General features: G+C 45.9%; 1 pseudogene; it reads left to right on the forward strand.

Moving 5' to 3' along the window:
- Nucleotides 1–36,385: 36,385 nt before the first annotated feature.
- LOC115323977 lies at nucleotides 36,386–37,284 on the forward strand (annotated as a pseudogene).
- The last annotated feature ends 106,895 nt before the right edge of the window (nucleotides 37,285–144,179 follow it).

Raw genomic sequence — 144,179 nt, forward strand, 5'->3', positions numbered from 1 at the left:
TCATATCATGCCTCACCTTTAACTAAATAGCACCGCAGATTTTTCTTCTACCATTGTTCTGGCGCACTATGGCCTTAGCAGCCGCTGCACCATTAAAACCCAAAATCAATCAATCAGCTTATGAAAACAATTCAGTGCAAGCCTATATTCATGGTTCACATATATGTAATTGCTCTTCATAATAAAGTGAAGACTGCTTAAGGTTATGCCCCACTACAGGCATTATATTAGTAATAGTGTTTTAAACAGCTCGCATCAAATATTTTCAAGAAATACGTAGGTTCATGGAAATTCTTATGTGGATGTTCGCAGACAGTCATGGTGAGACCAATCTTTAATGTTAAGTCTTCCGCTTGTTCAGAGTTGGTTGAGCCTGTAAATATTGTAGGTGTCAAATTAAATTTTTATGCTATGCAAAGGGCACAATCATCCGTAATGACTAGTTCTACCTAAGTGAACTTTATACGTTTACTACGGAAAGATGGTTTCGCAAAACTATTTAGTTCATCCAACTCCTGCACTAACCTTATCTCTAGAAACTTTTTATATTCTTTACGATGCTGAGATAAGATTCTGGAAGTGGTTTTTCTTGAACTACGCTAGACATTTCCAGTTGATCAATTTTCTCGCAAAGCATTCGAGAGAGCCAAACCCTGTAATGTATGGAGGGAACTCTCAGAATGATGCGACTGGCAGTTTGAAACATTCGGCACTGTAACAGTAATATTGACATGTGACTTGCTTATGTAATGCTCATTGTCGCAGATCAAACTTCTTTTTCCGTCTACACTCACTTTCAGTAGACTCATTCAGCGAACTCTCACCTGAGACTGCAGCGCTGGGTTCTGCGAAGTATTTTGCATGAGTATAGATGCAAAAGGTTTCTTTGAGTGTGCGTCTAACACGTATTCTTCATATTGAATCTGCTAACTGTATTCATGACTATATCCATAATCGTATCCACATTCCACCTTATTTTTATTTTGACATTTGAGTTTTCTTCAGTACTTTTCTCAACATCTGTGCTTGTTAAGCCGTACTCAAGCCCTTACATCTTGTCTTTCGCTATTTCATCAATATATAAAAGTGTTGATGCCGACAGAGAATTCAAGGTACCGAATCTGTCGTGAGAGTTAAATAATTACCAATAAAAAGCTCTACAAAGAAAAGTTTGTTAAAGGGGGCTGTGTGGGCATTAGAATAGCACATGCCATGCTAAAGAAAAATACTAATTCTTGTTAGCTGTGCAAGGATGAAAGTGCTGTGCCGTTTCTGATGTGCCACACACGAAAAAAAAATCAGTGCCATACAGTGTTCCTTATGGAAGTTCAAACTGTCGAATTCGAAGCCTAGAAGTTTTATTCAAGAATGTTCCTCACTACAAATGTATTTAGAGATCTGAGCCACTGACTCATACATGACTATGTGGCAAACATTCATTTTCCTGTGCATTATAGTTTACAAGGTCTAGTCTGCATTGATTTCTTGCATTCATGCTGAAACTGGGAGGGGTTCTCTGCGTATGAATAAAAAGATAAACATTTTTTGAAATCAAAACATTTGAGAACGGACAAAAGGAAGTGTCTGAGAACGGTATCTTAGATTCTCTTTTCTTTTTCTTATCTCTAATTTTCACTTTATTTCACCTGGTGCATTTAGTTTTTTTAGCACAACTCTTAGCACCCGTTTCCGCGTTTCGCGGCGTCGCAGTCGGCGTAACCACCCAACTAAACTTGGCAGGAAATTGATTTAATGTTGCGGTCATGTGACGTTCATATTTCCGCTAAGTCTACCTGAGAAACTGAATTTTTTATGTATGACGTGACACGGTCATGCGACGTAATTTTCCCTGCTACTTTTAGCGGGAAAACTGCATTTGTGTTCAGGTCACATGGCATCAATTTCCGCGCTAAATTTAGTGGGAAACTTAACCCGCTAAATTTAGTGGGGAAATTTCCCCGCTAAATTCAGGGAAATTTCCCGCTAAATGGGAGGGAGCAGAAGAGGAGGAGGGAAGGGGGGGCCATACCCTCCCATCCTCCTCTTCAAGATCTGGGCTCTAATTTCACATTACAGAGAATTGTAAACGTCTCATTTTTCATCTCATGTTTATTCAACTTTTATATTGCAGGTGCCCTCGCAGCACAAATCTGGGTTGTGCTGATCCTCTGCGCACAAGTTAGGAATTCCTGAGTGGCAAGAGTGGGAGTTTGGTCTGACAGCTCAAGGGACACCATTGTTCAGTATTGAAATTATAATTATCTTCTTTTGAGCAAAGTTAAGCTTTGCTGCGTGCAATTCTTCTAAAAATAAATACCTGCAACCTAGTTTACCAGGTCACTACATTTCGCCTCTGCTCTTAGTGCTCCAGGAGGGCCTCGGATAAGAACTTACTGGTGTGCAAGCATCATGCTTGTTTTAAACCACTCACTGATGTAGAGACTCGCTGACATCCAGCATTCCAATGAAACGCTGGATGTCCACAAGTCTTTCTTGAACGATGCAGGCGGTGAAGGAACCATACAATCATATCGTATTAGGGGATATTTTACAGGGTGTTTTTTTGTATGTTTTACAGATTTAAAAAAAAACCGTAAAAGCTACATTTACGCGGTCTGTGCACATGAGTTATATGGCCGGGGGGGGGGGGGGGGCATAGTATAAAAGGCTAATTCGTAATGATCAGTTTGCTTATTACAGAGAAGTGCCAGACTTCTTTCAGAAAACTAGATGGAGTTTGATTCTAGCGTAGTTTTCTCCCACGAATCTGAATATTCTGTTAGTTTTCCACAAAGATAACTAAACGTGAGAAAACACACACAAAAAAACATCAGGCCACTAGTGACATCGTAAGAAGACCTTTCGGTCGCCAGGCGTGTGTCGCTTAAGGGCCGTGCGTCCAATCGCAAGTTTTCTAGGTATATTCTCCCGCATTGGCACCGGTCGTGGCATATTTTTCTGCCCTTTTAAAAAATAGCATGCGCATGCATAGCTTTGATAGGCGCTGAAGACGCGTGAGCAAAGCGAAAAGCGGGAAACACGGAGTCCGCACTGTTCTAAGCTACCCCTGTCTTTTACCTGCTTTGGAGCAGTTTCGACCGGCTAGTAGATATGCCTACTGAAACTGAAACAGGGCGGTGCCAGAGAGAAAAGAGACGAAGTTGGAAAAGCTTGCTCGCTCTCTCTAATTTGTCAACTCTCAAGTGATTGTACCATAACAAATGCACCGACGCCTTTTCTCAAAATAAAAAAGAAAAACTCGTCCTCAATGTAAAAAAATTGTCTCAGTTGATGCATCTGTGGGCCGGTAGAAAATCTTGCCCCAATTTATTCATACCGCATGATGAGCGCAACAAACTCGCACGCGATTTACAGGAAATATCGGTGGTGACTTAAGTTTCCCTGAACTTTTCTATAACCGGTCGTTTGCAGAGCCGAATCATCTACTCGAGCAGTGTGCGTTGCTCTGCAAACACGTCGCTGTGCAAACGCAGTCCAACACGAAGCATAAAAACGGCAGATTTATGAGAACGATCCGGAGTTCATTGTTCAATTAAAACGACGTAATTTCGTTGAAAACGCCCGCAGCTTTTTACTAGCGGTACACGTCGGGATACTTCCACGTTTTGAAATGGAACGAAGGAAGATTTACTTTAAAAACGCTCGCTGCTATCTCCCGGACGAGCTGGACCGGATCAGCTGACGCCGACGGGACTGAACCCGTTAAACGTCAGCCCCACAACAACCAATTTGCGCTCCCTGTTAGTGTGGGTTTCTACGTCCAAGCACAATACCAGAAACCACGAACGTTTCAGCTCTTTTTCGCATGGCCATGTTGCACCAAACAGAACGCGATCGCCGAAGTTAACGCAGCGCTGTCGTGAACCTTGGCTTGTGGTTGCGCACCTCGTGGACCCTGTCACTCCCTTCGATATGAAAGCACACACGGCGATTACAATTGATACTTTCCGTCTTCCGGGAACATCGCAGGGGCACTTGTCCGGTCACGTCTTCGCAACATGAGCTTGCAAACCGACGAGCTTCTCGCGTTTCGACAAACCAAAACAATACCGGCGCCATGTTAAACGTGCGTTGTTGCCAGAGTTTTCCGACTAAACAAAAACAACGAAAGCAAACCGGCTCTAGCTTACAGCGTATCGGCGTTGCGCCGTGGCCAGCTTTTCTTTGTCAGCTCTAACTTAAAGATGACCTACAGCTGGAGCAACACTGGTATACAGTTTTAATATGGCGGCCACCGCGAAGCGCCGTAAGTTCTAAGGAGGGTGCATAGGAAGCGGCGGCACCTTCGCTTGCAGTTGAAGGGTTGAAGCCAAAACGAAACCAACTGCAATGTCGCGTGTTCAGATCGAGGGCACACTTTTTATAACGATTGTAACTGCTGAGAACGAGTAATTAGACCCATAACTTTATTTGTGGTATGTGAGAAACTATTGTCAATATCCCTAAAATAAATACAAACATAAGCGACAATAGGAAAACCGCATTTCCATCGACCAGAATCAATGGCAGGAATGGCAGCGAGCGCGGTAAGCGGTGGGTTCGCCCCGTCCCGCGACATGGCGTAATTGCTCTTGGTGTATATCTGTCTCCGAGACTTGTTTCTTTCCGCGGCATTTGTCTCGACGGTTCATTCTATGTGTGACTCCAAGCATTCCGGTGCTTCGACAGCCGGCAGTGCTGCGGTCGTCGCCGGGGGTGATGCGTGTTTTCGAGGTGGGCCACACCGCTATGCGTGTATGACCGAACCAAAACACGTTTCTTACAACCTCACATTATTTTTGAACGAATTATCTATTACTCAACGTGTAAATATATGGTAATTTGTGCAAATGGCGTGTTTTGTACCCCAAATATTCACCAAATACACGGGACTTGCTAACAGTGTAGGGTCACTGAATGTCCCCAAAGTACTGAATTACATTCAGTCCGCTTACCGGAACTCAATCCCGCAAAATCCAGTTTTGATTAGATGATTTATCCCGTGACGCAAGTTATCAATCCGCCATTCTGAGAATCGCCCCCCCCCCCCCCCCCCCCCCGAAAAAAAATATATATGTATTATAAAATGTTTTTGCGTTATTACGGGTACGGCGGGTACGCACGGGGCTCTGGACATCGATGAGTTAGGAGCGAACGGAGGGTGCGTTTTCTTTATAAACCTGTTTCATACTTACTACAACGCTGCCGAAGCTACTGTCGTGAGCGCGTGGCTTCATCTATGGCATAGCCTCCTCTATATTCACAAAGCCTGGTAGTTCGATGACGGAGCCATAGAGTGCCCGGACACAGATTTGGATTGCGAGGATCTGGTAGCACAAAGCATCAAAGAGCCATTTCTCGGGGAACCTGGACGTCAGTGCACAGCTTTTGCAGTGGCGAGAACGCGAAATACACTGGTTCGCTTGGGAGAAGGGTGTTTCGGCGTCTCGCCGCAGCGGGGCGCCGGTCACGTGGCTCTCGGCTCATCCGTAAAGGCCTTTCATGTTTCAAAAGTAACAGAAGGTGCATAGATGCGAGAGGCACCTGTAACGTGCAGCCTTTGTGAAGATCATGGCAGCATAGCTCAGCACTGGGCTAGATTTCAAAACCAAAGTTCTTCCCGGAAGTGGCGCGCGGCACGCGTCACGATCATTTTCTTAACAATGAACGGCGCCACGTTGCACAGAAAAGAGGCTTTACTCATCCGTTGCGTGCATCTCCACCTTCTCCGTTTGGCGGCCGCCTCTCGTGGCGATCTGCCGCGCTTTGTGGGTAGATAGGAGGCTATGTCTATAGGTTTCGTTTGCGCGAGAACGTGGGCAAATTATCAACGAAATCAAGCCCTATGATCGCACCAGCAGCTTTGACAGCGTTGTATACATGTTTCCATAAAAGCGCATGAGGGCACCTTCATTGATATGCTTGTGCGTGATGCGCGCCCACCTCTCGCTAAATTACCCAGAAATTAAAAGAAAAAGTAAAAAAAAAAAAGAAACTTTCAGCTTTTCGATTTTGGTGAAGGTGCAAGAGCTGCGGAGCTTCTGTTCTCGGCGGTGGCTTTCTAGGAAAGCGATCTGCCCTTCTTTCGCAAGGAAATTTGAAGCGCTCAACGCATGCGGCGATTACGGACCCATCCGCGCTGCTGTTTACGTCGCCGCTCCTTCCTAAACCTGTCCCCTTTGCCCGAAGTAAGGGCACGCGGCCGACGCATCGTGAGTCCAAACCGAAACTGATAAGAGCTATAGGATACAGCGCGCAAAATAGACGAGGACGAAGAAAAAACACACGTGACGTGCGCTGTGTTCGTCACGTGTGTTTCTTCTTCGTCCTTGACTTTTTCGCACTGTGTCCAACGATAAATTCACACCAACTCGCTCAACTATCCATTCTTCAAGGATAGCTGCAGATTTCCTGTATAGGCTCCCTACGGGAGCTAGAGTTGCGCGTTCATGCATGGCATGTGGATACAGCTCCTCACGTGACTGAGTTCGGCGAATAGCAGCGTCGCGCGTTCGAGGCGCGCGGCGTGCTCAAAAACCGGGGAACGTTCGCCGGGGCGCGTGCAACGTCTACTTTGCTGCACGACACTTGATACGGCTCCTCACGTGATCGGGTCTCCGCGAATAGCGGCAAGGGCGGCACGCGACACGTGGAATCAAACGCGCAGCTCTGGCTCCTGTAGGGAGCCTATACAGGAACTCTAGATAGCAGGAAAGGCTGCCGCCATCTATGAGCAACGGCAGTAAACAGACTGGTTGCCTGGTTGCCGCCGTCGCTTATAGATGTCGGTAGCTGTTCAGAGGTTCGTATAGGTTTTTGTCGACATTTCTTTGGTGCCGGACACGATCCTGGGGAACCTAGCCCTTAAAGGGGTCATAAAACGATTTTCCTACTTCTTCCTCCTTAGCTTTAATGCTCAACTCAAATGCGAATTGTGAAATCACGTGGTCGTGACATTCCTTCGGCACCGGTGCGATGACTCCTAGCTGCCACCGTGCTTTTTATGTACACCATAGAACTTGTCATTCCCCAGTGACAATAAGTTCCGTCAGTGAACTCATTGGCCACGAACGCGAATACAAATATTCGTCGACGGATTGATTGTTGACGAACGCATACGTCCGAGTCACGCAGTTCTCATGTCCAATGCGTGAGCTGGGCTCTGCTGACGTCAGTTTGGCGCCGGTGACGCGCTTTTGGAACCGCGGATGTATCATAGTGAAAAGGCAGAGAGCTTTTGAAGGCAAGAAGGTACAAAATAGTCCGCTCTATTTTCAAATGTTCGTACCGAAAAGCTGGCTTTTGACTTTCTAGCCTCTTTCTTTTGGCCAACTAAACGATATGCGATTAGTAAAGTCCAAATTTAAAATCATTCATTCCAACCCAAAATTCGTTTCATGGCCCCTTTAACAGCTCCGCTAAAAAAACAAGAAAACAAACAAAAAAACGTAGATACACGCGCTGCACGTGCTCGCCTTCTCTAAAAAAAAAAAGATGCCAAGTAAATAACGAATATAAAGCGTCCGTGGAACGCGCGTGTAAGTGATATTTGTTTTAGATATTTGCTTTCGAACAGTAAGAGCGGAAGAACCCAGTAGGCACTGCGCGTGTACCTGCGTTCACAGCAGTCTTTTTGATTCCTGGGTAAATTGGCAAAAGGTCTATTGCGAGCTAGCGTTGCCTAGACTGTGATTTAGTACGTGTGGACTGTGATTTGTGTAAACTGTAGGAGCATCCTCTAAGACGAATCTGAATTATGTGCGCTTCCGTGCACGGGTAATTGTATTTCAACACAAGCTCGCATTAACGGCGTTTTCCTATTCCACCTTCTGAGGAGCGGAGGCTCTTAAAGTAACATATGGCAAAGAACACGCCGAACGGAAGCGCCCCTCAAAATTTGGCCTTCGCGTGAGCGCTACGACGTGGTTCACCATGAAGCCCTTTTATCCTGGTAAAAGTGGCGCCATTCATTCTTGCGGAAATGCTCGAGACACGTGCAGCGCGTCACTTCAGGGACGGACATGGCGTCTGAAATCTAGCTCTGAATTACACTGTACTCAGAATGTAGCTCAGTGCTGGGCTGTGCCACCATGATGCTCCCAAGGGCTGCACGTTACACGCGCCTTTTACATCGACGCACCTTGCGCTAGTCTTAAAACATGAAGGGTCTTTAGTTTATCGTCGTTGCTGAGCTAGGATATCTTTTGTGAAAGAAAAAGGGCTTTCGTTGTGCGGTTGTCAGGCTCCACACTTCTCCGCAAGATTTATAGTAGCAAGCGAAATGGAACGCATAGGGTGTGTCGGGAGCTCTGTGTTCCCACGGAGGAATGAGGCATAGGATTTGACAGTAGACTTTTTCCACATACCGACGGCACCAGGCGGTGGATGCACGAACTAAAAATCGAGGAAGTCACCTACCTGCACTACCAATCGATAAAGGGAGCTACGCTACCAGTTTCTTCGCTCTCTGAGCAGCGGCGCCTGCCCAACGTGACTTTAAAGTGGGGCATCCGTGGAGTCCACCGAAACGTCCAAACGTCGTTTTTTTTTCTTTCCGTCGACGTTCTTTTTTGTGTAACACAAATAAATATATGCTGCAGTTACGTGTTCTACTCGCTGATATACAGCCTCCTTCCGAATTTCCTCAATTTTTCGTTCCGACTTCCACCGCTTGGCGTGGGGCGCTCGCGCGTGCGTAGAACGTTTCTCGGAAAAGGTCCATTGCAAGCCTGGTGTGACATCACAACAGGCATCGGGGCGCAGACATTGATAGTTGCTAACTTTGGCACCTGGTTTTGCATAATTATCCTCATTGCTTACATAGAATCGGGCTGTCGTTTATTAGAATAGAAAATGGCCTTAATCGTTAGGCTCCCACGAGGTTCCATGGCAAGATCTTAAGACCTTCCGGGTTTCGCCGGACAATCCCTTTAAGTCCGCCAAAGAACATTGCCGGCTCGTTTGCTCGCTCCGGTTGCGCTCACTGGTGCTCCGTTTCGAACTCTTCGCCTCAGAGCAACGTTACTAAAACACTCAGTTGGGAAACTCGCCGTCGAAACCTGGGCCGCCGGCGTCCACCGAGACCGAGCTAAATGCGACAACAGCGCCACTCTTTATCATTGGTCTGTACTGTGGTCACCTTGAGCTTTTTGAAAGCCTGTTTTTGCGTAAAAACAAACGAAAAAGACTCTTTTTGTATGAAATTTATTGGAGATCATTACAAAAAGAGGGGCGCGTTATGTTTTTTTAAAATCTTTAGTTTGCAGGGTTTTGCGGCACAATCAATATTGTTTTTATACAACCATGCCTCAGCGGGCCTTTCAGGTAGCACGTCCCGCTTTAGGTGCATTTTAACTTCGGTAGCTCAACGCGGCGCGTCCGCCGGGGAGACGGGGGTGGCACCCCTGTAACCTCTACCGCTGTACCTGTTCTGAAAGCCAAAATAGAAGTCACGTGCAGTTCCTCGAGTGGCCGCTGCGGGTGAAATGGTGCCCTTGTGTTCGTCATGAGCTCGGTGCTCGGAGACAGTTTGGGGCCGCTTTTAGAAAGCTGTCTCTATGGGAGTTTCCCAACTGAGTGGTTTAGTAACGTTGCCTCAGACCCTAAGCCTAACACACGACTTCGATGCACCGAATGCTACTCAGTTTACTTCCTAAAACTCAATCTCACTGAATCCAGTTCTGATGGGCTGATTTAGCCCGCGACAAAACTTATCAGTCGCCTATTTTGAAAATGAGCATAAAACAATATGTAGAACGTTTCTGCGTTACCATGGGTACGGCGGGTGCGGATGAGTGGGAGCTCTGGGCATCGATGAGTTGCTCCGCCGCGTCTCAGTTCCGAAATGAAGCTAGGCAGTTTCAGTGCGATGCCTGGAGCGCGTCTCCGACTGGTGTGTTTGGCGTCCTATCCCGCCCATACATCAAAAGGGGTCCCGAAGTGGCGACAAATGACGTCACAAAAGCCGGAGCGTTATGCTGTCGCGTGTCGCGATCCTGGCGGTTGGTCATAGAAACGCTGGCGAAAAGCACGAGCGAACGCGAGTTTCGCTGTCGTCATGGCGTCTCAAGCGTCCCAACTTCCGGTTTGCTCTAGCTTCCGTTGACCGTCTTAGTAGAAACCAACCTGCAGCAGAACAGGCCTCCGCTACATCCACCACAGCTGCTGGGACACCGCCAGGCTCACGACCGGCGACAGCATGACACTTCTGTGACGTCATCAGGCGGAAATCGAGGGACTACTTTTTTGGACGCGGTAAACACACCAGTCGGAGAAAAAAATTGGGGTTGTGGGGATATTTATAGAGCGTGTAGTTGGTCAGCCACTTAAAGTTGCGACGAGTCACTCGCTGTAGACGAGCAATTTAGCCAGTGCAGTACAACCGCTAGCCTGGGGTCTTTAACGAGCACTACGCAGTAGTAGAGAGTTTCAGTAGATCGTTCCGATACCTCCGATAGCCCCGATAACGATACTATGCAAGCGCAAGGGAGGCGGTGGCGAAGTATTGGGATATCGTTATCGGAGTCATGGGAACGATCTACTAAAACTCTCTAATGATGCACGATCGCACGCCGGTACGATGCTCATCCAGATCGTAACGGGCAGGGGGGGAGGGGGGGGGGGATTGAACCCAGGATCCCTGGGTTTTGCAGCGCGAGCTTTCGCTCCACGTGCTCCGAGCAGGGGTGCTATTCTGGTCGCAAACGGGTACTTTCGAGTTGTGACGTATTGAGAAAGAAGGGGCGGAGCCTCAAACTAGAATGATTCTTGTTTGAGGCTCCGCCCAACGTTCGGGTTCACGCACGCGGTCAGCTAGAATCTGACGATCTTCCTACGTCGCGATGACGTGTCCACCCTGTTGGGGCGAAGAAATCCCTGCATTTCCTCCTGTTCTTTTTGTTATCTTCTTCTTTTCCTCCGGGAGTTAGAACGAGCGAATAACGTAGAAAAGGCTACCTTTCGGAAAATGGAAGGAAACAGAGAAAAATAATATTATCGTTTTATAAGATACAAAAGATTATTTCAATAATTATGACGGAAAGTAAATTTAGCTAAGATATCTCAGCTTGTTTTCTCGAAGTCTTTCGCTACGGTGTTTGAAAACAAACATGGCGAAAACCGCGGTAACGACCTTGTGGTGTTTGTGTCTCCCTTGCGTCGTTGCTTTTCCTGTTTCTGTACGATACGGATGGCATGAAGAGAAGAAAATATTATGTGAAGGTACCCTGCGACACCGATCATCCTTCGTGAAGCCGCCGTGAACATAAGCTGCAAATGAAATTTCCTGTTTGCCTGTGAAGGAGACTCCAAACGGATACAGAGCTGACGACGACTCTGTGATAATATATGACTAGTCATGAGATCGACGCAGAGTGCACCGGTTGTGAGCATGCTGTGGATGATGCAGGAAAGTTTCTTCGGACAGATTAATTAATGCTTTGCTCCCTTTGCCCACTGCAGTGATTACGGCGGTAGTCCCCATAGGCCATGCTCTTCTCTTTCGGCGCTGAAGAAATGGACGCGACCGCATAATGTCGGGCAGTCTTTTTTACTTATTTTTATATTTGCAGAAAAGCTCGTGCAAAAAAAAAAGAAAAAAAAAAGAAAAGAAATTTACTCGTCCCTACTAGTGCCACTAAATAAGCTACGCTTCAGAGTAACGACACTTGGCCATATTGTGTCGTAAAATCATGGTTGCCAGTTATCTGAAGCCTTATCTGAAATCACAGGAAACGCCTTTCCGCCCTCCACAAATGTTTAAATAGGTCGTGACAGAGCAAAGCAATATTGCGTGACCTTTCCACAACCGAATCTAATGCATAAGAAGTCGCACTTTTGAATCATGACGATCGGCAGTTGCGTCTGCTCTGCATACGAGCCAAAATGGCGGCGCCCACAACAATGCCGGGGAACGGAGTGCCGATACTCTAAGCGCAGCTCATTTAGTGGCTCTAGTCCCTACATAGGTACCTCGCTATCCCATTGGCTTCATTGCGCGTGACGATTCAACGCTATTTGCCATGGGAACGTTCGTGAAACTAGAAAGCCCCTGTTTGTCGCTAACAGTCACTTTTCGAGTTCGGGTTGTGACGACAAAATGACGTAAGAACAAGAATGCACGGGACTATTTGCATTGTTTTAACTCGACAACCGTACCCTTGGCGAGATAAACTCGAAAGAACATGGCCGCGATGCTCGTCGGATCGACCACGTCTGGGGTTTGACTGCAATCGGTCACTTGATCAACGCGCACACGAATGCTTTCGTGCTGTTGGATGAGCCTACTCGGCGGCAGGACCGGGTCGAAGAGCACAGTGAGCTGGCGTCCAACGTCTCCGATATGACACTTGGCGAGATGAAAGACTTGGTTTCTATTTGTCCCGGTGTTATGAAGCTTGAAAGTGGTGGTGGTGTTGTGGCTCGTACGGTAGCATTGCTGAGGTTATGAAGACGGTAATAGACCTTCATTCAGCGTTGCCATGGGTCAAGATTCAAAACCTCACCTTGACACAAAGGCAACAGCGCTTCCGCGAGCACGGAGGCAGCAGCCAACGGTCTGAAAAAGAATTGTGCCGCCGCCACGACCGCCAGCGATCGCCCCAACGGCAAGAAAACAAACGACAAGCTCATTGAGGTTTGTGTAGTGCTGACTGCTGATTCATCGGACGACAAAGGTGAATGATGTAAAACGCAACGTAAGTTTGTCAGCGTTTTGCAAAACTAATGCGTTTCGTTGAAAATTTTATTTGTGGACTTCGTTAACGCCTTGAAAGTTTGACGGGGACTGCATTGTGAAGGCAGCCTTCACACAAGTGTTTTCTGAAGTGTGTGCTTTGCCTGCATGCATATAAAGACAGAAACACTGCCTATATGTTGCATAAAATAAAGGAAATTTCGCTTATCCTGATAATGTTGACTATATATTGAGTGCTATTGATAGTAGTGGCGTAGCCAGGAACTTTTGAGGGGGTGAGGGGGGAGGGAAGTTGAGGTGACCGGGATGTTCATGACTTGGGGTGCGGGGGGGGGGGGGGGGGGTCGAAATTTGTGTGCATATCCCAGGGCCCCCCGTATTTGGGGAGGAGGGGGGCAAAACCCTATAAGCCCCCCCCCCCCCTGCCTTCGCCACTGGATGATATCATAAGGGGAGTATCCTACATTCACAGGCTGCCATAAGCGTGTGCATAGCCACTGAGCTTGTACCACAATGGCAATATAGTTGCTGACATTCTTCACGTTACGTAGCAGTTCTTTTCTTAGTACATATGCTCGCTTTTCCTTCACATATCTACTCTGCTTCCGCTCGTCGTTTATGCTTGATGGTGACAAGTCAACAGTGCGTATTAGCTCTGCCTCACATGCAAATTTCAAAAATCCAGTTCACACTACTCTTTAATATAATGAGTTACTGTCACTTTTGAAACGACAATCTATTTAATTGGTATCATAACCTTTGCATTAAACACACGTGTGTTTAATGTAGGACAATTGTATCTTGCTTGTTTTCCTTGGTCACGGAGATGACAACCATCCACAAGATAGCAGTGGTTAAATTTCTCGTTTACAGTGGGTAGCAATGTTACCATACTCTGCCGGACTAAACTCCTGCTGTCTAAACAACTAACGATACATTTTAGGACACCCCTGTTCGTAGTTCATTGCAGGGCATCAAACAGTGTTTCTTATGACTGTCCGATGACTGACATGCAATTCCAGAAGCTTGGCATGAAAAGGTAAAATATCTAATTTATACAATAAAATGCCATTAGCAACCTATCCAGATTTTATTGCGTGCTTGACAGTAGCTACAAACCGCAACCAATGGTCAACTGTAGACATGGGTACTAAGCGTGAACTAACTTCGAAACGGTAGAAACCCTGAAGTTTTGACGTCAACTTACCACCATGTTGTTAATGGCAAAGCAATGTTTGCGGCAAAGTGTTGGAGTCCTTCAGAACTATGGCGGTCTCCTTCAGACCCATGACGAGGTTGACGAAGGTTCACTTAGATTCTAGGTTCAGTCAACGCAACCCACGACGTCTGTGTGCTCGTCGTGGTGGCGGCGAAAGCCTTCTTTCGCACATGCCTCGGCTGCCTCGGTCCGGGGTTCTGTCAACTCAGCCGTCTCTTCCCAGCCGGTTGACAGCGACACTCACGACGGCCGTCACGGCTCTGATCACCATCCACTGGGCATTAGCTATGTGATCATCGGTGGCAACCGCGCCCTTGTAGTTCCCTGTTGCGAAAAATCTCAGTGCGATTCAATTAATAGCTGCTGCTCGACGGTCATCATCTCTCATCGTCGCCGTCTGTCGTCGCGCAGCTGGTCACACTGCGATCACACGGTGCTTTTCGACAAGCGGTATTGTCGTCAGAAACAGTCGTCATGCATCGCGAAGGCTAGAGGACGCTCGCGAAAAGCCCGTCATTGTACGCATTGGTCGAGCCATCGTTGAGCAACAAGCATCGGCGCCATTTTCTACGCTTTAGAATCCTACCCAAAGCTTCTTCCCCCTCGTGCAATAGAGGCAGAAGTTAAAAAGCACGAGCACATCACCCTAAACGATGCTTGCACGAACGTTGGCTTGCAGTGCGCAAGCGCGCCTGCTCGACAGGGACATTGAAAGCCCGGAGCACGTTCTTGTAGCTCCTACACCCGCACTAGCTCGCACTCATAGTAAAACAGAAAGTAGGGCGTGTCGGGTAATACCGCAGTTAATCTAGTTACGCAACTTCCGCTATGTGCTACGTAGGTTGGACGTGGACATACGTCACTTTGTCGTCACGGTCCGTACTGGAAGAGCGACAGTAACGGCAGGCGGTTGCTTCCGTGTTTCGCGAACGTTCCCATGGGAACCGCGTGGAATAATCGCGCGCGCTGTGGCCAATAAGAGCGCGCGGTTTTTATGGGGAGGAGTTTTCGAGAAACACGAACGTTACCGTTTGTGACCAGAATAGCACCTCTGGTGTGCGCTAGCCCACTCGGCCACCGATCCCCCTACCAGTCGGAGACGTGTTCCAGGCACTATAGCTTCAGTACTCGGGGAAGTTTCGGTGAGTTTAGTACTCACCTTGTCAGTGACTATACGAGTAGCAACAAAAGAAGAGCAGGGAATGAGACCGCGCGGGAACTTCAGACAGCCAGGCTGTGGTTAGAATAATTAGTGGGTAGTGGCCCATAGCAAGCTCTCTTTATCTCTACTCAGTATTTGCAAGCGAATGCCGAACGCCCGCGTTCGGTGCTCATGCGTGTTCCAATAGTAAACGGGTGACAAAGGCATATAGCTTTCCGTCTACCCACTAGTCATTCCAGCCAGAACTCGGTGTTCTGGCGTACCCGCGTGCTCTCGACTTCTCCTCTCTCTCAGTTTTTACCCATACAGAAGGTTGATTGATTGATTTGGGGTGAATGGCACCTCAGCATCTCAGGCTATAATGTGTCAAAAGACTGAACTTAAAGAGGGTATTCACTGGACGCTATGTTTGAGGGCTATGTTTTGAGCGCACGCTCAGAACGAGCTCACACTATAGGCGGCCAAGACCGGCCGCCCTGATGATGCGGAATGCACGTTGCGAAATAACTGTAGAACTGCACGGTCTTCACGCGCTCAGCAGTTTAGCACACAGCTATGGCGGCCAGCCGCTCTATTAGTGTAGAATGGTTAAAAGGGTACGGAAGCGAAATGACGTGAATGCGAGCTCACGTCATTTCCCTTCAAATTGGGCCAGTGAGAAGCGGAATGCGTATCGCACTCGTGACGTCAACAGTTCATGCACGGTGAAGGGTACTGAAGTTTCGAGCCTTGCCGCTTGGTGGCGTCAACGCTTGACAATCTCGCCTATACACATTTTTTTAAATGTGTGAGAGGGGCGTTCATTGCTGTGTTTTTGTGTTAAGCGCCAACCACATGAGGCGTTTTTCACGCACCTCAGCCGCTTCGGTGTCTCCCAGCGTCGGAACGCGCCGCTCCAGGCATAGCCTCCTATACTGACAAAGCCTGACAGATCACCACGAGAAGCGGCCGCCGACGCGGAAAAGGTAGAGCGGCAGACAACGGATGAGAGGAGAGCCACGTGACTGGCGCCCCACTGCGGCGAGACGCCGAAACACATTTCTCCTGAGCGAGCAAGTGTATTGCGGGTCCTCGCCGCTGCAAAAGTTGTGCACTGACGTCCAAGTTCCCCGAGAAATGGTTCTTTGATGATCTGTGCTACCAGATCCTCGCGCTTCAAGTCTGCGACCGGGCACTCTATGGATCCGTCTCGAACCACCAAGCTTTGTGAGTATAGAGGAAGGAGGCTATACTCGAAATCACACCAAAAAAAAATGCAACGCGCGCGAGGCGCCACTATCTGCCTCGGCCAGATCTGAGCGTCGGGCCGGAAGTAGCTTGCCAGGCAGGTACCTGACCGGACTGGCAGGCTCGCCAATTCGTCATGCCGGGGAGGTACGCGGAGTCAGTAGAGACAAGAAGGCGTGTGGAGGATGACGATAAAGGAAGGAATATATTTACAAAAGAGGAGGAAAGGAAAGAAAAAAGATAACTAGAAGTAGTGCATAAGTAAGTCCCCGTCTCCGTAATAAGTCCCCAGTCGAGCCACTCACGGACACTTGCTCGTGGTTGGGGAGTTGGGGCTCAGCGCTCGGATGCCGAACTGGCGGAACGATGTCCCAGGCTGAGTCCAGTTCCTCGGAGCGTAGCTCAGGCTTGCTCGGTGCGTCGCCAAGACCTCGTTCCTTGGCTCGGTACGTCGCCGAGACCGGAAGCTCCAGCCGACTCCAAGGGATCTCGACCGCTTTTCTCCCTCGAGCCCACTGCCTCACTTCTTTTTCACCTAGTGGCACACCCGGGACACTAAGGTTGTATCTTACATTGAAAGCCGGTACATATTTTTTCCATATTTTTATTTAGGGAATCAGCAAAATAAGGCAGGGTATGCTCCGCTAAAGTTTGCACACTTGGGTTCGTTTTCAAAAATGTGCGCTATATATCAGTATCACAACACTTTCCACACGTTTCCCGGCCGTGGCAGTTTCGGGAAACATGCTCAAAACTTGCAGCGGAAACACTTTTGACGATATGGAATGAAATGGCGGACTCTGCACTATGGACGTAAGTGTATTGAATTCAAATGTGGGTATCATATGTACAGTTTTTTTTTTTTCATTACATGTTAAAGTGATCCCTCAAACAGCTACAACAGCACTCTTGCGCAGACCTTCGACGATCTCCTCTTCACTGAATTCGAGAAAGTAATCTTCATAGCTGACACCTCGAACGGTACGATGTGAAGTCACGGTAACCTAATAACCTCCCCGGCTTGTTATCTCCAGCAATTCTGTGTTCTGTGGCGGATTTTCTACCTCAACAATGAGGTCTCCTGATAGCTTTTTTGCCAAATTACAGTTTGAAATCACTTGCTCTAGGTGCTTTGCAATAATAAAAGGAGGAACTCTACACAAACGCACGGCGTCACTTGTAGAGTGAACTACACGATATCGAGAATATCTGTCTGGTTCTTTAGCTTTTTGAAAAATAAAGGAGCGCGGGACGCTTTCCTGGACACGTTAGTGTAACAGTGCTGCCGGAAACCTATACCCAAGAGTCGGTCGAGACAGCTGTCCATCGCCACCCAAGATTAGTCCTTGCCACCAAAAAAAAAAAAGGTAAGTGAAAACAAGAGGAGAAGGAAAGAAAACACATAGAGATGACAGGTGAAGAGATAAGTGTTTGAATCATCCTGGCCGGGCTTACTTGGACTCCCGTTTATGATAAGCGGGGGACGAATGGGTGTATTGCCTCATACGGGGGACCCCAAAAAATGCAACCATCCCCAGGCTCGGCTCAAATCACCAGGATTTCCTTTCCCTCAGACACGGGCGTGGGCGGGCGAACCCGCATGGCTCGGAGTCAATGGTGGCGTCATTCACCAAACACCTACCAACGCAGGCGCCCCCTGCGGAGCGTGCAGGAGGCTTCGGCTGTCTTTGATACCGTGGTGCCGACGTATGCGCATGACCATGCGATCAGAAGAGCTGGCACAACGTACGGCTAGACCGCGAAAAGTCCGTAGCTCTTCTGAAGAAGTAGAATTTCAGTTACGGCGCGCTACGGGAACCTACCAATTTCGACAGACTGCAGCTATGGAATCCCTGCACAATGGCGGACTACAACCGCAACGTCACGCCACACTTAATGCGTTTGGTTGGATGAAAAGGGCAAACACAGCCAGAAAAAAAAGTGATGAGCGCAGTGACGTTGCAGTTTCGAAGGTGCTTGATTGGCTCGTCGGCTCCAAGCATTGGTTGCGCCACGACGTTCGCTATCTTATGAAATGAATGGCACGTTCCATGATGCCCTATTTTCGCAAATGTGCAGTGGTTCCGACCTGTTGATAATCGGAACGAGACTTTCGAAGAGGTGTCTACGCCGCCTAAAAGACTAGTCCTGCGCCTTTCTCTCCCAAAACATCATTACTAGTGAATTCATGCTGCGCCGCCGAGGTTGCGCCAGCAGCGCTGCCAGCGTGCAGAGAGCCTAGATGGAAGAGAAGGCCCATTGACGGGGGGGGGGGGGGGGGGGGGAGAGGGGAGGGGGGAGGGAATCCATGGTCAGAGTTTTCAAACTAATGGCGGACCCTTTCTGTAACGAAAGGTAGCAAGTGCGCATGCGCTGCGTTTTCGCGTAGTGAGGAGGAAAGCAGCAGGAAAGGCGGAGGCGTTTGCAGACGACCGACGCTTTCGGTTCATCCTCGCAGCTTGTATTGGAAATGAGGTCCTTAAACCACGTGACCCCGACCGAGCGGTTGGATACTTTCTACCAGCGTCTGTCTTGAGGAACGCAGCGGACGGTTTGCAGCTACTGTTGTTGAGATTCAGCGTGTTTTTTGCTTTGGGCGGGAACGCGGAGATCCACAAATAATGACGTCATGGGCGGTCCTTGTCTTTTAGGCAATATCGGCTGAGGAGGCTCGTCTTAGACGAAGTATCGATGATGCACGCGTGCGGAATCCAGAGCGGAATCGAACATCACGTAGAAAAACGACGACGACGATCGGATCAGGAAGCACCGATTTCTCGCTCCTCCTGTAAGCTTGAATTATTTCACGCTATTCCGATCGTTTTGGCTACCGCGAACAATAACTTAGTCACTGGACCCTGCAGAGGTACCCTGTCGGCTAAAAGCGACAACTAGCGACCGAGTCGCCACGCCTCAATGGCGCGGTTCCTGAAACCTTGACCCCGGGCACTAACATGGATGCCGTGGCTACCACAAGCCAAGTACCAGGCATGGAACCACATTTACCATTACAAGGCCAGCCAACGGCGAATGAAGATTCCAATAATTATATCCCATTAAAGAAACAATGCTTGCAACTCCCTCAAGAAAATATGAATGCAAGAACGTCAACCTACTCGATTAATGAGGAAAACAATGACATTCAGGACGGGACTGATTTCACCCAAGTCACCGTGCGAAAAAACCGTTCAGCTGGTATCCCCTTGATCATCAAGCCAAAGCAACACGGGGCTTCTTTCTGGAAAATCAATCCAAACAAATTTGCAAAAGAAATTGTAGCAGTATCGCAAGAGAAGGTACTTGCCCCACGCATAAGAAATGATGGCACTATCACCGTCAATGCGGCATCACTAAACGCGACAAATAGACTACTTGCGATGAAATCCCTAGTCGGAATAGACGTGTCGGTGACCGTCTCCGAGTCCCGTAATGTTGGCAAGATCCACAATATCCCAGTCCAATATTCAGACTTTGAACTACTCGACTACTTAAAAGATGCTGGTGTCATCGCGGTCCAGCGGCTAATTTCATACTCAAGGAAAGAAGACGGCTCCATGGAGCAAGAGCCAACGGAAAGTGTCCTGCTTCAGTTCCCGCAGGATCAGCCGATGCCCTCCCGGGTTTTCCTGGGATTCACAAGCCACCCGGTGATGGAATACTTCGGCAGACCGACAGAGTGTTTCCGCTGCCAACGGCATGGACACATTGCAAGACATTGTCGTGGCCAACAAAGGTGCAAGGTGTGTGCAGGGCCGCACAGCTACAAGGAGTGCATGAACAAAACCAACCCAAAATGTGCCAATTGCGGAGAAAAACACTGTGCTTCGTATTCAGGCTGTCTTCATAAAAAAGCAGCCGCTGCAGCCAGAAAACACGAGATCCTGAACAGAGCGATAAAAAACAACCGCTCCCCGTCCCCAAAACCTAGAAATTATACGCCCACCACCTGTCCCTTTGCCTCCTCCCCACCCACCTCCACTCCCTCCTCGGCCTCCTCGATCAACACAGCAAGTCCAGATGTCTCAACAACCTCCCAGGCCATTGTACTCGGACGCACTAAAGCGTCGCCAACAACAAGGCCAGATATCACACCAACGCTCGTCTACTTCTGGTCAGGCTGCTGGAGGAGACAGACAAGCAGCGATCATACCAGTGCCAGCTCCCCGCACTCTAAGAAAAGGCATTCATCGACATGAACATCATCCGCAATACTTGGAGACCCGAAGATCAAGTTATGTTGAACATTTACTGGTACCCATGTTTTTTACAGCTCTCCGGGCTATACTTGATGCTGTACCACCAGCCAACAACCTACCGGAAGTAACAGCGCTATTTACTCTAGAAAGGTTAGTTATGTCGTCACGCGCAACTATGAATGAGGAGTATTCCAATGCCCTACATATACAGTCATACAGGAATATTCCAGTGGAACACGAATGGATTACGGAAAAACTCAGGCGATTTTCGTCAGCTTGTTGCACAATATAATATACCAATACTTGCATTATCAGAAGCTCGCGTAGATGATGATTTTCGTCTTTCAAATTATGTACTATACAAGTCATCTCGCCAACACGGCCAAAGCCGAGCGTTATTGGCGGTACGGACAGATATAATATCTGTGCCCGTGTTTTCGTCAACTACAGAAGTTCCAGAATTTGTTGCTTGCAAGGTACGATGTGGTGAGACAATGTTGCATATAGTGAGTGTCTACATTGAACCTCGGACTGCGCTAACCCATTCGGAATTCTCTGAAATTTTCAGCCACATTTCTACTCCTTACATAATATGTGGAGATTTTAATGGCCACCACACTATGTGGGGGAGTGATCACTGCGATCAACGTGGAAATCTAATAGGGAAATATATGGACGAGAAGAACATCTGTGTCCTCAACGACGGGTCCCCATCGTTCGTCCGGGGTCATACCTATTGCAGCTATTTGGATCTGACACTATATTCTCCAGACAATTCACCTCAAGCGACATGGACGACTTATAGAGAAACCCGAGGCAGTGACCACTTCCCAATTCTCATTCAACACCCAATTTTCGATGTTCGTGGACAGCATTATCGAGTTCGGATTAAGAATTGGAAAATGTTCAGGTACTTCAACACTCAGAACCTTCCCAATGTAAAGGAACCCGAGGAATTTGTAATCTCCGTTTTAAACAATTGTGAACAAGCAACGCGTCTAGTGACCGTACCCACTGGACACGTCGGCGTCAATGGCGAATACGAAAAATTAAGGGCAATAAGGCGCAGAGCAGAACGTCGTTATCGAAGATCTGGCCGTGTTGAGGACTACAATGAGGCCCAACACATTCACAAACTAATACGACGAGACCTACAAATTCTCTCCATTCACCGGTGGAAGCAGTTCAGCAGTACTCTAACTCCATTGACTCTGATACCGAAGGTATGGAAGATTCTTCGTTCTCTCCGTACACCAGTAATACAAAAACAACCTTTCCGGGCTCTAGCTCTCCTTCGAGGTACATCGGAGGTAGTAATTGCGGATGAATATTGTGCTTTGCTAACGCAACAAAGTGATATGGTGTCCTCTATAGAATACCGTTTTTCTCACGAGAAAGCGACTCGTGCATTCAAGAGCTGCACTCAGTGCAAACAGACCTAGACTGTGAATTCAACACCCGTGAAATGGAGTGCGCGCTACAAAGTATTCAAAAATCAACAGCTCCTGGTCTTGATAAAGTCACTTATGACGCTCTTTCAAATCTTGGCCCTGCCGCTACTACCGCACTTCTTGAAATATATAATGAAATTTGGAGAACAGAAAATATACCTGAATCATGGAAGCTGGCTAAGGTATTTCCACTACTAAAACTTGAAAAATCGCCGTTAAATTTAGATTCATTCCGTCCTGTCAGCTTAACAAGTTGCGTCGGTAAACTACTTGAGAAGATGATACATAATCGCTTACAGTGGTGGCTCGAAACAAGTGAAGCGTTCCCCGAAGAGATAACAGGATTTCGCCCTCGAAGATGCACAATGGACGGCATTTTATTCCTCACCACATCCGTTGAACACCAAAAGAAATAATGGAAACTTTACAGTTGCACTCTTCCTAGATATTCGTCGAGCATTCGACACTGTTAGCCATACTCACGTTCTTGAAGGACTCGTACAGCTTGGTGTACGCGGACGGATGCTTCGGTGGATAAAAGAATTTCTTTATTGTAGGAACATAATAGTAAAAACCAACGATGGAGACAGCATGAGCCATGAAATACACCACGGAGTACCCCAAGGCAGCGTGCTGAGCCCTACTCTTTTCAATGCAGTAATGGCACAGCTACCGCAGAAACTTGAATCACCTTTAAAAATATCCATCTATGCGGATGACATATGTATATGGATCTCTGGTTCATCTCGCGATATCCTAAAGAATAAGTTACAAGCGGGCTTAGACACCACTTTTAGATTTCTAAAAGAACGAGGAATGGAACTCTCTGCCGTGAAATCAGCATTTCTGCCATTTACAAGAAAGAAACTCCGTGGGCTTAGGCTAGATCTCAACGGAGCATCAATTCAAAGGGTTAAATCCTATAGATTTCTTAGTGTAATATTAGATCAATCTCTCACTTGGTCCAAACCTTTAGACATGTTAGAGAGTAGAATTAATTGTGTGATTAATGTATTTCGCTGCATTGCGGGGGCAAGATGGGGAGCATCAATAGATGCGATGCTCTCATTCCACACGGCGCTAATACGACAAGCGATTGCATACTCTATTCCCGTGTTAAACGGACTTTCCCGGACATCAGAGTCTCGCCTTACCTACATGCTAGCAAGAAGCTTAAGAGTATGCCTAGGTTTACCGAGATCAACATCCAGCGCGCTTGTACTCGTAACGGCAAGAGAGCCGACTATACATACTCTAAGAACACAGGAGATATGTCGTAATTTCTTTCGACTCTCCACGCGGCCTCTGTTCAATGATATTTTTACTCGCAAAGGGACAAACTTTCTTTCCACACTGAATTCTCTTCCATTATGGATTCCCGAACAACCTAACTGGATTCAAAAGATCTGTAAACCATCCTGGACGCTACCATTACTGGAAATCAACATAGACATTCCAGGCATGCAAACAAAAACATCAGTTAACACACAGATTGCAAGAACATTGACTCTTTCACATCTGGAAGAAAAATATAAAGATGACATCCACGTATACTGATGGATCAACCACTGAAGACGGATCGACATCAGCCTTTGTTGTGCCTGATTTTAACCATTGGTCATCCTTTCGACTATCGCATCCTACTTCCTCAACCACTGCGGAAATACATGCTTTACTCGCGGCTGCAACGTACATAAAAAACTACTCGGCAGCGAATTCTTGGGTAATATGTACTGATTCAAAGGCAGCTTTGCAATCTATTAAGACTATGAATAGTCGTAGTGAACACAACTCCCTTGTACACAGAATTTACTTAGAACTCTCTGATGCCATCGAATTTGGCAAAACTGTACATCTACAGTGGGTCCCCGGGCATACCGGAGTTTCAGGAATCACCAAGCTGACCAACTGGCTACCGCAGCCCATACAAGTAACAACGTCCACCTTACACCTTTCACAAAGAGCGACGCCAAAAAATACATCCGTCGATAACGTGAGCGAATGTCTCACGATGAATGGCTTAGCAGCATTCCACAAGACAGCCTGATCCGTCTAGTCGATCCGGACCTCCGTTGCCCAGTGTACACCTATTCAGCCAGGTCAATCGACACTCTTATCCATCGCCTACGACTTGAGGTAGCATACACGGGAAGCTTCCTTCACCGGATAAAACAAGTAGAAACACCGAGTTGCAAGTGCGACAACCCGGTCGAAGACGTCGAGCATTTAATCATGGACTGTCCGAGATGTGATCGGTGGCCCGCCCGCTTACGGATTAGTCTCGGGATACTCGACAATCGTCCATTTTCTCTCGCCAAAGTTCTAGGCCCTTGGCCCGACTTAAAGAAACAAAAGCGTGCATTAGCCTCACTAACTGCATTTCTGAAGGACTCAACGATAGAAGTCAAATATTAAGTTCAATGATTACGAGTTACTGGTATAGCAGGATTTAATTGCACATATTTTGTACCACTGTATAATACTGTACATATCGTACTTCTCAAAGTGCACTTGCATGTGATATTAACGCAGCACGTTCATAGTTTACTTTGTTATTCATTATGCCCAGATTTAATAATTATTGAACATATCATATCATACTTTACCCTATTACTAGCATTTAAGTAGCCGGCCCCAAATTATGGGGCTAAAATCTTCATCTCATTAAATAAACATTGATTGAACATCACGTAAAAATCCTAATAAATAGGCTCCTTTCGAAAGACTGCACTTTGTTGGCAGCCAGCTGTATAATCCTTGCAGTATGGCGGTAGAGAACTGCAGCGTCACGGCAAACGTAATGCGTTTGGTTATATCAGAATGCAAAAAAGTTAACAAAAAAAAAACAGACCCAGGGAAGAAGGTGTTGAGCGCAGTGACGTTGCACTTTCAACGCTGTTTCATTGACTCGACGGTTCCTGGCACTTGCCGCGCTCCGACGTTCGTTATCTTGATTGCACGTTCATGAATGTCAGTGGTTCCACCATTGTGCAGTGATTCCGCCTTTCTATTATCTAATAATCGGCACTTTATTTTCGAAAGGGGTTCTAGTGGGTTCAGGAGGCAGCACAAATACGACAACGTCGCCACATAGATAGTGGTTTACGCAAGCACCCAGCAGGAGCTCTTGCTCTGACACGCGTTACGTGGTAGCGTAATTGCACTCGTGTTTTTTTTTCTGCGTGATTGGTTTAACAAGTGATTGCATCCACTACAAATATAACGTGCGCCGTGGCTATGCACTTCTGAGAATGCTTGTTTGACTACATTGGACCGTAATCACCTGCGCTCGAACCTAGTTTGAAATGAAGAAGGAAGAGGGAAGAACAAAGCTGCGGAACATAAATATCGCGGACATCTGAGTGAGCCACAAATCAATCTTTTCAAGCGGGTTCATATAATAATGCAGTTGAAGGCAAGAGGCTAAAGTGCTTTCATCTCCAAGCAACTTTCACAAACGGCACGCCAATCAGACCGCAGGCCTTCAATTGCCCTCGAGAATGCTCCCGTTGTCTGTATCTGCCGCGGCTAATGTTATATGCGATCTTGCTTTGTTCTTCATTTTTTTGTTTCAAGTTATCTGGTAAACGTGGAATAATTTGTGCCAAAAGTGGCTTCAAGTGTGAGAAATTTCGTTGTCCAATGTTCAGCTCGATAACTCCCCAGAATCCTGCTGCACTGCTCTCAAATATCATCGCTTCGGTTTCCGCTCATTATAGGCGCAGCTAGAGTTCCTGTATATATATATGCTACCTACGGTAGCAGAGTTGCGCATTCAGCCTCGGCGCGTGGCCGTAGCGCCGGCTTTCCCGCACGAGCTGGATGCTTTGCTCCTCACGTGACTAAATTTGGCGAATAGCGGCGCCGCGCGCGCCGCCGCGCATGGAAAACAGGAGAGGAGGAAAAGGAGGCGGAAAGCAGGGAAACATACGCCGGGGCAAGAGAAACGTCGGCGGAGCGACCGTAAAGGTGGCTTTCTTGCACGCCACCGGATGCTTTGCTCCTCACGTGATGGATCTCGGCGAATAGCGGCGTGGCGGCGCGGGGAAAACAAATGCGCAACTCTGGCTCCCGTAGGGAGCCTATACAGGAACTCTAGGCGCAGCGGACATGTGGGGCCATCTATGGAGGGCACCGTGAAATACTGAAAAGTTGATTGAGGCGCTGGGCCGCCGTGTTCGATAAAAATAGGTTCGTTTTTTAGGAATATCTAATAGCAGAGGAACCTTCGTCTCTGTGTAAATTATAGCTACGTGTGTACTATTCAATAGCACCAGATCATAGCGATAGCAAAACTGAACAACTCGCGACATAATTTAATCTTGCATTTCGTCCCAATCTGATACCATACATACTCTGACTGTGCAATTTATTGCTCTAGGCAGTCAAGGTGAGTGCTTCCCACGTAAGAAGCTTATATACCACTCAGGTTAAAATCTCAAAGCAGGTTAATAGAACCAAAAATAAATCAATAAAGAGTATCCTTGCCGGGAAAGGTAAAATGGCGACACGGCATGAAACTAACACACTTTTGTTTTAAAATGCATGGCGAGATATCAAGAATGAACGTTTAAAATAAAACCCGTTGAAAGTAGACTACATATTAGAGAATGCGGTCTAGTCTATTTTTATTCCGAAAGCTGTCAGAAATTCTCTGCATGAAGAAAAAATAATGACGGCAAAGCCCTGCGGACATAAACCTGGCAGTGCACGGAAATCACGTGCAGCTGGGAAAGTGAGTACCCCTAGAACCCCTGAGCACTTCACGCCGATAATGTGCTGATTCCTGTGTGTTCAGAACGCGTAAACACACAAAAACGAAAAGTGTCAAAAGTTTTGGCGCTGCGTCATGAGATGGCCGAGGCCGTTTGCGCAGTTTTATAAAATGCATGTCATCTGAAAGTTCCTCAGCAAACAAAGCATTGAGAATGACTAATCATTTGCATTTGCTCCTGATTTGAGTATGGCATTTGCATAAATCTGAGAGGGGCGCGATCAGCATACGCTGGTTTCATAGCAGTATTTAGTACCGATGTTTGTCCATAATAATTGGAAGGCTCGCAAAGCTGTGTCCTTCAACGCGACCCCCTAGCCCAGGCTTTGATGATTTACTTGCATTTGTTGTCTCATTGTATCATCAAAATTAGGATTCGATTTATTTAGTTCGGAACAAAATAAGATCCAGAGCAGCGGTTCTCAAATATGGGTCGGCGAAGGAATTTTAAGGGTCCGCAAAGCCCTGTCTTATCAGTCAAGCCAGGCAAGAAAAGGTGTCTTTTTTGCAGATTGAGGAGAAATGTTCCAATTTTCGGGTGCGTTTTCTCGAATGCATGCCAATGCAAAAAGTCTACTTCGAACTAGCTCTTGGTTATGCCCATTTATTAAATTATTATTATAATTGACCTATACCTTTCCCTTCCTCTCTCCACAAACGGGGTCCTCCATCGTCCCCGCCGGTACATAAGGGGTCCGCGAAACATCAGTGGTAGAGAACCACTAATCTAGACGGTCGCGAGATATTAAGCTAAATGGGTGACAAAAATAAATTACATGCCACTAAAAACACCCTCTGCAGTATTAAAATTAGTACTTTAACAAAACCTTATTGTAATCGGAGGGTAGAGACTTAACGAGCAGATCGCGCGTGCATCTCGGCCACAACATAAAATTTCCGCTGCTCCAGTAGTTTTTCAACAAAGAATTATTGTCATCATCGGACACACAAGTTATGCTGTGGTATTATCTCATAGTGTAGTTTACGGCATATTTTTATAACTGTAAAATGTTCTACTAAACATTGGTGCAGTGCAATAGGCTTATGTGGGGAACCAAATTTGTTGTTAATATTTCCTATTTCAGTTTATTTTCAATTACTGAAATGCTAAAACCGCAAGAATTCCGTGTTCGCGCCAAGTGTCTCGCGTAGCATAGAGCAAGCTCTTGGACTTGGGATTTCTTGATATCAATGTTCAACGCTAAAGTATAGGATTGGCAGCACACCTTTCTTGAAAACATCCTGTGTGAAAACAAACATCACAAATTTACAACTGTTGCTCTACAACATCTCGTGTAAATCGTGCTGTCATAAGTAAGTGTCCGCAGCACGTTTTTGCTTTAAAAAAAGCCTGTAATTCTTAAAGTTTCATTTAACTTGTGTAACGAAGGAACAATATATACACTAGGCAATATCTACCATCTGCTAATACCGGTCACATGACCTATATTTCAGGATAAGTTTTCATAACTAAACAGCTGTGAATATAGTTCCCGACAGCAAGAAATGACAACGCCCTTGCTCCAAGACACAATGTAATTCAAGAAAAAGAATATACAATAATCAAAAAGTACTTGCACTATTTTTAGGGATAGGCCTTTGAAAAAATTTTCCATTTGATATTACTGGATGAACAAAGGAACCTTGGATATCGAGAACGATTTTATAGATTACTAAAAATTACTTCACGCAACCGAACGCAGAGTCAGAATTATGGGAATAGATAGTGATGCTCTGCACCTCAACTGCGGTGTCCTGCAAGACTGTTTGCTAGGACATGTGATTTTAATTATATAAGTTTACTTTTTAGCTCTGTTATTTTTTAAATGTAATATGTATCAGTACGCTGACAATAGAGGTTTAAACTTGGCAAATCAAATTAAAAATAATACGGTCTCCACTTGAGAGGAAGATAAAACCAACGATTTAATTGCTTTTCAATCAATTTTGATTTTGTAAACAACGCGAGAAAAACTCTATTCTACTTAAAAGCCTAAAAATATGTATAATATTACGAAACCAATGCTTTTGCATCCATTGGAATGCAATGTGTGTTGCTGCTCGCCTTCAGATTATGTAGCGAAACTAAATACTTGGGCTTGTACTTCGACGAACTTTTGTCTTGGAACTCACACATATATTACCTATTCAAAAATTTGAGGGCACTTTATGAAGTGTTAGAGGAATGAAAACAGAGATATGAATTAACCATTTAGCGTTTTGATCTAATTTGACGAAGAAAAATAATATAATAAAAAATGGCTGATAACATTACTCTCGGATCACGGCTAATATATATATCATTCGTAGACCAGCTGACGGAAAATAATTTTTGGCGATAGGCAGCCCGCAACGGCCAGGCGGCGCCAGCAGGGTGACGGCGCACGGTTACATCCTATCTCTTTGTAACTTGGCAAACGGCGAACGATAAGCCCCACATTGCGTGCCGAAGACTTCGAAATGCGTGACATATACGAGCGCAACGCACACATATTGGAGCATGACGCAGCGAAAAGCCTGACACTTCTTCGGAGTTGAGGCGCGCTCCGGTGATACGCAGTCACGTTCCGATTGGCCCGCCAGAGCCGTAGCTTCTGCTGTACTGGCACGTTACGCGATCACGGCTTCCTGGGATACCCAGTATTTCTTGCTTCAGACACTAGGCTCAGCGGCGCCACCAGAGTAAAAGCTCACGTTTGAACAATGCAGGCGCCACTCCCAGGGGTACTCAATATTTCTTGCTTCAGTCGCTAGATGGCGCCAAACCAAACAGCATTGCAGGTTGCCTATAGGTAATACCGGTAATCTACTGAAGGTTTTAAATCAAGCGAGATATTTCCGCCCGCAGAGCTGAGAAAGCAACGCTTCGTCACGGTCCTCTAGAAGATTCCCGTTCATTCTCGCACCAGACGTAACTTTCCCTCTGCTTTTTTATTCTCGAAAGTGCCAGTTCATCCTCGCCCCGAGCGCGCGACGCTCGAACTTTCTTTGCCGAACTTGCGAGATAATGACGCACGGCAGATAAGCAGCTACCCGCGACCTTGTCGAGTCAGTCCCAGTCTCCCTAGCGCTCTGTAGTGCCGCCGAATCGCCGCCCGCTTTTCTGCTGCCTCGACGCTCTTTCGTTACTTATTTCTGTTTGGCACAAGTTCGCCAGATTAAACGTTTATTTCTTCCTGTTTATTTATTGGTTATTGGTCACCACCCGTGACAATATTACTTTCCGAGTGATTTCAAGTAAAAAATAACCAATCCAACCAAACCTTAGATGCATGAAAAAGAATTCATAATCTAAGAATATAAGCTAACTATACAAATAAGTTATGGAAATATTAAGTAAAATGCCTTTTTAATGAACATTGAGAATATTTACAAAATCTCTAGCATTTAAACACAGTAAAAAATGAAATGTCGAAATGAGGAAATGGTGTCATTGTATACTATATATATGAACATTCAAATATGTATTATTGAGAGGTTCATGATTTTACGTTTCCTTGAACTATAAACTGTGTCGTTCAGCATAAAATTTCGTTTTTATGAGCATTTGACTTTTAAATTGTTTTTTTTAAGCTAACTTTTGTTTTTAACTCTGTATTAATGCTAATTTGTGTCTTTTCGCATGGTTTGTTCTTCACATCTCAATGAATTATGAACTTGTTTTTAGCACTGCTTTTGGTTTTAAGTCTTCAGGGATGTTAAAATGTGTTTTTCAGCATTATTTGTTGTTTTATGCCTGTATGAATTCTAGATTTTGTCTTTTAGCTTCGCTTTTGGTTTCACGTCTTTATGAATTTGATATTGTTTTTTTGTTTTTTTTTACATATTGATAGGTTTTTGCGGGGAATCAACAGAGGCTTCTTTGGTAAACCGTTCCCCTTGGCTCGTCAAAGCTATCAAAGCTTTTCTTCTACTTGCCCCCAAACATTTTCTTCTCCGACGAAGACAGGTGGCAAGAGCGATATTCTTTTGTTTGACAGAAGTTCAGAAGTTCATGCGAAACATTAGTGCTCGGATTATGTTACGACCCTTCTACAAATGCTGGACGTTATCCCGTATAACGGTGCGGCAGGATTTCAGCACTTTCCTATTGAGATTTTATCCGCCGGGCATATTTAAAACTAACGGCCATTTTCCTTCCTCGATGAGACTCGTGTTCAAACAAAATCCCGGGAAGCCCCAATTAGCCTTAGCACTAGCCAACCGTTGGCTCAGCTTGAAGAGAGGACTAGTACACTATAAACAACAATTGATGACTGAGGCAGTGACAATAGAAAAGTGATGTACCCGACTCTTGGCCTGTACGAGAAAAAAACAATTGAAGAAAGTAAAGAAATTCAGGCGGGCGTATAAATGACATATAAAGTAAACTTGAAACAAAAAAAATAGCGCTAGTGAATCGGTTGGAAGATCTGCAGTTGATATTCAGATTTGTGTCTTTAGAGTAAACAACGGTGCAGGCGATCAAGGTGCGGATACTGAATAAATGCTCTGAGTTGACTTCAAGCAGGAGCGCCCTTTTAAAGACGCACTAGTAGGTTTAAGATTATAGACCAGCAGTGGTGTTTGCTGGAGATACGAGAAGGAAGCGGCAAATTTGTTGGTCACCGACAAGCGATATTCAAAAACAGCGTAGAAAAGTGTGGTTGTTTCTGTAACATTTAACGCCTACAAAAAGTATTTTATACTTTGTACAAAGAGGGCAATTGCTTGGAAATTGGTGCGTATTTTGGAGGCAGGGGACAGTGAGTTTTTTTATTCCCAGCGTGGTGACGAGGTTGTTGGGGCGGTTTGGTTGAGAAACCGGTGTTACTGGGTCTGGTTTCTGTTATCTTTTATCATGTCACTTCGCATAATACCAATGCAGTAATATCAAAGTTGGGTGGTAATGTGGTTTATAAAGTGAAGCACAAGCTAAAAATGTTGACGCCTTATTCGGGGCTGGCTTTGGGGTGCTAAAAAGGAAATAGATTTAGCAGGCCATGTCATAAAGGGGTTGTATGACATTCCCCTATGTTGTGAACTTCGCTACATAGGACAGACAAGACGATGCCTATATACGATTGAATTTTAGGACATAAAAGTTTGGTGAAGCATAATTCACCAAATTCTAAGATCGAAAAGCACTTAGACGATTGTAACAACTGTGAACCCCATTCGGAGAGAACTGAGGGCATAGATATAGAAGAAGAAAGCAACAGGAGACTGCTAACAAAAAACTATGAGAATGATAGGCTCCGAAAATATTCAGTCAACCCTCTGTTTCTTATAAGGGAATGAAAAGTTTTTTAAATATGTAACTTATCTGCTTAACGCTTTAAGGTAACCTATGTTGTGCAAAGTTTTACCTTCCCAAGTTTTGGGGATAAATTCTTGGTTTGAGAAAATTGCTTTGTTTTTGCCCTGTTCTTTTGTGTTGAGGTTTTCGTGTGAAGTCTATCCGTATTATTGGTGTATATAAGGCATTGTATATATGCGTGTATATATGTGTATATAAGGCGAGCTTTGTTAAATGAATTTGAAAGTTCTGTTTAAAACTTCGTTGATCTCATATTTTGTTTTAATTGTTCTTTGTCTTGGCTCACTATGGGAACAAAAACTGTTCCTTAGAACGCCGAAGATTATTCAAATGAACTCAACGAATTGATCATCAAAAACATGAACACAGTTTAAAGAACACTCACATGCTTGACGGCAGCCCCGGACCATGTGCAATAAATAAGTTTTATTGTTGAAGAGACCGCTTTGGTAGGGTGTAAAATCTTGAAAAAGGATTAAACATTAAAAAAGGACATCGCCAGCACGTGCACTTGTGGTTTTCTCTATTATGTCATTTTATGATTAATTATCTTTATGTTTCAACGATATTAAAACGCTCTAATTCTCTTTCTCTCTCAAATAATTGAAACACTACGCATGCAGTTTTATGTTGGAACCACATAACCAAAAATCCCTAGCAACAAATCTTACATGTACAAGAAAACTTCCAAATAAACGCATATAATCAAAATAAAGTATTATAGAGCATACAAGAATCACATAGAACGTATAAGAACACTATGCGATCATACATTAAGTTTTAAGAAACTTCTTATCAGTTTCTTATAACTCTTTTATAATTGTTTATTCTCATTAGATGCTCTTATACGTTTCTTGTATGCTCTTATATTATATTATTTGGTCATTTGCGTTTATTGGAAGAAAAAAATTCTTACACACATAAGACTTTTACTGTAGCTTACGAATGAATCATAACCAGCAGAACTGATATTATGTCTACGCGCTTAGGTAAATATTGCCCTTGTTTTCTTCTGAAAACAGTTCAGACGAAGCAAGTCAAGGCCGATCATAAATTTAAATTTAGACATTTCTTCATGAAAAAAATCTTAGTGAAGTTCAAATATATTTTTGTGGTATCAGTAAACACATTTATCAATATATTTTATACCAAGCTAAACTAAAACCAGTCACAATAATAAGTAACTGTAAAACTACCAGCTTTTAAAATTGGAATAACGATGCTGACTTTGCATAGCTCATTGAACAGATTTTTTCGGGATTAATTTAAATTGTATGACTGTCCTCTTTGACGATAAGAGCGATTAAAGAAGAGCATGTACAATTAAACTTACATCTAAATGTTTCTGTGAAGAAGGCTTGATGCCGCGACGACATTGTGTAATTGGGATTTTGTTGGCGCGTCTAAAGATCCCCAGGTGGTTAAAATGGTACTTAGTCCGCTGTGGCTTAACAGATTGATTCGGCACGTAAAACTCCAAAATATCAGTTTGATCTAAAAGTCTCTGCGTCGCAATGCTTTCAAAAACAAATTACTTGGAAAGATTACAAGTTTTTTCTTTTTTTTTTTCTGACCGGAGAAATCAATAAGTATCCCGCGGCATTAATTAGTAAACACATTCCTTAGATTCGTATTTGCTCACAATTACCGAACACCTTAACGAACATTCTTCTCAAGCACGGCCCAATGAATGTCGAAATTCAGTGCAACGGCCTATTCAGAAGCTGCTGAGTTTATATGGGCACACGTACAAAGGGACGGCTGGCGCAGTCAAGGTTTTCCAAAATTAGGGATTAAAATGGGTGCGTAAATTAGGCTTTGTAATGCGTAAGTGGATTTGATTGCGCCAGTAGGAGGGCGGATATTGAGACTGGTCTCCTGCAGGGCTGGCGAGCGGCGGGAGTGGGGCTTTATATTCATCCAAATTCATCGAACCCCAAGCTCTGTTTGTACCAATCAGTTATTCGAACGAGCGTTAGACGTACAAGTCCGATCATTCAAAGTTAATTTCACTTCAGTCGTATGCGAATTATTACAAAACAAAAATATTTGGATGATAAACAAAACGGACTAAGTAGCCTTTCCTCGTTTATTTTAGACGCCATTACCAAATCAAAATGTATAGGAAAAAAGCTAAAAATATTTGAGTGCATTTACGCTAGCGCGTAACGTGTGTCACAGCGACAGCAGCGAGGCGCTTGTGTTATTTGCTACCCATGTGGCGCCATGGTGGTTTCTGCGCCGACAGCTGAGCAAAAGTTTTTTTTTTTTTTTTTCACGCCATTTGTTTGCATCCGCTCTCGATTTCACCTCCGTGCTTCATCCATGGTTCGCCTACGACGAGACTCCTCATCTAATACCTTGCGTCGCGCTCGTTGTGAGGCGCTGCAAGACACGCTGGCGGCGATGCCGATTCAACCTAGGAGGCGCTGCGTGAATCCAGTAGTGACTGTATTATGGCGTGAAAAGTGCTGGACGAGACTTCTAGATGATCCTGTTTCAACGCACTGTAACTGAAATTCCCGTTCTTCAGACCAGCTACTGACTTTCCGAGGTCTAGCCATAAGGCGTGCAAATTCGTCTCATCGCCTTGTCGTGAGGCTGCGCCGGGAACGGTGTCTCAACTGCTGCCAACACCTCCCTAGCTGGAGTGCAAGTTCGTCTGCTTATTTTGCAAGGGTGGTGGTGACGTCAGAACTCCGAGCTCTGATTGGCTTCGATTGAAGGATAGTGGATAGAACCCGAAGCAGGCTGCCTTGAGGTCTACCTCCTATCCTTCAATCGGAGCCAATCAGAACTCGGCCTGGCTCGGTACCTTTCTGACGTCACCACAACTCCTGGAACAGAAGCAGATGAACTTGCGCTCCGCCTACTGGCAGAAACTGAGGGAGAGGAGACTAAAGGACCCATGGACATCAGAACGTCGAGCTCTAGTTGAGATGATTAGATGTTTTTTGAAAGAAAAGCTAGCTGCCTTTGAATCGGCTCAGAGTTCGAATGTGCACCAACGCCGGAAAACAGCATTCGACATTTAACGTTTGCTTTCAAACGGTGAGTCGAGGCGAGGGCAGCTAGCTTTTCGCCTGCCCACTTATGATTTCAACCATACAGTGCTCGTTGTTCCAACGTCCCAGCGTGCTCTCCTCTCCTCCTCACTTTCTGTTGCTTGCCGTATAGTCCCTGAGTAGGGGATGACGCCATGGCGCCTCTTTCGAACGCCCGACCAACAGTTCGCGCTGGTTGGTTTTGCCGCCCTCTGGCGTCGCATGCACGTTCAAGGCTCCCGAGACGCCGATGTGTTAGCGAAGATAGAAAGGAATGGTATGTTCCTTTCTATCTTCGCAATAATCTAAAGACCGCCGGGTTCGTGCGGTCTTTAGATTATTGAAATCGGTTCTGTGAATAGCAAAGTAGTACAAAGCTGTGTACTGTGCAGGCCCAGGATAAGACGTTTTAAAACGTGTTAAGAGAATGCTAGTTTCTTCGGGCGTAAAGAAATTTTCTTTTTAATTGCGCAGTGGCGCGTTAATTTTAAAGATTTTGATGACGGCGAAAGGGACGTTCGTCCCGTATGGCGACAATTGTTTTCTGTGTAAAAAGCCTAAAACGATCGAGCGCGTCTTTCTGCAGTGCTGGGACGGTGTCTTGCTAAGGGGCGTCCTCCAACTCACTTAAAAGAAAGAAAGCGTTAGACATGTACGGGAACAGCTACCTTTATGTTGAAAATGAGGAAGGAGTGCATTTTAATCTGTTAATTTTATTGGGCCTGCACAACATTTGGACATGTAGGATGGCTACGCCCCGTGCCGACATGGACACGCGCGAGGCTGGGCACTATTTCCGCGAAAGTATTGCTTTTTTGGTTGAAGTGCATAAGGAACAAATCTGCGTGCCAGACTGGATTCCACTCGTGGAATCCCTAATGGCAATGAAAAGATTTTAAGCAGTTGCGCCTTGTCCAAGCTGGTCTGGACCTATCATTCTATACGGGTTTCTTTGCATTGTCGCTCGCCTGTACGTATGGTCATTTATACAACGGCATTAATTTAAAAAAAAAAATAGTGGATAGCTCAGTTGCTAGCGTTCTACTTCCGGTGCTCGCCGGGTTCGTGCGGTGGAATCAAGAGCTCCGTCGGAGCGTTTCCAACGGCCGTTTTCGGCCGCGGTTTTTCTGCTTATGACATTCCCCAAAACTACAATTATTCTTCTGCCAACTTTGAATTTAGGTCCCGCTTCTTTGAAATCTGTTTTTTCACACTGGGATGTGTCTCAACGGCCATCTCAACTCTACGATTTTCGTAACGACATAGCGCGGCTTGCCGTGCTCAAGGACATTGCAGCACTTGGCACCTTTCACTTGAATCATGTGTGGACGCTTACGCTTCACTCTTCATCTGCAAAAAAGAAGCTCGTGAAGGAAAGACCGCTTCAAATTAAAGGGAAACTTTGCCTCGTCATCGACACGGACACCATCGATGTGAGCCTCAAACTTCACTGGGCGCCGTTTCACGTGCCTGATGAATCCGTCCGGAGGGCTCTCGAACCGTACGGGAAAGTGTTAGAAGTTGCGCAAGATAAGGTACGCTTTAGGTTTTTGCAAGGATAAAGACAAGGCTCATTCGCATGGCGTTGAAAGATTGCGTGACCAGGAAGAGCCTCCCGCATCATCTGAAAATGCCCAGAGCGAACACGCGGGTTCTGGTGCCGGGTCGAGCACCGTAGTACCTCAGGTACAAAACGACTGGGCACATTCGCAAGGATTGCCGAGCTCCACGCAGCCTGGCGTGTAATCGCTACGGGCACAAAGCCTCCGACTGTGTGCGCTCGTATGCGTCAGTCACTAACGCGGAGGTACCGGAAAAAGTTAGCGACAACATTATGGAAGCTGATGAAGCAGAGCCAACCTATGCATCGGCACTTCTAGTACTTCAGCTGACCCTGTGCCACTGACAGCGACTGACACGGCAGAGCAAATACCACTAGAAGCAGCCCAGGAAAGGCACGACGGCACGGATAACGAGGGCCCAGTTACAAGAGTGCTCACGCTATAGGCACCCCCAGCAGGATAGAACAGTCATCAGAAAATTTGGTGTTAAACGAAGAGACAACTGCACCAGAAAGCACTGCTAAATCAGGGCAAGAAGTCCGCACTGCCAGCGCTGAGGAGCCATTACAAGCAGACGCAAGGGACGGCCTCCTCGGACCAGAGTTCTGCAACTGCTCTGCGTGCTGTCAAATCCCCGACAAAACACCACGCTGTGATTTCAAGTGGAAAGACACCGCTTTGCGAAAGAGCAAGTTTGACCCAAAGCCCAGAAACTCCACGAACGACCCCACGCGAGGTCACTCGAGACAGTAAGTCTTTCTCCTTTCTTATCTCTCCTCGCCTTAGTTAATGATTCCAGGGCCGCTTAAAATAGCCACATTCAATTGTGTCTAGTTTGATAGCACGGAAACGCAAGCAGTGGTTGCTAAACTTAGTATTAAAGGAAATGGTTGACAAAACGTTCTAACAAGAGGCCAAGCTATCAGGAGAAAAACACATTGAAGCTTTCGAGCGGCATTTTCTTTTTGTTTATCCGAAAGCCATCGGAAACCGACCAAAGCGGCCGTATTTGCTATATCGATATTTTACATGACGATGTACTTGTATAACTAGTGGCAGTGCATGCGCCAAATGAAGCTGCAGATCGCAAGGACGTTTTCAAGAACTGGCGCCAATATTTAGATACGCCATGCCCCACCATTCTGGCAGGCGAATTTAACTGTGTGCTGAATGGTAACGACTCCTGAAATGGCCTTGTGCCGGACTACAGCCGTGCGGGGCTGCGCAAGCCGATGCGTGATTACGACTTGCACTACGCAACAAAGTCTGCCATGGCAACTGTGCCAGGCTTCACTCATTGGCAAGCGAGCTCGCACGCAAGGATCGGCCGGGTCTACGTGTCTAGCAAATTGGAAGCCTCAATGGACGGTTACGAAGTGCTGCCCTTTACCATGCGCTCGTAATCGTGCGCCTGGGAAAATAAACCAAATCGCGGCGGACAAGGACCGACAGGAAAAATTGGAAAATAAACGACAGCTTGACTGAGTTCGAAGAGCTAAACAACAAAATCAAGGATCTCATTACGCAGGCAGCCGCATTACAACCTGCTGACGCTGCTAGTTTGGAACAGATGAAAATAAGCCTAAAAATGGAGATCATACGACACAACCAAATGAAGGGGCGTGAACGAAAAAAAGATTGACGCTCACTTACAAAATGCCTTAGCCGATTAATTGAAGAAGAAAACGAGTCCCCTGGGTTCTTTACGAAAGGCATCCGCCACTGCAAAGAGCACCGGCTGGCCATCATGCAAAAGGACTACAGGGGAGCAAGGATTCGGTGGAGGGTTCCCGCCGTTGAGAAATTTGAAGTGCCTGGAAATATTTTCAAAACGAAAGAACGGCAGCGTGCACAATGTAATACGATATCGCAGCTTCAAGTAGGCCAAGAGACTGTCACGGAGCGGGACGTTATACAACAAGCGCTCTATATGGCGCTTAAAAGCCGCTGTGAGTAGTCAGTTTTGAAGATGGTGAACTTTTGCAAAGATTCTTGGAGATGCTTTTCATCCCGGCGGAAAGCCGGGGGAGGCATAAACGAGGACATCACCGAAGCAGAGATCACCAGCAGGATAAAAGAGGTGTCTCCACGGAAATCTCCCGGCTAGGATGGCCTTAGAGCGGCGTTCTACAAACGTTAGTAGATCTTTTGGTCCCTGTTCTCTGTAGGGTTTTCTCCGACAGCCTTGCACAAGGTATTCTCCCTCCATCCATTCGGCATGCGTCGGTATTCCTTATTTCCAAGAAGCGCACTCCTCACAGTTGACCGAGCGTCGAAGACTTCCGGCCAATTAGCACCCTCCCGACGGAGTATAAAATTCTCGTAAATATCTTATCAAAGGGGACCATCAAGTTTATGGGATTCATGGTAGAAGCATCCAGGACAACCTGCACATGATGAGAGTCATGTGCGGGGATGCATTTGTGGAGGGCAGCCCCCTGGCCGCGCTTCAGGTGGATCTCAGCAAGGCCTTTTATTGTGTCTCTCACAGGCTCCCCTACTGAAAAAAACCATTTGAAATTCAAACGGGTGGCAAACTGGTCGCCCGTTTGAATCAAACCTGTCGATCCGTTTGGATCAAACGTGATTATGGGATACGGGTACCCGTTTGGAAACGGTACCCGTTTGATACAGGTGCCCGTTTGATACGGGTGCCGTATGGTTCGAGTACCCGTTCGACATGGCACGTGACCACACGTTTGAACGTGCCCTTCGAAATGGCAAATTTTGCGCCAGCCCTAAATGGGTATCGTCTGGGCGGTTGGTTATCTTTAAACATATTTAAGACGTCCCGAAACTCATAAACGTATTTATAACATGGAGAAAACACGTAGAACAAATGCACTCGCGTAGGTGCTTGTAAGTGGACAGGAAAACCGACACAAAAGATTGTTTTCAATTCTCCTCGAAGTTTATTACCTCTTCTGTAGACAAGTACAAACGTGCAAGCGATCTGTGAACACTATACAGGTAGACTTTCGGGGAAATTATTCTCCTGGCTGCCGCGCGAATAGGCGCTGCATAATTCTTTAGATAATTTAGAAGAATACGCGTAGAAGAACGGTCAATCGTTGCCAACACGTAGGTTGCAGTGCACTTACCATAACAATAGCAGACTTGAAAGAGGTAATCCGTGATATTTGTCGACACGGTCAAAGCAGGACAACCACACAAACACAAACGAGAGGGAACGGCTTCTTGGAAGTTTCAACACGATGCGGCGCACAAGCTGTCATTTACCGAACCCAACCAAACCGCGAGAATTTGCGACTTCTTTGACGAATCGCTCGTTGCCGACATACACGTGGGTCTTTTCGAACACTGATAGCTTTGGTGCACATCCAATACGTTGTCGAGAGACATCCCAACAAGACCGCAGGGTTAGGCGACAGATTGAAGCAGGTAGCCGTAGGACGAGCGAACTTCGAGCAGCAACTGACAACAAGCAGACAAAGAAAAAAGCGGCTGCAAGGCGCGCCCTTCCGGATCTCGATGCTTATCAGCGTGTAGCTCGCGCGCTGCTGTGGGTCACGTGACAGGGTTGACAAGAGAGGAGGGAGGGGGCGAGGTCAAGGCGCTGGGACCACCGGGACAGCCCCTCTCCCTCTCCCCAGGCATTCCAGGGAGATGCGTTTTTGTAGTCCCAAAGTACAAACGCGCGCGCGCGCGCGCGCTCGAACTTTGGAAATGGCGACGGGGCTGCCAGAAGCTCGGCTTGCGCCCGAGCGAAGAAAGAACTCAGCGCAAGCTCGTAGTTTGAGTGCAGCAACGGCGGGCGTGCTCTCGCAATGCTCGATGTTCTTGCAGCCGCGTGTACGCGTGCTACCTTCGCTGCGTCTTGAATTAAAGTGAAACGGAGTCTAGACGTACATTCTTTCACGCGGTCGCGTCTTCTGCGAGAGAGATTCGAGCTGAATAAGTACATTGAGGCAACAAAGATGGACAAAGTATTAAAGGTCTGTCAAAAATATCGGCTCACCAACGTCGCGCGTTTACGTAAAACAACAACAAAAAAAAAGGTGTTAGTTTTAGTTGCAGTATAATCGAAAATTAGCGCAATTGAAATATAAATATAATTACTTGCATTACGCGGACGATCTGAAATCGATGAACCGGCGCTCCCAGCCTTCCGGAAAACATTGGCTGCCACGGCTGAAACGCTAGGCGTGCCCACGCCGCCGATCTGTACGTTCAATATCAAACGGGCTCCGGAGAGCCGTTTGATTAAACTGGTGCAGTTTGCAACATGGTCGCCGGTTTGAGCAAACGTGCGACAACTTTGCCCAAACGAGTCGCCCATTTGCCCAGACGAGCGACCCGTTTGCCAAATAGGTGACCGTTATGGCTCATACGGGGGACCCTTTTGAGCCATACGGGCGACCCCTTTGACAAACTGGTGACCAGTCTGGTTAAACGGTTACCGGTATGGACCCGTTTATTTTCATATGGGCGCCAAATGGTTTTTTTCAGTAGGGTCTTCTTCCGGCTGCGGGGTCATTGTGGCATAGGTAAAATACTCGGCAGATACGTCAGGATCTGTTACAACAATATATCGACCAACATCAAGGTCAACGTAGGCCTCACCAAACATATCCCCGTTCACTCATCGGTTCGTCATGGCGGCCCTATGTCGCCGGCGTTGTTCTTTCTATCTTGAACCATTGTGTCGGCGCATACTCAACGGCAGGGCCATCAGAGGATTCAGCTGGACGCCAAGTCTGCTAAAGGTACTTCCCTACGCAGACGACTTAACTCTCTTGTGCTCCTAATGCAGGGGATTAACCTAGCGTTGAAACACCTTTCGGACTTCTGCAGTGTTTCGGGTGCTCGACCGAACAAAAAGAAATCATCCGGTGCGTGTTTGGGAGCCTGGGACGTTCGCCTAGAGTGTTTCCTCGGCATCTTATGGATTTCCGCAGTGACCAACTATTTAGACGTAATCTTGGCCCCGAAGTGCCTCAGCACTGGTGAAACAGGTATCCATCTCAAAAATTTGCATGCCAAAGCACAAAACTGGAATGGGAGATATTTGTCTTTCTTTAACCATAATAGGGTCTGTAACTCTTTTCAATTTCCTACCATGTGGTACGCGGTAGGAAATTGAAAATTTCCTACCGCGTAGGAAATTTCTGTTCTGTTATTTGGGCACGAACCTACCGCGTAGGAAATTTCTGTTCTGTTATTTGGGCACGAACTTCTGCCCAAATAACAAACAGAAAAAGGATACCGTCGCAGGCGGCGATGGCGGCGAAACAGCAGGATCGAACGCTAAGGCGAGACTGACTCGACAAGGTCGCGGGCGGCCTCTTATCTAGAGTGGGTCACTATCTCGAAGATTCGGCGTAGAAGGGTCGAGCGTAGCGCGCTCGGGCGAGAATGAACAAGCACTTTCTAGAATAACAAAGGCAGGGATAAACGATAGAAGTTATGTCCGCAGCAAGAATAAAGGAGAACTTTCTACAAGTCCGTGACCCTGCGCGCGGCAATATGTTTCTTCAGCCCTCAGTGCGAGAGAGTGGGCAGGATATGTCGACATGAAGGCGTTCCAAAAGTATTTGTCTTGGCTGAGTTTCTGAGACTTTTCATGGGGCCCACCGGGGTCGGTTCTGTGCGTGGATCGAAGAAACCGTTTCGTGGTCTCGATACTGTCTGAAGGCAGATTGAACGTCAAGTGTGGTCTGGCTCCGCTACATGAGTTGTGACTTTTAAGATGGATAATATTAGCATCATAAAGGTTTAAACAAAAAGTAGAAATAACAGCTCATTTGGTACAACGGCAGACTAGAGGAAAGAATTGGTGTCATTTGTTGTCCGTTGATTCGAATTCGGCTTGATGACACTTTTGTTTTTCTTATCAACTCAGCGGTGGCTGAAGCGGCTGGGAGAAATATGGTGGCTGATGACGTCACCGGAAGATTTCGTAAAAGAAGACCACGCAGTTTTCCTGGTAGGTTCCACCTAACAGCTTTCGCTGTGGAAGTAATTATGTTGAACTGGAATTAATTTTAACCACATAATAAACAGAACCTCAAATATCCCTATAGTAGACACACGGTTTGCGAATCCAGGACGCGCGTTTGTTTGCAGTGCTACTTGAAGCGGGACGGGAGTGGAAATTATGTTCCCACAAAGATAGTTTTTATAGTTATTTCGTACAGTGCTGTCCTGAAAACGAAGCTAAATTTTATTGTACTAGAATATGCGAGCATCAAGGTTCATATTTCATAATTCTATATAGTATATTCCCTGAGAGATCCTCTGTTTCTTATATTTCTTTTTTTTTAATAAATGCCCATGGGTGACTTTACATAAAAATGAGGTGGGAAAGTTTGAAAATAAATGAAGACAATATATGTAGAATGAGCACAGAAGGTTACTTTTAAAACGTTCAAATATTAGGTTAGTGGCGTGGATATTTGGAATCTCAGATAGTAATGTATCAACTTCTTGGATGATATCAATGTCCTCGCATAAATTATGGCAGTCATAGTCATATTATGGCAATAGCTTAAATTGACTAGGTCCACATGTTAATAGTTGTATTTTGAGTGGTATTCTGCGCGAGTGTATACTTATCGGAAGCCGGCGGACAGCGTGCCTCTTTTTCTAATGAAAAGCAGTAACACAGTTTTCGTAGGTGTGCAAGACGTCACATATTTTGAAGTGTTTCAAAAACGGGAAGACTAATTTCATTCTTTCATGCAATGATGCTGAGAATAGGCTTATAATTACGAAATGAGAAGATAACAGCTCGGTTTCCAACACCTTTCAGTTTTTCTTCGGCAACTGAGGCGTATTAGAGCTGATGACGAGTTAGAGTACTATATGCGTTTGGTCTTGTCTGCTGTGTGGCCTGCTGAATATGATATTTTAGAAATCCTAAAGTTGGGATAGCTTTGGCAGATGTGTGAGTCATATAAGATTTCTATAATAAGCTATTATTAAAGTTGATGTCACTATATATGTATATTGCTGCAGCTTTAATTGGTGTGCTAGAAAGTGAACACTGCAACATGGGTTGTGCTGTTATTTGAAGTGAAGTTTAGGAATTTAGTTTTGTTGAAGTTGATTTTCATCTACCAATCCTGAAACCACGATTTAACACCAAACACATTAGTTTGAAAGAGGGGAAGGTCGCATAAATTTGTTATTACAGCGGTAGCTCTTAGCGTCCTTTTTCGGTGAAATGTGACGGGTCCCGTGCTCAAAAACTACGTAATCGCGGGTAGACAGTAATAAGACAGTCCGGCTTCTTCTCTGCCCATCGCCGTCCGCCCTCGCGTTGCACTCGCTCTTTCGTTGGCGTTGAAGAGGTATGAAGGACGACAGCGTTGCCTTTTCACAAGCACATTATCTCCAGCAAGGCGAGCTTTTGGAGTGTTGTCGGTAATACGTTCCGAATAACGGCGTTACCGGTAACGAGTTACTTTTGCCTGCAGTGTAGAAACCAGCGTTGTAGCCATTACGCGAAAAGTAACGAAATACGTTATTCGTTACTTTCAAACGAAGGAAACGCGTTACTGTTATGATATGAATAGCAACGTGCGTTAGACACGCATTTGTGTTACCCCTCACTTATGAGTTATTATGTTGCACTGCTTTGACATTGCAGGCAAGCATAAGCGCCGTATTTCAAGAAAGTGGAAATGTATGCGTGAGGAAAAGTGGAAACATTTTCGAAGGTATTTGGGAGGAGTGTAAGAACACGCATGACTTGGCACCTAGAAATACCAAAAACAATTGAGGTCTGACTGTCTTTGTTTTGGGGAAGAAGTAATGAGCAACGTAACTGCATTATCAACTACACAAAATAGGTTACCTAAGTACGTTATCTGTTACAGTCTGAAAACTATAACGAGTCCGCTACCACGTTACCAAACAAGGAAAATAGTTTCTTATAACTCGCTTAGAGTAACGCGTTACCACCAACAATGATAGTACGATATTCGTTACTTTTTTAAAAAAAAAGATAGCAACAGATAACATGTTTTACTTATTTTGTGTAACGCTTAACGTTGTTAGGTAACTCGTTACGTCTTACCAAGACAGAACAAATTTACGTCAATGTATTTGTTTTTCCAGGCACCCAAACATATTTTGTTTTGCACTCATCTCATCAAGTTGTCTTCAAAAAATTACCTTAAAATTTGAATCTTGAAATATGCCGCTTATGCACACCTGTAACGCCAAATCAGGAAAACATTTCAAATTATAAATCAAAAGTAACGCAAAAGAAACGTGCGTTACTGCTTTTTCGGTAACGCGTTAATGCCTTTCTTTTATTTTGATTTAACGTTAATTGTTAAAGCTGTACTTATATCTTTTGAGTATCGAGTAATGTTATTCATTACTTTCTTTTTGGTGACGCTTACAACATTGACTATTAAGCTATTACTCCCTATCTCTTTCAGCCCCCCCCCCCCCTTTTTCATCCTTGGCTGCAATTACACGGCGTGCGGTCAGATCTCTCTCACACTCAAGCTTCCTCTACTCCTTCTCACAAGACATCAGCAGGCCATGTAAGATTGTCAGTGCGCGACAGCGGGACTGCGCCTCACTGAGACGAGTAGGTGGAGGATCGCAGGGGCACGAGAAGAGCAGAGTATGCACGACACCGGATGTCACGCACGAGAGGCAGCGCGCAAAACGCCTTTCACGCGTCTCCTACTGCAACTCCCTGACGAAAAATTCTGCTCCTAGCTAAGCTACTAAAGAAAATATCCTTAGGCACATCTTTTAACAATGCGACTGTTTTGGCTGTCGAACGCAGCCCACAGTGTGTGTTCGTTATCGACGTTTTTTTTGTTTTTTTTTTATATATCTACTATGACAATCAGCCTTTAACCTAATAGTCGTGTTACGAGGAGCTGAAATGTCGTTTTTAGTAGCGGGCCTAGAACAGCTCTTTCCGGTACTCCTGATTTAACAATTGTTTTGTGTAGAGCAAATGTTATCTACTGAAACGTTAAGAGTTCGGTTTGAGAGAAACGAATTCGTGACCCCATTTGTTACGTTTTGGTACATTTATTTTACATTAATAATTTATTTATTTTCTAAGTAGTGTTTTATCTATTGTATATTTTTTGTTCTTGTCGCGGTAAGTAATAATTAGTGTTGACTGTTTGGATTTATCCTTCTTTCGTACTATCAAAATATGGAGCTTCTCAATAGTTTTTTTTTGTATTGACTAGATGAACTCAATTGGGCCCAGTGGGCGATATTGTTTTGTTTACATTTTGTGTTATATTGCTTATTTTGTATGAACTAGTATGGTATATTACATATGATGTGATACCCTATACCATTCACAGCCCCTGTAGGGGTGAACAATATTTATAAATAATATATTTGTTTTTTCTCTTTGAAATAAGCTTCGTTTTTGATCGACTAATACTATTCTTACAAATATTTTTTTAGCTCTTAAAATAACGAAAAACAAATTGCGCTTGAAATGTCTTTTTAGAACACTTCTGACGTATTTTATCCAACATCAATTACGGTACCGCCATAAAACAGCTTGTTCCGAAGTTTTTCAAGTCTCAATGTTGCTAGCGCATCGAGATTCGTAGCCGGTTCATTTACGACTGATTTACAGATGTTCTTTTCTTGCACCGTATGGCTTCATACAAAATGGTAATGGGTGCTGTCGTTCACGGAACTGTTGCACAGATATTACCTTTACTGCGTACTACAACAAAAACGATCAGCAGTAGAATAACCTTGACTACGACTTAGTATAATTAAGATGAAGACCAGAAGCCTTCAGATCGTAGCGCAAAATCTTTTGAGTGCAGAAGAAGGTAAATATTGGGTATAAAGTATACTAGTCTATCTCCAATTTGAGTTGAGCTTCATCATCGAACGGCCGAAAACGAAAATTAAAAAATCACATGCTACTGAATTTTTCGTCCAGCCCTCCTAATCGGCAGCAGCGGTGGTAGCTCGAGGCACCAAGTATTCGACTTGTGCATTTAGTGCAGGTTCTATGGCCGGCAGACGATTTCCGACATGTCAACTACGGAACAAGACAGCTGTTAGTTTTTCTGAATAAGTGTTGACAACATCATTGCCCCGAAAACAAGCAAAATCGAAGCATGCGCGCCTTGACACAAAAGTATCGCGGACAGCGATCGCCCTAGGGATTTGTCTACCATCGCAAACGTCACTACAGCAAGGCTATAAAAGCACGACAATTCTTCGTCGACATCTTACTTGGCAGCAGCGGTGGTGGCTTGAGGCTCCAAGTAATTACTCGTGCATTACTACAGGTTCTACGGCTGGGAGACGATCGCCGACGTGTCTATTACGGTACAAGACAGCTGTCATATTTTCTGACTAAATGTTCACATCATCACCCCAAAAACAAGCAAGATCTGACCCTGCGAGCTTCGACACAACGACATTGAGGACAGCGATCACCCACCAAAATCGTCTACTATCGCTAACGATACAACAGCAAGGCTACAAAAGAGCGAACGTTATTCGTCGACATCTTACTTGGCAGCTGCGGTGGTGGCTCGAGGCACCAAGTAATCGACTCGCGTATTTACTGCAGGTTTGTTTCTGATCCCTTTCGTTTCTTTCTTCTTTTTTTTCGTTGATACTATAGTCCGTTGCAACTGAAGAAGGTAGGGCGAGGGTAAGACGGGCAGGGGAGGACGAAGCAGACAGAATGCTGGAGAAGAGAGGGAGAAACCTCCTTCTGTTTTTAGCGTTCCGTCTGCCTCCTCCTTCCCGGCACGTCTTACCCTCGCCCTATTCTCTTGGGTTGCAACGGACTATACTGCCGCCGCCGCTGCTGCCTTGCATTGCATTGCATTGTTATTTGTATTGTCATTGGTTTGGTTTTTAAGAATGTCGAAGGAAAGGGCTAAGCTAGTCAACGAACTAAAACATGATGTAAAAAAAGTTCAAGGTATTTAAGGAATCTTTAAAAAGAGACTATCGAACTGAACTCCATGGCATCACACCGAGTTAAAAGGAGTTAACGACGATATGACATTTATGATCAAGAATGTTGAACACATTAAAAAGAAACTTGACGTAGTCGTAAGCTAAAACACCGCCCCCAGAAAGAATAAGAAACTGCAAAAAGTGTGATGCGAGGTCCATGTCGCTCAAAGAGAGCGAGCTAAGACTGCTATATCACGAGCAATATTCTCGGCGTCGTAACGTCGAAAATAAAGGTATTCATATCACCAAAAAAAGAAAACGTTACTGAACTGGAATTTAGACTCAAAGACCTAATCAAGGAACCGATTACTGAGTCTGATATCGAGGTATCCCATCATGTACCAACCAGAAAAACGACAAAAAAGCAACGTAATTGTTCAGTTTCATCCCCTGTAGAAACGTGACTTTGTTAATTGTGCAAAGCAGAAAAGAATCACTTTCCAAGACTTACGCCTACTGAGCAGTCACTCATTTATGTGACTGAACATTTTTGTCCTTTACTGCAATGGCTGCTCGGCAGGACGGTTCTGAGGAAGCGCCAACCCAATGGCGGTTCGTCTGGGTGAGAATTTGCGAGATTCTAGCAACGAAGGCCGTTGGAACTTATGTGATTACAATTTCCAACGAAGGAGACCTTAGCAAAAACTGCTAAATTCTTAAACGCTTCTTTATAATTTTTCCTTTCGCATTGGGTACTTATCTTGGTCCCATGACGTTGAAAAATTCTACCAATTTTATGAAAATCCAGAATAATACACAACTGAGCTTCTTTCATTTAAATATAGAGTTTACTATAGTCAAGGTAGATGATCTCATGTTATTTATTTATTCAGCCCAGACTCATTTTAATATGATAATATTTACAGAAACATGGTACTGAGATTATGATGTTTTTGTTCTAGCGGGCTATTATGCATTTTCTTTTTAAATCGTGGCTACAGTTGGGGGGATGGCGTGTCCTGCAGATCAATTTTTCTAGTACGAATTCTATCTTGATGGTGATTTAAATATAAATATGGTAGATGATAAACTGAGAGTTGAGTTTCTGCCGTTATTGTTGTCAAACAATTTTCGTAACGCGAATATCCCCCAACTATATTTACGTGTTCGGCGTCGACATTAATTGACCTCTTTGTAACGAATCATGATTAACGTAATATTAGTGGTGGTGTGCTTGGCTGTTGTTCGAGTGATCACATTCCTATATTTATGTTTATTAGTAGCACTGTATAACGTAGTAAGGCTATGAACCATCCAACAATGACCCAAAACGTAAGTCCTGGAAAGCTACTGGAGTTCACAAAAAGAATATGCGCTATCGACGTGATGAGAGTCAGATGCTGATGAGTGATATGATATTTTTTTATAAATTTCTTAAAAAAGGCTTAGTGTACTTTGTTTCCTTACAAGAAAATTTGTTGTAACAAAAAGCGTAGAAAGCCTTCGGTGAAAATGCACTTTTTAAAACTTATGAAAAAAAACATTATCTACGGCAATTTTCTTAAATCACGCGAAGAAGAAAAGTTGCCAGAGTTTAAGCAGTTTAGAAACGTTGTTAACGCAGAACTGAAATGACGTAAACGCATCTATTATCCCAATACATTCAACCCGTCTTGTTTAACTCATCCCAAAATTGTTTGGAACGTTTTAAAGGATTATTACGCAACCAGTTTCAAGGTAAAACGATTTGTAGTATAACTATTGGGATACAAATGTTTCTTGCATCGAACTTTTAAATATATTGAATAATTACTTTGTGACCGTAGGCAATAATACGTATGACAGGACTACGGCAAATAATATCGCCAGAGAATACGAGACAATAGTTGTAAATCCTACCGATATAGTGGAAGCGCTCTCTATATTTTTGAACGAGATAAATTGTCGCAGCCATGATTTTGAAGATCTTCTGATGGGACCAGTCATGTTTGTAATTGACTTCCAATTACCATGCGTTGCTTATCTTTACAATTTCATATTTCCATCCGGTACATTTCATTAAAAAATGCGAAGTGCCAAAGTATATATCTAGTATAAAGGCATTAATCGAAATCATATGAGTAATTATCGTCCCAATTCCGTGCTTCCTGTTTTCCGAAGCCCATTAAACAAATTGTGCATTACCGACTCCTAAGCTTTTTTTAAATGTTTGGCGTCTTGACAGACTCGGAGTTTGGTTTTAGAAAGCATAGATCTAGGAAAACTGCTCTACTTGTACACAAGAATTAATATTAGAAAATGCTGAGAGTAAACTTTTAACGTTAATGGTATACATAGATTTTAGAAAAGCATTCGTTAGGATAGACCACGAAAGTCCTCTAGATAAGTTCAAATATCATAAAACTCTAGTTAATGCGGTATTGCTCATAATATCATATTTATAGTACCGATCCCAATATAGTAAAATTAGTCAAAAAGTCAAATTTGAAGGTTTTACGTGGCAAACCAGGGACAGGTATCTGGCACGCCATAGTGAAGGACTGAAGATTAATTTCAACCATCTGGAAATCTTTTGACGTGAGATTTTTTTTAATAAGCCTCTGTGAGATTCCGGGCACCGCGAACGGGATTCTAACCCGCCTCCTTATGATCCGTAGGCCGGCACTTCGCCTCGGAGCCACCGTTGAAATTAGCAATTAAAATCCACTACGGAATGCATTTACGCAGGGGTTCCTCAGGGTAGTATCCTAGGGCCTATGTTGATTTTTATATATATCAATGATATTGTAATTATTGAACCTTCCGACTATATTATTTTTAATGCGCACGACACCAGCATATCTTTTTCTGAATCTAGAGAACACTTACTTACTTTTAAAGCAAAAAGAAAATGAATGAATTAAAATTGAGGATAGATATTAACTTTCTTGAAATCAACACGGCGAAAACTAAAGCAGATTTGATTCAATGCCAGGGATCATGTGCTATATTATCATGCGATTTGCTTGTTAGATCATACACGATAGAGTCCGTTGATAGTATCAATTAAGACTCTGGGTGTAATATGTTCTAAACAGATCTCTTGGAATTCTCAAGTAACATATATTCATAAGAAACTGTGCAAAGTCGAGGGAATATTGAATAATCATAGACACGTCCTTTTAGCAAATATTAAAAAAAGCTAATTTTAATGCGCATTTGTATTCACTCATCTGTTACGCTCATCTAGTTCCGAGGGCGCTCACAAAAGGAAACTTAAACGAGTTTCCCTTTGTGATCTATAGTACCAGCTTAAAAAATATACCGGCTTGTCGTTTAAGGTTGCTTATATATAAAGCACTTTGTGAACCCCTTTAAATTACTGTAGCTTGGTGTAGAGCTCTACAGCGCTGTCCAACCTAAATAAATTCCATATCCTTAAAAAAAGGATATTCGCATAATACGAATTGTGTCTTTTGATACACACACTCCTGTATTCGAAGAGCTGCACTTAACATATATTCTTGACTCCTATGAGTAAACTCTCTTCACATGATATACGTCCGCCCTTCGATATAATAAACCATAATTTACTTGTATTTCAAATTTAACATTCATTTCCAAACACCATGACGTTAGGGAAAGAGAGAGCTGATAAATTCTATTAAATCGTGCGAAATATTGGTTTTAAATGTTAAGCTAGAGTATTCCGTCTGTCCTAAATAATGTCAAAAACATTGAAAACCTACATCTAAATGAAATTCGAGAACTTTGTTTTCACAAATCAAAAGAAAATTGCTTTTGTGAGCTGTAAATGAATGTTTTATATATTTTGTTTCCTGAATACATCCAGTCAATAGATGCGGTGTTATTTATGTATAAGAACAAAATTCTTCCTCCCACGTAGCACCCTTTGTTGGACGAACATTCCCTGGGTGTTCGAAATGCTGAAGGAAGTTAAAACACCATTCGGAACGTTCCAGGAACGTCCGTATGAGAACATTCCCTGCAAGGCACGCTGCTCACCATTCTATATACGTTCGTTGATGAACATTAGTATGCACAATGTTTTTGGAACGTTCCGCTTCAAACATTTATATATGCAACATTCTTAAAACGTTCGCTTGCGAACTCTCTAGAGTTTTCGAAAGTGAAGCCAACTTTATGGAGCTCTCACGCAACCTATGGTTCGAAACACCATCCATTATATGCCACTTTGTGCCAAAAAATGCAAATTAAGTGTGGTTTCTGGAAACTTAGTATAAGAGGTCAGTTTTATCTTATTGAGTCTACCGATGAATGTGATATAAGGTGCAAGAGAAACGCATTGGTTTACCAAACTTGATAATGAACTTGGCACTCAGTGCGCACTAGTACGTAGAGGGGCAGTTTTTAATGGACCCAATTTTTAGTATGTGAGGTTCAAAACTTTTAAAAAGATGTTTCCCAGTTGAATGTGGAATGCCGTGTGTAGTTTTATTTTAAGGTCAGAGTGAGTGATCGGTTATGTACACAGCACGTCTTCAACAGAAGAAGTTGACAAGTGGGAAGTAAGAGAAAACGGTCATTAGTATGTGATCAGGGTGGTCCGCTAAGAAAGCGGCTAGCTTGTGCTTGCGCCTTCTAAGATTCTTTTTCGATTAAAAAAATATCGCCCTGTGAGGAGCTTTATTGCATCCATATATGTAGTGCGGTTCATAGGGGATGTAGCCTATGCAAGCCGTAGTTGTGGAATCTTTGTAAATAGTCATCAGAGAATGTTCCCTGAATGTTCCGATGTACCCACGCCACGTTCTGTGGGAGGTTGAAAGGATGTTCTTGCACAAATTTGCAACATTTCCAAAAATTTACAGAGCTCTTCGGATGTTCTGGGGACGTTCTTACAACCTTGCTAGGATATCTGAATGTTGATTAGATGCCCTGCTAAGGTTCAATGCCATTCTCAGAACGTTTTAATAATGTCCCTTAAAAACATTTGCCCGAATGTGGCGAAAGTGCCTGCGCCACATTCTGAAAACGTTGATAGAATGTTTTTTTGTTTTTTTTTTGTTGTAAATTTCCAACATTTCAAGAATGTTGACTATGTTGTTTTGAACATTCTCGGAATGTACTCAGAACGTTCTCGTGCTACGTGGACTGTAGATGCAAAATACAGTATATACGTAATGACCCTATAAGTGTTTTCTTTTTCGCCATCCCATGTGACTGTTGTTTGGGTTGCCCTGGTTTATGTTTTTCTTACCGTATGCTAATTGCAAGGCTGCAGAGGCCTTGCTAAGTCAAAACTGTTTTGACTTTTTGCCTCGACAGCCCACATCACTACCTGGTGATGTAAACAAAAATTGGTTGATTAACTGGGTTACGACTACTACAGAGAAAAACTCTTGGAGTAATTAAAACGTGACTCGTGATCACCACTCTCTTCCTCTTTTTAAAATGCATAATATCATTGATATATCAAATATGTATTGATTTACATTAAATGGAAACTATCACCAATCCGTGATAGAAAATAATAGAATAATTTTACATCTTGCTAAGCTTGAAAGACATGAATCACTGTATCCATCAAACTATCGGGCCCCCTGTCGTATTCCCACCGTTGAAACAAATTTTGGTACTCAAAATTGCTGTTACAAATTATCGGGTTTGTTAAAAAAACTTTCTCGTGATATTCAATTAACCTCGGTAAATAGTTACGTCATCTAACAAATATTCTAATACAAAAACCTGATTTACTTTGCATATTATAAATTATAAAAGATATAATTTTGTATGCACTTTTTTATGAATGTATGTCTACGTATTTTAAAACATATTCATTTTGTCAGCGCCACTGCAACCTTGTAATGGGGCGCTGGAACTCGTCAAGCTGCAATCCTGCAGCTTTTTTCCAGCGCCCTTGACAGAAATGTATTGTTTATTGCGAAATCAACTGATTTGATTTGATTTAATGAAGTTAGGTAACCCAATATTACAAAAATTGCGGCGCCAAACTATTTGTTTAAGTTTAAATAAAGGTCTGAAGATTTAAAAAAAATAGCATTTATATTATATAGATTACATTATCAGGGATATAAAACACAGTCATCGCTGTGCCAAACAAATGTCCAGGGAAAAAAAGGGTTGCTTGCCTTGCATAGAAACTCGACTGTTCACAGATCTTAATAAGGTTATCCTACTCGCCATGAGCTTTGGCATAAAAAACTATGTTATAAGACAAGAAATAAAAAAGATGCCTTTAAATCGTTTCTAGAAGTGCTGCTCGATTTTTCACAGTTACTAACTCTTACATTTGAGGTAAAAAATAAAAAAATAATGTTTTCTTTAAGTGGCCGGGCCGTCGTCTAACTTTATAAACTTTATAACTTTATAAACGTCCAACTATGAAATCGTACACATCAGCAAGCACAAAATATATTTATTTTCTGCTTACCGTGTCTGAGTTATGCTTTCTCCTTGTGTGCACCTGCATGCTACAATTTACAACTTTCAGGAACTGTCCTTCAAGCGTAAAGATCGTGAGGTATAAATTTACTGATGATTTTCATGATAAACGCAAAACAGTTATCCCCTAAATTGTGAAAATAGCTGCTGATTTCTAATCGAGAAGAAAGCCAGGTGTACATATATCCAGACGACGACAAAAAAGAAAAGCCCACTCATCCACTCGCACACTGTTTTATACAGTAGCGTTCAATGTTTATGACACGGACGTGTCAGGAATATTTCTGCCCTTGAAGCTACTGCAACAGTGATTTAATCCAAACCCTGAAACATTGATGAAAAAAAGAAAAGACAATCTTCAACGACATGACTAATATCTTCAACTTGTTTGCGCAGTGGACAGCGCATGCCTACCGTGACGTGTCCTCCCAGTCAAGCGCAGCGGATAACGTCGTGTTATGCTGCTAATATGCGGTGTCCCGCAGCATGTACACCTCTACAGCTCTTACTGAAAGGCGTTTTTGACCGGTATGTTTAGCGTCCTATACCGCCAATGCATCCAGAGTTGTCCCGAAATAGAAACATGCGAAGTCTCAGAAGCTGGCGTGTCGTGGTGTCGGATGTCGTGATCCTGATGGGTCGAAGTTCCGGCAAGGAAGACGAGCAGACGCCGGCAGCCTTGTCGTCGATGCGTCCAAACTTCCTACAACCGAAGCTTCCATGAACTGCCAAGCTTGGGAGCGGTTTAGGAGAGAGCAGACGTCTGCAGCATTGATCCCGGCAGAAAGCAGCGCGACATAAGTGTGACATCCCCAAGTAAAAGTTAAGAAACCACAAACTAAAAATGCTTCAAAACGCATCAGTTCGAGACGCTATCCACGCACCAGAGCCCTACTACGGTGCTTGGAAATCGTCTCCGACGCGTGTGTTGACCGCATCCGACGTCATAGGAAAGCATGACTCTTCTACAATGTCGTAAAAGAGTCGTGCTGTCACCGGCCACGATCGTGGCGGTGTCACAGGGGTGGTGGTGAGTGCACCAGACGCTGGTTCTGCTGCAAGCAGCCCTAATCTTGACAGAGCACGGAATCTTCAGAAGCCGGGGGATTGTACGCCTCGACGACAGCGACAATCGCAATCAGTCGTACCTTTTACCTGTACTTATGGTCTAACCCGCCACAATCGGCGCATCCAGAAGTCTGACACCCCGGCTTTTCTCACTTCAATTCTGGTGCCACTTTGGAATTATTTTTGACGAATGGGCCCGATAGGACGGTAAAAACACAAACCGAAGAAGCATTCCAGACACCATACCGTTTTAACTCTCTTTATCTACTGACGTATTGACACCGAAGTTGCGTAGGTAAACATATGACAGACTGACATATATTTTATATGTCAGTCTGTCAGTCTGCTGATTGAAGCGATATGTTCGACACCACATAGAAGTCAACCAAAAAACATCTTAAACGCACAAACACCTTGATCATTTCCGCTTTAGCTTTCACATATGTTGTAAATAAAATTCAAAGTGATGTGCCTGGGTTCGTGAACTCAGGGACGAGTAGGCATAGCACGATGACACCAGTTTTCGAGGCCGCGTGTTAGGACTCCAAATTCGAAGCCAAATGTGAGACACAGAAGCCAAAGTATCTGTTTCAGCTGTTGTCCAGATACGCCACTGGTCCCGCAGTAGGATCTTCTAGCTCTCTTCAATTCGCTTCGCGTCATACCGTGTACCACGTAGATCTTTCATTATCTATTTTAAACGTATGATATTCGATTAGTCGCATCAAGATGCGTTAAACGAGGACGTCTTAGAGTGGGAACACTGTGCATTTTGTAACACGATTGCTATTTTATTGTTTATTGTAGAGCATGCAAAAAAGTGGCTTCCAGCTAGAGCTCCGATCAATGAGCGGTGCTTTGCCGCTAATTTGTGTCACGTTGCATATGTTTTATTATTTTGATTATCTGCTGTCCGCGTCAAATTCTACAAGAGGAGGCATTGCTTTAAGAAAAACAGCGTTTTGATGGTTCATGTTGCGCGTAAGTAATTATTAGATCAACCACAAGGGACCACAAAGACGATCTTAAATTTTGTTTGAAAAACGCTTTTCCGATTTTTCAGGGACCTTGCAACATGCTTCATCTGTTTCACGCAATTTTCCGAAGCAGTTTATTTCGTGTAAAATAAATCACCGAAACCGAAAATGACGCCCTGCTATCCCACCATACAACCTCTCCTAAGACGGAAGTGACGTCAGGAATGAACCGTCGATTTCGGTAGAATTTGGTCGCAAGGAGCGCAACTAGCGTGGTAAGCTATACGAGCGCTATGTAGTTTGAGAGCATTGTACCGCGTTGCTTTTGCGAGTAACCGTGGCATCCGTGCTTCAAAGGCCACTGGCCAATCTACTCCTCAAATTTGTTGCCACACTTCACATCAAGCACGTATGAACATGACCCAGTGACTCGCAAATGTTGGTCGACGTAACGCAGTCAATGCATTTAAACCCAACTGTGTACATGGACCTTAATTTTTGTTGACATGGTTTATGCCCAATCGCGCTTGCGAGCGACGCTATTGCATCACGAAGAATTGACGTGTGTTGGTGTGTATCTCTAAGGTACCAAGGGAAGCAAAACATCGTGATAAGCTTAACGTGGACGTCACCACCTTTGCTAAGCCAAGATATGACACAAGCCTGGTCTTGATGGAGGACGCTCGGCGTACACCCAACGGTGTCTTGGGTTCGCTCACGGGTATTGTTGTTGTCCTCGTTGCCACATATTCGCTTGGAACACTTCGGTACACCAAGTGTGCAGAAATATCTCGTTAGATGAAAGCCTCGATGGATGTGCAAAAAAAATTAGTGGCGTTCTAGACAAGGCCCGAAAAAAACCTTTTTGGCATGGGCCGGAAGGATTAGCAAAAACTGCAGCGTGTCAGCCTGGAACAGTTTCTGTAACATTTTGTTTTACGCGAGGAATCAAAATTACGCGACAAAGCGCAAAAAAAAACAAATTTATGACCCGTTGTGTTTTCTCTCTAGAAAATAAAAATTATGTTGTTGCCACACTAAGCCATTTTCAAATCAGTCACCGTTCAAAAAAGAGTGAAAATCACACGCCTATTTTCATTTCACATGTTCGCGAACTGAAATTGTATTTGACTTCGTTTACAGTAAACTTTTCCGATAAAAAATATACGTGTTTTTTTATTGTTAATGAATTATAAAACTAAATATTTTAATAACTCACGGTCGGAAGCGAAAACGAGCTGAATGTGTTCACTTTAACTAATCGCCTGACGAGCCTCATTTGAGGTCAGGCACTACGTCACTCAAAATATGTTTTTTTCCCGAAGTTTTTGGTGTCGGTGTCATCGGTCGCAGTTGATTTTTGCTGCATCTGTTAAATGAATTCTAAGGTTGCAATCGCAACTTCGGGCTAAACCTTCGTCACCATTACCTAGAATACCAATGACTTATATTCCAATCGTTAAACTGAACTTCCACATCGTTTTTATGGTACCGGACTGCGAGCAGTGCAATAATTGATATGTCTAGGTTGAAGCCATCTTTTAAAACTTCGTGGCAATCTCAAAAACATTAAAGAAATGCATTTCCAAATCTTCTAACAACGTTGATTATTCCTTTGAGTCGGCGCCTTTAAATTCGATGTACAATAAAAAAAATGACGGTACATTCTACCACAATTCTAACGTCCATCTCCCGAATCATGCTCACAGTTTTAGCGGACGCGTACGCAGGTTTGACGCAACTTCTACCCTACCAATTCGGAGAGGGAGATCTTTCTCACAATTCTCAATACCGAAAAGAGTCCTTTTTAAAACAGTACACCGAACCCAGAAAGCTTCACAACATATTTCTACTTTTTTTTTTTTTTTTGTCAGCGCTGTAGCGGCGCACGCGAGCATGCAGTCTGCTTCGCGCAGTTCGTCGTGCCAGCCAAATTGCTCTTTTGAGCAACCAACTCTCTTCCTCTCTTCTCGTTAATTCCGTGAAACCAGTCAGCAAAGAGGACGAGCTTTTCTCGACGTCTATTCACGGTGAGAGCAAAAGCTTTGGCCTCAACCCGCCATAGGTCTCTGATTACTAGTAACGGGATTACATGCCCCCTTTTCATCTAATTGTGACTTTGAGAAAGAAACAAAAAACAAGAAAACGTGTAAGAGGAGCGGCCGTACCGACAATCTGTCTTCAGCTCGATTCATCTCATAATCACTTTGAACGTAATTATTCTAATGAGCGCACCGCACACACACACGCGCGCGCGCCCAGAGCGTTGCTTTGGGGATCTCATTCCGCCGGGCGGCTTCTGGTTCTGCGCGTACCCGGGCCGCAAAAGACGAGGCCTGTGCAGTATTCAGTGGTTCGAGGCCGGCGCGTTGGCGCACGCGCAGTGGTGAGCGCGCGCCTTCCGGCCCGGTGATCATACGGACCCGGGGTCGTGAGGCCTTATTAACTCGGTCAGCTGGGGAGCGCATTAGCCGAGCAAATCTGCGCGCGTCCACAGATGAGCGTCGACGGTCTGCGTCCGTCTCTCTCGGTGGGTCTCGCACTAGGCCCAGTCCGGCTTATACAGATACATACGTATATAGACGCGTAAGGTTTAGCATATCTTGAGTTACCGCGATGCGAAACTAATTTAAAATTACCGTCGAACTTTTGTTTTATTAGTTTTTTGCCTGGGCTCTGAAAGGATCTGTAAAAATAAACTTGACAAATTGATGATGTCTAACGTAAAATTGAAGCTATTTTTCTTCCGTGTGCTCATGTTTAGTTCTGTTCTGCGTGTATACTGCGTGTTTGGGAGGGGTATTCTATTAAAAAATAAACGATCCCTATTAGCGGCGGCACATTCTTGTCATGAATTGACGTATTTACGACGCGAGTGTCTAATTCATGGTTGATTAATTTGAGCCAAAAAAAAATACTAAAATAAGTAAGCTTTCCATTTACACGAAGGGTACCCAATGAACAAGTATGCTTACAGTGTTCAACGAAGCGATATGAACCGGTGGGGCGCGTGGGCCTTGCGTACCTGCTGTGAAATCTGCCTGGAGAAGCCGCGCTATCTGGTTTCGCTTGTCGTGCATTCGCGAAGCTAAGTCAAGCATCCAGCGACCTTTAACGCGGGCGTCACTACCCTTGATAGTGGATAAACGCTATCCATACGTTTGCACCATGATCACTTTTGTATTTCCTTAGCAGTAACCTTCCCGATTTCTTTGTTTTAAAAATTAGATCTGTGAAAATGTTTGTTACCACTGGGAGTGGGCTCACCGCTCATACTGAATAAATATGTAGTGCCACGACAGGTGTGTTTCTTTTTTTTTTTTCAGTCTGAATAAAATAAATTGGCTTGCATTTTCGAGGTTTTCTTATATTTCGGGTCACATAACCATATGCATGCCTCTTGAAGGACATAAATATACTAATGTCAAGTGTCGGGTGATGATAAAAAAGCGGGTAAGCTTGGCATAGATGCGTCCTTGTAATCATATATCGGGGGATGCGCCCCGAGCGCGAACAGCCTCTCATTGCTTGACTCAGCTACAAGCATATACGAACCGCGACACAAGGTAGCACGGCTTCTCCCGGCACATGTCGCAGCAGCTACGCAAGACCACTCGCTATGCTTGTCCATGTCGTATGGCCTTGCGTCTATTAGGCTCTCACCATATGTATACGGGTGCAATTTTAGAATCATTAAAATACTAAACCTTCCTTAAAACCAGCCGTTCCCGACAGAGAGGATAACTTACAAAAACAATTGCGATTTTACTTTTATTGAATTTTATTGCCCTATTTTAAGCCTGAAAGGTAGACGCCGAATTGCGATTCATAGCAACAATCGCTCGCGAAACAGAAACGGCAAACACGGATGTTACACGGGCGGTTTCTAGCGTATCCCGGCGATCGTTGCATCGGCGTGCCCTGCGATGGAGCAGATGTCAAGGAAGACGCGGCGCAACTGGCACTGAGGGATTGATAGACTGACATTAATGATGTGTCCGCGGATCATCGTGTGTACTGAAGCATTTTTTGTTAGCGGCGAGTAACACATTTTACGTTTTTGCTTGTTTTCATTGCAGGTACAAGAAGGGGGTACCGTTAGCATCTCGCGTCATCACCCTGAAAAGTAAGCAACACTATAACATCCAGTGAACATGACAGGCTGGCCCATGTTGCTATGTTTTGTAAGAGCGATTCGCAAACTCGGAACTCGCAACATCCCTAAGGTGGGGAGAGAGTCCTTCACCTTGCCTTTCAGAACTACTTAACTTGCTTGCAAAACCGAACAATCGAGGCTCCTAAATCCAATTCGCTTATAAAAATATTTCTCCCACTTAGTAAATATTGTTTTACGTACGCGACAGTTTTTCGGGTAGAAAACTTCCACCTTGTATGAGCCTTCTCGTCTGCGAGTCTTTGTAGCCCTATTTTGACACTTCGTGCTCGTGGTGCAATACCAACAACGTCGGCATGTTCCGCGCGTAGCAGTCATCGTAATTTGGCGTAAGCACTTTGTCACGTTTTACCAAATTCACACATTAAGAATTACGTTCCTTTGTTTAAAAGCCAGTGCTGGTCCACGAATGTCTGGGTAGCCTCATGCTGCGCCCATGCACGTAGATATTACTGAAAAGAAGTGAATAAACACCATTGCCTTTAACTCGCCCGAAAGGTAACTAAGTACGTTACTCTCGATAAGAGGAAAGCCACACGAAGGACGAACACGAGAGAAGACCTCTTTCCAGGTGACAGCTTGAACATTTATCGACGGTTCACGAAGCCAACATCCACCACCGCCATCGCGGACTGCCAATAAATGTTCAAGCTGGCAGTCTGAAAGAGGTTTTCTTTCTGTCTTCGTCTTTTATGTCACATTTCCTTTCACCTCTGGAACTTACCAGCACGTTCCAATTCGTCGAGTAGGTTAAGCGTAAGTAAAATACAAAGGCAACTCATTACTTCAGCTCCCGAGGAACGATATACCTCCCAGTTACTTTGGATGGGGCGTTTTTTTTAAAGTAATACTCACGTTTTAATTTTTTGTGTCGACATTAATGCCTAGTTTTTTTAACGCGTTCATGGGAATCTTTTTGGTTTTCATCTTAGCGGTCTTTTTATTTTTTTTTTCTTTGCCACAAAGGTCACAGGTGTGTGCCTGGGAAGAGTATGTTGGGTGACTGGTGTTGTACACATTCCTTTTCAGAAATAACTTAATACAGTTATTGGTTCCTCCATCAAAATGTAACGAAAATTCGTTACTCGCTCTCTCTCTCCGCGAAAGCAGCTAAGCCGTTGCGCCGTTACCGAAAACAGTAGCTAGATAAAGTAAATCGTTACATGTAAAGCTTTATATACAAGTCTGGGTGCGCCATTGCAAGCGCACACCAGCTGTGCGCTGTCAACCACCAGCATGGCGAGGGGCCCGCCATTTGCCAATCATGACGTCACGTAGAGCCATGTATGGGCCTTGGGGCCATACATAACCCCAAAAGTCAAAGAGGAATTGCCGCTCCACCACAGCCTTTATAGACTTTTCTAGTCGCATAGTTCGCATAGGTTCTCATCGCATCCAGAGCGATGTGTATGACCGAACCCAAGTTCGAGCCAAATCTTTATGCAGCCCTTGTGTTTTATGCAACTGAAACAAATTCTACACTAAACGCTGACGCAATACTCGCGTAAAAAAGGGAAGCTTCAGATACTTAGTGCAGCGGCTACTATAGGGCCGTACTTTCTCCCGAGAGTGCCTATATATATCCCATTGAGTGCTGCTCTTAGTTTCCGTTGGTCGACTCAAAAGGGGGCCATACCCAAAAGGCTTCATGCATTGATGTTTTGACCTAGACATTTTTGAGTATTTCATTATTTCGGATGAGGTACTGGATCCTTGCGCATCACACTTGTTTTCCGTCTAACACAGTGCGTCATCCTGTAACGAACCAACGCGTAGTCCTAAACAGAAGCGCTAATTATTCATAAGTCGGACTATTTCGCTATCTTATATTTTCTCTTTTTTTTGTATATTTTACGGTTAAATTTTACTTCCAGAGCAGCCCACAAAAAAGAAAAAAATTAGGTGAGACATTAAATTGCCTAAGGCGACGTACTACCTCCGACATGTTCCGTCATCTGTTCAAGCCGTTATGGTCCGGAGACCCGGATATGCCTTGCTACTCCTACGATCAGTGCTTATTTTAACTCAAAGCAACTCATAATCTAATTATTCGTCTAGATTATAAGCGGCTTACTTGGTCTCGACAGCTTCAATAATTTTCAGAAAGGGGGTTAATAAAAAGGGGATAAACATCCAAGACCTTTACGACAGGTAAACATGCCGCCCTTACTGTGACCCATTTTAAAGGGTTTTTAAATGAACGAGAACTGCTAACCATATATATATATTTTTTTCTTTTTTCCAGATTCGGGACCAAGCATAGGATACTCAAACAGTCGTTTGGATTATGCCAGCAGACTTCATTTCCTGGATTCAAATTACCTCTTGCACCGACTTGGAAATAAACATCGAGGATCCCTCCAACAGACCCTTATGTCACTGAGCTCTTCCGTAGAAAGTATTGAAAACGAGCGGGATAATAAATATTTCCATGCAGGGTGCCCAAAGTGAAAGCAGCCTCATTATATACGCAGCGAATTCACAAAACTTCTCGGGTGTTCAGGCGTACGCAAATAAGTCCAGCACCGTGTTGAATTTCTTACCGCAATATCGCGTTCCCTTTGAGACCTGATAGCACTGAAATCCGATTCATCTTACTTGCGTTTCGGGAAACTGAGTAGCGGGGAATCTGAAATTGAGAGGAACGGTATTTTGTTTACTGCGTACGCGTTACCCACATGAAAAAAAAAAAAACATGTTGCATTTTTTTTATCGCCTTTACTGTTAATGAGGATCGCAAATAAAGTTATCAATGTTGTGAAATATATTCCACATGGGTTTTAAGAACCAAGTTTAGAAAGTTATTTATTTATTTATTTAGAATAATGTCAGTAATTCCACGGCGCTGTCAAAGGAGCAAAATACATCACAAATAAGATAAAATTTACAAATGCGTAGCACACTTTGAATAACAACGAAGTGCGTTCCCAAGTATGCAGCAGAGTTGGCCTCGCACGAGGCTACCAAGCGGAGGCATTGAGTTTAAAACCCCCGTGCCTCAATTTTTTTATTTGTTCATTTTACCTTATTTTTCCTTATAAAACTTCCCAGTATAAATTCGCAACTTATTTGGCATTCTTGTCAAGGATGTTCTTATGGGTGTATTTTTTATCAAAGAAGCTATGGGCATCCCTCCTTTACCATCGCAGTAGGTACGCTGTCTTTTTATGTGTTAGTTTCTGCGACAAGTTCGCCTAATTAAGCATTCAATTTGAATTTTAGATCCAGCCGCTTTCTATTTGTGACATTATTACTACATCACTTGTGCTATAAGAACATCCTCCACGGCTCATATTAAACACGTAAACAGGAATATAAACTAAATAACGCTCTCTAATCGATTCATCTTTAATGTACAAAAAAATAATGATTCATTGAGATACAATTAACAAGGTTTATATACCATAAAAAAAATTATATGCAACGCCCCAGCGAAGGACTGCGAAAGCACTTAGGACATCTTAGTATGGGTTTATCACGCAAGCGCTTAAATGTAGCGCTTTGATATCGTACTTACACTCAAGCATGAGTGCATTAAGGCATCGAAAGACCTATATACGGGCAAAACAACCGACTGCACTATGCGTTATTACGGCTTCACTAGAAATATTATGGGGCTTTGCAGCTAAATGTAGCGGAAGAATATTCCCTAGATTAGCATGTTAGGCAACAATTAATATTAATAATTGTCATGATTCCCTAAACGTTCGGAAGACCTTGTATCCCATGCATACACGTTTTCATATGCGTGGGTGGTTTCACTGGAATTCGACCAAACTTGTTTTAGATCGTTAAATATATATAATAGCTCAACTAAGAGGATAAGCAAAACTCCAGGTTAAAAATAACTTAAATCTTCTTGTATAAAACATGTTTGTACAGCCACATGTTGAAATGCCCCAAAAGATGCATTTGATATTAATTTGAACATTTGGCTGTTGTTTACGAACAGTCGATTTTTTTTTTTCGGACGGCTCATAACTTTTCACCTCTCAAAAATATTTACGACCTATTTTAATAAAAAAATACCTTTTTATTACATTATGTCTTTTTTTTATTATTGCAAACTTGATCACCCGAGTACTTTTGCCTCCTATTCACATTGTTGCAGAAACAGAACTATTGAGCACTCTGATATAAAATAACCGTCAGTGAGTAGCTTTAAAGGTAAACCATCGTATTATAGATTTTTTTTTTTTAGGTGAATTTAATGAAATTAAATAAATATTGCTTTAAACTTGATAGAACTCTTAAATATTGCCACGCTCGTCGGCGAGCGACCGCGTGCGTGGCCGAGTGGTTACCGTGCTTGACTGTCGCGTGGAAAGTCTGGGTTCGATTCCAGTCAGTGGGATGCTCTTTTATTTGTTCTTTCAACATTGCGTTCTAGTGTGTTCGAGAAAATTCTCGTATGATCGAGTTCCGATTGTTCCAGTCGCCGAACAATCTAGGCCGATTGTTCCAGAACCCAACGCGCGTACATAAGGGACTCCGCATGCTGATCTGCAGTCAGTCTCACCCCAGCGTTCGACTCTGCTGTTACGCCGACTTCGACGCTCACCACGCTCTGTTATTACCTATTGTACCCTTTTATTTTTGGCACAAGTTCGCCACATTAAACGTTTATTTCTTCCTGTATATTTATTGGTGTTTGGTCACCACCCGTGGCATTTTGGTGGAGGTGCGTGGCACCGCATGCCTGTGCAGCGTTCCCCTCCAAGGGCCCACAGTGCAAGTCCGATTCCCGGCTCGGTGAGAAGACCACTCACCGCGGAACCTGAAACTCGGACCAGCCGTCGCACCAAGGGAGAGGATCCTGAGTACGGTTTGCTGCTGGACAAGCCCAAGCTGAAGAAGTCGACGATGGCCAACCAGTCGCAGAGCCCCGCCGCTCCTGCCGTCGCGTACCTACCCGTCGCTCCTCGGACACCGGCTCCCTTCCTCGGCGAAAGCCACGAAGACATCGACGACTGGGTCCAACAGTACGAACGAGGGGCCCGTCATAACAGGTGGACTCCAGAACAGTGTTTGCAGAATGCGTAACTTGGTTTAAAAGCAACCGCCCGGAACTGGTTCGAGAACCACGAAGCTTCGATCACTTCCTGGGAGCAACTCAAGGCTGGGTTGCAAAGAACATTCACGAACCAACAACGAAAAGAACGCGCGGAAGAGCTTCTTCAAGCAAGGATCCAAGGCCCTAACGAGAGCGTCGTTAGCTTCGTGGAAGACGTCCTGCGACTGAGCAACCGCGCCGACCCTGAAGCACCCCACGCAAAGAAGCTCAGAGTCTTGATGCGCGGCGTGAAGGAAAACATTTTCGGTGGTCTTGTGCGAAGCCCGCCTACCAGAGTCGAAGGCTTCATGAGGGAGGCCACCAACATCGAACGTGCCCTTCAAGCACGAGCCGCTTGCTATCACCGAGTTCCCGGCGTCGGTTTCTTTTCTTCTTCCGGCTGCAACACCACGGACATCCGCGAGATAATCCGGGACGTCGTCCGGGAGGAGATCAAGAAGTTTCTACCTGCCGCCGCAAGCCCAGCTTCGCCCTCAATCGCCGAGATTGTCAGGAAAGAAGTCCAGCAAGCGCTGCAGCCTGAGGTTCTCGTCAGCACCGCTCCGGAACCACCGACGTTGAGTTACGCCGCAGTGGCCCGACGGCCAACGCCTCCTCGTCGCGCCTATGTCGCGCCGCCCCAACATCAGTCTCCGGCGCCGCAGCACGACCGACGCCACGAAGACCAGGTCCAGTACGCCTGCCCGGAGCCTCGTGCACCCCGCAAGACCGACGTGTGGCGAACGCCCGACCGACGCCCTCTGTGCTTCCATTGCTGCGAAGCGGACCACACCTACCGCCGATGCCCATACCGACGACTCGGGCTACGCGGGTTCCACCGGAACGACCCGCGCTCCCGTCATGGTGAACGCCCTACTGAGATCGACGAGTACCTGCGACGACCTCAGTCCCCCGAGCCTGCGTCCCGCCGAGAGTTCCGTGCACCGACCACGACGTGAAAGCCTGTCCCCCCTCGCTCCTCGCCGGGGAAACTAGGCGCAGTAACCCCTGGAGGTGGAGTTGCCGAAGACGGCCGACGCCAAGATCCTCCACGAACGTCGGGGGGGCCCCCACTCGAACGATACCAGAGACCAAGACGACGCCCCTGCAGTGGTGTCCAATAACCTAAACGTCGTCATCGACGGCCACGACGCATCAGCACGCGTGGACACCGGAGCAGACTACTCAGTCTTGAGTGGGCGGCTCTCCCGCCGCCTTCGAAAAGTCACGACGCCGTGGGATGGACCTCAAATACGAACCACCGGAGGGCACCTCATCACACCAATCGGGAGATGCACTGCTCGCGTCGAGATCCGCGGTGAGACGTCCCCTGTGAAGTTCGTCGTTCTACAAGACTGTTCCAGAGACGTTATTCTCGGCATGGACTTTCTGTGTGAATACGGTGCCGTCATCGACCTTGGTGGGAACAGATTGACGCTGCGCAAGCCTGTTCCGTCGTCAGAGAAACCTCGAACAGCGTCAGCCGCCGTCCGAGTTGTTGCCGACCACGTGAACCTGCCGCCGCGATCAAGTGTTGTCGTACCCGTAGTGGCCGATGCAGCTACCTACGGCGAAGTTGATCTTGAAGGCAACCTTCAATTACTCCTAGGAAGAGGAATAGGCGTCGCAAGAGGAGTGGCTGAACTTCAGGATGGGCGCACCGTGGTCTTCGTGACGAACTTTCGACAAGAAGCGCAACACCTCACGAAAGGTGCCGCTATAGGCAACGTCAGAGAAATTCGGAACTCCGCCGAAATCGCCGCGATTACTGAAGAATCATTCTCACCTCAGCAACACATTACGCCTCCAGCGCAGCTCGACATTGACCCCAGGCTTCCAGGCCCGAAACGACGGGAGCTAAGTGACCTCCTCGCCGAATACAGTGACTGCTTCGCGACATCGTCGAGTGTGCGCCAAACCGCCGATGCGAAACACTGCATCATCACCGAGGACGACGCGTGCCCTGTGCATCGATCGCCGTACAGAGTCTCCGTTAAAGAAAGGGAGGTGATCCAGGAGCAAGTGCAAGAGATGCTGAACGACAACATAATCCAACCTTCAAGCAGTCCGTGGGCCTCTCCAGTTGTACTGGTTAAGAAGAAGGACGGAACGCTTAGGTTCTCCGTGGACTACCGGCAGCTGAACGCAGTGACGAAGAAAGACGTCTATCCACTCCCCCGCATCGACGACACGTTAGACCGGCTGCGTCACTCCCGATACTTTTCATCCATGGACCTGAAGAGTGGCTACAGGCAGATCGAAGTCGACGAACGGGACCGAGAGAAGACAGCTTTCGTCACGCCAGATGGGCTGTACGAGTTCAAGGTGATGCCCTTCGGCCTGTGCACGGCTCCAGCAACCTTCCAGCGTGTCATGGACACCGTACTGCAGGACTGAAGTGGCAGAGCTGTCTCGTCTACCTCGATGACGTCGTAGTGTTTTCCAGCGACTTCGACGAGCACTAGAGACGACTCCGAGCAGTTCTCTAAGCCATACGGACCGCCGGACTCACCCTGAAGCCGTCAAAGTGTCGGTTCGGCTATGACGAACTGAAGTTCCTAGGTCACGTGGTTAGTAACGAAGGCGTTCGCCTCGACCCAGAGAAGACTCGCGCCATCGCAGCATTTCCAGCACCGAGAGACAAGAAGGCCGTGCGAAGGTTTCTTGGACTACGTGCCTACTATCGGCGCTTCATCCGGGATTTTGCAAGGATTTCCGCACTGCTCACAAACCTCACAAAGGACGCCGAGAAGATCGAATGGGCCGAGGAGCAGCAGCAGGCATTCGACGAGCTGAAACGACGACTGCAGACTCCTCCTGTTCTAGGACATTTCGACCAAGGTGCGGAAGCCGAAATTAACACGGACGCAAGTAACGCTGGACTTGGCGCGATACTGGTTCAAGTGCTGGGAGGCACCGAGCGAGTTATCGCCTACGCAAGTCGGACACTGTCCAGGGCGGAGAAAAATTACTCCACGACTGAGAAAGAATCCCTTGCGGCCGTCTGGGCAATCACGAAGTTTCGTCCGTATTTGTACGGAAGCCCGTTCCGTGTAGTTACGGACCACCACTCGCTCTGCTGGCTTGCGAACCTCAAGGACCCGTCAGGACGCCTCGCTCGATGGAGTCAACGACTACAAGAGTTCAATAGGACTGTGGTCTACAAGTCAGGCCGCAAGCACAGCGACGCCGACTGCCTGTACAGAGTCCCCGTCGAAACACCTTCCGCCAGCAGCAACGACGATGACGACGAGTGCTTCCTAGGTGCAGTGAACACCGACGACATGGCACGACGTCAAAGAGACGATCCTGAGCTGCGCGCGTTAATCGAGTACCTCGAAGTTCGAGGGGCTACTGTCCCCCGTGTCTTCTCGAGAGCCCTGCCGACTTTCGTCCTCCGACAAGGTGTAATTTACAAGGAGAACTTCGGAGACAACAGCACACAATGGCTCCTGGTAATCCCTACCGACCTTAGAGCGGAGATCTTAAAAGCCTGCCACGACGACCCGACGTCCGGACACCTTGGTTACAGCCGTACGCTGGCCCGAATTCATGAAAGGTATTAGTGGCCCAAGCTGCCGAAGACCGTTCACTTTTACACGCGGTCCTGCCACGAGTGCCAGCGACTCAAGAAACCGCCGACGAAGCCGGCAGGGCTCGTGCATCCGATCGCTCCCCCGACCTTACCGTTCCAGCAGATCGGAATAGATCTACTTGGTCCTTTCCCACCATCGACGCAAGAAAACAGTTGGATTATTGTCGCCACAGATTACCTCACACGGTACGCCGAAACGAAAGCCCTTCCCGAAGGGACTGCTGTGAAAGTCGCCAAGTTCTTTATCGAGTCCATCGTCCTCCAGCACGGCGCTCCCGAAGTTTTGATCTCAGACCGTGGATCATCGTTCATGGCCCAGCTGACGCAAGAAATCCTTCGTCTAAGCCACACCAGCCGTCGGCGCACAACGGCGTACCACCCGCAGACTAACGGGCTGACGGCGAGACTCAACAAGACCATCGCCGACATGATCTCCATGTACGTCGACGCGGAGCACAAGACATGGGACGAGGTGTTGCCGTACGTCACATTTGCCTACAACACGGCCGTGCAAGAGACCACTGGGGTGACACCCTTCCTACTGGATCACGGTCGCAAAGTAACGACAATGCTGGACGCGATGTTACCCCACGAACCGGCTCTCGACGGAAGCAACGACGCCCAGGTGGTTGCCCAACGGACAGAAGAAGTCCGCCAGCTCGCCAGACACCGTATTTAAGCCCAACAACGTGTCGACACTGGCCGCTACAATCTTCGTCGTCGGGACGTCCACTTCCAACCCGGAGACAGAGTGTGGGTGTGGACACCGGTCCGCCGCCGTGATCTCAGTGAGAAACTCCTAAAGCGCTACTTCGGGCCCTACAAAGTACTTCATCGACTCGGCCCTATTGAAAAAAACCAGCTTAAGCTGGTCCCACCTTCAAGCTGGGTTATTGCCCCAGCATGCCCAGCTTGGCATGCTGGTCATGCTGGTTGATCTGGTCCCAGCTTCAAGCTGGGTTATTGCCCCAGGATGCCCAGTTTGGCATGCTGGTCATGCTGGTTGATCTGGTCCCAGCTTCAAGCTGGGTTATTGCCCCAGCATGCCCAGTTTGGCATGCTGGTCATGCTGGTTATACTGGTCATGCTGGTGAACTTCCCAACCAGTTTAACCTGCTTAAATTAATACACAGGATAAACAAGCCAAGCTCTTCAGAAAAGCCAACTCGGCATCCAATTTATTATTTTCGTACTTGCGGCCGCCTCACATGAACTTAGATGCTACATATCCTTGGCACTGACACAGTACTAACCGGCGCACAGACAGTGGTTCTCGGTGCAAAGCCAACAATGTTAATAAAACCATATTGTTTATCTTTCAACACGAAAAATACTAGACACACGCCAAAAACAGGCAATAGCTGAAGAGAAAACCACTCGGATGAGAGAAGCGAACCTGGGTTCCGCCAGTGATGGGGGCGAAGCGGCAACTTGCGTGGTCGGCAGAGGCGAGGAAATCCGTGTGGCTTGGATGGCACTGGCGATACTCCTCGGCACCACCATCATTCACGAGCACAAACACGTTCGAAGACACGAAGTGACGCCTCAGTTGGGGCGTCCGAGATCTTCCCGCACCGAACGGAGTGCCGCTCGCAGTCTCCTCAAAACCCGCTTCGCTTGCATCGTCGTTCAACTAGTCTCCAAACAACGCGCACACAGCCGTCCCTTCGAAAGTCTGCCTAAGATAGCCAAACGCGTCTAAAATTCTCCCGTTCCTACCACTCTCTCTCTCTCTTTTCTCACAAACAAAGGTAGCTTGCAGTGCACCTGACGCGCCCTGTCGTCTACCAAAAACGAGAGGACAAAGAACAGGACGTGGCATTGCTCCACCCTAAGCCGACCTTGGCGCGCGCGCTCCCAGCAATGCCAGTTCGGCTATCTCTAGCCGACCTTGGCGTTCACGCTCCCAGCATGACCAGCTTGACCAACACGATTATTATTTCGACCAGATTCACCAGCTTGTCTCCCAGCATGACCACCTTGTCTCCCAGCTTGACCACATTGGCTCCGTGGAAAACCAGTTTGACCAGTTAGGACCAGACTGGCTCCCAGCTACACCAGATTGAATCAAAAACCAGATTCTAGTTAGACCATGCTGGTTTTTACTTAAACCAGACTGAGCAGCTTAAATTCTACCTTGCCCAGCTTAAACTAGCTTGATTTCCAGTTAAACCAGTTTGATTACCACATTGACCAGATTGACCAGCTTAGTTACCAGCTTGGCCAGTTTGATTTTCATGCTGGTTTTTCCAATAGGGGGGGATCTGAACTACGAGGTGATGCCCGTCGGAACACGGACTTCATCACGCCGCGCTCCACGACCGGAAGTCGTCCACGTCGTGCGCCTCAAGCCGTACTACGCGCGATAAGACTGCGAACTGTGATCTTGTGCACCGCTTGTTAGGATGGTGTTTCGCGAGCCTCCGTATGTTCCCATTCTTTTGTTTGTTTCGCTCTGTTTTGTTGCCTTTTACTTGGCTTCGAGATGATGCCTTTTTAAAGAGGGGAGTAATGGCACGCTCGTCGGCGAGCGACCGCGCGCGTGGCCGAGTGGTTACCGTGCTTGACTGTCGCGCGGAAAGTCTGGGTTCGATTCCAGCCAGTGGGATGCTCTTTTATTTGTTCTTTCAACATTGCGTTCTAGTATGTTCGAGAACATTCTCGTATGATCGAGTTCCGAATGTTCCAGTCGCCGAACAATCTACGCCGATTGTTCCAGAACCCAACGCGCCTACATAAGGGACTCCGCATGCTGATCTGCAGTCAGTCTCACCTCAGCGTTCGACCCTGCTGTTACGCCGACTTCGACACCCGCGGCGCTCTATAATTATCTTTTGTACCCTTTTATTTTTGGCACAAGTTCGCCACATTAAACGTTTATTTCTTCCTGTTTATTTATTGGTTTTTGGTCACCACCCGGGACAATACTAAGTCATTTGAAGTCGATGTTGTTAAAAGGGAAATGTTTATTTTATAAATTTTTGAGTCTGTTGACTATAACGTTTATAGTCAAAAGATGTAAAACATTGGTTGACGTTTTAGTTGTTTTTGGAGACAACTAGTTAAGTAGGTCACTATTTCTTCTCAAAAAAGATCCGAAAAATTTTGAAATATTTTATTGTATTTTATTTAATATTTAGATTTTTATAACTTGTTAGTGGATTGCTCATGAGGTACAAACTCACTGAATATAATTATTGGTTAACCTTGTTATGTTGTGTTTTAGGAACACCCAGTTAAATAAACCGCATTCGGACGGTATCTTATAGGCTCGGTAACGCTGGCTTCACTGCAATGTGTTTGGCGAGATCAATAACAGAGGTTGCTTAGCTACTTTACAATGATGCATTTTTTATTATATATTTTCACAATAACATGTGTAACCCGAAAGCATCAATCCTTGCTAAACGAAATCATTCCCTTCATTTATGTCGCCTGTGATCACAGATGATGGAAAGTTATTTTTATACTTTTGTCTTTGGCAGAGAAGTGTTTTTTTTTATTATATGACCACCTCAAATACTACGTGACAACGAGAAAAGGTTAAAAGAAAGAAGAAAAACGCTTGTGAATCACTCATGCACCGAATGCCAATGCGCTTCATTGTTGTACGGCATTTCCTGGCGGCACTTACGCGAACCACTCTGATAGCACGTTTTATTGACCAAAATAAATAGCATTTAAATATTATTAGGTACGCTTTGTTAAACCAAATACTATACACTTTAGTTGCGAACGTTAAATTGGCTTCTATCCCATGCTAAGACTGTACTGAGCATAAATGGCAAGGGGAATTTGGCGATAGGCTACTTACTCACTAGCTATGGCAAAAAATACATATCGGCACGTAACTATGAGTGAAAGCAATCGTTTAGTTTCTTGTCCGTGTAGGTAATCAAGGTCAATTGAGTTAAACATTTCTTCTAAGTTCCCAAAAATTATATTGAAACACGCTTTTTAAAGTATACCTTCCTGGAGAAAACTGTACAAAAGATACCAAACCACTCTGAGGTCACTTTCGTTTCTCTAGATTGTTGTCGCGTAGTTATTGAAAACGATTGTTTGCCTCGCTTGTTCTGAGTCACCGTATCGCCGTGTCCGCACTGAACATGCAAGATCTGTCACAAAATTGCTCCGCTGGTGACGTCGTGTCAGCGTCTTCCGCACCATAACAATTTTATTCGGTGCATGTCTCTCAAACGGACGATATTGATGGTTATTTCAACATTATGTTTGGCTTGATAAGGTCTATATTCGACATGTCAGCATTGTGTATGCAATGGGAGGGGAAGCAAAGGCTTCGATAGTCAATTATTCAATCAAAAAATTATCAACGGCTTTAACAAACCTTTCTCAGCTCAACACTCTCCATGTGTTTTAAAAATGCAGCTGAGGGGCCCCTTGAACCATTGACCCACATTTGGAGTTTTTTTTTATATAATTAAATTTTTCAATAACTTGCTTGAGCATTACAATCCCAAAATGCCCGTCAATAATTTTAACATGTGACATAATCTTTAAAACATATATTCGAGTACAAAAAAAAAATCTCAGGCTGTTGAGCTAAATGTGTCTTTAACACCATAAACCGCACCCAGCCCGAGCAATCATGGCCGTGATAAGAGTGTGTTTGAAAATAGATTTTTTGCGAAGAGCGCAGACGAAATGGCATGGAAATACTTTTTCGAACCTTTTTAACATATTACGCTGATTTCGAAATCGTGATGTACAATCGGGGGGATTGTTGAAACCACTGCATTGAATCTATTACACTGGAGCTTCAGACTGAGGCTCACAGACGGCTTAGTGAGAGTTGTATCTAAATTTCCGTTCAAAAAAGACAAGTTCAAACAATATTTATGGCCGATGGTTTATAACAAAGTGGACCGTAAATGAAAACATTTTCAAGATAAGGAGATAACTTTTTTGAGAAGAGAAAATGCTAAAAATTAAGGCATTTAAATATTTTGGTAACATCAAAGCCATTTACAGAATATACATTTTTACCTGTTTACGTTCGTGAACTAAATACTGTCAAATTGCTTTCAATTATTCCTACCCGACGATCTGCTCCATGGCATGGTGCTTAGTCTGTGGTTTTCCCTTGCCATTCAAATTTAATGGGAATCTTGCTTTCGGATGCAAGAAATCGTGTCCTATGCCACTAAGGACAATGTTTTCTTTTTCTTTTTCGAACGGCTTACCCAAATTTTAATAATGGGATATTGAATGAAAGATGGTTTAATTACTAGAGAGGTTGATACTCGACTGATATAAAGAATAACCCGAGAGAACTCCCGTGAGCTTGACGTCTCTGCACGGTCAAAGCATTGTTTTCCTAACAGTTCCTGCCGGTTGGAAAGAGGCCCGGATGCCTGTAAACTTGAGGTGTTATTATTAACACTGTAGAATGGCTTCATTATAGTCTGATGAATTTAACCCAAGACTGGGGCACAAGGAGAAAAAATAATCTACAGTGGAAGAAAAAGGTAACAGGGACACGCAGCGTCTCTAACTCTGCTAATATTTTTTGTCAACCATTCTTCATATACACAGACCTAAAGCTGCAACAAAACCACTGAACATCCTGTTTTTCAAGGTCGCGCACACAACCCTTAGCCAAACGACACAAGAAAGTAAGCGAGGCAGCCTTACAAAGCATACCCAGGTATCTGTTTAGGCCAAAAAAGAAACCTTTCAGCCTTTCCATTTTGGTAATGAAGAAAGACCAGCGGAGCAGTACTATCGTGGGAATTAAGTAAGGGACAGTCGCAAGTCGGCAAGCCAGAGTGTAAAGGCTGGAAAGGATGCCGCCATCTATGAGCGACGGCGACAACTAGACAACTGGAAAGGATGTTGTCTGGTTGTCAACGTCGCTCATTGGTGACGGTAGCTGTCCGGAGTGCTGTTTTGACATTTATTTGATGGCGGACAGGATCCTGGTGAAACTAGCCCTTAGCGGCTTTGTTTTAGAAACCTTCTAGACAGCTAGACGTCACAAAAAATATAGAATCTTGCAATGCGATATATTTGATACTTTTCCGACACGTTCAGGCTCTTATCTGCTTTACTGCATAAAAATACTGCTACAATTGGTTAAAAGACTGTGGCGCAAAAAATTGCGCATTTACTGCTCAGAGGTAACATAACGGAGAAATATTGTGGTGAAATTCTACACTTGCAATATGCTGGAGGGGTACTGCATAGTTAAAAAAAAAATATGTATATAATGTGTCAAGGTAACTTTTCGTTTTAATTGTCTGTAATTTTAGCTAAGTATAGTTTAAATTCAATTCTTCTAGTTCTTATTGTAATGACTATAATGTTGGGAGGCTTAGTGTTTGCTCCGCAGTTTTTTTTTGTTTTTTTTTGTTTTTTGCTTGTCTAGTATGATTCCGAATTATCTTGAACAGGTTACACAAAAAGTAATTGATTACAGCTACAATTGTTTTTGTTTAATAAGCATTAAATTAAATTACTCGATTACTTGAAAAACACAGCAATTGGCCGTAACTTGGAAAATTAACAGTTACCTTGTCGATTATTTCAGATTTTCCGAACGCCATTCTCTGCTGACGCAATTGTAAACTGCGAGTCTTTCATACTCTATATTATTAGAATGGATTACCAATTTTACCGAATGGTAGTTCGTGTATTAATTTTGTTTGGCAAACCATCCTAATGTCGGAGACGCTTCGAGCATTACTTGGCAGGAAACTTACACAAAGGGTGCTATTAGAAAGAGGTAGGGAAAATATTAATCGCTACAAGTAATCTTAGTACTCCCAAACGTAATCAAAGCATTCTTATGATTACTTCCTACTCAATGTGATCAAATGATAGCAAAACGATTTGAAATTTATAGTCGATTACAAGCAATGTGTAATCTTGTAATAAATATCCTACAATGTTTCATTGTGAAAAAATGACATGTTGGAAGCACTTGAAAGTGTTCATAAGCAGCGTTAGTCTATTCGCGCTGCAGCCAAAGTCTTCAGGGATAACAACGACGCGCAGTGAAAGTGCACAGCAAAATTAAAGGGATGTAAAAAGGAAGTGCTATGAAAAAGTGAGTTCTGATCTGAATAACAATTTCTTTCCGACAAGCAAAAACAAAAACAAAAAAATCTCGTCCATCATATTGCGTATACGGAGAACGCCCTCTTTTGGACTCGCGTACAAGAACATGTGAAGGATAGTTTATACCTACTGTGAAACTGAAGATACCGAGGAGAAAGATTATTCAGAGCGAAATGGGTAGTCTGCCTGCTTTTCTTTCACTGAATCGGCACGTTAATTGCAGGAGTTCAATAAACCGCGCAACCAGTGCCGATGTTTGCAGCAGTGCCATGGTGCGAAAAGAAGCCTGGAGCAAAGTAGCGCACCGTTTTGTGGGGATCCAATGCACGTGTGGGGCCCCCGAAACTAACTTCCTGTTAATCTGTTACACGTAAACAAGTTCCTTGTAATCTCCTACACTTATGAGTAATTTTGTAAGGAAATAATTACATAATTCAGAAACTGATTGTAAAGTATTTTTAATGCTTATTTACGTAAGGGAATGATTGAAATTCTTTATATATATATTTTTTTCATTCACGAGAGGTAACAAAAGCAAGAATATAAAACACCAACAACAAAAAAATCGTTTCTAAAAAGAAGAGGTCCTTTTTTTTTATTCTTTGCAAGGGTAAGTTTTAAAGGAATCACTTTGCCATGTAGAAAGTGCAATGCTTGGCATTCATCAGATGATTTAAAACTTCTCTTCATGGCACGTAAAACCTCATTCACTCTTCTTTTTTTCCGGGTTTGTTTTTTGCAAGTCGTAAGTCGTCAGCTTGCTCGCCCGGTGACGAAGCAGCAGACGGGTTTGTGGCAGACGCCTTTCCTGCTGTAGGTCGCTCTGTGGTCAGCATTTCTACAACCTACCGACAGGATCGCCACATCGAACTATATGACACGCCTGCTGCTGTGACGTAACGTTATTGCCACTTCGGGACTACTTTCATGCATGAACGAGATGGGATGGTAAAAAACCTACATTACTTGTGTCAAACGCTGCAGTCTATTTTCAGTTAATTTGCGTGATCAGCTTTATTTCCTAATTGAAGGTGATGGCGTAGGCGATCCTGCATGCGTGCTTGAGTGAGACGCAAGCCTGCGATAAAGAAAAACGACGCGGACAGACAAAAAACGACCCTAAAACACTGCTGTCTTTCTAGTTCTACCTTGCGGAACTCTGCTCGTGTGCGTTCTAATGTTCACCTTGTTTAATGCTCCCTAGCTTCGGGTATGCCATTAACATTTTACGTTCTAGTTAACAAAGTTAGAGGAAAAAAATATCTGAGCAGATGCCTCTACGGCAATAAAATCGTGAATGCTAAATGTACTCTCTTTTTTTTGGTGAAACGTTAGTGTTTTTTTTTTTCGTTTTTCTTTTTTGTGCGAACAGAGCAAGTGGTTTTTCACCACCCGTGTAGTCACTTCCCAGAGTTTTACTTGAGTCATTTGAACACAGAATTCAACCTGGCTCGCTTCAGCCCAACTTTTTGCGTACCTTAATTGCTTCGTTTGTTTCCTTTTCTCCTTTCTCTGTCGAAATGACCCTCACTCGTCTAATGACTGTTCCCGACGGGATGTTTTACGGCACCAGGCCAGAGTGTTTCCAGGTCCCTCATTCACCGTTTTATCGCATTTCCGACCCTCCACACCGACTTTCTACAATATTTTCAGATTTTCTTTAAAATCGTTTTTATAAAATTGCACTCCTGTGAATTGATGAAAGGCGGTAAAAATGCGCACTTTGAGATTTTCGTGTGTTAATTTTTATTCATTCTCATCCGTTTGATCCCGTCCTTCTTTAGCACGACCCCTTCGTCGCGCCATGTTCTGAAGAAAAAAAAAAGACTTAAAAAGAACCCGCGCTTTAGCCTATTGATTTACGACTCCATACGTGTCGGCAGCATTCAATCAGATTATATGTCGCTTTATTCTCAGTTTGGAGAGTCTTCACGTGCCTCTTTTTTTTTTGTCTTTTGCACGTCACATTCCGCTTTCAATCGCTCGCTTTCTTCCTAATTTATCTTTTCATTTCGTTTTTATATCGTTTTGTTCTTGAAGCTTTTTACTCGAGCCACTTTCATTACGTGTTCTTTGGGCCCGATTACCCCTAAACAAAATATAAGCGCGTTTATGGGACCTGAAATAGAATAATTTGCGAGGCTTCGCTTCTGGCGCCTTCTCGTTCGCGACCCTTCGGCGAATGAAGCACTCCCAACTTGAAGCTTTTGAATTCGTTTTTCTCGGGGTCCGTGTGCGTGCGTTCTAAGCCTTTAGTTATACAAGGAGCATCCTTCCGCGGTAAATCATCTTCCAACCAGCACCTCCCTAAAATAGGCGAAAGAAAGATTTCTGCGTTTTCTCGGATGTTAGAACGTGGGCGGAGGAGGAGCACACGTGTGTATACTTTGCGCAATTTTTTAGCGGGTGGGTTTCTTGACTTCAACGATGCTTCTAAAAACTGCGAGTCATCAATCATTTGCTTTGATGCGAGGTAACCTAAAGTGCCTCGGGGAGAGAACAACGTGCGTATTGAAATTTAGCGGAGATGATCGGCCCTCCCTGAGAAGGGTGACACTGTGCGAATCACTAAGGTCCCGTTGTTTTCCTCTTGTCCCCACCGAATTCATGGCTGCGTGAGTGAACTCCCGGTTTTGAAACCTGGTCCTTCTCGGGCGATGTAACGCACAGCAGACGCACCACCGAAACATACGATGTTGCTGCTCGATTCAAACGGAACGAAAATCATGGTAGATTGTAATTGGGTCCAGTAGTCCTAAATACAGCCTCCTTGTAATGTTCCTGCGCGCTGTCTGGGTCGGTCTAACTTAAAACCATTGCCAAGCAACAGGGATGGGCAGTATTTCAAATACAAGTATTTGAAATACGAATTTCAAATACTTTGTGTATTTTGCATTTTTATTTAATTACAAATTGGATAATGTGTTTGACGTGTGTATTTATATACTAACACGCAAATACATTACGTTAAACACGAAAAGTATTTGCGACAGTCGATACAACAACCTCCCCCACCGGTGCCAAGCAGACATGTCTTTGCTCGCCCGCACAGGAGCTGTGAACCAGCTTTCTCGTCGCTAGCATTATAATCGATAATTAAAAGGAATGCGGTCGCCGTCAGCGAGAGGTGGCTTTATTGTCGTCACCCGCAGCGAACAAATGCTGTAATTGACGGTGAGGACGACGTCAGCTGCACTCCTTTCGCGCGTTGCGCGCCAAAAATGCACGCAAAATTAATACCGCATGCAGCTGCCATCTTAATTTGTGTGTAGTGCACTGACGAACGCTCGCGTTTCTCAGAAAGGTATAATCAAATTAAGAAAAACTTGTAGAGCACCAAAAGGTTTTTTATTCGTCCTAAAGCTAGATACGCTATTTGCAACACACACAAACGTGAGAGCGCGCTGTCACGAACGAAGAAAACTCAATCAAAATCATTCAACCAAGGAGCACACAAAAACCGTGAAGACGACGTTCTTAGTGTCAAGTTGAGGTGAATCATCGTGGACGGCGAAACCCACTCCGGTAACACGCGGCACTTGCCCGTTAGAACTTTCCACGGAACAGTCCACATCCACGCACACACTTGCGTTGTGGAGCGCACGAACGTTAACTATGCACCCCAACACGGGGTCACCAAAACAGCACAGGACACAATGCAACAATGGCAGGTTCAGATCCCAAAAATGAGCGTCCGGCAAACACCGACTGCTCTGAATTTGCTTGTCGTAAAATGCTGCCAGGCATCTCCTGTGGAAAAAACAAAATATTTGTTCCTTTCATAAAAAGATAAAAAATAAGGAACCTTTGTTTTCTTTTTAGAAAGGTTTTAGCACGTACTATGTGGCTATTTCCATGTCAGTTAAAACCAAAATGAAAATATAAGCGCCCCCCATAAAAAATGCACACGAGAAGGAAAGACAGAGGCCTTAAAATTAAATATCTTCTACAGAAATTTGTCTGGTTTGGGAAAACAAGCTGAAAAAAAAAGGAAATACAAACCAAAAGCACAGAAACAAACAGTTTCCAACGTTTCGGGGTCGGTTTGACCCCTTCTTCAGGGGGTGACTAAAATGGAATGGGACAGCGAGAGCTTCGACCCCTTCTTCCTCTTCTATCGAGTTGATGTTTTGTTAACCTGACGCAAGTCATGTACGTAAATAGATGGTAAGGCCCCGAGGGACCTTTTATTGTTCCCCGATGTGTTCTGAATAATCCACGACTCCAAAAACAAACGTTTTCGGATATGTTGCTCTGTGTCTTTCACATGGGCGTTCCCGAAGTCGATCTGATGATCAAGTACCTCACAATGTTCCGCGACGGCGCTACGCTCGCGATCAAAATTGCTCACATCGTTCTGGTGGTGGCGCATGCGTTCGGGAAAATATTGAGTTTCATCGATGTAGGTGGCGGGGCATTCCGCACACGGTATCTTATTCACCACGCTTTGTGCTTTCTTTTTTGTGAAGCGATCCTTCGTCGAGGAGTCAAGGATGCCCTCCCTAGTCGTCGAGGAGTCAGTCGACTCCGAAACGTTGGAAACTGTTGGTTTCTGTGCGATAAAAGAAACAGTGACACGATATTTTTAGACTCTGTGGTCAAACCAGAAGTGTTGAGTGTATTTTTTTAGATTAAAAATAGTGGAATCTTTGACACGGATTGTATTCAAATAAGGTTCGTAAAGCACGTGATTTATTTGTTAGCACCTCTGATAACTCACATATTTAATATTTCTCTAGTCACAGGAGTATTTCCTAACCAAATACAGGTGGTTAAAGTCTCAGTATTGCATAAAAAAAACCGTAAATAAAAAGTCAAATTACAGACCCACCTCAACATTGCCAGTGTTTTTCAAGGCACTCGAAAAAGTCATTCATACACGATTAACCAACTTTTCTAATAAACATTACTTGATAACAGCGTCGCAGTACGGTTTTAGAAAGCTTAAATCTACGCATTCTACCCTACTCGTTCAAAAATAATTCATTTTGAAAAACTTTGAAAGTAAAATGATGACCCTTGGAGTATTCATAGACGTTACTAAGGCTTCCGACTATCTCAATCATCAAAATCTACTTTATAAATAAGATAATGATGAACTTAGAGGGCACGCTTCAGAGTTAATACGGTCGTATCTGCGGCATCTGATGTTATATGTCAGTATTAATAAAAACTCCTTCACCATAAAACCTCTTCTTTCTGGCGTACCGCAGGGTAGTATTTTGGGTCCCTTCTTTTTTAATATATATGTTAATGATATCACCAATATTAATAAAAATGTAGAATTTGTCAACTACGCTGACAACACAAGTATACTTTTTACTTCAAATAATGCTGATACTTTAGTTAATATGGCGAACCGGACTCTGTCTAGATTAGAAATATGAATTGAGAACAATGCGTTGCAAATAAATGTGAAGAAAACAAAAGCCGTGCTCTTTCGCCTTGAAAATAAACTTTTAGACATCACAAAAGACCTAAATTTAAAGTCTAGCAAAATTGAAATGGTAAACGTTTTTAAGCTCTTAGGTGATCCTCCTGTGAGAATATGTCGTAAAAAAAACATATAAACTACATTATTCCAAAGCTATCCCAGGTTGTGGGCATATTAAATCGTCGACGTAATATTTTGCCAGAAAAAAGTAAAATTATTATTACATAATTCCCTATTCTACTCCCACTCAAATTACTGCCACTCAGTTTGGGGTACAACGACTTTTACTAATCTAGGAATGTTGAAAGTGTTGCAAATGAAAGCACTTAGAGCTATATGGAGATGTCGCGTTTTACTTTCATGCAGCCAGCTTAATAAAAAAAAAATCATGTCATAAATGTGCACACGTTATATGATTACAGGCTTGCCACTAGCCCAAAAGTGAAGGAAGTTATAAATACGAATATTTTTTTATATAAATCTAGCGCAAATCTCATAACACATTCACAATTACCCAACCCGCGGAGCTGAATGTTGGGAAATGGTAACACAGAGAATAAACTATAGCATACAAACGCTGAAATACGCTGTTCCTAAACTATTAATCTGTATTTAGCTAACAGTATTGATTGGGACAAGTTTAAGTGGAGTGAAGTGAGGTCCCTTTTTTCTCATTGATGATTAGTGTAGTTGCGCTATTTACTTCGTGCTATAGATCTTATTGCTATGAGCTCTTTTGTTTTGGCCAGTCATGCCCAATATGTAAACATTGTGATAATCTAAAGCATTGCGCTTAACATGTTGTGATAGCAATCATTTTCTGTACACTTGTGTTTCTCTTTTGATTGGCGTATTATTTCCCCACTCCGTCGCTGCTGCTGTAGGCGGTCAGGAACCAGTCTTGTGTAAGTTACTTTTAAAAAGTAATTCGTTGCAGTTACAGTTACTTTCAGAAAAAAGTAGCGAAGTTACTGTTACAGTTACCGCAACAAAGGTGTAACTCGTTACAGTTACAGTTACTTTTAAAAAGTAGCGACGTTACTTTTCAGTTACTTTTTTTTAACACAGAAATTTAGAAAAAACTAGAAAACGCCTTTCACAAAGTTTTACTGAATAAAATTAACGTATGTTCTTTTTTGTTCTCATCAACATCCCTATCTTTGATAGCCCTAGCACATTGCTGGGTCGTTGACGGTTGCGCTGGGTTCATAGAGTCCCGGGACATATTTCAGTTCGTACCCGGCAAGCCAGAAACAAACCCGGCAGCAACATCTGTAAATTTTGTCTTGACCGGCGACAACACGCCGGAGTAGTGACGCCAATCAAAATACGAAACATGTGCAGTTCCCTCCGCGTGTATCGTTATTTCATGGTTGATTCACCCGATCAAAAGCGTTTGCGCAGAAAAAAGAAAAACCGCAGCACAAAGAAGCGCGTGCGTAAAGACAACTCGATTTTTTATTTCTTCATCAAATCTACACGTGGCTATATTCGGGCTGTGACTCGCAAGGAAGAACGTATTCAAAAGTTTGTGCAAGGCCAACTGGACACTTGAAGTGTCGGAACAGACAATTTGGAAAGTGCAAGGAATAGCTAGATTGTACTCGTTCAATGACATATTATTCATAAAAAACTGGAAAATAACGACAAAAGTAACTTCGTTACTTTCATCCTTACCTCAGGAAAACTAATAGAACTACAGTTACAAGTTACATTGGTAAAAACTAACTTGTTACAGTTAGAAACTACCAAAAAAGTAACAAAGTTACAGTAACGCGTTACTAGTAACGCGTTACTACCCGAGACTGTCAGGAACCCATCAAGCTGTACCTCACAGTTTTTTTTTCCTGATCGCCAACATAATCCTATGGTGGAACTAAACAATATTAATATTATTGGTTTGAGTTTTCTCTTTTTTCGGAAAGAGAAAGCCGCATGGCCATTGCGTCAACAATGGCGGCTCTGCTCTCGGCAGGACTGGTACCCACGACGTGCTGGAATGGAGGCTGCGATCGTTATAAAATCAACTCTAACTCTTAAACATGCCCCTTACAATATTTGATGTAACGATTGTGTGTAAATATCTCCCTTTGCGTTCCGAAGCAGTTAAGGTACGTTTATACTTCAACGTAATATCGACGGGCGTGGCAGAGCGCAGCGCACACTAATACTGATTGGTCGCAGAAATCGAGTTCCAGGTCTCCTGCCAATGAAAGGCGCGCGTTTTGCGCTAAGCTGCGTTCACTGCGCTCAACGCCGGAGTATAAACAGCCCTTAAGTGCGTCGCTAACGCTGATCATCGGGGGTGCATCAGGCGCTGCTATCTTCTCTGTGCCTTCGGTGTAGTAAATAGCTAGTAGAAAGGTAGTAACGATGAGAAAAAAGTAGGAAAAGCTGCATTTACTACATGTTACTAACTACCGTGCGTGTGAGGTAGTACATAGTTAGTGAAAAGTACGGTCAGGAAATTGTATTAACTGCTGCAGTCTCTTGCTTTTTACTAGCTTTCTTCAAGAGTACCTCAACCTTTTTACTTGCCGTTCAAAACTGATGAACATCTGATGTTCGCAAACTTCTTTTTCAGAGCCGCATTTAGGAATGTTAAGGCTAACCCCCCCCCCCCCCCCCTTTCACGAGCTTGAATGAGCACTTTCAAACCAAACAAGGCTTTTCTTTGTACGCGGACTATACCGCCAGTCTATTGCTGTCAATAAATCTACAGTCGATTGCTGTCAGTTTCGACAAGCGCTGTTTCGTGTAGACGTCGGGTGTGCGTATTGAATCGACAGGTGCTCCCGATTTATGTAATAATTTTACCATCGTTGGACAGGCAAATTTCAGAGAGCCTTGCAGAACTGTAATTGGTAAAAACGTATGAATATGTAGATGACAATCTATTAATTTTAGATTGCGATTTCAATTTGGAGGCAGCTGAATAGAATATTGTCGAGGTGTTCACAGAGGTGTCAAGTAATCTTAATTTTATTTTGGAATTGCCTTTGAATAACATCATTCTGTTTTTGAACATTTTGAACATGCTTTCTGGCAAACGTCGGTATGCAGTATATTCCGCTTACCAAAAAAAAAAAGTCCTGGTTTGTTTGAAAGTGCTCATTCTACGCGTTTGAAAGGGAGGAAAGCATAAACATGTCCTAATCCATGCGGCTTTGAAAAACATAAAAATTTTCAAACATGACATGTCAATCAGTTTCCAACGGCAAGTAAAAAGGTTAAGAGACGTAGGATACTCACTATCCAGACAGCTACGTAATGCGTTACAAGGAACGAGTTACTTCTACCTAGTTACTATTTTCGGTAACGAGTAACGTATTTATTACTTTTCTAGAAACAAACGAGTAACGTGTTTAGTTACTTTTGAGGCCAAGTACCGAGTAACGGTATCACGTAACTTTTGAGGAGTTACGTGTACAACACCCTTTAACAGATTCATTTTAATTCTATCCTAAGTACGCGTCTATTTCGAGAACGGTAGGTGGGCAACCTGAAAAACAACTAAACAATATGACAGTACAGCAACGTATATCGCTGAACACGTAAGTCGAACAGTTCGACTGACGTGTCCAGCGATAAACGTTGCTGTACTGAACTTTACAGCTGGGAATGTCCTTCATTGAGCGAACACAAAAAGGTTCGTTGGTTGAATCTTCTAGCACCGCATACGGCCCGAATGTATACTCAGAGGTTGCCAACGCAAGAAAACCTGTAATCCATTGTAAACTTGGAACTTTAGAAGTAGAAAGAACACAAGGAGAGCGGAGAATCCTACCTCCCCCAGCTCATGCTCAAGCACAACACTGTCGTTCCTTCGAGCGCCTCGGTAGAACGACTCTTCAGCGCCGCCGGAGATGTATTTTCAAAGAAGCGGGAAAACATAACTGATGAAACCTTCGAGAGGCAGCTACTGCTTAAGTGCAACGACTACTAAGAAGAAAAGAATAAACCATAAAACAAAAACAGTTGTGTACTTAGTCGTCAAAGTAACGGGAAAAGTAACTCGTTGTTTTTGAGGTAACTCACGCGTTCCTTTTAAGAATCTGTAATGAGTAACGTATCCAGTTCCTTTTTGAGCGAGTAACGAGTAACGGTATTTAGTTACTTTTTTGGGGGTAACGTGTGCATGTCTGCCACTAACCTAGTACCTCGCTGTTTTGAGAGCCTTCTTCGAAAGCTAAAGGGAAGTAAAAAAGGCCGCGAGGCAAAGACATCAAGGAAACGCGTACAAGTCAATCCGTACATGCTACTGTATCCTATAATATGAAAAAGGTAGCCGCGAGATGCGATATTAACTAGGTTTTTCCTGCCCGTAAACCTGCTAGAACTTTTCCTATGTTGACGAGGCAGAAAAAATTAATGTGTTCCAAGAAACTCGCGGTGCAATATACTGATTGCGCTATTCCGTTTAGTTGTGGCAAGGTATACAATGGGCAGACTGGGCGCTGCTTCAAGAATAGAGTACGTGAGCATAATGTGTGTGTGTAACAACGCGAGGGGCATCTTGCTAACCATTGTATACGATGTGGGTGCAAATCTGACCTGAATTTTATGGCGATTTTAAGGAAGGCAAAACAAATGGAACGGGATTTAGACGCGGTATACATAGAAAAAGAAAGAAGGTGATTTAGTCACCGCTCCTCTATCTAATTCAAAGTGAAAGGGTATTTTTAATGTCTCTCTTTGAGTGTGCCATTGGTTGTGATGCGGATTGGGCAATAATGTGTGTATATTGTCAGGGGTGGGGACCAAAATAACAATAAATAAACATGAAGAAGTAAATGTTTATTGTGGCGAACTTGACCCCGAAATCAGAATAGGAAGAGAATAGCGTCGCAGACGTCGATGGCAGCGATGGCGGCGATACATCAGGATCGAACGCTGGGGCGAGACTTACTCCGCTCGCCTTACGGAGTCCCCTATATAGCCAGCCGGCAACGGCCAGGCGGCGCCAGCAGGGTGAAAGCACACAGTTATACCCTGTGTCGTTGTAACTTGGCAAAGGGTGAAAGATAAGCCCCACATTGCGTGCCGAAGGCTTCGAAATGCGCGACGTATACGAGCGCAGCGCACACATATTGGAGCATGACGCAGCGAACAGCCTGATACTTCTTCGAAGTTGAGGCGCGCTCCGGTGATACGCAGTCACGTTCCGATTGGTCCGCCAGGGCCGTAGCTTCCGCTCTACTGGCACGTCACGCGATCACGGCTTCTTGGTATACCCAGTATTTCTTGCTTCAGACACTAGGCTAAGCGGCGCCCCTAGAGTAAAAGCTCACGTTTTAACTATGCAGCCGCCACTCCCAGGGGTACCCAATATTTCTTGCTTCAGTTGCTAGATGGCGCCAAACCAAACAGCATTGCAGGTTGCCTATACTTTCGTGCGTTTCTGGATCATTCGGCGTAGAACTTTCGGTACGTGGAACCATTCGAAACTCGACCAAACGAAAATGTTCTCGAACTTGCGAGAAGGCCAAGTTGAAAGAGTAAATTAAAGAACAGTCCGCTGACTGGGAATCGAACCTACACCTTCCGCGCGACAGTCAAGCGCGGTAACCAATCGTCCACGCACCCGCTTGCTCGCGCACGCGCGTGGCATTACTCCACCCTTTAAAAGCGCATCGTCTCGATGCGACGTGCTGCGAAACAAAAACTGCAGAAAACTGCAAAAAACTCCAAACAAACAAAGAAACAAAAATAATGTGAAACTACGTACACTTGTGCAGCGCGATCCTATCGAGCGTATTACAAAACGCAATTCACAGTCTTATCGATCGTAGTAGGGCTTGAGGCGCACAACGTGCACGACTTCCGGTCGAGGAGGGCGGCGTCATGAAGTTCGTGTTCCGTCGAGCATCACCTCGTAGTTCAGATCCCCGAGTCGACAAAGCACTTTGTGGGGTCCAAAGTAGCGCTTCATGAGCTTCTCGCTGAGACCACGGCGGCGAATCGGTGTCCACACCCACATCCTGTCTCCGGGATGGAAGTGGACGTCCCGTCGACGAAGTTTGTAGCGGCCATTGTCGACACGTTGTTGGGCTTTAATCCAAAGTGTGGTGAGCTGACGGACAACTTTGCCCCTCGGACAACCTGCTGGGCGTCGTCACTTCCGTCGACAGCTGGTTCGTGGGGTAACATAGCGTCCAGCGTAGTCGTTACCTTGCGCCCTTGCACCAGTTGAAAGGGTGTCACTCCGGTGGTCTCTTGTACGGCCATGTTGTAGGCCAATGTGACGTACAGCAACACCTCGTCCCGTGTCTCGTGCTCCACGTCGACGTACATGGAGATAATGTCGGCGATGGTCTTGTTTAGGCGTTCCGTCAGCCCATTAGTCTGACGATGGTACGCTGTTGGTTCGCCGGTGATTAGTGTGGCTAAGACGGAGGATCTCCTGCATCAGCTGGGCCATGAACGACGATCCACGGCCTGTAATGAGCATTTCGGGGGCGCCGTGCCGGAGGACAATGGATTCGATAATAAACGTGGCAGCTTCAACAGCCGTACCTGAAGGAAGCGCTTTAGTCTCGGCGTACCGTGTGAGATAATCGGTTCCGACGATTTTCCATCGGTTTCCTTGCGTCAGTGGTGGGAAAGGCCCGAGTAAAGTCATTCCAATTTGCTGGAATGGGGCAGATGGCGCGCAATAGGCTGAAGAAGTCCTGCCGGTCTTGTCGGTGGTTTCTTCCGTCGTTGACAGTCGTGGCAAGATCGGGTGTAGTGGTGGACTCTCTTCAGAAGCTTGGGCCAGTACACTCTTCGAAAAAAGGGTACCAAAAGGAAGTAACAGACCGCCTTTACCACCCTCCTCCCGCCAGGGGGGAAGCGCTCTGCTTGTTACGTCCTCAGGCGCAGCAGACACCACACTCTCAAAAAAAAATGTGTGAAAGGGTGTATCGTTACACCCTTTGTCCCATATAATACACCCCAAACTTTCAATTCGACGTACAGCCTTACAGTCGAACAGACGGCCCCAAATTTTCCGAGGGGCTTGATAGCGATGGGATATAATTTTTTCAATAGCTAAAGTACGTATCAAATACCACATAAAGAAAACACCGTGTTTTTACAGTAGAGTCAAGAAAACCCCGATTATTTTTCTTGTTTTCAGTAAAACATACATTAGCTATTTTAATAAGTTGTACCACACGGCTATCAAGCCCCTCGTAACATTTCAGGCCGTCTGTTTGAGTGCAGCGTGCTGTGCGTCGAAGTGAAGTTTTGGGGTGTATTATATGGGACGAAGGGTGTAAAAATACACCTTTTGACACCCTTTTTTTTTTAGAGTGTAGCGCCGTCTAGTAAGAATGCGTTGCAACAAGGTGAGGTTCGCCGCGAGGGAGCAGCAACAAGGTAAATATTACCTGCCCAGAGGGGGCACAGGAAAGGAAAGGTGCAAGCGAGTTCGCTAATTGCTCTCCTCGTATGACACGTCATTTTTCGCGCATGCGTGGGCGAGAGCGTGCCCGGTGCCAAACGTGTTCTCCGCCGACGCTCCCATCCGGGCATACCGGTCCTTCTTCTCGAATGTTCGACGGAGGCGTCCCAGCGTGGGAACGTTCTTTATTGTTCTGTTCATCTCAGTCTCTTCTTACAAAGTCACCGAGAGCGCTGCACTGACTTCAGTAGAAGATGCAAGTCGTGTGCGCCGTATGCAGGTACGAAAATATTTTGCCCGGGCGACACTTCACTTCGGTTATGACGACCCCGGGAAGGCAACCCCCGTCTTCTTTAGACAAAGGGGTAGCGGACATGTTTTCACGTTTGAAGGCGTCGAGCGTTCAATTAAATTATTGTGTGGCGCGAACGCAGACACGGTTTAGGCCATCGAAGTTCATAAAATGCAAGAACTAGAATGACTGTCGCTTGCACTAGCGCATATTTAAAAGATTGACATACGCTAACCAGTGGCGTAGCCAGGAGCTTTTTCCGGTGTATATGGGTGCGGGTGGAGGAAGGGGGAGAGCGGCGGCCCGGTAAGCCTGGAGCCGGACGGGCGGACGAGACTCCTTGTGAATCGGGGGTCACCTACGTTTAAGGCGCGTTCACACCGGCGATGCGATCTAGTCGCGCGATCACTTTCATCGTAAAAGCGACCATCGCGGGCAATAAGCGACGCTATTTGAGCAGTCCTTTGCTGACCCGACTTTTTGCAATGCGATTAAGTCGCGGAGCGACTGAGCCAGTCGACGGGGCTCGGAGCGAGAGTTTACAAGAAAAGGCTCGCCAACGAAGGCGTTGGACTCGCTCATCGCGCGCGCAACTGTGACCATCTAATTCTTAAGCGACGGTTACATCGCCGATGTGAATGCGATTTTAAAGCGGGAGGGGGTAGGAGGTTTTCTCTTTTTGGGGCCTTTGGTGTGTCGCGTCTGACGTTAAATTGAGGACCTGGTAAAATATTTAAAACTCTCATAAGATTGTTTTTTTTTTTTTTGTTTTTTTTTTCGCAGAGCAGGAGTGGATCAGGCATTCATTGGCGGCACCGGCCAACCGGCGTGATTAATTCTGAACGTCATTGATATATGTAAAAATCAGGATTAAACACTAATTTCAATATCAATTTTTTTTTTTTTTAATTACCGAGGTTCAATAAACATTTTTTTTTTTTTTGTGAAATGTCAGGTTACCTTGAAATACCGAATATAAATGTCTGAGCTAATTATATTTACGCTTCACAAATATTAAAGTAGTATATTACGGAATACGGTCATTAAGTTGTTACCGGCAGCGATACTAGCACTCATATTGTTATCTTGGCATTTTCTTTGCGTGTGATCAGGCATTTCTAAAAGTCTGATAATTCAGTAGGCAAGTTAGATAGGGCTCAAGTTTGTATTATTTGAAGTTGATTGAATGTATTTCTTTCGTCCTGCGGCAAAGTTATATGGTGATTTTGTCGAAGGTAATGAATGCCTGCCACCTTGGACTCATCTCGTGACACTTCTAAGCAGTGTTTACTGCAGGTAAGCGTACTCCTAATTTTCATTTTGATTTTCTTGTTCCCATTTGTGCACTTAAAATGGGGCTCTCGATTTTTATGTTTACTTTGTGTGTGTGCTGTTCGTTAATTTCTGAGTGAAAATTGATAGTATACTTCAAGTAAATACATTAGAGTAAGACACACAAGGCGCTTTAGTGTGTCTTTACGGTTTTTTTTTTTTTTTTTTTGTATTTTCGACCTTGTGTGCTGTTCATCTCATTCTAAATAAAACATACATTCAATTTTAATCTGGCAAATGACTTCGGCTTGCGAAGTTCGACATTCGGCAGTTAGAAATTATTCCTGCTTTTCGCAAACATTAATCGTAGTATATTACGGAATAAGGTCATTAAGTTATTGCCGGCAGGGAGACTAGCAGTTATATTGTTGTCTTGGCATTTTCTTTGCTTGTGATCAGTAATTATTAAAAGTCCGATCATTCAGTAGGCAAGTTAGACGTGGCTCAAGTTTGCATTACCTTTAAGGTGATTGAATATTGTCACGGGTGGTGACCAGAATAACAATAAATAAACAGGAAGAATTAAACGTTTAATGTGGCGAACTTGTGCCAATACAAAAAGAGAATAGAAAATAATAACAAAGCGTTGCGAGCGTCGAGGTCGGCGAGACAGCAGAGTCGAGCGCTGGGGCGAAACTGACCCGACAAGGTCGCGGGCGGCCTCTTATCTAGAGTGAGTCACTATCTCGAAGATTCGGCGGAGAAGGTTCGAGCGTAGCGCGCTCGGGGCGAGAATGAACAAGCACTTTCTAGAACAACAAAAACAAGGATGAACGATAGTTATGTCCTCAGCAAGAATGAACGAGAACTTTCTACAAGTCCGTGACCCTGCGCGCGGCATTATCCCCCCCTTTAAAAGGTGCATCGTCCCGATGCAGCACAAAACGAAGAACAACAAACAAAAACAAATCCAAAACAAAAAGGCAGCAGAATCGCGAGTCGCAGTTCACAGTTCACAGTTCACCCGTCGACGAGAGTGGAAAGTTCTATCGTTCGTAATACGGCTTCAGCCGGACGACGTGCACCACCTCGGGTCGCGGCTGACGTCTTGCAGATGGGCGCGTTCCGTCGGGTAGAACTTCGTAGTTCAGATCGCCGAGGCGTCGGATGATCTTGTAGGGTCCGAAATAGCGTTTCAGGAGTTTTTCGCTGAGACCGCGACGACGTATTGGTGTCCAAACCCATACCCGGTCTCCGGGTTGAAAGTGGACGTCCCGGCGACGAAGGTTGTACCGGCGTGCGTCGACTCGCTGTTGGTCTTGAATCTTGACTCTTGCCAGTTGACGAGCTTCCTCCGCGCGCTGGGAGATGAGTTGAGCGTCGTCGTTGACATCACCGGTTGGCACGTGAGGCAGCATGGCGTCGAGCGTCGTGGTAACCGTCCGGCCGTGTACCACTTGGAACGGTGTCATTCCCGTGGTTTCTTGAACCGCTGTGTTGTACGCAAACGTGACGTACGGCAGCACCTCGTCCCATGTCTTGTGCTCTACGTCGACGTACATGGAAATCATGTCGGCGATGGTTTTGTTGAGTCTTTCCGTCAGCCCGTTGGTCTGCGGGTGGTACGCCGTGGTGCGACGATGGCTGGTGTGGCTGAGACGAAGGACTTCTTGCGTCAGCTGGGCCATGAAGGATGACCCGCGATCTGTAATCAGTACTTCAGGTGCGCCGTGTCGAAGGAGAATGGACTCGACGAAAAATTTGGCGACTTCCACGGCTGTTCCCGATGGCAGGGCTTTCGTCTCGGCGTATCGTGTAAGATAATCGGTCGCGACGATAATCCACCGGTTTCCTTGCGTCGATGTTGGGAACGGCCCAAGCAAATCCATTCCGACTTGCTGGAAAGGCCTAGTCGGGGCAGGTATCGGCTGCAGGAGTCCTGCTGGCTTCGTCGGAGGCCTCTTACGTCGTTGGCACTCATGGCATGACCGTGTGTACAGGTGGACTGTTTTCGGGAGTCTCGGCCAGTAGTACTTGTCACGAATCCGGGCTAGCGTCCTGCTGTATCCAAGGTGTCCAGCCGTCGGGTCGTCATGGCATGCTTGAAAGATTTCTTCTCGCAGGCTGGCCGGAACAACCAGCAGCCAAGCAGGGTTGCTCGTTCCGAAGTTCTTCTTGAAGAGCACACCTCGCCGCAGAATGAAGCTTGACAAGTCTCGGGCCAAGACTCGCGGAACTGAACTTCCTTGGCCTTCGAGGTGTTCGATCACGGCGCGAAGTTCCGGGTCGTCTCGTTGAAGTGCTCCCATGTCGGCATCTGTCACTGCACCGAGAAAACGGGCGTCGTCGTCGTCGTCAGTGCTTTCGGGAGGAGATTCGACTGGGGCCCTAGACAAACAGTCGGCGTCGTTATGCTTGCGGCCAGACTTATGCACAATGGTCACGTCGAATTCTTGCAGTCGCAGACTCCAGCGAGCGATGCGTCCTGACGGGTCCTTGAGGTTGGCGAGCCAACAGAGAGCGTGGTGGTCCGTGACAACACGAAACGGGATCCCGTACAGGTACGGGCGGAACTTGGTTAAAGCCCAGATGACAGCGAGACATTCCTTGTCGGTCGTCGAGTAATTTTTCTCTGCCTTGGACAGTGCCCGGCTTGCGTAAGCCGTCACCCTCTCTGCTCCGTCTTGTCTTTGGACGAGTACCGCGCCGAATCCGGCGTTGCTGGCGTCCGTGTGAACTTCCGTTTCCGCTGATGGATCGAAGTGTCCGAGGATAGGGGGCGACTGGAGTCTTTCCCTCAGTTCGTTGAACGCTTGTTCTTGCTCCTCCCCCCACTGGAAGTTCACGTCGTCCTTGGTCAGATGCGTGAGCGGTGAAGAAATCTTGGCAAAATCGCGAACAAAACGCCTGTAGTAAGCGCACAGTCCAAGAAATCTTCTTACGGCTTTCTTGTCTGATGGCTTGGGAAATTCTGCAACAGCAGATGTCTTGGAAGGATCAGGGCTTACACCCTGAGCACTCACGACATGGCCCAGGAATTTGAGCTCGCCGTAAGCGAACCGACATTTTGACGGCTTTAGTGTCAGTCCAGCATTCTGGATAGCCTGTAGCACGGCTCGCAAACGTCTCAGGTGCTCGTCGAAGTCGCTTGCGAATACCACGACGTCGTCGAGATAGACGAGGCAGCTTTGCCATTTCAAGCCGGAAAGAACGGTGTCCATTACGCGCTGGAACGTCGCCGGTGCTGTGCACACTCCGAACGGCATCACTTTAAATTCGTACAGTCCGTCCGGCGTGACGAAGGCAGTCTTCTCACGATCCCGTTCGTCGACCTCGATCTGCCAGTACCCACTCTTCAGGTCCATGGACGAAAAGTATCGGGCATGGCGCAGCCGGTCCAGAGTGTCGTCGATGCGTGGCAGCGGGTAGACGTCCTTTTTCGTTACGGCGTTTAGTCGGCGATAGTCCACGCAGAACCGAAGAGTCCCGTCTTTCTTTTTCACCAGGACTACCGGTGAAGCCCACGGGCTGCTTGAGGGCTGGACAATGTCGTCATCGAGCATTTCTTGGACCTGCTTCTGGATGACTTCTCTTTCTTTCACGGAAACACGGTACGGCGACCGATGCACAGGAAGCGCGTTGTCTTCAGTGACAATTCGATGTTTCGCAACGGTCGTTTGGCGCACCTTTGACGACGTGGAGAAGCACTCATTGAACTCGGCGAGAAGGTCACTGAGTTGTCGTCGTTGTGGGGTAGGCAGGGTTGGGTCGATGTCAAACTGCGAAGGCGGCGTTGTCTTAGGTGGCCACGAAGAGAGGTCTTCTGATATTCCGGCGATTGCGGCTGCGTCCGGGAGTTCCTCGGCGTGGCCCACGGCGGTGCCTCTCGTAAGGTGCTGGGCCTCCTGTCGGAAGTTCGTTACGAGTGCGACAGTAGTGCGTCCGTCTTCGAGCTCCGTGACGCCTCTTGCGATGCCGATCCCTCTTCCTAGAAGCACCTGGAGGCTTCCTTCGAGCAAAACGTCGCCACAGAAAGTCTCATCGACCCCGACGGGTACGAAAACACTTGACTGCGGCGGTAGGTTCACGTGGTTTGCGAGGACTCGTACCGCAGATGACGTCATTTTGGGGTCCTCCTGTGGTGGAGCAGGTTTTCGAAGCGTCAGCCGGTTTGCTCCGAGGTCGATGACGGCGCCATACTCGCAGAGAAAGTCCATTCCGAGGATAATGTCCCTCGAACAGTCTTGCAGAACGACGAACTTGACAGGGCACGTCTCACCGTGGATCTCGACGCGAGCAGTGCATCTCCCGACCGGTGTGATGAGGTGCCCTCCGGCGGTTCGTATCTGAGGTCCATCCCACGGCGTCGTGACTTTCCGAAGGCGGCGGGAGAGCCTCCCACTCAAGACTGAGTAGTCTGCTCCAGTGTCGACGAGCGCTGATGCGTCGTGGCCGTCGATGACGATGTTTAGGTTATTGGACACTGTTGCAGGGGCGTGGTTTCGACCTCTGGTAGCGTTCGAGTGGGGGCCCTCCGACGTTCGTGGAGGATCTTGGCGTCGGTCGTCTTCGGCAACTCCACCTCCAGGGGTTGCCGCGCCTAGTTTCCCCTGCGAGGAGCGAGGGGCGACAGGCTTTCACGTCGGGGTCGGTGCATCGGCGAAGCTGGACGTCGTGGCGACGGCGACCGGAACTCTCGGCGGGACGTAGGCTCGGGGGACTGAGGTCGTCGCAGGTACTCGTCGATCTCCCGAGGGCGTTCACCATAACGGGGTCGCGGGTCGTTCGGGTGGAACCCGCGAAGCCCGAGTCGTCGGTATGGGCATCGGCGGTAGGTGTGGTCCGCTTCCCCGCAATGGAAGCACAGAGGGCGTCGGTCGGGCGTTCGCCACACGTCGGTCTTGCGGGGTGCGCGAGGCTCCAGGCAGGCGTACTGGACCTGGTCGTCGTGGTGTCGGTCGTGCTGCGGCGCAGGAGACTGACGTCGGGGCGGCGCGACATAGGTGCGACGAGGAGGAGGCGGTGGCCGTCGAGCCACTGCGGCGTAAGTCAACGTGGGCTCCTCGGGGGCTGCCATGACGACGGGAGCCTCTTTCTGGAAGGTTCTCTGGACTTCTTCCCGCACAACCTCGGCGATGGAGAGTGAGGCCGGGCGTACTGCAGCGGGCAGGAGCTTCTTGAGTTCTTCCTGGACGACTTCACGGATAATTTCACGGATGCCGGGGAGGGTGGTGCCAAGGTCGGATCCGGATGTCGCCAGAGTGGTTACGCCGGGGTGTCGCTGGTAGTGTCTGGCGCGTGCTTGTAGGGCCCGTTCCATATTCGTCGCCTCCGTGACGAACTCGTCGACGGTTGTCGGTGGATTGCGAATGAGGCCGCCGAATATCTCACTTTTCACACCCCTCATCAAGTGGTGCAGCTTCTTCTCCTCGGTAGCCTGAGGATCGGCGCGGGCGCTCAGGCGGAGAACATCCTCAGCGAAGCTGGTGACGCTCTCATGTAGGTCTTGGGTCCTTGTTCGCAGGAGATCTTCGGCCCTCTCACGTCGGTGTTGGCAGGCAAACGTCTTCTTTAATTCTTGCTTGCACACCTCCCACGACGTCAAAGAAGCCTCGTGGTTTTCCAACCAGTGCCTCGCAGTTCCTTCCATCGAAAAGTAACGGTTCTGCAAGCAGTGCTCGGCTGACCACCCGTTATGGCGGGCCACCCGTTCATAGTGTTGCAGCCAGTCCTCGATGTCCTCGTGTGCGTCTCCGTGGAACGGCGTCGGAGTTTTGGGTGCGACGGGCAGGTATACGACGGCAGGAGCAGCCGGGGCCTGCGCCTGGTCGGCCATCGTCGTCTTCTTCGGCTTGGGCTTGTCCAGTAGCAAACCGTATTCAGGATCCTCTCCCTTGATGCGCCGGCTGGTCCGAGTTTCGGGTTCCGCGGGGAGTGGTCTTCTCACTGGGCTTGGTACCGGACTTGCACTGCGGGATCTTGGAGGGGAACGCTGTACAGGCATGCGGTACCCTGCACCTCCACCAAAATGTCACGGGTGGTGACCAGAATAACAATAAATAAACAGGAAGAACTAAACGTTTAATGTGGCGAACTTGTGCCAATACAAAAAGAGAATAGAAAATAATAACAAAGCGTCGCGAGCGTCGAGGTCGGCGAGACAGCAGAGTCGAGCGCTGGGGCGAAACTGACCCGACAAGGTCGCGGGCGGCCTCTTATCTAGAGTGAGTCACTATCTCGAAGATTCGGCGGAGAAGGTTCGAGCGTAGCGCGCTCGGGGCGAGAATGAACAAGCACTTTCTAGAACAACAAAAACAAGGATGAACGATAGTTATGTCCGCAGCAAGAATGAACGAGAACTTTCTACAAGTCCGTGACCCTGCGCGCGGCAATATATTTCTTTTGCCCTGCGTCAACGTTGTAGGCTGATTTCGTCAAGGGTACTGGATGCCTGCTACCTTGGACGCATCTCGTGACAGTTCTTAACAATGTTTACTGCAGGTAAGCGTATTCAGATATTTTATTTTGATGTTCTTGTTCGCATTTGGGCACTTCAAATGCGGCTCTTGATTTTTGTATTTTCTTTGTGTGTGTGGTGTTCGTTCATTTTCCATAGAAATTTGGGGGTGTATTTCGAGTAAATAAATTAGAGTAAGACACACAAGGCGCTTGAGTGTGTCTTTTTCTGTGTGTTCTTTTTTGTGTGTGTTTTCGACCTTGTGTGCTGCTATTCTCATGTCTAAATAGAACATACATTCAATTTTAATCTGGCAAAGCACTTCGGGCAAAAATATTAGCATATTTTCCAAAGTTCGGCAGTTAGGGTTGGCGGCCATGGGAGTCGGCTGTGGTGATGAATAGCTAATCTGGTGTAGAGCTCTGTGGTGTATGTTCCTCCTCTGTCCTTCTCTTGAAGTGCAATCACGTTTGCTTTTTTCACGTGCAATACCAACTCGCCCAACAATCAGCACTTGTCAATACTAACCTGCTACAGAAAGTTGTACACCTTTGACTAAGATTTGTTGGTCACCTAAGTAAAATGGGGGGACAAGTTTAAACACGACCGGTCAATACAAAGTGCATCCCAATCTACGATTACTAACCGCCATGTGATAATTTCAGTCAATGGTGGTTAGTCAACAGCTAAACTGGTCATGTCTAATATGGTTGATGCTTTTCAATGCCGGAATCAATGGCCCATCAAATTCTCTAAACGCGTCTTAGAAAAATTTAATATTTCTTCAAAGTTTGTTTAAATTGGAGATGAAAGGTTTCAATTTCATATCACATAATTTCCGCTTTTCTTTTTTGGTTCCAGGCGGGCAGTGCAATCTACCCGGTGGCTGTCAGCTCAAGTCTAAATAATCCTGAACGCCCAGCTATGTGGCACTAGAGGGAGACCTCGAAGCCGCGTCGCCTGCTGAGGCAGTCCTGGTTGCATTCAGCATCTACTTCACCTTTAGCTACGAGTACCATCACCAGTTCAGGCGCAGATTCATTGCATTGGAGTACTTAAAGGAGCGATGCAACAATTTTTGTACTGTGCACAAATACCGGTTAAAACGGATCCCTAACGTTAATGACCTATGAAACACGCGTTCGTTTTTCAGCCCACGCATAGAAGTCCCAAAAAAAATTTAAGAAAAACGAGCAGCGTTCATCCCCTCAACTCGCAGCCAGAGCAAGTGGTCACGTGATCTGGAGCCGATTATATGCCGCCAGTGTTGATCATAGCCACGCGCTGGGGTTGGCAAAGCGCAGGACACGCGCTGAGTTCCAGACATTGTTATGGCTCGGCTGTTGTCGTCATTGCAGCGATTGGACACGGGTCGCTACCCGAATGCTTCTCGAGCTAGCAATTGTCACGAGCCCAAGTCGAGTGCCCACGCAATGCTCGGGTCCAATCTATGAACCGTATTCAAATATCGTCACTTGGGTGTACTGAGATCCCCAAGTTACGTCATCAAATTTTGCAAAGGAGAGATTGAATGAAAATGATGGCTTTTGTCCTTAAAATTACACCGCAACAAAGGAGTTTCTTGGCCAATGGCGTTGCGTGTGAGTATCCTTGAGTCCCAGGTGTGCCAGTAAGCCCGTGTAGAGAGAAAAACATTCCAATTGAATATCGTTGCACAGCTCCTTTAATCGCTCTGAAACACTAAAATGTAGACTCATGTGCAACACATTGCTTTCAAACCTAAAAGAAATGCCAAAAGTATTTTCTTTTTTTAATGCCTTTTTATGCAGGTTTAGGAATTTGTTTTTTTATGTCCTCTGTTTAATGCTTGTTTTGTCTGACATAAGGCAGGATGATTTCTGAGAGTTACAGAAAGGCAATGATATTGTTTTTAGACACATTTTTGTAATTTCCAAAATCACTACTTTTTGTTTGTGCAGCACTGGCATATTTCATTTATTTCAGTCTACTTCATACTCGGTGCCTGAAAGAATTTGGCGGTTGTGGTTTTATGTTCACAAAGATTTGTGCTTGCAAGGTTTAAATACAAGATGGTTTTTCATGGCTTGCAGGGTTTAACTAAAAGATGGTCAAAACTGATCTTTTTGGAATTCATTTGAAGTGGGTTAGATCCCTTTGGCCCTCGCGGTAGTTAGTTGTAGCTCATTAGCAGCAGAAGATACGAGCCCTTTCTTCTTTTCACATTAGAAGAGCAAATCCCAGAGTTTGCTTTCCTCTATCCAGCATTCATTCCACTGCTGTGGATGGGACGGGCATAGTGTACTGCTGTCCTTGAGTTGCAACGCAAAAGTCATTACTAGTCATATCTTGGTTTGTATTGCTTTTTGCACTATGTGTGATACTGAATGTATGTTATATAACAGTGCGTTCATTTTGATTCTGGTTTGTACACGATTCTGTCATTTGTGTTCATTCTGAGGAAGCTTCCAAGCATTCACTGTTATTTGCCTGGTAAACACTGACTGTTTAGGCATTTTTTGTGATAATTTTATTCACTGTCGCGAACTAGAGTCCCGAAAGTGTTGTTCCAAATGCCTTTATTGCGCTCAGAACTTTTATGAGATGTCTAGTCATGCCATTGATTTTTATGTCATTTTGTTTGTGACAGCCGCAATAAAAGATTGTCTTTTACTTTCAGAATTAGCGCCGTCTTCACCTATTTTAAGGCCCACCCTTGACGCATGCACTGTTATACCCACAAAGGGCTATAGTACCTTCCTTTAGGCGGGAAAATGATTCCATCAAATCTGCATTTAACCTGTATTGAGGTAGTGAACTGGGCCAGTTGGTTGATGTTATACACGATGGGGAAAACAGCTGAGAAAGCGCGGACTACGAAGAACAAGCACGACAGTACAGCACTGTCCTGTCGTGTTTGTTCTTCGCAGTCCGCGTTTTTTTAGCTGTTTTCCTCATCGTGCACATTTAACCCCAAAGTGGATCGTAGTTGCCTCCCAAGGAGGAAAAGTTCAAACTAGTAGCGCCTACTATTGCCCCGTAAATGGGGCAACAGTTTCTTCTATATAAAGCGAAAACCAGCCCTCCAAAGCAGGTGCTGTTGCCTCCAAATGGAGGTAAAAGCAGCCCTCTCAAATATGTCGTCTTACCTCTCAAGGGGGTTGACGGTTCCCCCTAACGGAGCTAAAAGCTGACTTTGAAAAGATGCATTTTTAACCCCAAAAGGAACTAAGGTTCCCTCTAAAAGAAGGCAATGTTGCACACTAACCCAGGGAGTAAGTTTGCACCCTTGTTGCAGGGGTTAACGTGACCTCCAAAAGGGGTTGCTCTGTGTGCAAGTCGGTTACCTCGTTATGAAGGGTACTACAGTACTCTTTTTTTAAAGAGTGTAGTACTTTTCGCGTATCATGGCAAGAGTCCTGCAGCAGCCAAGATGTCCAGCCGTCGGGTCATCATGCCAGGCTTGAAATATTTCCTCTCGAGGACTGGAAGGGATAGCCAACAGCCACGCCGTGTTGTTGTCACTGAAGTTCTTCTTGTAGAGCACACCTTATCGGATGGAGAAAATTGGCAGTGTTCGTACAAAAACGGGCGGGGAACGGCGCTTCCTTGTCCTTTTAAGTGCTCGATGAGTGGTCGCAGCTCAGGGTCGTCTCGTTGGAGTGCTGCCATGTTGCTGACATTAAGCGCGTCGAGGAAACACTCATCGTCGTCTTCTTTGATGCAGGCAGGACCGGCCTCGGTTGGGGCCCTTGACAGGCAGTCGGCGTCATTGTGCTTCCGGCCGGACTTGTACAGAACTGTCATTTCGAACTCCTGCAGCCGTAGGCTCCACCGTGCGGGGCGTCTGGAAGGGTCCTTCAGATTTGCGAGCCAGCAGAGCAAGTGGTGCTCTGTGACCACGCAAAAAGGACTTTCATGCAAGTATGGGCTAAACGTCGTTATTTCACAGACGAAAGCGAGGCAGTCCTTTTCGGTCGTTGAGTAGTTCCTCTCCGCGTTCCACAGCGTCCGACCTTCGTATGCGATGACTCGCTCTGCCCCGTCCTGCATTTTGACTAGCACCGCACCCAATCTGGAGTCACTGGCGTCCGTGTGGAGCTCTGTTTCAGCAAACTGGTCGAAATAGCCAAGAATCGGGGGCGCCGAGAGTCTTCGTTTGAGCCTGTCGAATGACCGCTGGTGTTCTTCTGCTCACTCTAACTTTACGGTGTCCTTCGTAAATTTACGGTGTCAAAGGTGCGGACAGCTTGGCGAAGTCTCGAAACAAAACGCCTGTGGTAGGCACAGAGTCCGAGAAATCCTCTCCGCCTTCTTGTCAAACGGCGGAGTAAACGCAGCTACGGCGCGGGTCTTTTCGGGGTCAGGGAGAACATCTTTGTTGTTCACGACATGGCCAAGGAAATCTAGTTCCCCATAGACGAACCCACATTTTGTTTGCTTGAGTGACAGGCCGGCATCTTGATGGCTTGAAGCACGGCTTGAAGTCGTCTCAGGTGCTCGTCGAAATCGCGTGAGAACACCACGACATTGTCCAGGTAGACGAGGCAGCTCTGCCATTTCAGATCTGCCAGCACGGTGTCCATGACACGCTGGAAGGTGGCTGGTGATATACAAAGTCCGAACGGCATCACTTTGAACTCGTACAGTCCGTCGGGAGTGACGAAGGCAGTTTCCTCGAGGTCGCGTTCGTCGACTTCAATCTGCCAGTACGCACTCTTCAGGTCTATCGACGAAAAATATCGCGAGTGGCGCAGTCGTTCTAGCGTCTCGTCGATGCTGGGGAGCGGATAAACGTCCTTTTGAGTCACGACGTTCAGTCGACGATAGCCTACGCAGAACCCTCAGGGCTCCCTCCTTCTTCTTTACAAGTACGACTGGGGACGCCCACGGACTTCTTGAGGATTGAATGATGTCGTCGTTGAGCATTTCCTGGACTTGATCTTGAATCACCTTCCTTTCTTTTAAAAAGACTGTACGGCGACAGCTGGACAGCGAGCGCGTTATCGTCGGTAACAGTGCGATGTTTTGCCATTGGTGTTTGGCGAACTTTTGACGACGTGGCAAAACAGTCACTGTATACGGCGAGGTCAACCAGTTGCCGGCGCCTAGGAGCCGGGAGCTCGGGGTCGATGTCAAGCTGCGGTGGCGACGTGCTCTCCTGCTGGGACGACGATGTTTTCTCAGCGATGGCGGTGAGGACGGCTGGCGCCTGAGGCTCCTCGACGTGGCCAACGGTGGTACCCTTCGTTAGGTGCTGCGGTTCCTCTCGGAAGTTTGTCATGAGAACAGTTGTACGTCCTTCTTGGAGATTCGTTACGCCTCGTGCGGCGCCAAATCTTTTTTCAAGAAGCAGTTAGACACTGCCTTCCAGAAGAGCTTCACCGTGCATAGCTGCATTGGTTATGACGGTTACAAAAACACTCGACCGCGGTGGCAGGTTCACATGGTCGGCAATAACTCGGATCGCGGTTGAAGTCATGTTGTTCTCCACCGGCGGCAGAACAGGGTTTCGCAGCGTCAACTGGTTTGCCCCGAGGTCGATGACGGCGCCATACTCGCAAAGAAAGTCCATCCCAAGGATAACCTCCCTCGAACAGCCTGCAGAATGACGAACTTGACAGGGCACGTCTCACCGTGGATCTCGACGCGAGCAGTGCATCACCCGACTGGTGTGATGATGTGCCCACCGGCGTTTCGTATTTGAGGGCCTTCCCACGGTGTAGTTACTTTTCGCAGGCGGCGAGAAAGGCTCCCCTCAAGACTGAGTAGTGGGTGTCCACGAGAGCTGATGCGTCGTGGCCGTCGATAATAACGTTTTGGTTGCTGTACACCGAAGCATGAGCGTTGTTATGATGCGCAGCGTCGTAGGAGTGTCAGCGCTCTGTCGTTCTTGGAGGCTCTTTACTTCGGTCGTCTTTGTCAACGCCACCTCCAGGCGTTGCCGCACTTAGTTTTCCTGTCGACGCAGGGGAGACAGGCTCTCCGGCGGGATCGTGGCGCTGGAGACGCTGAACGTCTGGGCGAAGGTGAGCGGGATTCACGGCGGAGAGGCGATGCTGAAGATGGCGAACGTCGAAGGTACTCCTCAATGTCGTGAGGGCGTTCGCCGTACCTCTGGCGTGGGTCGTTCGACTGGAACCCACGCAGCCCAAGTAGGCGGTAGGGGTATCCACGACAGATGTGGTTGGCTTCTCCGCAGTGGTTGCAGTGTGGGCGTCGGTCGACCGTTCGCCACAGGATGGTCTTTCTTGACGCAGATGGTTCTCGACGTGCATGCGCCCGATCTTCCTGGCGTCGGGGATACTGCGGCTCGGGAGGCTCCCGTCGGGGGCCCGCCATTCACGGGCGCGGGGCTGGTGGCGTTCGTCGGACCATTGCGGCGTAACTGAGAGCGGGCTCCTCCGGTGCTGCTATGGTGACAGGAGTCTCCGGCTGGAAGGCTTGGTGAACCTTCTTTCGCATAACTTCGGCGAGTGAGAGAGAACACGGGCAATCTGCAGCAGGCAGGACCTTGTGGAGTTCTTCCCGGACGATATCCCGGACGATCTCCCGAAGGCTGTCAACACCGCTGGTATTCGGGTTCAGTAGGGAAGCTGCGACGGGTGGAGCAGTAGGCGCGCCGGCGAGTCGGTGGCAGTGGCTTGCTCGGGCCGTCAGTGCGTGTTCGATGTTGGTGGCTTCACTTACAAAAGCATCGACGGTCGTCGGGGGATTGCGGACCGGGCCTCCGAAAATTCCTGCCTTGACGCCACGCATTAGGACTCGAAGCTTTTTTTACATCGGCGGCCTCCGGATCTTCTCGGGCACTTCGACGGGGAACATTCTGAACAAAGCTAGTAACGCTTTTAATGGGGCCCTGCACCCTTGTTTCAAGAAGGTCCTATGCTCGCTTGCGACGGTGGTGGTTAATGAACGTCTGCTTCAGTTCGGCGATGCAGGACTCCCATGTAGTGAAGGATACTTCGTGCTTTTTAAATCAGTGCCTCGCAGTGCCTTCAAGGGAAAAGTAGAGGTTGTGGCGGCACTGCTCAGCCGTCCATCCGTTGTGGCGGGCTACCCGTTCCTTATGTCGCAGCCAGTCTTCAATGTCCTCGTGGAACTCCCCGTGGAAAGACGTCGGAGTCCGGGGCTCGACGGGCAGGACGACGACGTGCGGGACGGTCGTGGTCGAGATCTTCTTCTTCCGGTGCTCGGGCAAGAGACCCAATTCGGTGGACTGACCTCGGGTACGACGGCTTCTTCGGGCTTCGGCGTCTTCGGGGAAGGGTAGTCTTCCGGGGCTGAGCACGTCGCTTGGCCGCGATGCCTTCGGAGGGGTACGCTCAATGGGCATACAATCCGCTACCCCGCACCTCCACCAAAATGTCACGGGTGGTGACCAAAAGAACAATAAATAAACAGGAAGATATAAATGTTTATTGTGGCGAACTTGTGCCCAAAAACAGAATAAGAAAAGGATAATGTCTCAGGCGTCAATTGCGGCAAAACAGCAGGACCGAACGCTGGGGCGAGACTGACTCCGCTCGCCTAGCACTGGGGTCCCTTATGTACTATCGTGGGTTTCTGGATCATTCGGCGTAGAACTTTCGGTGCGTAGAGTATTCGGAACTCGATCAGACGAAAATGTTCTCGAACTTACGAGAAGGCCAAGTTGAAAGAGTAAATAAAAGGGTCTGCTGACTGGAAGCGAATCTACACCTTCCGCGCGACAGTCAAGCGCGGTAACCACTGGGCCACGCACGCGCTTGCTCGATACTGCTATTAAAAAGGAGTTTAGAGTAAAACGCCAGTCCTGTCGGTTGTGTACCCTAATTGTCCCCATTTCGTTCGCGCTTTTAACTTTTTATTCCTATACAAAGACTTAGTTTCTCCGCTGAGTTTGGTGGGAAGGATACGTCACGTGACACAACAAGTTACACCCTTTCGCATGGAGGAAGAGCGTGTTGGTTCAAGTCACGGATGAAGAAAGAATAAAACGATTAAAACGGGAACAACACAACCACATCTTTCAACTAGCAACAGACGAGTAAACTTTCCACAGCGAGCAGCCGACTATACCCATGAGAGAAAGGGGGGAGAAAAGGGACAGAAAGGGGAGATAAAAATCGCAGAGTGCGAGTCAGAAAGGTGGGTTTATCTCGGATTTTAGAAATTCAACCTCAGTTTTAGTCAGCAGGAGGGAAGGGTTTCACACGTTGTTTTTTTGCTGCAGTCATGGCGATCGAATGACTCTACACTCTCCCTGCCGACTCTGGTGTCAGTCCCCCCAGGATTTTTGTTTCATCAAAGAGGGCATTACAAAGCAAACACGACCGGGCATGTATGACTATGGGATGACAGGAATCTGGAGAGGCCTTAGAAACTTCGTTGTGATGTTCCCGGAGTCTGTGATTGGTGCATCTGCCGGTCTGGCCTATGTATTGACGACCGCAGCTCCAAGGGGATGGAGTAAATTTTCTTCTTTTTGCATGGAATGATTTCTTTTTTCTTGTTTAACAGTACAGCAAATCGGAATCCGGTTGTTGTTCACTTGTTGGCAGAGCTAGTAGCTAAAGACGCATGCGGCACGAGAAGACAACACTCGTGTCAATTTTTGAGGCAATGGAGTTTACCCGGTGGGCAGAACTGGTGTACGTAAGGAATGGCGGTGAATCCGGCTTTCTTTTTTGTGGCTGGTGACTGGCGATCAGGTCCGCGAATGAGCCTTTCCATTACTGATCGTAGAAGGTCGACGGGAACGTTCTTCACAGACTCCGGAAACATCAAAACAAAGTTTCTGAGGCCTCTCCAGATTCTTATCATCCCATAGCCATACATGCCCGTTCGTGCTTGCTTTGTCATCCCCTCTGATGAAACAAAAATCCTGGGGGGGGGGGGGGGGGGGCATAACAGCAGATTCGGTAGGGAGATCATAGAGTCATTCGCCATGACTACAGCAAAAACAACGTGTCAAACCCTTCCCTCCTGCTGACGAAAACTAAGGTTGAATTTCTAAAATCCGCGATAAACCCACCTCTCTGACTTGCACTTCGCGTTTTTTTTTTCTCCCCTTTCTCTCCCTTTTTTCCGCCTTTCCCTCCTGGGTATAGTCGGCTGCTCGCTGTGGAAAGTCTACTCGTCTGCTGCTAGTTGAAAGATGTGGTTGTGTTGTCCCTATTATAATTGTTTTATTTTTTCTTCATCCATGACCCTCCTTTCCTCTCCTTCTCCCCTCCCTGTCTTTTCCCATCTCTCCGCCTCGTAAAGTGTCCTTCTAAGGCCCTTTCTTCCCCCCGGCGCTCTCCCCTCCCTCTCCACTTATATCCATTTCCTTAACTCTACATTCCTCCTCCTCTTTACTTCCCCCTCCCCCCCCCCCTTTCCTTGGCATCCATTCCTTTCTCCATTCCTCTCTCCTACGTTCTGTGTCCCTCCTTGTGCCAATCCTCACATTCCTACAAAACCCCCATCCTACCCGAGCTGCCTCCATTCCCCCTCTTCTTTCTTCCCTTGCCACGTGATACACCAACTCAGTTTCCCAAAGAACTTATAAAAATATCGTTATTACTCCCGGAACGACAGTTTGATTTCTACCAAACGATTGAAACAATGGCTTCTAAATACTGCATTTTGTGCATTATCAATATTTGAAGTATAAAGGTCCCTATCAATTGTTTTTTATTTATTATCTATACGCTCAGTGCCAACGCATTAGATAATGGAGCAGTTACAAGCTATAGTAACGCCGAAATATGGTAGAGTTGATATTAGAACGGTGAAATTACTCCTAGTTATACAATACTGGCAATGGCGTTCTTGAAAAGCTAGTGATATTAGTTGATGCCGGCGCAAGAAGGCGATTCTATTATTTCCACGGGTACACAAAAAAAAAACTGAAAAAAGTATTAGTTCTGCGCCATGAAATTCTTACCTTAGGTCCATAATCTAATCGAAATAAAACGTATTGAAGGGGTGAAAAAGGAATTGCAGGCAAGTAAGGCTAATAAAATTGAAATAAGATGTTAAAGAGTGGCAAAAGGTTATACGGCGAGATGCTGGAGATGGCAAGCCAATGTTTGATTCTGTGATAGTTATGCTCGCAGTTCCGTTATAGTTGACAATATAAACGAAAGATAATTGCTTTGAGTTGTTTTGGATGGCTAAGATTACGAACTAAAACGGCATTTTCGAGTTATAGCATTTCAGCACCTTCAATATTAGTAGTTTAAGAAAGGAAGGCCCTCTCGCAAAGTTACGTCCAAGATACCCCAAAATGCGGTTGACTTTATTACATATGAGGTTTCAACGGTTCAAGTAAGTTAGGTTGTAGACTGTAACTGTAAGGTTAGTACCAAAGTACTTAATGTACGGCGTCTAAAGGCACATTACTGGGATGTTAAACGAGTAGGTCTCGGGTGTTTGTGGTCAGGCGAAAAACTTTTAAGTGTCTTAATGATTAATTTTGCGCATTGTGTTTTCCACCGTTCATACATAGCAAGAAGATGAGATTGAACAGTAGTTATCTCGTTGTCGCAAGTTATTTACCGTAAATACGAAGAGTCATCACCGAACGAATATATGTGCAACGAAACTCTAGAAGGAAGATTCTTAACGTAATTAAATATGAGAGATCCGAAACACACAGCCTTGTGGCATAGCGGAGTGGAAATTACTTGGCTGAGATGTCCGACTGTCATGGTCGATTCACACGCCGAAGTCATCCGCGGACGGATTGATCACATGACGACATGTCCGTCGTTCGTTCGTCTCCCAAGCGCATCCACACGAGCGAAATGACGAGCAGACGCCAGCGACGACGAACCGAACCTGTTCGCCACCCCACAGTGCCGCGAAGCCCCAAAATCGCACCGTTGCACCGTTGTCCAAGGGAGTAATCGACGTTTGCTACCGCGGTAAAGAATCGTACGCCGCTGTTACGTACAGATCGAGAGAGAACACCGTGATAGCCTTCTAGCGAAGCGCCACTAGTTGTGCTAACCCAAAGCTTGACAATGAGAGAGAAATGGTCCTGCTCGGAAAGTGTCCGGCGTAGAAGCGACGAAATTTCGGACTCGCGGAGGGGCGTTTGGAGGTGTCTTCACGCACTCCGCCCTCCTGCACAACACGGAAGTACACCACAGCCATAAGAGAGGTTTTGCTCGGTGAAACCCTGACTGGACGTGGACGAATTATCGCGGCGTGCTAGACGGGTTTTGACGGGAGCTTCTTGACACGGACTCAGAGTAGTACCGGAACCTCCGTCGCGTTAGCCAGACTAAGTTTCTGCATTTTTTTTCACGCGTGGAACCAAGAATCGCGCGACAAAATAAACCATCGAAAGCACAAAACACAACGATGCGCCATTTTTGTTTTATTCGTCTAGAAACAAAAAAAAAAAAAAACATCTATCGTTGCCAGACTAAACGCTTTTCAAGTCAACCGGTCACGTCGTACACGGTCCGCGGTCAAAAATCGCGATTCGGTCCGTCATGTGAATCGGTTATTAGCGGCTTAGGACGTTGCGGGGTTATCAAGAAAACGGTCATGCTGTGTGAGAAAAAAGTATGGCGTCAACATTGGATTTATGTAATGTGTAAAGTTTAACATAATATACCGAAACTTTCTTAAAAAAAAAAAATGCATTTTTTTTTTTTTTTTTTTTAGATGAACACCGTTTTTTAGGGGGATTCCATGCATCCAGTGAAGTACTAGAATTTTGTGTTGTATTTCTTGACAACATAATGAGTACGATGAACCGTTGCATGTATACTACGGGTAGAATGTACTAGAAGGGAAGAGTGGGGCCACCGGAGTGCTATTTAGGTACCTCCGCATGTGAAAAAAACCGGCTAAACCAAGCCACTTCATTCTCTTGGGCACTACAAGCGAAGCAGTTCGGATTAGCCGGTTTTTATGAAAAACGCGTTGCGTTCCAAACCCAAGCTCGACTGGCACACTGGTAAAGGTCATAGAAACAATGGAACGCCGGTCTGTATTTTTATACAACCTAGACGTCAGTCGTCACGTACATAAAGTTACCGCGACCTGACTTGTTTTCACAACACCATCCGACATCAGGACGACGCCTTGCCGTCAACGTCGTCATCGACGTTGACAACGTGCGTTACACGACATCAAGACTGCGTTTTGGCGTCATATTGCGTTGACAACGACGATGATGTCAACGTTGACGTTGATGACGACGATGACAACATCACGGGATGTCAAAATGACGGCGTTCTTGTCAATGCAAATCAAATTTGGGAGTTTTACGTGCCAAACTACGGGCATCTGGCACGCCCCAGCGGAGGACTGAGGATTAATTTCAATCACCTGGGGATCTTTTGACGTGCAACCTAAAGCTCGGTTACATGGCGCCTTCTCCGCAATAAGCCTCCGTCATATCGCGGGCACCTCGGTCGGGATTCGAACCCGCCACCTGGGGACCTGTAGGCCGGCGCTCTCGCCTCGGAGCCACCGAGGCGGTACCTTGTCAATGTGACGTCATAAGGACGCTTGGTGTCAGTTCGTTGACTTCATTATCGACATGACGCAACTCGACGTCACTAAGACGTCCTGACAACTTCAGGACGTCGACGTTGACGTCATCATCGACGACGTTACACGACGTCAAGACTTTGTCGAGACCGCGCTCCGACGTCGATGCTGGCGAATTCGACGACGTTACATGCCGTCAAGGCTTCGTTGTGACGTTGGCGTTAACGATGACGTCATAACGATGTTTGACGTTGCGTGGGGCATCGACGTCAACGCCGGCATTGACGACCACGTCCAGTCGTCCTCGACTCGTCGCGCGACGTCATGACCGCGTTGCAACGGCGACTTCATGTCGCGTAATGGCGTCGTCCTCAACGTGACGCGACGTCCCGACCGCGTCACAACGGCGACTTGATGCCGCGGAACGGCGTTGTCCTCAACGCGATGTCACGACTGCGTTACAACGGTGACTTGATGTCGCGAAACGGCGTTGTCCTCGACGCGACGGGATGTCACGGCGGCCTTACGACAGCATCTTGGCGTCGATAACGTCGTAGTCGACGATGACGCCGTGGCGTCGTCCTAACGTCACGTCGTTGTTTCATTGTGCTTTGACGTTAGCTCTGACGTCAAAATCGTGAAAAAAATACAATATAACCTTGACCTGTTTCGTTGTTCGATCGTACGCAGCGAAGGTGGCGCTGCGATCGAAGTGGCTTGGCTTCACCTGATCGCTCTCCACGTTTTGAGGTCCAACTGAAAGCATGAGCGGAGCCTGTAACTCATCCCACTCGTACTTTCTAGTACACTCTACTACGGGCGTGCTTATTTCCAACTGTCACGCCGTATTTTTAATGGCTAATTGCTCTGCAACGTGTTTAGTGTCTGCGAATTTCAAGTTTCAAACCAGCCAAGTCGGCAAGTGCAGTAGGACAGCAGCGTTCTTTTTCAATGTCATCATTCCTTCTGCCGCAAGCCCATTTAGAGGAAATAAGCCTATGGGTTATCTTAAGAGGCCTACCTATGCATGAGACGCAGTAATGAGGAGCGCGAAGTTTTCAACTTGTTTAAACTACATTAAACAGTCCTTTCGGAAAAAAATTTCCTATATTTTTTATCCAATTTCTGAATACATTTAACAGTGAACCTGAATCGGTGAAGAGGTCAGATAACGTTGTGGGGATAAAGAACAAGGAGCAGCGGACACGTTCGTGTTCCTGCTGTTTTCCAATACTCACTCGACTTGAAACACAGACAACACCGCTGGAACCAACCGGTCGGCTTCGATTAGTTCTTTATTCCCACACCGTTAATTGTTTTGCTAAGCATAGTGCGTAATGTATGTGACTGTAAGAAACGCGGGACGTCAATTTCTCTGACGAACTTAGCGTGGAACTGAATTGGTGTAGAGGTCACGTGACGTCAGGTCACGCGACGCCCATTTCTTTTTTAAAATAAGCAGTTTAAACACCATCGGTTTTGACGTCACGTGTTTGTAAATTTTCCCGCTAATTTTTATCGAGGAAACTGAATTAGAGTTTACGTCACGTCACGTGATTTTTTTCTGCTAAATTCAGCGATGGAGGCGAATCAGAGTATGGGATGCGTGGCGCCAAGTTCCTCGTTACCTTTCGCAGGAAATTGAATGTGTGTTTAGGTCTTGCGATGGAAATATCCCAACTAAATTCACCGAGAAATGCACGCACCAGTAGACGGAAGAACATAGTGTGTTTTTTTAGAGCGCAGCTCTTAGGCGCCCGTTTCCGGCTTGAGCGGCGTCGCCGTCGCCGTTGGCGTCGCCGTCGCCGTCGCCGTCGGCGTAACCAAGGTCATCCCAAGGTCACGTGACCCCCAAGGTCACGTGACCCCTCCCAAGGTCACCTCAAGGTCACGTGACCCCCACGTGACCCCCAAGGTCACGTGACCCCTGAGGTCACGTGGTCTCCTCCCCCAGGTCACGTGACCACCCGAGGTCACGTGACCCCTCCCAAGGTCACCTCAAGGTCACGTGACCCCCAAGGTGACCCCCACGTGACTCCCCAAGGTCACCCTCCCCTCAGTACCCTTCACTCCTCCTCCTCAAGAGCTGCGCTCCAATTCGGCGTTACAGGGAGTTGTAAACGGCTTTCACTTTTTGTTTTGTTTTTAGTATGAATTTTGTAAAAACACATTCTCTTACTTTAATAAACAGTCATTATATTTATGATCTTTGCCTAACCTATTTTTTTTTCACCAACGTCGGCTGGTGGGGATTAAAATCGTGTTCAAATAGCACCTGCTGTGATCTAATTAATTTCTTTGGGTTTTGAGCAACCTGTTTGTTATGAGTATGAATATTAAAATTTCACGAAACCTTCTAAAAATTTTCAGCTTCTACTATGCAATGTCTTTTTTTTAAATATATAAATACCTTAGGCCTAGTCGCGAATCAAGTAAACAATGAGCTAACAACTCAGCGCGCTTCCGCCAACCACGTTTTAATACCGTGAACACCGTACCACCACGTAAAATGAGATTCCAAGGGAAACGGGCGGGCGGCGCCCACGTTCGGAGCCCCCAAATCTCACGTTACGGCCCTGGACATTTATTTGTCCGGTTCGAGCGAGAGTTCTCGGCTCTGCGTGCCAGCCCTAACTTGAGCCGGTGACAGCCCCAATCCGCGTCCAATACGCTTTGAGCCGGGGATCTCCGGTACGCTACGTGTCCGACGTCTGGAGCCCTCGGCACTACCGTTCGTTATCAATGAGCGTTTTCGGTAGCGGCGGCGACGACGGCGCTGCGCAGCTGCCAATCCTACGAGCCGTTTGTTACCGGAGCGGGACACCCATGGGAAATCACGGCGAAAGCGGGGGATTACTTGGCCCGCAATTAACCGGAACCAAGGCGCCCACACGCCGCAATTCGGATTTTTCTTCTTTTTTTACAGAGGGGGCGGAGGAATCATTCGAAGGGCCAAACGGAGAAAGTAAAAGGGTCAATGGAGCCCGGCTGGAGCGACGCATCGGCGGGCAGGGTCCCTTTTTTCTCTGCGTGCGTTCCTTTTCGTGCGGTATTATTTCCCTCCGAGTTACCTGTGGGTCCCATTCGGGAGATGTACGCGCGAGCACCCACGATCCTCTTCCGTGTCGTGCGGGGACGCAGCAGGGCAGACTCGAGCGGGGTTGATGTGATGGCGGCGAGCACGCAGGCGCTGCGTGAGTAGCGCCGCGACTCATTTCCTAAAAGGGGCGAGGAGGAAGGCGCATCCCCTTTCCACTTTTGTTGGTTCCCAATGTTTAGATCTCAAACTGCGGAACGTAGCTCCGGCAGATTGAGGAGCCCGTTTTTTTGGCGGTAGGAGGGCCGCCACTTAGAGAAGCGGCTGTGCTTCGCGCGAGAGAGCTTGCGTTTCTCGCGACGTCTCGCGTCTGTCTGCCGTTTGGAAGAGCGGGAGAAATCCGTTCGGCTCCCGTTTCTTACGCGGCACGCTGTATTAGCGCTCCCCTCCGGAGTCAGACTAATCGTGTGTCCGCGGTGCGTTTCCGGAAATCGGAAGATGTTTCGGAACTGGTTTGAGAAAGGTTCTCCGCGCCGTAAATCAATTCTGGAATCCGCTTTCCTATGGCGATTCTTTGCTTTATTGATTCTCCTAGTGGCGGAAACTGATGTGGCCTAATTTAGTTTCCACTTATTTTCGCGAAATCATAATTATGGTTACATATGTCCCTTGCCCCATTTGCTCAACAAAACCTCGTCTATGAGGAACGCTTAATTGCCTAGTGGTGATCAGATTAAGTTTTTAAGTTTTTTAATGATCCTCGTGATTATATTCTTGAGTTTGAGCTGCAAACGTGATCCCAATTCCTTATCTTTTGTTCTTTATTCAAAAGTTGCTTTTAATTTATTTAAACCCCGCAAAATTAGTCTTCAAAAAATATGGTGCCTCGGCTGCTTCTCTAGAGGGAAATTTTGGTTAATGCAGTATTCCAGGGGCGTGGAGTTACTTACACCCTACATCTGGTTTCCATGACGTGGATGCAGGTCTTGTGCTACTGAAATAAGTTTAAAGCAATTTCCGTCAGAAATATTTGTATTTCTGTTGTCCACACCATTTCATGTTTAGCTGTCGCTGAAACAGGAGATATGGTCTGGTTTGTAGCTGTTTTCTTTTGTCCACAGCACCTTCATTTCTTTTTGCACCAAATGGAAAATTAACTTATTTCATCTCACTTTTTTTTATTTCATGTATTCACATACTATCTGGCTCTTCCTGTTAGGGCATTATAAAAAAATGGCTGCGGACTTTGAACCGAGTTATTTACGCTTATATAGACGGGTAATGCTGTGTTTTGTTAGATATTCATGCCATACTTGAGCTGATGACCTAAAATAAAGAGTATATTATAATAGTCCTGCTCACCTATAACGTGCCACTTTGCATGTCATCAGCACCTCTTCAAGAGTTATTACAATAGCTCAAGAAACGTTTTGCGAGTCCATCTTCACACCAGATAGTAGCTAATAAGTTTCATGTTCCAGCCGCTTTGGATTTTTTTTTTTTTCGCGCTGACTATACTAAAACTTGTCGATTCTACATTGTACAAGCCGCTTAATCTGTCAAGATATGATATATCTCCCAGGTGGCGGGTTCAAATCCCCGCCCGACACCCGGCTTGTTGCATAGAAGGGCAGTGTAGCCAAGGATTTCGGTTGCACGCTGAAAACATTCTTAGGGGGTCAAAATTAATTCTCAGTCCTCCACTGAGGCGTGCCAAATGTCTTTTCATTAGTTTGGCACCTAAAGCCCCCAATTCGTTTATTGATAATGTATTCTTGTGTTTAAAGACACAAGCACAGTGGAAGCGTCACTACTATCAAATTTCAACTGCGCTTGACTCCAATATCAGCGCGCTGTAAATATCCGCGCATCTGCCACTTTCGCAAAATGTGCCCCCATCATCTCGACAACAAAAGCAAGCCCTTCCTACCCTTTCCCGATGCTTTCACAAATTGTTTCCGATGCTTTCATAGATTAAAAACTTTCATCGTGTTCAACCAGATGTACTGACGCATTTATTGTACCTAATTGCACTTTTCTTCATCTTGCAATCGAATGAAATGATTTAGTAGATGCGTGTTATCTCCGTTGTGTGCCCAGATGCGTCCGGTTCTGTTTTGCTTTTACTTGTTAAAAATATAAAACTGGCTTAATATTGTTTTTATTAGTTTCAATATTGCACGTGCATTAGTGCGTAGTGTTATCGAAATATATTTGCCGCCTCGTTGACTCCGGGGAAAACCGTGATCTGACGGAATCTTATTGTGGAGAAGGTGCCGTAGTAACCGAGATTGCGGTTGCATGGTAAAAAATCCCAAGGTGGCCGAAATTAATCCTCATCCCTTGGCGAAGGCGTTTCAGATAGCCTTTATTAGCTCGTCACGTAAACGCCCCCATTAAAAGTATTAAAAATGCAGGGTTTTTTTTGTTTTTTTTCAATATTACCGTTTAAAATTTGGAATCACCTCCCACCGCTGCCTTCGTGTCATGTCCTCCTCCGAGGACTGTTCAGTGTAATAAGCCATACTGGAGTCCCTTGGGTGAAAAATTCAAAAATTTATTCAACTTTGTGTACAAAACCCCCTGCCTCTCGTCCACCATTTCTGAACGATAACGCACACCACCTATAGTGGATGGAGTTCCAGTCTACGCTTATGGGTAATGAACTCCAGATCGTTAAACGGACGGTGACACGGTTGCATCAAAGGACGTCAAACTAAGTCTGGTCAGAGCTTTTGACGTACCTATTAATAGGCCGTGTTACACTCTTACATCGGCGTCTTTTTTCAGCAGCCCTTACAGTCCCAAGCTTTCTTTCCTCGGCCAGCACCACAATGTGGTGGTTACTCTCCGAAATCTTACGCACAATCTGGGGCATTGCGTATCTTGACGCGCACTAATTATACGTCGAGAAATTATCAACTCACAAAATAGGTTCTTGTTACATTATTCTTTTTATATATTGCAACTTCTTAGCGTGTTGTTCTTGAACATACGTTTAAAGTGTAGCTCCTGAATTCTGTAAAAGAACATTAAATGTTTTCTGGCTTCAAAGTTTCGCCTTTCTTGATCGAAGCTGCTTAAAAATGTTTGTGTTAGTATTTTTTGTTTTGGAAAGTCGGTAAGATTGGCGTATATGAATTAAAAAATCTGGTCGTTCACAGGAGGCTGATACGCGCGCCAATTACACTATCCCAACGCTATCAATTCGCAATTCGTGCGCATAAATAAAAGCGATTTAATCTCAGACCAAAAAATCTTCAGGCATACGTCAATGTCGTAAACTTTTTCACTGCTTTTCAATATGGACAATAACAGCAAGTCCCGTGTATTTGGTGAATATCTGGGGTGAAAAACACGCTATTTACACAAATTACCATACACCTACACGTTGAGTAATAGATCAATCGTTCAAAAATCGTGCATGGTCGTGAAAAACGTGTTTTGGTTCGGTCATACACGCATAGCCGTGTAGCCGCCCTCGAAAACACGCATCACCCCCGGCGACGACCGCAGCACTGCCGGCTATCGAAGCACCGAAATGCTTGGGGACACACCTAGAAAGGACCGTCGAGACAAATGCCGCGGAAGGAAACATGTCTCGGAGACAGATATGCACCAAGAGCAATTACGCCATGTCGCGGGACGGGGCGAACCCCGCGCTTACCGTGCTCGCTGCCATTCCTGCCATTGATTCTGGTGGATGGCAGAGCGCCTTCCCTCTGATCGGCCATGTTTGTATTTATTTTAGTGGTCTTGGAAATAGTTTCTTACACACTAAAGATAACGTTATGGGCCTAATTACTCGTTCTAAACAGTTAAAATGGATATAAAAAGCGTGCCCTCGATCTGAACACGTGACACTGCAGTTGGTTTTGTTTTGGCCTCAACCCTTCAGCTGCAAGCGAAGTGCCACCGATTCCCATGCACCCTCCTCAGGAAGCTAGAGCCGGATTGCTTTCATTGTTTTTGTTCGGTCGGAGAAAATCTGGCAACGACGCACGTTTAACATGGCTCCGGTATTGCTTTGGTTTGATGGGACGCGAGAAGCTCGTAGGTTGGCAAGCACATGTTGCGAAGACGTGACCGCAGAAGTGCCCCCGTGATGTCCCCGGAAGACGGAAAGTATCAATCGTAATCCTCGTGTGTGCTTTGAAAGCGAAGGGAATCACGGGGGTTTTGAGTGCGCGACCACAAGCCAAGGTTCACGACAGCGCTGCATTGACTTCGGCGATCTCGTTCTGTTTGGTGCAACACGGCGATGCGAAAAAGGGCTGAAACGTTCGTGGTGTGTGGTGCGGTGCTTGGAGGTAGAAACCCACACTAACACGGAGCGCAAATTGGTTGTTGTAGGGTTGACGTCCAACGGGTTCCGTCCCGTCGGCGTCAGCTTATCCGGTCCAGCTGGTCCGGGAGGACGCAGCGAGCGTTTTTAAAAAGTAAATATTTGTTCGTTCCGTTTCAAACTGTGGAACTATCCCGACGCATACCGTGAGTAGGAAGCTGCGGGCCTTTTCAACAAAATTACGTCTTTTTAATTGAATAATGAACTCCGGATTATTGTCCTAAATTTGCCCTCTTTATGCTTCGCGTTGGACTGCGTTTGCACAGCGACGCACAACGCCCGAGTAGATGATTCGGTCCTGCAAACAACCGATTATACAGAATTTCAGAGAAACTTAAGTCACCACCAATATTTTCCTGTAAATCGCGTGCGAGTTTGTTGCACCCATCATGCGGCGTGAATAAATTAGGGCAAGATTTCCTACATCCCCACAGATGCATGAACTGAGACAATCTTTTTACGTAGTGAACGTAGTGCTTTTTTTGGGGAAGAGAGGCGTTGGTGCATTTATTATGGAACAATCACTTGGGAGTTGAGAAATCGGAGAGAGCGAGCAAGCGTTGCCAACTTTGTCTCTTTTCTCTTTGTCGCTGCCCTGTTTCAGATTCAGTAGGCATATCTACTAGCAGGTACAAACTGCACTAAAACAGGTAAAAGACAGGGGAAGCTTAGGACGGTGCGGACTCCATGTTTCGCGCTTTTCGCAAGGTGACTGGGTAAATGCTTTTGCGAGGTATGCGGAATATGCAAGCGAGTTTGCTACGCTCGTCGTTTGCGTCTCTCCAGCAAAACGAATAAGATTATCTACAAAGGCGCAATCACAAGCCACCTTTTACGATAGCAGTGAGTTTGCTTCGGTGGTCCGTGTAGTTGTATTTTACCCTGCTTTCTGCAACACCGTGTCATGACGAAGAGCTGGAACGGTCACGGTCTGTGCTGGGCTACCGGTTGACAGAAACCCGCATCGCCCGCATCGGCACCGAGTGCACTTGGGCTGTTGATGCTCAAGCCTTTCATCCGCGGCTTGTCGCCAGCTGACCCTGCGGCACAACGGTGAGGAAGCGGCGAGAGTGACCTCTGAAGGGAATGTAAATTCTCGTTCTTCCAGTTATCCGGTGTCAAAGTGTGGAAGATGTCCAACGTGTACTGACGGTGAGAACTACGAGCGTTTAGCCTTGCTTTTATGACCGAAACCAGAGCAACGAGATAACTGCCTTGCGAACTCCAAAATAACGGAAGCAATACGTTTCAACAGGTCGAGTATGTTACCGGGGTTGTAGGCGAGCCGGTGCACACTGTTTAAACGCTTGCAGTATCCACGAGTGGTACCAGGGAAGCGACCTCAACAGAGAAGGAGCTCGTGATTAAGCATAATGGAATGCTACGGGCCCGTGAACCTTCAAAGTTTGGGGTGGTGGCAGTATAAAAAAAAAAAAAAGACGCACCAGGGCCACACCAGTGATCACGAATAACACCGGTCACAAACTCCCAAGCCCCACCGCTCCACTCAACAGTGACACGACATACGAGAACAAACTGCATCAAAACGCCCCAAAAGTGAAGGCGTCTGCTCCCGTACTGCAACTAGCGGAAGTGAAGTGTTGGGCGGATGTCCTTCGCAAAAACATATAAAAAATGCTGTGCGCAAGGATCATTTCCATTTATTACTGTATACGTAATGACGAAATTACAATAATTTGTTTTTCTATCTGATTCAAGCTAGTCGGAGTGCTCCTAACACTGGACAAGCAAGAAAATAACAAAATTATGAACTTTTCATGTCCGGTTTAATATTTATTGTTAATATTTCATTATTTGTAGCAAGTCACTAACATTATATATTTTGCCTTTAGACTTTTCTTAAATTTAAACAGTTCTAACACACGGCTGTCCATTGCGCCGTGTTTTGCGCCGTGTTTTGTGTCTTCTATAAATCTGTAACGGTCGGCGACCAAAGACTTTACCCACACATGTCAATCTTGTATGCGCCGCGGGCAGAAATGAATGTCGAGTATCAAGTGTCGGGCGCAATGTCGGTTGTTGGGTTTGTGTACATGACGGTGCTGTGTAATACGTGGTACTCGTGTTGTCTGCGATGTATGTAGGGTTGCTGTGTAATTGTGGTCGTTCGCAGCGTATTAACAGATTCATTTTTCCTTTTTATATATAGGCTGCTACAAATCTCGCTAGGTGGCGCAAGTTACCGGCCGTTTCCAAATAGTTTGCTTGAGCTATTCACACATTGCTCGAGCAGAACTCACACTCCATGTGAGTTCGGCATTCCTATTTCAGTCTAGCGGCCCCGTCCGTCGTAGCTACCGACACCGCCGAACGCCGACGACGCACGCACTATCGGGGAAAAATGAAATGCGAACGAAGGAGCGCGTGGCTCGCGGTACAGGCTGCGCCACCTGGAAGTGAGCCTAGGGCGAGGGTGCGTGGCCTACTACGATGTGTTCACGCCCCTCGCTCAGCGCTTCCCAAGCTTCGGCAGCGCGCCTCTTAGTACGCTGCAAGCTATCACGCAGCGCCTTGCCGTACACGTTTAGGGCCTTGCCGTACCCGTTTTCACTGTAAGTGCATCGACGTTGTGGGCGATGACTATAATTACTTCATGCAGAGTGCTATCAGCACTTACAAGTGTAAATCCTGCACGAGGCGCAATGGCTCCGATTATATTAGTGCTTTCACGGAACAACGCCCTCCTGATGATTGCGACTTGGCATCGGTGAGCGCCGTTGTGGGAAACTGCGGCGCGTGTGGCTGTCTGAAAGAGTTGTGGGTGGCACTACATGACAAGGTTGATTTTCTCGTCAAAGAAGTTGTCTCGGTCAAGGCGAAAAACGCCTCTCTGCTTCTGCATCTGTCAAAGAACACGGAAATGCTACGTCGTTCACTGCCCAAAACGTTGAGCCACGGCCGGCTACAACGCCGTCTGCGCAACCCGGTCCTGAGTCCGCAAGCTTTGCACAGGTTCTTGGGAAATATTCATCAGGCCGGTCCGTTGATTCAACCACTCTGGAGGCGTCCGGAAGCAGTTTTACTTACGCCCCTCCCCGTAATACGCGTACATCTACATATGCTGTGGCTGCGGGTCCTCCGTAATGACGCCCGCGGTGACCGTGCCGAAGGCGTCTACAGAAGCTGATGGCTTCACGCTCATCCAACGGAAAAAAAGAGTCAAGCAATTCCCAGGTTCCTGCGCAAGCAGTATGCTATCGTCAGCCCCTAGAGCACCGAGGTTCAACGCCCTTTTTGTTTCGCGTCTCAATCCTGACACTACGTGTAGTGATGTTGGGGAGGTGCTAACTGCAGTTTTGGACGAAAAATCTTTTACCTGCACTAAGTTAAAACCTACTCACGAAAGCTACTCTTCATTTCGCATGGCTGTGAACGAGGATGACTTTGACAAAGTGAACAATGCAGACGTTTGGCCAATGGACTCCCTTTTTAGGCCATTTTTCGATGTTGCACGCGGAATGATGATTGTGACACAGCTACGCCCACCTAGCTTGTCAAATGAATTGTTCAGTGTTTTATCAAAACGTATGTGGCCTTTTGTACGAATTATCCTTTTTTTTCGATAATGTTGTTATAGGTGATTACGATATCATTTCGTTAAGTGAAACTTGGTCAAACAGCTCATTGCCCATCCCTGGACTATTTTCCTCTCAAATACACAGTGTTTCTTCGGGATCGATATTATGAAAAACTTTCCTTTAAATTCGGTGGTGGAGTAGTAACTGCAGTTAAGAAACATTTACGGACTATACGCCGGTTTCATCCCGAATTTGATTGCGAGTCGGTTTTGAATGAAATACCTCTTCGTGATAATAATAGCTTACTTATAGGCACTTTTTATTTTCCTCCAAATGTCGACTGATTTAAGTTTTCTGACCAATTAGATATGCTAGGGGATAAATTAGATGTGGATCAACATCGTATACTCATACTTGGTGATTTCAATATTACTGAAATGAACTGTAATTTGAAACATCGGATTTGAAACATCTGTATGCTTATACACTCCGTGCGACGCGACTGGCGCGCCGCCGCGCGGCCGGTACCGAAGGTAGGCAGTGAGCACCCCAGAGTAAACGAAACCGAAACCACGCCGCGTACGTTGGTACGCGTTGAAGTCGGAGTGGTGCTGTTGCGCTGGGCTCACAGCCTGTGCTGCGTCATTAAGTGCTTCAATAGTTATGCGTCGTATCTCGTGGAGACAAAGTTTCACAGTTTTTCACCTCGCCGATGTTTTGTGGGACAGCGACAACGATGGAGCCGTGCCGTACGACGCGAGAAATTTAATGTCCCGATCATGTCTGCCACTGTGTCGGCACGGCTGACATATTCTACACTGCCGCTTTGCGCTCTGCGTTTGTTTTCGTACCAGTAACGCCTACATGTGTCAGCGCCGATGGGACGAACTGAAATGCCGGCCCACACTCGCGGGTATGCAGTGCCAATTTCGTTGGAGGAATGCCCTGCAAAGAAGCTTCGTCCCCATCGTACGTGTCGATGATATTTCCGGACAAATATGGCACGCAATCTGTACTTCATGAAGAAAGATTCGAACGGCAAAAAAAGTGACAAATATAAATCTAAAGAAAACAACCATGAAACTCGGAATCACTGGAGAATCGGCGTTTGAGTATGGAAGTTTATATGGTGTACTTTTTTTCTTGATCAGCCTCCTTTTGGATGTGGAAACACTGACACCCCGAGTTCTGGATACAACAATTTTTTTCTCGGCTTTAGAGCCACCTATCGCAAAGTGGTTCGAACTGGAAGTACCGTCCACTGGTCCCTTCCTACCTGTAAATAGTGCACCTCCCACGATGAGTGGTATTTTCTGACAGCCTTTGACGGTCAAAGCCAGTTCCCATTTATTTACGCCGCCCAAACTAAATTTCCCCCTGGTTTCGTTATGCGCACTATTTTTGTTATAATAAGTGTTGTGCCAAGTGACGGTCATGTCAGAGTACCTGTGGACCGAAAATCAGCACCTCGCACAACAGGTTATTACACAACAGCTGACCGCAAAAGCCCTTGGCGGCGAAACCGTGTGTTGGCCGACAACATCGTTTTCTCGGCTTTGGAACCCCCTTTCGTAAAGTTGTTTCAATTGAAAGTACAGTTCACTAGTTCCTTCCTACCTCTAAAGTCTCCACCTCCCCCGACCAGTGGTATTCTCTTGACAGCCTTTCAATGGTCAAAACCGGTTCCCATTGAGTTACGCCGCCCAAACCAAATTTTCACCTGGTTTCCCTATGCCACCCTTTTTTTGTATAATAAGTGCTGTGTCATGTTACTGTCAAGTCCAAGCACCTGTGTGCCCAAATCTGCACTTTGCACAGCCCGCTATAACACAACATTTTGGGTCCAATATTGGATATATTGGTACAGCTTTATTTCTTTATTCGTTAGAAACAACTTTCACACCTGCTGTCTTAATGAAACGTGGCACACTTCGTGCAGAAACTTAGTGAACATCTCACTCGCCTCCAATATCATGGTTCCAGCAGTCCTACGTTTACAGCGACGAGCGAAATAAATTTCCCACTCAAAGCAATTATGGTGGCGGCCGTCTTGCTTTTCGGAAAATTGCTCCAACTCCTTTTCTGACCGCAACTAGAGAAATTCCCCCGAATAAGGACTAAAACTCAATATATAAGATGAGGAGAACAGCTAAATACCCTTCTTAGGTCTGCCCCAGCATTCATGCTACGTCACCCTCAACGTATCGGCTCAAAGAGCAAACGTTTCGTCCGTGCGCGCTTCCGCCGCCACAGCTTGGCATGCGAAAAGGCGCCGCAGGCTGCTGAACGCACCTCACGGTGAGAACGCCAGCTCCTCCGCTAGCGGCGCTGCGCGCGTTTTTCAAAGCGCCCCCTATAGTTCCCGCACAGAGTGTATACTGCCTCATTTAATGCGAATGCCATTTTTTCATTTGTTAACCTTCTCGGATTTACCCAAATGAACGGTCTTGATAACTCACCAGGACATGTGCTGAATCTGGCCTTGGCCAACTTTTCTATCGACGGCCTGATGTCTGTTTCCAATCCGCTTGTTTTCCCGGATGTTTGGCACGCTCCTTTTTCTGTTTCTCTTATGATTTCTGTGCGGAACGTAAAGCACAAAAAACGTGGGTGGCTTGCTTTCTCAAGAGGCGACTACTTTGGCCTTTATCAACATTTATATAATGCAGATTGGGCTTCCCTATATAGTATGACCGATGTAAATCGTGCTGTTGAAGCGTTTACAAACTATATCGTATATGCACTTGAAAGGTTCATTCCCAAAACGCGTCCTTACAAAGGTCGTTATCCGCACTGGTACTCCAAGGATCTTATAGGAGTTCTAAAAAAAATTGCATTGCCATAGAAAATATGAGGTCGCACATTCCGCTTTTTGGTACCTATATCTTTAGTCGCGTGTGCTAGCGAAGACATTCTTGAAGCGCGATAAGGTATTGCACCATGAGTCAGTAGAGCGTAGCTTAAATCAATGCTTTTTTGGCAATATGTAAAGGATCGCACAACTAGAACTTCGACATCAATAAACATAGCTGACTCGTCCGGTAATATGCTGACTGAGCCCGAAGATGTATCAAATCCATTCTCAAATTATTTTTATTCGGTTTATTATTGCCAGGGTCTGTGGGAAACCTTGTCCAATCGTCTTTCTGTTTACCATATCAGGATATAAAGCCTTTAGTGAAGTCATCACTTTTTCGTTGTAGGCAGTTGGAATGGGACAGGGAGTGTGAAAACAAGCTCCACGTTATAAAGCCTGTTCTTGGAGCCTGGGAAAGCTCTTCATGCAAGAGTCGTCTTTATGAAACCTTGCTGTGCCGTCTGAGAATTGGGCATTCCTTTATCACTCATAAGTACCTACTTTGGGGGGAAGATCCTCCTATTTGCGATCAGTGTGGTGATACTCTTACAATCTTACATATCTTGTGGTCCTGTCCCGCTCTGAAGCCCAAGCATCGTATTTATTTTCCCGAGTTGTTTCAACAACAGATCCCGTTTCATCCGGCCCTCCTGCTGGGGGAGAATCCTATGGTCCCTTTTAGCAGGGTAATAGACTTTCTTACTAGCATTGGCATTTTATACCAAATATAGCTTTACCAAATCCTAGGTTGCACTTTGGTAAAACTCTCACCAAAGCATGCTGATTGTTATTATCGTTTGGCGTAGATGGCCTCGTAGCTCTTGCGCCATTAAACCCCCAAAATCATCATTGGTTTATTATTGCGGCCAAACTGGACTGCTTTTGCATGGCGTCAGTAATAATGATAGAGATCACCTGTAAATTTCATCATTTGAAATTATTGACATTGAACTTGCTATCAGGAAAATGAAGCCGAAGTTATTAGTTGCATTTGACGGCATTCCAAGTTTCATTGTTAAAGGATGCTCCTCTATTTCTGCACCCGTCTTAACGCATATTTTTAACTTGTTGCAGAGCCTTAGATTTCCTTCGTTTTGGAAGAACACTATTAGTGTGCCAATACATGAGATCTATGAAATTGTTTCATTTGAGCACATTTCAAATTTTTTAAGCATAAGATAAACCCTTCACAATATGGTTTTATGCGTGGAAGTTCTGTTGAAACAAATCTGGTGTCTTTTTAAATTTTGTTTCGCCTACTGTGTGTCAAGGTGAACAGGTAGACGTCATATATTTTGGCCTTTTTAAGGCTCTTTTATCTGGCAGACCATTCGCTCCTTACCCACAAACTAGAATCCTACGGATGGAGTACCTTCCTTTTTTCCCTGTTTCTAGATGATTTCTCTAATAGACACAATTTTGTTCGTGTTCTTGGACATTACTCCCGGCCTTATGTTTCTACTTCGGGTGTGTCGCAAGGCAACATACTTGAGTCAATCTTTTTTAATTTTTTTATTGATGATTTAGTTGAGCACAATTGTTCGCAATTCGGTCATCTTGAAATATACAGATGATGTCAAGTTGTTTAGGCAGATCATATCTTTGGTACATTGTGAAAAACTTACAAAGGATACTAGGGGTGTGTGCAATTGGTGTCGTCAGAACATGCTAACGCTCAATCCTTCTAAAACCGTTATTATGTCTTTGTCTAGAAAGGTAGGAAAAATAAACTTTTGTTACCAGATTGGTAATGATTCGCTGCGAAGAGTCAAGTGCGTGCGTGATCTTGGTGTATACATAAACTCTTCGTTATACTGTACTGTACATGTTAACAACATAATAAACGACTTTTTGCATAAGCTAGGAGTAATTTCTAGAATCACGCGTCAGTTCTCCACATCAGCCTGTATTCTACGGTTATATTTCTCGTTAATGCGGACCAAGTTGGTGTTTTCCTTTGTAGTCTGAAACTGTATTAGTTCTACAAGCCATGAGATAATTGAAAATGTTTAAAAGCGTTTTTTTTTCGAATTGTTTATGATCGTTACATTGGTCGTGCTGTTTATTATTCTCATGCGAGACTGCTGAAACGATGAAAATGCCCTTCTTTGAGTTCCAGACGGCGTGAGCGCGATCTTGTTTTCGTGTATAATTGTATTCAAGGATTAATTGATTGCCCAGATCTCACATCTGCTATTAATATTCACGTTCCGAGTCGAGTTTTGCGGGTTTCCTCGACTTTTCACGTTAATCACATCATCTAAACCAGTGCCATGACCCGTATTCAACACTTCTACAATGCCCTCAGTGGAGCACATATTGATGTTTTTTTATCAAAATTTCGTAGCTTTTAAGACTTTTGTAACTAACCTGCAAACATTTTGTTGTGAATCATTATCAAGGCGTCAAGCTGTTCATGAGCACAGAAAATAAACAAACGAATGAATGAATGAATGAATGAATGAATGATTGAATGAATGAATGAATGAGGGACTGAATGAACGAACGAACGAACGAACGAACGAACGAACGAACGAACGAACGAACGAACGAACGAACGAACGAACGAATGAATGAATGAATGAATGATTACCCGTAACAAATCTTGCAGGGCGATTCTGTATCTCTGCAACTTAATCTACCAAGTTCTGCCTGAATGGATTTCGAATTTCAATGGCGTAGTCAAAGGCAGGCCAGGCCGCCCTATTGGAAAATATTTTTTACCGAGTTTTCATTTCCAGTAAAAAAATTATTTTACTGGATTATGGGACTTATTAGCATTTGGTAAAGCCGGAATTTACTGGACAGTCACCGGATTTTCCGCAATTCACCGGAACTTACCGTGTTTTGGGGTTTTAGTTTTTTCGGGCGTCAACGGAAGGCACTTAGGAAGACGGCCGTGAACCGTGGGTGGTATATGTTTACCAGATGCTCGACGATTCGGTAACAATGAAAACGGTTAGTCCATATAGGTTTAATATTTAATCTTTATTTTACAGGGTCGGTACCGGTGAAACAAATTGCTCAGCTGTAGACAAAACAATCAGACCAAATAGGAACAACCGAGTTCTTTGTCGCAAAAAATAGCTTTCAAGGTACTCACAATACCGCTGGGTAAGTTCCTAGATGTACGGTAGTTCAACTAATAAAACCAAGTAGGTACACCACAGGCTCACACACACACACGCACTGTCAGTAGCACGTTTAGGAATAACAACGAACGCACACCAACATCCGCCGCCGCTGAGAATAAATCATGGGCACAGTCATGGTGTCGTCACTCATGCCGTTTCTGCGAGCACACTACCTGGACACATACACACTGTCAGTAGCACGCTTAGCGGAAACCACGAACGCACATCCACCGCCGTTGAGAAATCACGGGCGCAGTCAGGGCGTCTCCGGCGTCTTTTTCGCTCACTGGATGCTTCTGAAGCCGGACGGACATAGAGGCTTAAGAAACAGGTCGCCCAGCTGCTCTGGAAGATACAGGTCGCAGACATGAATCGGGAAGCCTACACTAAGTATCCGTTTGGGGCCTCTGTTCGTTGACGGACAAAGAAGCCGGTTGTCTTCAACACAGCAAAAAGAACCCCTCTCATTTTCCCCACGAAACCAATGCGAGGGAAAGAGGGTGCGTGGGGACTCGTCCTTGGTGCGTTCTAGGAACCATAATTACGTACCTAGTCCTCCGCTCGTCTCGGCTTCCCCCTCCCCTCGTGTCGGCTTCCAGCGAAGTTCGGTAAACGGGGAAACGAGCGACCCGCTTCCGGTAACATTTCTAGCAAAACCGGGTAGTCTGGAAAACGAAAGTGGCTGCCGGTAACATTCCAGCGAAATCTGGAAACCACCTCCCGGTGAAGTTCCGGCGAAATCTGTTTGCCGGCCAATATTCCAGCAAAGACTGGTAAACTAACCTGGTTTCGGGTGAAAACGTATGAAACTTGACCAGTTTTCACCGGATGTCACTGGAAGCTTTTGCCGGATTCTTCAAAAGGCATACCATCGGTTTTGACTGAAATCCTAACAGTGACGGAACTTCGAGCCCACTACTGGCGCAGTGTCAAAGTTTGGATTCTTCTTGGCGAGGTTTAAACACATCGGAGCAGGACGCACAACCTCGCAGCGCCCTACCCAGAAGTGGCTGAACCTTGCCGACCAAATCCCAGCTCGCCAAGCACAAACCAATCCCAGTGACCGGCTTGCTTTAGCTGTAATATAGTCAACATGTTTATTCCACCTTAGATGAGATGAAAAAATAAAGAGATGCCATCTACTATATCACTAATAAATATTAAAAACAAGAGAGGACCAAGTATCGACTCCTGCGCGATTCCGCATGGTATTTCTATAAATGAGGACTGTACACAATTAATGAACACGGACTGTTTACTTAAATTTAGGTAATCTCCAATCCAATTAAAAATTCCCGGATATATCATTAGTTTCTGAAGCTTCTGAACTAGGAGAGCATAAGGAACCATATCAAAAGTTTTTTTTAGTCCAGGGCAATACAGTTAATTGGGCGACTTTTATCATATGACTGTGAAGTGTAATATTGTACCTCGAACAACTGCGTAGTGCAGAAACGTCTCGCGCGAAACCCTCGTTGAGACGGACTAAAAACGTTAGTGAGACTAACGAACTCCATAAGGTTAGTGTAAATGATGTGCTCCATAGTTTTGCAGCATACACTTGTTTGTGAGCTTTGCCAGATTTCTGCAAAGTGACAACATTTGCAGATTTCCAGTTCAGTGGTACAAAACCGGATTTCAAGGATACCGTAAGAAAATCACTGAGTACCTCAACATAATTTCTCCGCAGGCCTTCAAGACAGCGTAAGGAATTCCATCGGGACCAGATTCTGAACATTGTCTTAGTTTCGTTAGAAATTTGAAAACACCATATGTGCTCAGATGAATTTCAAACATCAAACCAGTAGGCACAGGTACCTATCGAAATCGCAATAATACACCGTCGCGATATCCGAAAAACTGACTTGCAGTAGTCATTGAAGCTGGCAGCCTCTGAAGTGTCATTCGCTGAAAGGCTACATTCGACGAATATAAATAAAATTCCAACGATATCGTTTTCATTCTAACAAAGGAGCTTCCCAAATTCATGCAGATTTGGCCGGTGTTTCACATTTAGAGTTGAAAAGTAGTTTGCCTGGGACAAATTTATTGCGCGCTTAAGGGAGGCATCTATTTCCTTGATTTTATTTTATGATGCAGAGTCATTACGATCATGGAAGTGCTTTAGCGGCCGTTTATTCGAGAGCGCAGCTCTTCGGTGCCCGTTTCCCGCTTGTGCGGCGTCGGCGTCGGGGTCGCCGTCGGCGTAACCGCGCGTTGCATTATGGGACGTCCCCAATATTGACGTCACACGTGACGTCACTCGTGACGTCACAAGGATCTTGCGTGTTGCATTATGGGAAACGTCCCATGATGCAACGCCGGTCACTGGTGACCAGCGCGTTGCATTATGGAACTTCACATAGTGAGGTTCTACTTGACGTCACGAGTGACGTTACAAGGATCACGAGTGACGTCACTAGGGTCCCGCGCTTTGCATTATGGGAAACGTCCGTTCGTACCAGTGATGTCACGAGGGAGGAGGGAGTACGAGGTAGGAGGTGGAGGGAGGAGGAGGAGGAGAACGGAGGAGGGGAGGAGGGAGGAGGAGAGAAGGAGGAGGAGGGAGGCGCCTGCTACCGGTTGTGCTGGCAAGTGATATCACCGTTCATAACTCATAGAGAGGCACGTAGGAAAACGTGGCGTACTCGTTATCGGAGCGGCCATCTACATGGGTACGGGTCTGTGCCGTACCCACCGACCTCTCTGGCACGTCAGACGAAGTTGGTAAAATGAGTGCCGCCAAGGTCGGCAACGGCTTGCTCGTGGTAGCTCTATATCTCTCGCCTACAGCACTCACCAAATATTTCGAGCATGACAAAGAACTTCATTCACTCTAAAAAAAGGGTATCACCTTACACCCTTTTGTCTCATAAAATACACCCCAAAACTTAATTTCGAGGTACAGAGCCCAACAGTCGATAAGACGGCCCCAAATTTTACGAGGGGCTTGAAAGCCGTGTGGTACAACTTATTAAAATAGCTAATGTACGTATCAAAGACCATATAAATAAAACACTGCGTTTTACAGTAGGGCCAATAAAACCCCATTAATTTTTTTTTGTAGTCAGTAACACATACCTTAGCTATTTTAATAAGTTGTACCACACGGCTATCAAGCCCCTTGTAAAATTTGGGGCCGTCTATTCGACTAAAGTGCGCTGTACGTCGAATTGAAGTTCTGGGGTGTATTATATGGAACAAAAGGTGTAACAGTGCACCCTTTGCACCTTTTTTTTTTTTTTCAGAGTGTACCATGTAATGCAGGAAATCATCCCATTTGCCCCGAGGACGTGCACTCGCTGTTCTGCTGTGCCAACTCGGGGGCGCACGCTCAAGACTAATGCTGAGGAAATAAAAAAGGCCGAGCAGTCTTCAACAGAACCAACAGCAAGCAGGATGTCATCGAGAGTATCTCGTGCTTCGTCAAGGTGTTGACTCTAACGCTGTCTCGTTCTCCCGCCTTGCTCCTGCTGTCGTGTTTACTGGCACCAGAACAACTTAGGCAGAGTGGGGCTTCCAGATGTAAACACTGTGTTTCCTTTCTCCGGATATGCGGTGAGCGAGAATACCAATATATATATATATATATATATCAGGGTGTCGAACTGGAACCGAACCGAACCGAAAACCGGAACCGAACCGGTATTTTTTCCGGAACTGAACCCGAACCCGAACCGTTATATCGTTATCGCGATGAACCCGACCCGGAACTGAACCGGAAAAAAAAAATAACGGTTACCAGCTCATGTCAAACGGTTCGGCCACGCGCTGTTGACAATGAATGTGCTATCAATGCCATTTGTTTTTTAAGTGCCGTCAACTGACGCACACCTCGCTTACATATTTTTCTTCTCCACTCAGTCTTAGGAATATAAACGCTGCATCCATGAATCTTGACAAACGCTGCATCCATGAATCTTGACATATGAACCAGTATTGCGCTGGTCGCGGCTTGCACGGAAGAAAATTAAAAAAACTGTGCAAAGAAAAAAAACATCGCGTTACGGGATTTCATTTTTCTACAATCTCGTAAATCCTAAATGCTGCTGTGTGCTCATTTCATAACACGTTTCTAGAATGCGCGAGTTCTTGAAGCTTGCTTCCATCGGAATGAGAAAAGAAAAGGCTGTGGTGTTTGATAATAAGGCATCCGGTTTCGTATATGCGCTTAGAAGCTAACATATTTGTGAGACAGCGAACTCTTCGATTTTAATATTTATCCTATTACGTCCTTCTGGCGTTGCGTTCGGTGAAGTGTTTTTCATATTCCGTATCGGGTTTAATGAAAACTTCTTTAAGGGTCTAATTTGAGTTACCGAAGGCTAGTTCAAATAAAGAAAGCTGTATTTTCTCCCCACTGTTCCTTCAATTGCTTACACGCCGAGGTGGCGGGATAGTTAGCGAGCTCTACTTGTAAGTGGGTTTGTAAGGAGGTCGCGGATCTTACAGCTACTGCGTGGGACCCAATTAGATGAAGTCCGAATGCGTAAACGTCGGTGAGGTAACCTTTGAGTGCACATAAACAAATCATTCCTGGGGCCCTAAACTCGTCAAACACAAAGTTGGAGCCGAAAGTTCGCGGAGCGCGCTGATTGGACGTCGGCGAAAAAAGCGCGTAGTCATCGTCGTGTTGGGCCAATCGCTGCGCTCCCTCAACTTCGGCCTCAACTTTGTGTTTGACGAGTTTAGAGGCCCTGGTAGAAATCCCTGAGCCTTACACTACGATGTATCCCGTTTCGTATGTGCTGATTTCAGATGTTTTATTTGTAATTTATTTTGATGTTGCAATTTGTCATTTATAATTTCCGAACCGGTTCGCGAACCGGTTCTGCGCCCCGAACCGGTTCGCGAACCGGTTCGCGGATCGAATTAATCGAACCGGAACGGAACCGGAACAAAATAAATTTACCTGAACCTGAACCGTAACCGAACCCGTAACCCGTATTTTTATCGGTTCGACACACTGATATATATATATATACAACACGGGCACTTGTTGTATATTGTGTTGTATATTCAATAACGTGGCTCTTGATTCTCGCAGATGATGATGATACCGTGTCTCTAAAGCTAATAAAACAAAGAATACTACATGTACACGGGACGAGACAAACAGTGTGAGGATTTCTGGAGCACAAACGAGCACGTACCACGTGACACTAAGCGTCGTACCGCGTTCCACGCGGCGGCGTGTGTTTCCAGAACACCTCAGATTGGATACATTTCGTTTCTTGTGCATTATAAGGCAGGTAGGAAACGCCAGAAAGCCAAGGTGGAGTGGTGTCGAGGTTAGCACACCCGACCGGACATTGGGAGGCCCAGAGTTCAAATCCTGGCTCCGCCGTTTTTTGGCTTTCGGTGGGTTCCAGAAAACTTTCATTCTTCGATTCATTGGAATAAGTACGGTTCATTCATCTGCACATATTCGTTTACATATATATACGATTATTTAGCACGTTATATCGCGAAATCGAAATACCTCAAGAGAGGAGAAGGGGGGAGGAGGAAAAAAAGAAGGGGAGGAGCACAAAAGGAGGGGAGGAAGAGAGGGTGCGGATGAGGAGGAGGGGCATACCGTCCCCTCCTTACCCTCCCTTCCTCTTCCTTAAGAGATGCGCTCTAATTCAGCATTAATTCGTCGCAAGATTTTGTTCCAACGACTAGGCTAGGATTAGTGACCGAGATAAGCGTAGCAAAATCGTCAATCTTCAAATACTTCTGCAATTGCCATCTAAATCCGCTAGATCATTCCAGCTGCATTGCTCAGTCATTATCTTTTTATTGTTGAGTATCCTTACTTTTGAGAGGGAGTGTGACTGGATCAACCTGAAGCATACTGTCACCTATGTGTAAGCAATTATACCAAACTTGAAACTTCAAATTTTGGGTTTTGGCAGATTCTTCGCTGAGCGAATAGGCAGTGTTCCTAAATTTGGACGCTCTAAGCATAATGTCGTGTCTTAGTTTGAACGATACAAATTTCGCGATGACAGGCTCACTCCTAGCCTAAATGAACATTCCATACTCGAGGCACCAAACTCAACGCCAAGTACCTCCTTGCAAAGTGAAGTAACCTTATTTTCAAATGAATCCCACGTTTCTCCAGAAATGTCAGGTATCCCTTAAATAATAGGATTCAACCTCTCGACTGACCTTCGAGATTGTCACACTGCGAAGCCAAGCTTTTAACATGAAAAGCGAATTTAGCTGAAGTCCACGTCCACATCATTCCGCTATTGCGGAACAGACGCCAAGTTAGCTCCTACAGATGAAAGCCTGGATTTTTAATGTCGCTAGTTTTTCGTCTACCGAATTCTAGATACTTTGCACTTTTTTTTGCCTCGGTAAAAAGCGCTGTTTGACAGACCTGCAGTTGAGGCAAAATAGCCAGACTGCAAGATAAGCATTGGCTTATCTACCGTCAAGGAACACGGGTTAGACTCAATGGCTCCCGCCAGCATTTAGAATTTTCTTTTAGTCTGACAATGCTTCGGCACAGCAGCAGAATAGGACATTTGTGGTCCTACGGAAATATCGATACATTTTTTTTATTAACCTACATACACAACAAATGTGGTTTAAGCGACATTTTGCAGGTTGCCCTGCCGCAGTGCCCACTGAAGAGATCCGATAGAGTGCGGCTGGTTATCCCCTCCGAGATCGCAGTTTGATGACGATGATGCTGGGACCAAGAACGACGTGTTCATGTACGGTAGGTCTGGCACAATTGTGAGTAGTGATTATAATTCAAATAAATGCAAAGGTGCTAGCGAGCTGGATAAGAATGACAAAAATATTCATTGGAGAACGGGAACAATAAGAACAAAGCACAAAAACAAACCTCCAAACACAGCTAATTGACTGGGGCGCGACCAAAAAAATCCGCCTGGTGCGGGTATCAATCCGGATCCTCTCCATTTCCAGTGGACCAGGCGATTTTTTTCGGTCGCACTCCAGTCAATTAGCTGTGTTTAGAAATTTCTGTTTCTCCTTTGTTCCTCTTGCTCCACTTCTCCAGGGATTATTTGCGTCCTTCTTTGTAGGTAGTGTTTTCTCGAAAGATGATGGAATCCTCGTGGAAGTCCATTAAAACAGACATCACAAAATCCTTTGTTGCTGTAATCGACCACGTTGAACTGGCTGGAGGCGGCGGGAACACCGAGCAGCAGCAACGTAAGCGACATCTTGCAGGTGGACCTGCCGCTTCGTGCGTCTCTGCATTTCCGCCTGCTTTCCTTCTCGCCCCACCACAGCGCTGCGCATGCGCATTTGCGATCTATTGGCGCGAGAAGCGTCTGCCATTAATATGCAAACGCCCTTCAATGTGTGAGTTGGGCCCTCTCTACAATCTAAGCTCTCTGGCGGTTAGCTTGCGGCGGTCGTCGGGCCATGGCGGCGTAGCTCAAAGTCGGCTCCTCGGGCGTCTTCGTGTTGATCGGAACCTCAGGTTGGAAGGCCCGGTGGACTTCCTCTCGCACGACCTCGGCGAGCGACAGGGAGAACGGGCGATCAGTAGCGGGGAGCATCTTGCGGATTTCTTCCCGGACGACTTCACGGATGATGTCACGAATGCCTTGGAGGTCGGTACCAAGGTCGTATCCGGACTATGTCGCCAGAGTAGTCACGCTAGGGTGTCGCTCTTAGTGTCTGGCGCGTGCTAGTAGGGCAGGCTCTATATTCGTCGCCTCCGTGACGAACCCGTCGACAGTTGCCGGAGGATAGCGTATGAGACCTCCGAATATCTCGCTTTTCACACCCCTCATCAGGTGTCGCAGCTTCTTCTCCTCTGTAGCCTGAGGATCGGCGCGGGCGCTCAGGCGAAGAACATCCTCGACGAAGCCGGTGACGCTCTCGTTGGGGCCCTGGGTTCTGGTTCGCAGTAGGTCCTCGGCTCTCTCTCGGCGGTGGTGGTTGCTGAACTTAGCCTTGAGATTGGTCTTGAAAATTTCCCACGACGTCAAAGAGGACTCGTGATTCTCGTACCAGTGCTTGGCGGTACCCTCAAGCGAAAAATAGACGTTGTACAGGCGCTGCTCATCGGTCCAGCAATTGTGGGGGGCAACGCGTTCATACTGGTCAATCCAGTCTTCGACGTCTTCGTATTGCTCGCCGTGGAATGGAGCAGCCGTCCGCGGTACGACGGGCAGGTATATGACGGCTGGAGCGGCCGGGGTCTCTGACTGGTTGGCCATCGTCGTCCTCCTTGTTTGCCTGGTCCTGGGTGGCAGGGGTCCTAACTCCGGGGGTAGGCCAAGGTTCCGGCGACTTAATCGGATCTCGGTGTGGTCTTCGTTGGGTTCTTGGGGGCTTGTGTTCGGACTTGCACTGCGGGAACTCGGAGGGGAGCGCTGCACGGGCATGCGGTGTCCCCTAACCTCCACCAAAATGTCACGGGTGGTGACCAAAAACAATAAATAAACAAAGAAATTAGCGTTTAATGTGGCGAACTTGTGCCAAAAATAAAAGGGTACAAAAGATAATAACAGAGCGTCGCGGCCGTCAAAGTCGGCGTAACAACAGAGTCGAACGCTGGGGCGAAACTGACTCCGCTCGCCTTGCGGAATTCCTTATGTACCCTCGTGAGTCTCTGGATCGTTCGGCGTAGAAGTTTCGGCGCGTAGAAAATTCTAACCTAGAATCAGCAAGACGGTTCTCGTATTCACCAGAACATCACATTACAGTGTCAACGAAAATGTGTAGCCGCGACCAGGAATCGAACCCTGGCCTTCTGCATGGAAGGCAAGCGCGATAACCGTTATGCCACGCGTGCGGTCCCTACTTGGCCAGTCGCTCACATATGACAGCGGATATACAACTGGGCATTAAAGATGCTTTAGTTTTGACGGAAGGTAAGGAAGTCCCCTCCAACTAGGGTTATATAGAAAAATATCTAAAAACACACCTTCACAATATTTTTTTTTTACACCTGACATTTAAGTGGGATACCTTCTCATTGATGGAAAAGGCATCCAGGGGACACGTACGAAGTTTTCTGACGAAATCCCCTACACACAAGGTCCTGAAAACCATTTTGTATATTAACAATGATAACATAACTGACTGTGTCTGTGTTGGAAATGCGGTTCCAAATTTTTTTCTATAGCAATGAGTAAAGACAAACTCGGGCAATTGACAGTCTACTAGTACTTAGGAGACGAGGGGTGAGGAACGGAAAAGGAGAGAATGAAGAGATGTAAATGAGAGGTACGAAATAGTAATGCATCACATATCATAGTCCCACTCTCATGTTTATCATTCTGGAGTCATACATCGCATGTGGTCCCAATTGAATTCTAAAAAAAACAAAAACTGCAATTTTAAGCATAACAATTACTCTGAACCTCAGCTCATTCAATTTTAACATATTTTTCAACTCCTGTCCAAATGTTTTAAGCTTATTTTGCTGAAAACATCTGGGGAAATATTTCGATTATTCCGCAAATCTACTTGATCTAGGTGTGGCCGACGCCTCCCGGACTCGCCGCAGGTAACTCGAGACACGCATCGCCGGACAAAAACCTCTATAATCAAATGAGGGCATTCACTTAAGCGAGCATCGTGAACCAGAGATCCGTGACATGAGTTCCCCATTCAATTAAGCATACGAAACCCTACAAAACGAAAACAAAACGCAGAATTTACAACAGAAGCCTTGCAACTATACAACCATTCGCCCCACCCGAGCGTTACCGGCACAAAACTAATTCCCGGTAACGAAACAATCTAGAATCACTACGTCTCTTTTTTTTTCTCTCTCTCTACTTGTTCATCCGACTCGGTTTGCGCCCGTTTACATGGTTTCCGATCCGTATCTTCCGTGCAACCCTAAGTGGGCAGTTCTATGTAAGCTACATTTTCACTGGACCAGCCATACGTCTATATTTCGGCACGTGATACCGCTCCCGCTTACATCCTCGTGCGGCGAGCGAGGTTCGGCGATGGAAGGGAGGCGCTTGATTTGTCCGGCGAACGCGTAGCTCTTACCCTACTGTCAACTTAGTGGGTAACGGGGCTGTCTGCTCTAAGCGCTCCACGCAGCCCGCCCGGGAAGCAGCGAGGCGTCGAATTATTAGTTCTTCTCGATAAAGTTGGGCCCCGCTGTTATGAGGAGAAGGCGACGGTTTGGTTTCCAATACATCGAAGCGCGCCATATCTTCCGCTGGTCGAACAGAATGTGGTCAGGAGATGAGTTTCCCCGTGGCTCAAACGAGAAGTCCACTGGCGAAGTCGCCGAAGCGTGAGCGAAAAGATTCGGGCCCGATATGACAAGCCCCAGCGCCATCCTTGTGCGCCTATAGGTCTGATGTACTGACGTTGATCGATCGCGCGCCAAAATCGTGGGTCGCCGATCGCCCATGAGCGAACCACGACGACCCAATCGAGCCTGGCCGTCTTTGCTGCCTCCCCTAATGGAATATAGGAGGGAAATGGACGTCTCACTTTGAAACTATGACCTTCGGTTCGTGTTTCGTAAGCTTGTACAACTTCGCTGGTGCTCACGCCAGTGATGTGGGGGATATGGAACCGAGCTCGCGGGTTTTCGATTGGCGTCTTTTACGAAAGTGGTCGTATAAAAGCGAATTATTTTTTAGCTCGAGTTTCAACTTTCTGCCTTGATATTCAAGCGGAGAAATTGTGGCTTGTTTTACGCTTAATTGTTTGTAGGCATCTCCTGGCTTCATACTGACGCAGCTTGTGAAGAGGCGAAAGTGGGCTGCACGTTATTCTAGGGGCTACTAACTAGACGCAATAATTACGGTTCTTCTTCGCAGCGCATGCTCAAAACTAGCTTCCGTTTATCGTTTTCTAAGAAAAGCATGTCTGATTCAGTGAAATGCACATTGAACATGCATAAGCGTGAAATCCACTCAATAAAGGGATTTCCTCTTGGCAACATGATAAAATGGAGATATTTGAACGTACGGTGTGAACCACATCAAAATGGGATATCCAGTAAACCCCCGTTTTTACTTAAAGTGAAAAATATATTTTTTTTTGCTTAGAATATAGACAAGAATGTCAAACGCCCCAACCCGAGCCCGCATATAAAAACTGGATCACAACCGTTGCTTTTGAGCGAACCGTAAAAATACCGGAAACAAAGTCGAACATGCAATATAAACTGGAACCAGGCTGAAATTACAATATCATATACCGGTTACCAGTTCAATGAAATAAAAACAAAAACTGCTAAGCGTTTCCCAATGAACCGCCCCCGTTTTAGCCTGCGCCGGCACCAGGTCAATCTTAAATTGACGGTGGTTCCAATGGACCTTTTCCGAGAAGCGTTCTGCGCACGCGCGAGCGCCCGATGCCAAGCGGTGGAAGTCGGCACGAAAAATCAAGGAAATTCGGAATAAGGTTGTAGATCGACGAGTAGAACACGTAATTGCAGCATATATATAATTGTGTTACACAAAAAAAGAAAGTGGACGGAAAGAAAAACACGACGTTTCGGTGGACGCTACGGATTTCCCTCTTTACAGTCGCGTTGGGCACGCGACGCTGCTCAGAGAGCGAAGCAACTGGTAGCGTAGCTCCCATTATCGATTGGTAGCGCAGGTAGGTCACTTCCTTGATATTTAGTTCGTGCAGCCACCGCCTGGTGCCGTCAATATTTGGAAAAGGTCCATTGTCGCGCAGCGTTGGCTATACTATGAACGACACCGACAAAGAAACTACTCGGTAATAAAAAAACATAAAAAAAACCAATGTAACGCCATGTGAGCAGCACGACCTAGCGTTACCGAGTCGGCATCGGGGCGCACACTTCTAGCTGATTATGCCTGAGGCTAAAGAGCTTCCCGGTAAACCATACTCCTCGTGAAACAAGAAGGCAAACGTAAGGAATCAAATAACGAATTTGCAGGCTGCCACAGTGTTTTGCGTTGCCAAAAACTAAAGGCGCCACAGAGAACGCTGGAGGGTCAATCTAAAACCCCAATGAAGGCGACAGAGGGGTGGCCTGCTCTGGGACACGAGCTTTCCCGTAACTCTTGACGCTGGTTGGCTAAAAAAAAAAAATATTTTTTTCGTGTCTTTCTAATGGAGCAATCCACCTGAGCGGTCCGTTCTCTCTCTCTTGTTTTGTTTGCATCGTATTTTGACTGTTTTTCACTGTATTTTGTTATCTATCCTGAAAAAATGTATATTAAAAGAATACTTCAGGCCTACCTAGACTACACATTATTGCATAAATAATTTGTTAATTTATACAAAGTGCATTTCAGATATATCTCTGTGAATATAAACGAAATTCGCTAAAATCTGTTTGAAGTAGGTCGTAAATTTGAGAATAGAAAGATACTTAAATGCCTAAATACTGTGAGTGCAGCCTAAATATATTTCAAATATCCTGGTAAACATTATAATGCGCTTAGAGTATAGATCAGGGATGGCCAGGCTGACCCGGCCTAAGAGCCGCAAACAAAACCACGAACTTTCAGAGAGCCGCGGGGGGGGGGGGGGGGGGGGGGGGGGGGAGGAGTCGGGCGGCACTTTTTGGTCTGGAGCAATAAACGAAACTCGAACTACTTTCAATCTATCTGAGTCAAAAGCAGTCCAACAGTACGTAAGGTAGCAGTAGCACACTACTGCCAAACCGCAGCCTGTCTCGATTTGAAACGCATTTCATTTCTCTTTTTGGGGAAGTGCTCGTGTGACCGGAAGGGAGGCGGGGGAGTGTGTGTGTGTGTGGGGGGGGGGGGGGGGGAAGTGGGTAGGGGAGGCAGCCGTGAGCCTCACTTTAACATGCGAAGAGCCGCATGCGGCTCGCGAGCCGCAGTTTGGCCACCCCTGGTATAGATATTGCCATATTGTTAATGCAGTCAGAATACATTTTAACATTTTTATTTACATTTCGAATGCGGACCAGAATAGAAAGTAATACGTGTATTAAATCTAATTATATAGTATTTCAAATATAGACTATTTTGCTGAGTGAAATTACGCATTGTTAAGGGCTGGAGACGGACAGGCCGGACACCGGGTTTCCGATAAATAAATGACGATCTTTTAATGAGACATCATTAGATGATTGTAGTGTCCGTTATTAAGCCCCATTCTGTCTTCACCGCGTGTGTACGCGGGTCTCCCTTTTATAGCCGTGGTGACGCCACGATGTCGCGTCACCGGCGGGATCCTGCTGTGATTGGAGGTGGCTGTTGGCTTCGAGGAAGATGAGGTCCAACAGCCACTCTCACTGACCCAGAGGCATACGTCGCCGCAGGAGCTGCTTCTCTCGATGTTCGAGAAAGAGGAAGACGAAGATCCAATGACGTGTGCCATTTCGGCCCAGGTTCGAAAGCCTTGGTCCCGGTTCTTCGAGACGGCATCTGCCGAGCGATGATGTTGCGGACCGTCCCTGTAAGTGCGCCATATTTAAAGCACGGCCTCGCCGGGGTTTGGAACGTAGCAACTTCCCTGGTGGCACGCTGATCTCCTTTCGGCAGTTCCAGCTTCCAACTGGCTGATGAAAATTCCTCATGAAAGCCGCGGCTGACGGGCATCCTAAATACACAAAAAAGAGAGACCAAGACAGCAGGAGACACAAGCACCAGACCCGAATTCCGAAATCAGCCAAGCTTTCACTTTGTTTCTGCTGTGCCCGAAAGGACGGCACTATCTTATGGACATCCCGCGGTGATCGTCGGACAGAGCTAAACCTTAGGGATGTTCTGTGATACGTTAATATACTGCACAATTCAAAAATGAAAATGACCCACTTCCCCTAGTTTCCATATGTAACCTTTTTTCAGAAGGACAATGCGCTAGTTTTAACTACAAGGCGTTATGAGGAGAGCTTTATTTACAACTACAATCTTCGCTCCTGCCGGCAGACACAACCGGCAGGAATCTGATATCTTTGGTCCAACGTGTCAGGATTTAACTTAAGATACTTGAGACGTTGCCAGGGGTCTTTCGTGGCGACATCAGTCGAGTCTTGAACGAATTGCATCTACGATCACACTGACTCATTGCGCCTATCTTAATCAAGGTGTATTTTATTCGTCCGGGGATGTCATACTTATAGAATGGAAGCGAGTAGGCTTTAGGCTTTTATGTCCAGAGTCACCTTAGTTTGAAACAAAGCTTTTTCTTTTTCGGCACATCAGTGAAATGTGGTCTGGTCGATGGCAATTTATAACATGAGATTAGTTTTCGTGATTCATAGCCCCTGGCGCCCGTCTTCTTCGTGTTAGTAACCTCATTTTATTTGTTTGGAGCTCAGCCGATTTCCGTTTTGACTTTCTTTTCTTCTTACTTTTGGACATACTACGTTCGCTCTTCGGGTTTTCTGCTACAGAAAACTTATCGTCGTGGCTCAGCTGGTGTCGCAACTCGTATGTGTCGGCAAGCTCCGCAGCTTTCTGAGCAGTCATCATATATGATTTGAAATTAACCCAATCCATCACAGATGGTGGAATACTCCAGAGAAACTGTTCTAGACAAAATATCTCCATCACTTTATTGTGATCTCCAAAACCTTCAGAGCTTTTCAGCCATTCCACCATGTTGGCTTGCAACATGTCAGAAATCAGCTAAAAACTGGCTAGGCGTTTTTTTTGTTTTTTTTTATTCCTCAACTTCTGGTGCAACGCTTCCGCGGACAACCTCTATCTTTTTAGAGCCTAAAAATTGCTCATTTGTGAGTCTAGCCATAACTTCAGTAACTTTGCAAGGCAACAGTGCCAGGAATCGGAATGGCCATGACTCCTCTGAAAAGGACATGCTTTGAGAGACTCGGGCAAATTTAACTAGAAACAAGCCAATGTCGTTTGCAATCTTAAATGGCTGCATTAACTCGCTCATCTGGAAAGTTTCCCTTCCATTGGCTAAATTATTAGTGTTAGTGCTCAAAACTGAACGCTCAAGTTCTAGCTTTCTGAGCGCTAGCTCTTGTCGTCTAAGGTCCGCTTGCTTTTCTTGTTCTGGGGCCTCACGAGCCGCCATGCCTACCTTTTTCTCTTACTCCAGAGCCGTGTTTTTTTCTCGTTCCTTTTTGCTCGTCGGCCTTTCAAGCCGCTTCCTTCTCATTTCTCTCAACAATGCTATTCTAGACGTCCTGGATTTCATCTTCAGGGGGCGTTTTCTCTATCTCCGCAATTAGGCGAGCTTTTCTGACCGCTTTGAAAATATCAATTTCTAGTGCTCTGCTCAGCTCAAAAACTCCTCCACTCTCAGTTTCAGCATATCATCTCAACTCTTGGGTAAGTAAAACAGTACTGTGATAATCTGTCAAAACTCTATCTACCTAACCTTTCAAACTACAAAAACGTACCTCAGAACAAACTCTGCATAAAACCTGCGCTGTAAGCGATTTGGTACGCTACACTCAACATAACTTAAAAATTTCAGCAAAATCTTTTCCAGAAACCTTGTCCAGTCTTGAGATAACCTTTAACTTAAACGAATCCTACTCACAACAGGGGAAAAAAATACCTGCATCTAAAGTAAGATTTTAATTCCATTTAATTTTCTTCTGCACGCCGGACTGCTTCTCTCCCTAAGAGTGGTCATGGTAGCTACCAGGCAGCACGAAATTCGCAGAATACGCAAACACAAATCTCTTAAGAACTGGCTCTGTCTTAGAACCCAAACACAGGCAGTCGTTTAGAAACATTCAACCTTATTGATGCGGTTAGCTTCTGAATTTAACTTCGCCTAGCGGGCGTTACAAATTTTCAAATTTCGGTAACAAAGCGCAATTTACAGAGCTTGGAACGACCACAAAAGCTCAGCAGTTCCGCGAAATTCGAGCCCAATACCTGCAAACCTCAGCAGCTCGATCTGTGCCCTTCCGCCCGCCCTGCCAGCCAGATGTCAGCGACGTCGTTCCGATATCTGCAGAAGGTCCGGACACCACTGACGGCTGAATCTTGGGCCGTGTTCAGGCGCTGGCTCAGAGCGCCCAGGGACGTTCGACGCCGCCTGTCATCTCTTCTTCCTCAGCTGGAATGTGGCCGGGAGAAGAAGAAGTTCGAGGCAGTTTTTGGGATATATGGATGACGATGTTTTAATGGGACATGATTAGATGATGGCACCGTCCTATGGTAAGTCCCATTCTGTCTCCGCCGCGCGTGTCCGCGGGTGCCCCTTTTATAGCCGCGGTGACATGACAAAGTTGTGTCACTGGCGGGATTTTTGGTGTGATTGGTGGTGGCTGTTGGCTTTGATAAAGATGAAGTACAACAGCCACTCTTTTTGGCCCAGAGGCTAATGTCGCTGCAGCAGCTGCTGCTCTCGATGTTGGAGGAACGAGAAGACGGAGACCCATTGACGTATATTACTTCAGACGATGTTCAAAAGCTTTGTTACCGGGTCTTCGAGAGGGTCTCTGCCGAGCGATGGTGTTGCGGACCGTTTCTCTAAGTGTGCCATAAATGGAGCACAGCCTCGCCAGGGTTGGAACGTAACAGCATGTATAGGTTCTGCTCTCTTTTTATAAGGATTCTTTTTCTAGGGACAGTTTCAGGGATCTGGTTTCCGTGACATGCAATGGTAATGATGTCACAGAGTCGCGTAACACTATGACATCATGCCAAGGGAGCTCTATGCAAGGTATTAGAGGTTTCCGGAGAATTTACGTGACATCATGTCGTCACGTAAACCTTAACGTCGCGTGCAATCAAGCCGGCAAGTGGAATCCTAATGGCACGTGACATTAGAACGTAACGCGGTTACATCACGTCAGGTGACACTATGTTGTCATCGACAAGTCACGCGATGATTTCATCGTCACGAGACATCACGACGTCAAGCGGTCACCTCAGGTGGCACCTTGGCATTGAATCAACAGGTCACATGATATCGTGACGTCACGTAATACTCCGACGTCGCATAGTTATGTGACGTGACCTGACGACACGTGACATGGTTACGTGACGTCATGTGACACCATGACAGACTTCGAGATGTCACCTTACGGGACACTGTGACGTAAGGTGACACTATAACGTGGCATCGCCACGTCAAGTGAGGCAATGATGTCACGTAGCATCATGATGTAATGTGACTTTCACGTATTCATAAAAAAAAACCTCGCAATGTGCCTGTCAGTGGCCTCCTTACTTGCCCAGCGAAACGAGGAGCGCGACGGATGTTATACCAGGCGTGGCGAGATTGACATTTTAAGTAAGGAGGCACAAAAAAGGGTTGTGGCAGATCTGTTTTTTTTTTTTTTTCATATCATTTGTTGGTCATAGAGTACTTTACTGATAAAGCGGTTCCTCATTATTCCCTTTACCCTGATTCCTTTTATCTAGTGGGCCCGATGAACGAAATATGGCACAAGACTATCAAAACGGAAGCTGTCTTATTATTATCACTTTCCTTCTGATGTTACAAAGGGAAGAAATGGGGGGGGGGGGGGGGGGGTGTTAACACCTCTTATAGTCACTTATTAGGTGAGAAAGGCAGGTAAAAGATTCAGCTGTCCTGCTTCCTGCGCGAGCTTCCTAAGGTTGACAACGCTTCGGTGTCTCGTGTCCATAGGGCGCGCGCGCCCAGACAGAGCACGTGGACGGCAAGTAGCGCCTTGTGGAGGTCGCCGACCTTAAAAACAAATAACCTTTTTTTTTACTTTATTAGCGACTATATGGAACCAAAGAGCTCCATGTGGCTCACGTGCAGCAGTTGGCTACCCGTGTGCTATGCATTCAGAACGCCTTTGGAAAAGAATTCCAGACACAGCCAATTTCTTGTCTCAGTAACTAGAAGCCATGAAGTTTTCTTTTTGTTTAATGCAGGAAAGGTAGGGGCCGCCATGGTCGAAAGTAGAGTTATGAGCCTGTTTGAATCGGTTAACGCTTGGTAAAACGGGTAACCGAACCGTTATTTTATATGCATAAACCGGAAGCGGATCAGGACAAAGTACAAAGCGACTGAACCTGAACCCGAAACGAACCGGAATAATGACCGATTTGACACCCTTGTTTAGGTAGGGATTCCGCCGTCGTGGTTTTATGAAATCAATTCTGCGTGATATCTTGAAGATACAGACACGCAGTAGTGCAGTACTGGACCAATTACTCCTGCAATATTAGACGCTGATTCAGGGAGACTTACAAC

This window comes from Ixodes scapularis, unplaced genomic scaffold, assembly GCF_016920785.2.
Source record: "Ixodes scapularis isolate PalLabHiFi unplaced genomic scaffold, ASM1692078v2 PGA_scaffold0__279_contigs__length_252992795, whole genome shotgun sequence".
Classification (NCBI taxonomy): domain Eukaryota; kingdom Metazoa; phylum Arthropoda; class Arachnida; order Ixodida; family Ixodidae; genus Ixodes; species Ixodes scapularis.